The 133,629-nt window shown below is 41.8% G+C and overlaps 5 protein-coding genes across 9 annotated transcripts; all 5 read right to left on the bottom strand.

Annotated features, from left to right (window-relative positions):
- Positions 1-58,847: 58,847 nt before the first annotated feature.
- Positions 58,848-89,731, bottom strand: uacab (uveal autoantigen with coiled-coil domains and ankyrin repeats b). 3 transcript variants are annotated; one of them, XM_047042678.1, is made up of 19 exons: positions 89,482-89,731; positions 75,696-75,826; positions 71,187-71,275; positions 70,892-70,956; positions 69,819-69,876; positions 69,501-69,571; positions 69,109-69,215; positions 68,725-68,906; positions 68,308-68,345; positions 67,590-67,646; positions 67,099-67,206; positions 66,635-66,667; positions 66,344-66,436; positions 65,945-65,975; positions 65,768-65,817; positions 62,279-65,008; positions 61,912-62,064; positions 61,279-61,344; positions 58,848-61,085 (listed from the first exon to the last, which is right to left on the bottom strand). In XM_047042678.1, the coding sequence occupies exons 1-19, from the start codon at positions 89,527-89,529 to the stop codon at positions 61,014-61,016; spliced, it is 4,182 nt and encodes a 1,393-aa protein (XP_046898634.1). In that variant the 5' UTR covers positions 89,530-89,731; the 3' UTR covers positions 58,848-61,013. The 3 variants fall into 3 exon arrangements, with proteins under 3 accessions (XP_046898634.1, XP_046898633.1, XP_046898635.1); XM_047042677.1 differs by lacking the exon at positions 89,482-89,731 and adding an exon at positions 76,435-77,199; XM_047042679.1 differs by lacking the exons at positions 67,590-67,646; positions 89,482-89,731 and adding an exon at positions 76,435-77,199.
- Positions 89,732-92,068: 2,337 nt separating this feature from the next.
- On the bottom strand, positions 92,069-97,912 carry LOC124482233 (mortality factor 4-like protein 1). 2 transcript variants are annotated; one of them, XM_047042707.1, is made up of 13 exons: positions 97,745-97,912; positions 96,870-96,916; positions 96,690-96,757; positions 96,480-96,566; positions 96,309-96,347; positions 95,907-95,987; positions 95,784-95,809; positions 95,564-95,652; positions 95,340-95,441; positions 95,069-95,157; positions 94,412-94,584; positions 93,233-93,317; positions 92,069-92,625 (listed from the first exon to the last, which is right to left on the bottom strand). In XM_047042707.1, exons 1-13 carry the CDS (start codon positions 97,782-97,784, stop codon positions 92,541-92,543), a joined length of 1,011 nt encoding a protein of 336 aa, XP_046898663.1. In that variant the 5' UTR covers positions 97,785-97,912; the 3' UTR covers positions 92,069-92,540. The 2 variants fall into 2 exon arrangements, with proteins under 2 accessions (XP_046898663.1, XP_046898664.1); XM_047042708.1 differs by lacking the exon at positions 96,309-96,347.
- A 469-nt stretch (positions 97,913-98,381) lies between these two features.
- Positions 98,382-100,003, bottom strand: rxfp3.3a1 (relaxin family peptide receptor 3.3a1). Its single transcript, XM_047042710.1, has one exon. It carries the CDS (start codon positions 99,838-99,840, stop codon positions 98,854-98,856), a length of 987 nt encoding a protein of 328 aa, XP_046898666.1. The 5' UTR covers positions 99,841-100,003; the 3' UTR covers positions 98,382-98,853.
- Positions 100,004-100,709: 706 nt separating this feature from the next.
- On the bottom strand, positions 100,710-120,148 carry pias1a (protein inhibitor of activated STAT, 1a). 2 transcript variants are annotated; one of them, XM_047042686.1, is made up of 14 exons: positions 120,116-120,148; positions 112,103-112,604; positions 108,064-108,148; positions 107,850-107,897; positions 107,651-107,741; positions 107,079-107,213; positions 106,703-106,808; positions 106,259-106,332; positions 105,887-106,047; positions 105,650-105,783; positions 105,294-105,492; positions 104,922-105,058; positions 104,792-104,832; positions 100,710-104,667 (listed from the first exon to the last, which is right to left on the bottom strand). In XM_047042686.1, exons 1-14 carry the CDS (start codon positions 120,137-120,139, stop codon positions 103,990-103,992), a joined length of 2,415 nt encoding a protein of 804 aa, XP_046898642.1. In that variant the 5' UTR covers positions 120,140-120,148; the 3' UTR covers positions 100,710-103,989. The 2 variants fall into 2 exon arrangements, with proteins under 2 accessions (XP_046898642.1, XP_046898643.1); XM_047042687.1 differs by having other exon boundaries at positions 104,792-104,829.
- Positions 120,149-122,835: 2,687 nt separating this feature from the next.
- Positions 122,836-129,624, bottom strand: skor1a (SKI family transcriptional corepressor 1a). Its single transcript, XM_047042688.1, has 9 exons — positions 129,552-129,624; positions 127,322-129,056; positions 126,567-126,654; positions 126,399-126,488; positions 126,146-126,256; positions 125,285-125,359; positions 125,130-125,204; positions 124,408-124,473; positions 122,836-124,050 (listed from the first exon to the last, which is right to left on the bottom strand). Exons 1-9 carry the CDS (start codon positions 129,572-129,574, stop codon positions 123,953-123,955), a joined length of 2,361 nt encoding a protein of 786 aa, XP_046898644.1. The 5' UTR covers positions 129,575-129,624; the 3' UTR covers positions 122,836-123,952.
- Between the last annotated feature and the right edge of the window lie 4,005 nt (positions 129,625-133,629).

The following is a 133,629-nucleotide window of genomic DNA, read 5'->3' as shown; positions in this document are numbered from 1 at the left end:
TATAAAATACTTGGAAAATTCCCATCTTTGTGAGCAAATTCCCTTAAATTTGTATTGCTCAATTTTCAGCATAGGTTCAGAGCCTACACATAATGCCCTCAGCAACTACATTATTAATTTTACTCTTAAATGAATGTAGCTCTGTCATTCGATGATGTTAGTCATACAATATGCAATAAAAATCAATAAACACAATAAACACAAATTCCATATAACCAGGCACATTGATCATCAAGAGGATTTAATTCAAAACATTTTTTAAAGAGTCCTCAAGCATCAACAACCTTTCATATCTGCAACTGAAGGTACACTGTCTGCGCCTGAGGAAATCAGCCTATCACGTGTTGCTCACTGTACCGTGCCCCACGTGGGGCTTGTATTTTTTTTCCACCGCTAGATATCCAATAGTAATGCAACTGGGTTACCCTCTCGCTTACAATTGGTCCAGTGTAGTAGAGACTGTCAGTCAGTATCCCACTGTTGTCAATCAATACCACGAGGGGCTCAGCGCTGACAAATGCCTGTGCTTCTCTCCCTCCTGCCTGCGAATAGTGCCTAGAATGGCTGCTTAATTAGCTTCGAATGGCTTTTCCTTCCAGCTCAAACAATCTGTCACTACCATGTGGTAAAAGAGCCTTGCATAAAACAAAAGGAGGAAGAAAAAAAGCTATCAGGGGCTAAATATCAGTTTGATTCCCCCCTCCTCCAAGAATACATTTGTATTACCACAAAACAAAGCATTTACCTCGCTTAAACATTGTCTCATTGCAGCCAACTGTTTGTATAAATTAGCATTTTTCTCTTTTGCGTTTTTAGTCAGATTTTTCCAGACTGTTTAAGATTAAAGTATATTTTGCAGCCTCTTAAAATATATAATCCTGTTTAAAAATTAGATTATGTTCTCCATGGCTTAATAGTATGTACACTTTACAAGCAAGTTAGCATTGAAAACATAAATAATTTACCATCCAAGAGCAGTATATCTTTTAAATGTCCATGAATCAATTTATTGCAGTCATTAATGCAGTGTAAGACTTTTCAAATATACAGCAACATACTTCATTCTGACTTAGTTACAATGTCTTGATTTTAAAAGTATTTTCATTGTTTGATGAATGGAACTAATCCTCAATTTTAAACAATCGAAAATCTGTGCCCATATAATTACACATTCTTGCGATAAACGCTCAAAATAAAAAACGTTGCATTAATTGGACACCTTTACATGTTTACAGAGAGGTCTGCAGGGTCATTTGCTCAAGGGAAGGGCAAAATACCCCTCCTTATTGACCATCTAGTTGTAAACTTTGGACTGGCCCAGATGGGATGGTTGATGGCTCGGACAGAAAACACCCGGTAATGCTATAGTGCTGAGAAACTAGGCCAAAGGGCTACCGGTCGATCAATTGACCCTACTGTGTGCATAGAATATATGAAATTAATGTAATAATCCTACTGAATGAACCACACTTAACCAATAATAGTCACTATGGTTGGGACATAATCTGTTGCTTACACACAAAAACTATGGGTCACTATGGGTTCCTCTTTAAAAAATATTTTATTGAGCTTCCATCCACTCATGAAACAGTGTAAAAATTATAATAATAGAAGAGCTCATGATGGACGGCTAACACTAACACATTCTGCAACAAATAATTTTAAGGTCGTAAGGTTGTGGGTCATTGCTAGAGAAATGAGTCAAGGTTTTCATAGTGCTGGTTTTCGCTGGCAGTCAGTGTGTGGGTCCAGGGTCAGGATATGGTCATCTGGGATCTGTGTGCTGGCAACGTCAATATGATGAGAGCTCGAGACACATCCAAGCAATACACACACACACATCCACACACACACGCACACACACATCCACACACACATCCCTCTCAATAGAAAGTGGGCTGGATTAGCAGGCAACAAAGGACTGGGCTTCACCTCTGGGATAAGGGGAGCCCCCACCCCTGTAGACCTCTACACTGTTTATTTACCCTGGAACCCCAGACACTGTGAAGCTCCTACCCCGAGGCACTACACACACACTGGGGCTATTTGCAGAGGTGGATTTAATTCTTTGCAAAGCAACGATCAGTTCTATTCACCCCCATCCCTGAGTTACCATTGAATTCCCACAACCCTATACCTGGGCCCCCACACAGCAGTCCCAAAATAAATATAACAGATGTCTATTTTCAATGGTTCTAGTGGCCGCTAAAGACGTGAATCCCATTTGTTCTGCTTGCGGAATTACGCTCTCTACTCAAACAAACCCCTGCTACCCCAAACCACAGTCTTGCAGCCAACCAAACTAAATCCAGTCACTACTGGAATCCCTGAATTGGTGCATTCCTGAAACAAGATTTTTTGTAATCTATTTTGAAATACCTTACCTTAAACAATAAAGAGGCACAAGGCTAATACAGAAACCTTTTTAGTGATATATTGTACTGAACAGAGTAAGCATTTTGTGAGAGCTTTGGTGTATCTTCAGTATCCTTTCTCAGTTTAGTTTGCATCACATACTTTTTTCCTCCCCTACACAGGAACAAATGGAAAAGAATGGCGAATAACAATTTTGAATCCACTGACTGTGTTCATCCATGTATCTATCCCTCCATACATCCATCCTTCCATCGCTATTCACTATCCCTCTGTCTGTCCAACTGGCCAGGCAAAAAACGAGGGCCTTATTCCGTTGCGGGTGGTTTGTCATTTGCAGCGTTGTGGAGCACCCGCTGTCTCTGGATTATTGACATGCTTTCCTAGCCAGGCTCAAGCCCTGAAAGGAGACGCATTCCTGGCCACAATGGGCCCACTGTGCGGCGCAGGGGCCGGTGTGTTGTCAGGGGAATGAAAGGGGGGAGGGGGGTGGCATTTGAATTGGGGCCGCTGAGTGTATCACAGTGACTCGTCAGCCTGTAATCAATGCAAACAGGATGAAAGGGTTTTATCACAAGGGACTAATGCAGATATGAACTGTGTCGCTGTACCAAAAAAAGAACCAGGGAGTGAGAGTGGAAAAAAGAATGATGGAGCCTTTTTTGGCAGGTGCTCCAAAGTGTTTATGCCATGTGGTCTTCATTTTGTCATCACTAGTGGTCCCTCAGTCACAGGGAATAACTCGGCCATGTGGTCAATAACAGTTTATTCAGATTTTTATAGATCACTTTAAACAGAGAAAAGACTGCATTTGCAATATTTTGCTACTCCCCCAAAAATGAACAAGAAAGGTGTCAGTTGTTCAGGAATTCCCAATGTGAGAATCCTATCTGGGGCTGACGGATTTGCTCTAATCCGCCAATGAAAGTGAGCCCGTCATCTCCGCAGAAACCTGTGGCGTGTAAACATTTTGAAAACACAGCTGCCTATCAGGCCAATTCGTTAAGGCACTAAAGGTAAACAAGGGGAAGAAAGGAGACAAGAGGATCCTGAAAACCTCCCCTCAGAATGAGCTCTTCCCCTCGTCGTTAGGGGAATCAATAGCAGAGGCGGCTGCCCTGGGTTTAGATGGGGCCAAGTGCTTGACATCACAAACACAAACAATCAGAAGAAGAGGGAGAGTGGGCAGTTGTACGTCTGATGCTATTTCTTACCTAGATAATATACTTTTGAGATAACAACATACTACTCTAGGTGGGGGACATGTCTTGAATTATAAGATGTTTATGATCATGAAAACAGAAAAGTATTCAACTACAGTTTGAAAACATGTAAACTTCACACAAGTCCTTCTATTTTCTTATAGTGGATTAGCCTTGGGCGGACAACAATTGGAAATTAGTAAACTTAATGGTGGCCACCATAGTTTTGTGGATTTTTGTTTGTTTTGAAATATTGCCAGTTATTAATATTAACAATATTCACACAGGTGCCACCACTACCATTAGTAGTAAGTATATGACTGCTTGTAGTGGGACTCTGTTCACAAGCCAGCGGCATGCCTAGTCTCTCTTAGAGGGCCGGTGTTATTTTTGGTGATTACGATCCAAGTGGCCAGGCTTTAAAAGCAGGTCAACAAAGTGGCCCTCTCCTGTCCTCCAGCTGGAGTGTGGAGGGGAGCCAGGGCCAAGCTGGAGCACCTCATCACCTAGCCGTGGAACGATATCCAAGTACTCCTCTCGCTTTCGCCACCAGCGTCACAGTGCGGGGCTGGTGTGAGGCAGGGGTGTGTGTGTTGGATGGGGGACGGGGGCACGGGAGCATCTCCACACCCACTTTAGGATGAGGGCGTACTTGACACCTACACACCTTCTTTGGGATGAGGGCATTTTGCCAGCCATTTGAGCAATAAAAGAAAGAATAATTGAATTAGTATAATACCTATTTGACAATCTATTGGAGAATAAAAAATAACAACTTGTCTAATGGCATTACCACTTAATTTGATGCCTTTGACCCTATAAAAAAAAAAAAAACAGAAAAAGGACAAACCTTCCTCCCAGCTCCTGCCTCTCTCTCATGTACACCTTGCCTCGCCCCACCTCCTTGGTTCACCTGAACCCTTACCGTTTTTCCACTTGCGTTGTAAACACTCAAAGCAGCCCTGCTCAATTTGCCCCACCCCCAGGGACTAATGTTACCTAGCAGACATCCCAATAACACCCCCACTGTTATACCTAACAATCCCTACACCTGTTGAACAAGACTTACTGTTCCACTCTCCATCTCTCCCTCTCTCTCCACACAATCTCTCAGATGTGAAAGACATGATGTGATCCCCCCTTTCAATATGTTTAATAACCCCCCCGGCGTGAACCCCAGCAGGTGTTGCTTCTCCCTCCCAGACGTGTCATTGTGAAGTCAAGCAGTGGTGAGAAGAGCTTAACTCCGGCCTCAGGGATCAATTAGGCCTCAATGCGACGCAAACAGGTTAGCTTAGCCCCATTGACAGCCCCCGGCGACACAGCAGAGAGCACAACAAAAGCAGAGGAGGCCGGAGTTTCATTGACAGTGGCTAAACACAGACTTGGAGTAGTGAGCGGATAACTTGTGAGGAGTGGATGATAAAGTGTGCCTGATGGAATGGGCATGGCAAAACACACACACACACACACACACACACACACACTGGCAGACACACACTGGCACACCAATGGTCTGATTAATGGGTACACTTACAAATACATTAGATGAATGGCCACATGGATAAACAAGCACCTGCATTACAGTATCTTGCGTACATGCAAACCTGGCTGTGGTATTCAAACACGCGGGGTAGGCTTTGAATAACCGATGTCTTACTACATGTAGGTGGTAGAGAATTATAGTGAGTGAGTTTTCTTAGGCAATCTAATTGATTGTAATTTTGCTGGGTATTTCAAAGCAACATGACATATTGCTGGCATTCTGTCTGTCTCTGTCTCTCCGTATCTTTACAGCAGTCACTCTACAGGTCACAAGAGAACTGAGTTCATTATAGCTCCAAGCAAGGTTTCCAAGGGAACAGGCCCCAGTATCAGTCCCCTGAGTCCACGAGCTAGAGAATGAAGATGAGCTGTGTGTGTGTTGTGTGTCTAGTGTGCGTTTTTGTGAGTGAGCGTGTGTGTGTTGCTGTGTTTGTGTGCCTGAATGTTTGTCCCTTTGATGTGTGTCCTTGTGGCTTTGTCTGTGTGTGATGAATCAGAGGGGCACAGACCATGGAGTCAAACAACTGGTCCAGATAGTTCACTTGTCATCAGGTAATGCCTGAATTTACTGTGGGCCCTACAGCTCTAGGAGAATGCTATTTTTATTGTGAAGGAATTATTAATTGAGACGAGTCATTATAAAATAGATTTCATTTTGCTCCATAGACTTAGACCTGATCATGTAGTATACATACAAGCATACTAAACTAGCGGTCTGCCCAAGTCAATAGCAAGTGCAAGAGCAGCAAACTGCCTTCACCTCCTATCCTCCGTCCTGTCACTAACATTTCATTGACTTTTTGTTTCACACTCGCAGATACACACACACACACACACATAACCAGCCACTCATGTTGATACCTTCAAGCTGTCCTCTTAAAAGCTATGCTGTTGTCAGTGGTTTTTCGCTCCCTCCCACCCTTTCCCAACATGTTGACTTCATTGAGTGCTGCAAACCTGCTATCAGGTCTTTTTTCTCCACCTTCCTTACTTCGCGGTTCATTTCTCGCTGGTCTGGAGAGCTGCCCAAAGCCCATCAATCTCTCTCCCCACGTGGCAGAAATATCACAGCCACAACCCTGCCTAAGCCCCTCACTTGCATGGCAGCCCACTTAACATGTTGGACAGGCAACTGTGTGTGTGTGGGCACCTTTGAAGAAAGGAAGACACTTGGACTGTCACTGGCCTGCCATTCCAGAGCCTCATCACTCTGCAGTCTGGTCCATCATGTCATAAAAAGCCTAGATAAAGTTAAGCTCTTAATTAACTCTGGGCTCAGTGTGCGTTTGAGCATGTGTGTGGGTGCATGTGTACGTGTGTGCATGTGTACGTGTGTGCATGTGTGCGTGTGTGCATGTGTGTGGAGGTGCGTGTATGTGTGGGGGTGCATGTGTGTGGGGGTGCAGGTGTGCAGACAATTCATGCACCCATAAAGGTGTTTGCCTGTGCTGCCACCATGCTGATACCCTGCGCCAATGCACCTCTGTCCAACATGTTTGGGCATGTCTCCAAACTGGCATGGGGACAGTTCAACTGGGTGGCCCATGGAAACTGGCCACAGTGACATGGCCACTGTTGACCTGAAATAGTGACACAGGAAGTGATTTGAAGACTGAAAGTGGGTGAGTGATACGGAAGTCAGGTGCCTGATGAATTCAGAACGGGTGAAAGGCACCGGCCACTTCTCTGTACTGTAGCAGCCCAGCATGTGGACAGCTGACAAGCTTGTTTGGGGTTTAGTGGGGTTACATCGCATTATCCCAGAGCGTGGTGAGAAGAAACAGAAACCAGTCAGCTGTTCCACCGAGAAGCACTGGATGACTTTCAGCGGAGAAACACTTTAGGATTTGTTACAATGTTTTAGGACATTTTCTTGACACATTTGTCAACGTTTGTGTATTTGCGAACAGTCAACAAGGCATCTCCTTGGAGTCTGAGCCACGATTTGGTACCAACTGCTTACCCTGAACACCTATTTTGAAAATATTCATTGAATAATGGTTGAAGGAGCTTTCCTTTTCAGTCCCATGCTACCCTCTCCCAGTGAGAGTACTGGTACTTTGACCCCACCAGAGCAGAGGGTCTTACTTGGTCCTGGCAAGCACTCGTATGGGGATCTTTCCTTGTTCATGTTGGAGAAACAGATCTTACTTCTGTACACATTTGTGTGGACATACATGATTCTTTGTTGTGCATAAACAAGAATAAAAAAACACACACCAGTGCAATTTATTGTTCTCAACAGACAGATATACATACCGATAGACAAACAGATAAAGATGCAAAAGCAGATAGTTTATTCAATATGTATGCATGCATACATGTCATTACTGCATTACCATGATCCAGTGATTGCACCATGCTTACAAGGATTTGAAAGGGTTCTGGAGGACTAGCTCTGTAATGTAACAAGGAAGGTCAACTTGATCATATGTGCTGTCTATGTACATCAAAATTTTCGCACTCACTCACGAGATGGACCGATGTAACGCTGACTCCAAGGTTGCCCCATACCTCAAAAATAAATACAAGTTTATATGAATCATGAGTAACACACTGTCTCTCTCATCTCCATTTTCCAGGTCTAATGACCCCCCGGAGCAGTGTGGTCTTTGTAGAACTGTAGTCATGGGTCCTAACAAGCAGGCTAGAGCACAGTCGTGTAGGATAGCCCACTGAGTTAACATATGTTTCTTCTCTACGTTCAGTTCAAGCTAAATAATTATGCGAAAAGGCTTTCAGTTCAATCAGGAGAACCCAGGCTCTGGAGTCTATGGAGAGGTTGTTGCCAGGGGGTCCTCACTGAGATTACAATTAAAGCGTTGCAGGCAGAGTCAAGGACGCCCTCTTCAAGCCTTTCTCTCATTAATAGGGATTTGGGGAGGACCCGGCCTCCTCAGCAGCATGAGGTTCAAGTGGTTGTCAGTGAATGACAGAGCTACTCCACGGGCCACTCCATCGCCCCCGGTTGAGAGGATGAGTTTGTGACAAAACGTGATCAACAGCCCTCTAGGGTCACAACAAAGAGGTTCCACACATATATGAGTGTCCACTTAGAGACAAAAACACACACACACACACACACACACATTTTCTTTCTTTGTTACATGCACACACACATTTGCTCTCTAACATCTCTACCACACAGACACTTGCCCATACACTAGTACACTCTCACTTCAGTCCAGGATTGAAGGGTCTCTCCCGGCTGTGGAGCCAGACCAGCCTCCCACACACACACGCTCTAGTAGAGAGAGCACACTCAGAACACCCCCTCCCTTCTGGCCCACTGTTAATAGGCATCACAGCCATTAGCAGTTAAGACAACTTACTATATCTAAAACATTTCAAAATATAAAATTTGGCATATGCTTAGCCATATCTATATGAGGAATTCTAAAAAAGAATCGAAGAAGTAGAAGAAGAATTGCCACATTGACCTTAGCACACAATGCAGATGGTTATTAAAAAACCAAAGTCATTCTGTATCCTACAGGCTCTTTGGCTGCGTCCAATGAAATAAAAGTTTTTTTTGTTGCTTTAGACTGTGCTAAACTTGAGCTGAGCACAGACTCCAAGCACTATTATTCTGGTGCTCTTGCTTTGAAAGACAGAAGACTAAGGGACCTTGTGACGATGTGAAGAAAAAAGTGGTCAATTCATTCAACAGGAAAAGGTCTCCACTAGTGATGTTTTCAGGCAACAGCCCAGTTGAGGCTTGCTAAGATGATTTCTTTTCAGTGTCTGTCAGACAAGAGAATGAAAGCAAGTGAGAAAGAGTGGGAAATTACAGAGTGTGAAGGGGCAAGAGAGTGAGAGAAAATAGATGTTTAAGACTACTTCCACATTTTCGAACAGGGGCCCACTAAGGTTTACCTTGAGGTCATCTCTTGAAACTTGATAGAATAGTCTCCATTTAGTGATGACATACTAATTGAGCTGCACCCTCAGAGTATCCAGATTGCTGTTCTTTCACCTCAGGGGAGGAAGTTGCCCCACCCATTGCCATTTCTGAATTGAGTGTAATAGTAGAAAAAAATCCATTTTTATGTGAAACATTAATTCTTCCACACTTTTCTTGAGTAATGTTTACACCAATGAACACTGGGTTTTCAAGGAAAATTGTGTTCCTTTATATCCTCAGTAGAACCCTAGAACTACATATACCATACCAAGGCCGTAATCATAATACATATTGGGGGGGGCACATCCCCCCCCAATACTCAAATCTGGTCAAAATGTCCCCCCCAACAACAGGCAACCACCAACACTGCCCAAAATTATCATAAAAATGTAATTTGTCCCCCCCAATGTTGACTCCATGGCTACGGCCTTGTACTATACGGAGGAAGGAGAGATGGAAGAAGGAGAGATGGAAGAAGGAGCACATCTCTTACACACTGTACTTCCACCTATAGTAAAAGTACAAAAACATATCCACCTGTCTCTAGAGATTCTACTATGACTAATTCTGGAATTTTTATTCTGAGATCTACACCAAAAAATCTTCCTTCTCCTGTTTGCAACTTCTTCCTTTACACAGTGAGAAGACAGAGTGAAGACCCTCTGGGCACAAATTCACTTCACACAATGCTTCCGGCTGACATGAATTAATTGTGTCTGACACGAAGAGCTTTGCTAAAAATAATGCCCTACCCTCCGTTACCAGTTATGAATTGCTTTAGAGACGGCATCTTCTGTTAGCAAACGCTAAGATTAACAGGGAAGGGAAGTGAGATGAGGAGAGGACTAAAACCAGAGAAGAACATCCTGAATATATCAGATACAAGACTGTCAGATTTCGATGGCTGAACATGAAAAGCCGCAGGCTGCATTCCCAGAAGTCTTTGCTCTCGCCCACAGACCTCCTTCAGTCTATCGTTCTCAGGTCCAAAGGTAACAACAGGGTGTAAGTCTGCTTTCCCTGCTCGATAAATATTGACATGTGTAGGACCCCACTTGGCCGGGATCATTCCCAGATGTATGTTCTGCCAATTCCTGATTGATGACTCATTGATTGCAGTGTGGCCCCGTTCTATTTAACCTCATTAGGCATCCGGCATTCTGGCTATGATTACCTGGTTTCAGGATTACAAAGTTTCAGTTTGGCAAGGTCTGGGGCTGTAAACATCTCACCATACTCTGAGATCGACAGAGACTGAATATGTATTAATTCATATATTAATACAAAATATATTAATTAATCAACAAAAAATAATACAATTTATATAGAGGGAGTCATGTGTCACATTTCTCTATGGCAATAATTTCTCAATTGAATTAACTTTTAATGTTCTCATTATAATCTACAACTGTACAAATGTGCCAGTGACTCCCTCCCCAGTTATTATAAAAAGCCCCGATGGCAAACTGGAAACAATTTGTTATGTATTTAGTGCCTGGCCAATAAGATTAAATAGTGCAGAGATTCACTTGAGAAAGTTCACAGCAAAAAATTCAAAGTTATTGACATCCCTTTGTTTAACATTAACAGACAGCTGCTGTCGCCTGAATTCTGATTAAATCTCTTGGACGATCTTAAATGACATCAACTTTTAAAAAGCTTGGTACCTGGCCAGAACTAATAAACACACACAGAAATCATTATTGGCCATCTGTGGCCCACATTTTCAGCAGAGTTTGGGAAAGCCAAAAGTATCTGGGAGATTTTCCTTGAGTTGTACAATACGGTGGGAAATGGAAACATTGGGTGAAAAAGTGCAGGCGCAATATGGACGCTTTTTTGCAAGATAATTTTGCTTAGAAGCAGGAGTTGACAAGGTTAACAAGCCAATAGAGTCCACACAGTTTTGGTTCGCGACTCCTGGTCTTCAAAAACAGCATCACGCCTCAGATCTTGGCCCAGAGACAAGGGAGGACTGAAGATAATCTGACGTGCAATTGATTACATTTGCAGCTAAGCTACAGCGCGCCAGAAAAGGAAATGATGTCATGAAAGTTTACTCGGTGTGGTTTCATAAATCATTACTCTCGAAATGGTTGAGATCACGTTTTACTGGAACGGCAATGATCGAGGAAGGCCAAACATCACGTTTGGGAAACATAAACCTTATACACAACCAGGAATTCATATTGGGGTCTGTGCTGAATCTTGTAAGTGATTGTGCAGTAATAGGCAATTTATGAGGTCCAAAGAATGTGTGTGTGATGAGAAAACAATCACTATGAGAAGCAGCACCCGGCATTAGGCTCCCGAGGATTGAGACAGTGTGGGTTGCTAGCTTCCACTCGGGTGTCCTTAGACAAGGCTATAATTTGGTCTCCTTTGAGAGCCACTTAGCCCCGTTGCCAAGGCTGAGTTTGAGGCTCCCCCCAGCCACCCCTGCAGAGATCTTAATAAGATCGGCGCAGGTGTCGCCACGGTTACCTAGCAGCTGTCTGGAGACTCAGACAAAACGAAAGAGGGCTTAGTGGATCAGAGCATCTGCAGGCTAGCTCATATATCAGGCACAGATCTCTCTTCTAAGACCACAAATAGGTAGGTACTGTATTTCCAAATGTTTTTATTACATAGATTGAACTACTGTAGGTCATGTAAGATACAGTAAATGAGCTGCAAAAAAATATGGGTGGATGTTGTATCACCAACATACAATATACCACATCAATGTTTATGGGGTTATTTATTAATAATTCTTGGCCATTTACTAATTTCCAATATACAAATATCTACCATAAAACAAGGGTCATAAGGGTTCTGAAACATGGATGGAAAAATGCTTCTAGTACACCTACGTCTCTCTGTGATGTTTGAGCATTCAAGTCATTGGCTCTCCACAAGCACACAATCTAAGTCATTGGCTCTCCACAAGCACACGATCCAAGTATATTGTCAATCCTTTTTTTAAGACTATTGATTTATTTCCCCCCTTTGATGTGTGTTCATGGTCAAATCTGGAGGTCAACTATTGATCATGGCTTTAATAAGACCCTTCAGACTGTCTTTAGAGCATTTCACTGCACTTCTCATATCCAACACTTTGCTCCCCTTATCCAGTCATAGGCTCAGACCCAAAACCCATAAGGCACATTTAATATGGATGTATTTCCTTCTATTGAGTATATTGTGCTGACAGCATTGTATGAAACATAGTATGCATAACATAGATATCTTCCCTATTATTCATTTTACATTAAAAATAACAATGAGCAGCATGAGTGTTCAACATAGGGCAATCAGATACTGAGAAGGTGGCTTATGCATACTGTAGTTGCCATTAGATTGACTTATAATAGTAAAATAAGTGAATGAATGTCAGTGGGAGTCCTTGGCCTTGTTGAAGAGGCCAGTAGCAGATGGAAAGAAACTGTTCTTATGGCGTGAGGTTTTGGTCCTGATGGACCGCAGCCTTCTGCCAGAGGGGAGTTGCTGGAACAGGGAGTGACCAGGGTGGGAGGGGTCGGCCACAATCTTCCTCGCTCGCCTCAGGGTCCTCGAGGTGTGCAGGTCCTCCAGGGTAGGTAGATTGCAGCTGATCACCCTCTCAGCAGTGCGGATGATATGCTGCAGCCTGCTCTTGTCCTTGGCAGTGATAGCAGCGTACCAGATGGTGATGGAAGAGGTGAGGATGGACTCAATGATGGCTGTGTAGAAGTGCACCATCATTGTCTTTGGCAGGTTGAATTTCTTCAGCTGCTGTAGGAGGTACATCCTCTGTTGTGCTTTTTTGGTGAGGGAGCTGATGTTCTGTTCCCACTTGAGGTCCTGGTTGAGGATGGTGCCCAGGAAGCGGAAGGACTCCACAGTGTTGACTGGGGAGTCACACAGGGTGATGGGGGTGAGTGGGGCTGTATTCTTCCGGAAGTCCACAACCATCTCAACTGTCTTAAGAGCATTGAGCTCTAAGGTTGTTCTGGCTACACCAGGTCACCAGGTTGTCAGCTTCCCACCTGTAATCAGACTCGTCCCCACCAGAGATGAGCCCAATGAGGGTGGTGTCGTCCGCAAACTTCAGGGGTTTGACGGACGGATGACTAGAGGTGCAGCTGTTGGTGTACAGGGAGAAGAGCAGAGGAGAAAGGACGCAGCCCTGAGGAGATCTGGTGCTGATGGACCGGGAGTCAGAGACTTGTGAGAGAGTCACTTGAGAGTCAGAGAAACAGAAACAAAACAAATCTGTACTTGGAATAGGGTTGATTACACAGTATATCATTTAGTTTACCTTTAGGTGACAGCTGTGCTATGTTCAGTCAAGCTGAAGAATGATACGAATACATCACAACTATTCCATGGCCATCTTTGTTTCATAGAATTATCGAATCTATGCAAAAATGTGTGAAGCTGCTTTCATCAGAGTGTGTCAATAATCCACAGTGCAAAGTTCATCAGAAATGTAAAAACTTCTCTAGTGTTTACCTTTCAGAGAAAATTCTTTACGAGCTCCAAGAAAATAGTGCCAATCAGGACAACATAAATGGGTCTTTGCTTTCACCCAACTAATCTCCCTATCCCTCTAAAGGAGTGTGTGGTACAGCACTTTTACTGATGAGTCTGATGTGATATGTCATCCTCTCTGTCATCTCCTCCCTCCCTCCAGACTCCATCACTCGTCTGACCAGGGAGAATGGTGTGACAGTGATGTGATGGGGCTTGCTGACTGTCAAGATGGATCGCTACTCTGAGAGCCTCTCTATCGCTCTCACACACACACAGACACACACACACCCTTGACCATATAAAAAGGTACACGCATACACAGCTGGGTCCAGTGAACTCCCAGGCCTGCCAGTCTTAGGTCTTTCAATCTGACATGGGGTTCCAGGAGAGGAAGCAGACCAGGGCCAGCCTCCACATCTTTACAGCCTCTCTGAGCTCACCTACAGCATGTAGTAGCTATCTCAGACTACTACAAAAGTCAGCACACAAGTCCTTTCATGAGTTTATATACAGTAAACACATGCACTTCTGCTCCCACAATTCATATCTCCCACACCCTCAAACTGCCAACCATTCCAATACAAATACACACAACACATCATGTCCTTCGAGATATTACTCAATTCCCTCATATTAGCCACCCCTCCTACCCACACACACTCAATGTGCCCCCATTAATGATCAGAGTAAATCCCTGTCACTCATCCCCCTCCCTCCCCACAGGACAACGTGTCAGCCAGAGATCTAAAAACACATTTTGAGCTCTGCTGAACAATCGACTGGCCGTGGGCACTGCTGCTTGTCCCTGTCCTCCTCAACCCCGGCTACAGTCTGAGAGGTCAGCCAGAAAGATAAATCCATACTCTTCATCCATGGCAGACTAAAAGACAACTGTTGTTTTCTTGCAATGTTCTTACTGGTTTCAGGCTCTTATGTGCTCTTTTGACCCATTTCTTTTAGGGCCTCTCCATTGTTATTTTAGCGGATGAGTGTTTTTCCATATGCAAGATGTGTGGACAATGTGTGTGAGTGGGTGGGGTGGGGATCAGATGTCTGAGAGGTTAGGGAGTCGGGCTATTAATCAGAAGGTTGCCGGTTCAATTCCCAGCTGTGCCAAATGACGTTGTGTCCTTGGTCAAGGCACTTCACCCTACTTGCCTCGGGGAGAATGTCCCTATACTTACTGTAAGTCGCTCTGGATAAGAGCGTCTTCTAAATTACTAAATGTAAATGTGTTTGCAAGAAGCATATTGTACGTGTACTTAAGTGGACCAGTTGTATGTGAGCAATGTAAGCTTAGTGATTACATGTATTGTACTAATTTGGGATAACCAAATGAGACCAGGATATGATTGTAGTTTAATTGAGGACGGTTGACTGGTGGTTGTATGTCAAATCGGTATTTCCGATAGTATTTATCATAACTGAGCTTAACTCTGGCCATAAGATTCTGTGTAGTGCTTTATGTATATTTAAATGTATGTCTTGTTAATAACAGTATAACATTTTGATGATATTACTGTAAACATCATTCTTAAATCCAAATCACCTAGTTACCATTGATAACACATTAAAGAAGAGTTGTCCAATCCCTTAAGTGCAATTGTATCCTATTTAGTTACATTTATAATGAACTGGTGACATTTATAAGTAAAGTCGTATTTATGGAGACAGAGAATAGCACATAATACACACACACACACACTCAACACACAACAAACACGTTCACGACACACAGGAAGTGGTAGGAGGTCAACACAGTACTGAAACTGTTTATGGTACAACACCAAAACTGCGTCACAGACAAGGTTGTGTCAAAACAGTCTTGGAATACCTCAGAGACCACACTGCAGTGTGTGTATGCTAACGTGTCTGCAGTTTGCAGTGTGGGAAAGTTAGACAGTGGCTCACAGTTCCTTGTTTTTGTTTTATTGTAAAAGAATAAGAGTGTTGTTAGCGGGGGGGGGGGGGGTTGGGGTTCTTTATCTTGCATCTTATTCTATGGATTTTTTTGTTGTTGACTTTGCCAGTATTTAAAGTGTTGTGTGCGCATGTGAGTGGTGTCTCTGAATGTAACCCTCTGTATGTGTGACACAGCAAGCAAGTGAGAGGAGGTGCAGACAGTCAGCTAATGAGCTGCTCCGTGTGTGTAAGAGAGAGAGAGTGTGAGCATGTGTGTATGAGAGCGAAAGAAAGCTCAGTGCTGACAGCAACTAACACCCCACCCCCTCCACCCACCCACACCCACATTCTATCAAGGGAGAGAGGAGGTGGGGAGAGAGGAGTCCCAGAGTGAGAAGAGTAATTAGACTCCCATTCATTAGCACACAGGGCTCTGAGGAGGAGGATAAGCAGCAGGTGTTTGAGCGTGTGTGTGTGTGTGTGTGTGTGTGTGTGTGTGTGTGTGTGTGTGTGTGTGTGTGTGTGTGAGAATAAACACATGCAACAACGCATGTGAGTACAGTGTGATCATTGACCTTAGTGTGCGAGCTAGGCATGCATTTGCTACAGGAAGCTCACTCTGGCAGGTGTGAACGCTTCACACTACACTCCCACATACAGAGGAGGCTTTAGAGCTGGTTAGATATTCAGTGTCAACAAAGGCTTTGAGTGCCTGTTTTGAAACATGTCACCCCAAACAGTATAGGTGAATTTTGGGGGTCTGGAAATCAAAAATATTCATATGGGTTATTTTGGGGTGGCATCCAGGTCATTAGGTGTGCAGTAATGTGCGTTTAAAAAGGCCTGAAAGAAATGTATCTTGTATGTGGTTTAGTTTAGGGTTGTTATTGTGAGGTGCAGATTTCAATTATATTGTTTTAGTTTTAGTAAAGCCATAGTCTCATTGTACAAATAGTTTGTATTTTACACCACACCCTTGCATTTTATTAAGCAAACATTTTTATCCAAAGCTCCAGACAAATAGTGCCCACAGAATCAACCAACCTTGGTTTATCATTCATTATATCACTGAAGTGTTAAGGCCTAGTTTTGCTACTATAAATGTTTGTGCTATAAAACACAGAACAGTTCCTGTAATATGTGTAAGAAGGTATCATTCTTATAGGATACCATACATTTGCTCTCTAATATGTTTCGTGATTAAGCTCTGGGGCCCAAAACAAATGAGAATAGTGATGTAACATGTTGCCCAATGGGAGTTCTTTCATGTTCCGTATAATGAGATCCCACTGGCTTACAGTCTCCTTAAGGATTCAAAGCCAATGATTGGTGACATTACTGGATTATTTATGAGGTCAGTAGGTTTAAACAATTGCCTGTGGCACAATTGGTAGGTGGCCTACTTTTGAGGTCAGTGGAACACCTGTAGGAAAGGGCCCACCCAGGTGCCTGCCCGAGGACAGAACATATTTTCCTGTGAGAACATGTGACCTAAATGAGAGGGATCCTAGTCAGATCATAATTCCAAAGCAGGCAGTGTGTGAGAGAGACAGAAGGAGGGAGAGTGTGTGTCTGCTGTCTACAAAACCACAGTTCTGTTCCATGCTGTAATTTACCTCTCCCCCAAAACCACTGCTGATATTGTGACCTAGCTAGCTAGCTGGCTGGCTGGCTGGCTCAGAAACCAGTGTTGGCTAGGCCTTACAGACGAGGTTACACCAACCCCATGACTGTTTGTTTACATTGCAGCTTGAACCGACCATTAAAACAGAGCCCTCATTCAAAGCACAAAAACAGACGCTTGACATGTTTGAGGGCTGTAATTGTAGCTTTCATGTGATGTTTTTATTTTCCCTCCAACCTCACTGGATAAACTCGAGAAACCACTTACATTGGGGCTAAGGCTGCCAAACCAGGAAGAGAATTAGGCAACACGCAGTCAAAAGGATACAAAAAGTTACTTTTTTTTGTCTCTTCACTTGTAATGCTAACTCTAGCTGGAAATGATGTATTTTACTTTGACCTATCCTTGGCCTTAACTGTGTTGGCTATGCTGCATTATACAGCTAGTATGTTACTTGATCTTGATATCTCCATAAGCTACAAGAAGTATTATACTATGACTTTGTTAATGGTATTGGAAACATGTTGCTTTTCCCTTTCTGCTCTGATTTCAATAGCTGTGTCATTATGGAAAAAGTTGGCTTTAGTCTCCTACAGATAACATTTTATAATGTAAGTGGATCGAGGCAGAGCTTTCCTATCCAGTTCTTTCCAGTGGTGGTTGTACGAAAAAGTATAGTAGCTCCTGTCCCATACCCTCACAGGGTGAAGCTACATAGTTCACTGTCAGCAGTTTGCTTTGAAACACAGATACCTCAGGGAGACATCTCCATTCATTTATATTTCAGAAATCCAAAAACCACACCAACATGTGTTTTTGTTTTACTTGAAGGATGAACAACCATAAAAGAAGAAATAAATGGATTGAGTTAGTGAGAGTGATCCAGTAACTCGGGATGTGGCGTGTGAGTCCTGGGGTCTCCACTGGGTTTCACAGAGCTCAGTCCATCCCCCTCCAGGTGCCTGGATGGCACAAGGGTAGAGGGGGAGATGGGGACAGGTAGACACACGTGTGGGGCTGGTATCACGTGGTTGTATCTTAGTTATACTTATACTGGATGTAAACAAAAAGACAGATACTGTTCTCATCCTTCAAAAGGTATGCCAGCACAAAACATAAACCGCCCCACACTCAGACAAAACCATGTATTGAAATTAGCAACACATGGACACACAAAAGCTCATTAAGACATGCACCATGTTGCATCAATCTGAAATAAGCAACTACAGTCATGCAAGAGTAGGAGCCAACTCTAATGATTATGATCATCTATGGAAGACTGATAAAGAAAATAAACTGTGGGTAGACAATAAGCAAGTAAGAAAAAATCAGAAAGTAAACTTGGAGACAAAAAATAGAACAATTGTGAGACTCCTATTTTGTGTGTATACGGCATTTTGCAAATGCCAAGTTTGAACCATGCAGGCAAGGGGCTTCTCATCATGGTGAGTCAGGGTAATTAGTTAACGGTTAAAGCGAGCCCCAATGAGACATTCAGATATGCTCTAGGGCAATCATTAAAGGCCTGTTGTCATTGCTGACTCTACTTGTGTCAGAGGCTGGCTGACACCTGAACGACAGGTATTTTGAATATGTTGGGAAAGGATCGTAATATCCTATCTGCAGGTCATCTTCAATTCTTTGGAAATGACATCAGATATTGGTATAGAAAAGCTTTTGTTAAGAGTTTTAAAGTAAGTTATTCAGTAGGCGATGATTTCACTCGATTCCAGCCTTTCCCATGGATCTGACCTTAAAGCTCAGCTACCCTAACCGGCTCCGCCTCCTTGTGGAGTACCATACGCTGACAAGACAGACAGGGAGTGCCTTCCACAGCAGACTATGTGTGTGTGTGTGTGTGTGTGTGTGTGTGTGTGTGTGTGTGTGTGTGTGCGTGCGTGAGCATATGCACTGCAGTGGTATATAAACGGTGAGCTGTCAAAACTGCAGGGTAATTTCTGAGGGATAAATATATGTTGCCATTGAGCTGGCCCTGCCAGGTCATTGTGGTGGGTGTATTATGTATGAGCGAACCACTCTCGTATGGTGGTGGTGTGTTAGCCACAAGCAACAGACATTCACACCCATAATCTTAAATTAGTTTGACGTTTTCCTATAAGTATATTTTTTGTTTTAAGAATTGTGAGTTAGCACAAGACGGCAAACTTAGCCTTCCAGGCTTAACGTCTTGTCTGCGGTGAGGTAAGCTGGTTGGAGAGGAGGACGACCAAGAAAAGCAACAGAATGGTATCCCACATGGACCACATCTAAAGTAGTCATCCCTTTACATCAATCCATCCTTCCTCTGCTGGTCCCAGTCTTGTGACCATCCCACCCAGGGACCAGGCACCAGGGCCTGGGGGGGTGTGCACCACAGGATGGGACCACAGGCCGGGCTTAGCTGGCTGCTCCAGCTTCCATGATAGACCCACACAAGGCCTCATTACAGACTTTGGAGCCAGAGGTTAGACCGCACTGTGTGTGTATGCATGTGTGTGTGTGTGTGTGTGTGTGTGCGAGTGCATGCTTACTTAAGAAATTAAATAAAAAGGGAAGTTTGGGGGTTAAAGGAGTGTTCATATTACATTATTGACTTCTGCTCTATGGATCAAGAATAAGAGTAAATGCATCGATTTATCACTTTGAGCATGAGAAGCAAAATGTAGATTTCTTGAACGTTATAAATGCTAGGACAGCGGCAATCTGTGCTAGTAACTTTTATTGACAGCACCTCTCAAAAAGAAAAAATAATGGGGAAGAAACAATACACACTATCTGTATTACTTGTAAGATTATAGCGTCACTGAGTTTGTATGTGATCTATAATGGCGCCATGGGGGATATTGGATGTGTGTTTGGTTTGATGATTGCATGAGTGCGTGTTTAGACACCTGTGTGTGTGTGTGTGTGGTATCCTAAGCACATCACCCATCTTTCTGCGCTGTCAGTCATTGTAAAGTGAATAGGGGAGGCCTGTGGCAAGCCACTGATTTCACCCCCCCCTTCTTTCTCTCACCGAAGCTGTCCCTGGCCTCCTGTGATTTATGAGTTCATCTAAGCCTATCTCCAGGCCTTTCAGATAGCTATACCTCTCCCCCCCCCCGTTCCCTCCTCTTCACTCTATCTCTTTCTCTATCGCTCTCTTACTCCACCTGCCTCCTCAATTTTCTTTCTAAATTCTCATTTCTCTTCTATAGTACATCCTTTTATCTGGTCTCTCCTCCCCCTCCCTCTCCTGTTCTGTTCCTCTCTGCCCATATTTGAGATAAAATGCTTTTTATATTCTCTCTGTCTTCCCCTTTTTTACCATCTCCCTTCCCTTCTCCCCCAGATGCATTACTTTCTTCTCTGTTCCTCCTTCTCTCCTTCCCTCCCCCGTTTCTTCTCTCTTTCCCCTCACTCCCAGAGGAGCAGTAATGGGATGATGGAGCAGGAGTGTGTGGGCAGCAGTCAGGAGGCTCCAGTGCAGTGGAGGCCCTCTCGCCATCCCAGCCCCCTGGCCATTCATCTCCATAAGCACACATTGACTGGAAAGCAATAGCAGCCCAGACTCTTTAGGACTACTCACATAAGCGTGCGCACACACACACACACACACACACACACACACACACTTAGACTCTTTGGTATATTCACATGCGCACACTCACATGTACGACACACGACCAGATTTAGACGTAAGTAAACCATTGCAAACGCTGCTATGATTCAAACATGAAAAAAACACAGGCCTTTTCTACCCAACATATACGGATTGGAATCCAGAACGCTCACATAGCGCATCCCTCCAGCCCATCCATCGACCCTTCACCACGGCCTTCGTCAGAAAAACGAAGCCATTCATCACATCAAAAGCCAAGCAAATAACCGGCAAGAAGATAGGTAGAAGCACACGAGAGGAAGGACTGGGAGAGTTGAAAGCAGGAGAGTCCAGAGTACCGCAAAAGCACTAAATCACCTAATTATTGGTTTTATGTGCGAGGCTCATGTGAAAATAATTGCTAATGTTCCCAGAGTAACCAGTGGAAACGGAGGTAATAGACCAATTTATAAATTCAGATAGCAATTCATGGAAAACATCCAGCCCATCTCCTCTCCGCTGTTTTATGGCAGCTCGTAAAAAGTCGAGGAGCATCACAGGCGCACTGGTTGCAGCGAGGAGCACAAGCATGGTCGTCAGCCATTGTCGTTGTAGTCATTTCTTTGTTATTTCCTCGTGTTTGTTATCCTAATGGGGGAGGGATGAGAGAGAGGAAGAAAAGTGGTCGAGATGCGTTCATGACCAATCATTCCTCTTCTGCTCCTAAAGCTTCACCACAGCTTTTGTCTACTGGAGACCAACGAAAGGATGTAGGATGTAGCAACATTTGATTGCAGATAAAAACTCTTGTTGTGCAGGTTATAAAAATGTTAATATAGTTGGAGGTGTCAACCTAATATTAATAATAATAATATTTCCCCTACAAGAAACACTGTCAAAGAATGGTTCAAATGTATTAGTGTTGACAAACGAGCAGGTAGATGAAGATCTTTAGATTTTTGAGTGTAGTGCATTTCAAAAAGCTGTTGTTGTAGCTTTGAAGGCTAACACCGCAAACAGATAAAGAAATGAAGTCGCTTGAGTGAGTCCTTTTAGTTGCATTTTCAAACAAACTAGTTTCAACCATAACCTCAACTCTCAACTCCTCCGCAGTGCATCTTGACACACACTTTCCATACCACTTGTGCACTTCCTTCACAGGGCTGCATAGTAGGTCATGGTTTAGCAATTGTGTAGGGAAGGCCCAGTTAGTTTATGCAGCATTTCTGTGCAGTGCGTGTCTTGCTAACCTTCCATATCCCCCGTCCTTTTTTTCTCTTGTCCTCCCCTTTCTTCTTGTTGGCATTAGCAGTACTTGTGACCTGCTTCTGTGGTTTTTACACCTCCCCTGCAGACCAACACCAACTCCCTGCTCATCATCTCCTCTGTGAGAGTGTGAACTTGCCTGGCTCCAGACGGGGCGTTTACTTTTTTCTCTTCCTGTCAAACCTCACTGACTCGTGTCATGTGCCCTGGTTAACTGTGCAAAAGGCAACCTACACTTTAAACAATGTGAGTGCTCTGCGTAGTGTGTACAAAAACAAAACTTGCCCAAACTGTTTTGACACACAAACACTTGATAACCATGGTGTCAATTAGTATGTGGGTGTTACCCTACATACGTTTGTGTCGTGTGAGTGAGTGAATGAGTGAGCGTACGTGGGTTTGGAGATGGAGAAAATAATTGTGTCCACGATTTGTCTTATCTGCCACCTTGAAATTCTGCCACCATTGCACAGACATAGATAGAAGATCTGACACTGAACAGGGTGCAAGGGAGTTGGCATGGCATATGTTGGAACAGTGAGATGTTAGTGGGTGTTTGTGTGTGTGGAGGGGGGTGTTTGTTTAGGTATTGTGTGTTGGTCTAGTATTGAGCACACATTGTACATCATTAGAAAACACTTTTTTAGTTGATGTCAATGTCAAATACCATAGCAAGGACAATACACCATATAATCTAACCATAAAGGCAGGAATCTCTGTCTGAATGTGTCTAATGTATTGCTTAGGATTCAAGTACATGCAAAGCATGTAAAGTTGTTAGGATGAGGATTTCACGTTTGTGAGAAATAAATGTAAGTTTACACACATTTGCAGCCGTGTTGAGCTGCACCAAGCAATGGAGCCATGAAGCCAACGTGGCACAGCACTAACATGCACCACTGACAGAGGCTGCAATAGTAGCTAGCTACTTATAATAGTAGTACATGCAAAGTTTGTGTGTGACTGTTGAATACCTTCAGTAGGGAAAAAAAGTAGTGCACTCCAACGCACGTTACACAAGGCACCTTCTCTGGTATCTACGTGTGCACATCCTGTTCAGATGGAGGCTCGGAGAAAACACAAAGCCGCAATTGCATGCAACACTACCACACACCTTTCTGCTGTGTAGCTACTGCTACAACAGTAGCGGAGACACAGGTAAAGATTAGCGGCAAGTTGCTAAATCTACTGTTTACCTCATTTGTATTTCCTTTAAAGCAATTCAAACCTGTCGATAAACTCTCCAAACTAAATGTTATTCCAATGTTTAAGGTTTGGAAGGGAAAGAGGATCTTCTAAAGGTTTTAGAGGGCCGGAAGCCAAGTCGGGGGTTTTGACTAGCTGCTACTTGTGGTTTTTGGTTTGTGGGCTTTCTCTCGAGATAGGCCTACATCGTTTCTCTTTCCTAGTCAGTATGTTGTTCAAAGCCACAACTGGGTCTGTGAGATAACAAGAGACACGTTGAAAGGGGAATGGCCCTTAAAATAGTTACGTGGCTGTGTGTGTGTGTGTGTGTGGTATACAGTACCAAATAATGCATTTGTGTATGCCTGTGTTAAATGGTCATGTATGTATGTAATTACATTTTTTCACACGTGTTTGTGTACGTGTGTTTTGGAGCACTTTGTTAAGTGTACATCTGTGTGCGAGTGTGTGTAAGTTCCACTTCCTGTCTTATCAGAGTACACTGAAAAACCAATGTGTGTGCACATTTATGTTGCCCATTCAATCGGTATAAAAAAGGAACTGGGCTTGTTATCTTCATTAGTGCTGCTTCTCCTAGGACTACACCACATCTCCTTTTACAAAACATAGTCTCTCCACACAAAAACAAAGGTGGTCAGATACAAAGACTGCATTCTAAAAGTGAACTGGAGTGCACATGACAACTTCTGCAGTACCGCTGAAAATGTGTATTTTACTGTCTTAGTGACATTCTTCCAGGCATAGCCACTGAGCCAACGTACTGCTGTGTATGAAGCTTCATCTACACTTCACATCCAATTCACCTCCTTATTCTGTGACCCAGTTCTCATGGTATTCTCAACTACAACCATGAAAAACAGTAGACAGTGGGACGGGACAAGAAGGACCACATGGTCACATTTTTATAGCAGTGCTTGAACAAATCCAGACTGATACTAAACGTACAGTTCTGTGTTAGTGCTGTCTGACCCTTGCTCTCTAGCTGTCTGTGATCTGAAACCATTTGAGGAACTACGACATGATGTCAGTGTGTTTCTATAGGGGCTGAAGAAAGAACATCTCCCAGACAGCATGTCTGACTCATTTATTAAGTCAATTTATCACCTCACTGCACATAGCACAAAATCACCAGTCAATTTTACTATTTACCTGTCATATTTCACTATCCTGTTCTATATTTTACATTGTATATCATTGTGTAAAAAAATAAAAACACAAAAAATTTTTCTACTTTTATAGTTACGATTCTGATGTTTATCGTATTCCACAGTTAATTCCTTTGTGTTAACTCTAAAGGCGAATAAAGCTCATTCTGATTCTAGGTTTCTACATGATGTAGTAAGGAGAACCACAATATATGTATGTGTAAATTCCTACTGTGATAGATTCGATGTATCAAATCACAAGACGGTAAATTAATGCTGAGAATTTTATGTAGTAAATGTTGAATACATTGTGAAAGGTGGATGTGGGTACATTTCATTAAAATGTGAGTCATTTAGCAGACACTTATCCAAAGCAACCTACAGGTGGTGGGGGATTGAACCCTGTGACCTCTTAATCTGTAGTTAAATGCTCTTCCATTGAACCACACCCATCACAGTCGTGTACAGCTTTGACCTTTATGTACATAATACATTTGCATACATCATCCAGAGTAAACTGGAACTGCCAGTAAAAGCATGTAAAGCTGGTCTTCCAGATGCCAACATGATGAAATCCCCTATTAAGGGAAGCAAGGAGTCAAATGTGCACTGGAGGGGATGAGAGTAAACCCAAGTCCTAAAGGGATCCCGCTCTCACTCCCTCTCATCCACCTTACCTTCTATTTCTATGGCTACACTTTGCAAGTCCTTCTGCCTCTCTTTTCCGCGCTCGCTTTCTTCTTCTCCCTTGTTCCCCCCTTGTTCCCCCCTCTTCCTACCTCTCTGTTCCTCTCATCATTATTTGTTCCCCCCTTTCCCCCACTGTCAAACCCTCATTCCCTCAGATACCTTCCCTACCTACAGGGGCCACATCTGCCAGTTCCAGACGATTCAGGCAGGGAGATAATCTGGCTAATCTCTGTCATCCCAGCGGCTATCATGGTACTCTATAACCTCTTAATCCCTCTAATTCCTTAAAACTCTGCAGTCAGTACCACTGACAGACACATCAGGATTCTTATCGCCAGGCTAAAGCTGCAGGCACTGTGTGTGTGTATGTGCATGTGTGTGTGTTTGAGTTTGTTAGAGAGTGTGTACATATGTCTGTGTATATAACCCACACATCTTAGCCACTCTCTTTAATCAAGAATTACACCTGGGGGTCAGATTGACCTGCAGCTTAAACCTCAGGTCTTCACAAACTTTCAGTAACCCATAAACACTGTCTCAATGAAAAAAGGAACACATTTTTCCCCATTATGGTTTTTGTTGTCGACCTCCAATTAAAAACCAATGTGATCAATTCAAAAGCATTGTGTATTATTTAGACAAGAGGGAGGGGTTGTAGGATTAAATGGCCGGATAAAAAGAACAGTTGAATAGCAGCTGGCAAAGCGTGATCAATAAACACTCTGGTGTAACAGTAGACAGCGGAAAAAAAGCCATTAGCACTGCAAAACTCCATCTTGGCTAGCCGACAGTTTATCACATAATCAATACCGGCGTCAAAGCAGCTGGGAGGAGAAGGGGAGATCATACATCATCTAAATTGAAAAGCGTGGAATTTTATATACTAATTACACCGCTCAGTGATAGGGCTTAGTATAATTCAGTTGCCCCTCGAAAAATGAAAAGCACAGAATTTACAGGTCTGCTAACAGTGCAGTGTGTTGTTTAGCTACACCTTATTGGCCATGCCCTTTGAACTACGGGAAAAGTAGTCACACAGGGGAAGAGGGGGAGGTGATGTGTGAGGGATTACTGTTATTCTGCCTAGCTCATCTCCCTGGGGGCTGTGGGGATAGGGCAGGAGGGATGGAGTGTGTGTTTGTGTGCAGAGGGCTATTGATCGGGGCTAGACTATTATCAAACAGGATGCGGTTTATCATGCTGGCTTCTCTGTAGTGGAGCCAGCAGACCTAGCTAATGGTGCGTGGTCTTCTGCCCATGCACCTGTTTTTTTTCTTTCTCTCCCTCTCTCTCTGTTTCTCCCTCCCTCTCTCTCGCTCTACCTCTCTATCCCTTTGTTGTCTTTCAGGACACCTCACTAATCATCGATCACCTGTCTCTCTCCATCCCTTTCTCTCTCTCGGCACTTGTTCTTGTCCCCCTCTCCCCATTCCAGCTCAGCATGTCTGGGGGGACAGATTTAAGATGACCAATGAGTGACACTGTCAAGGGAGTACCATAGGGGCAGGAAGGGGGAAAGGAGGGGGATGTTGCTGGAATCATTTCCCCAGTCTTGGGCTCTCTCCATGGTGAATAATGGTACGTGTAGGTGCCCCACCAAGCAGCAGTGAGGGGCTACTCCTGAGGGAGAGACAGCTCATCAAGCTACCTCTTTCTGGGGAGGTAGCCAAGTGGAGTGTGACAAATCTCCATTTACCATCAGCCGCTCCCACACACGGGGGCAGGGGTAAAATTAGAAACTCCGCCGCTGCGGCTCCCCACTGCTAATTCCATTTCGCACAAATTAATAAGTGTTTTCTGCCCTCCCTCCTCCGCCCCTCTCTGTTTCTCCCCCTCTACTCTCCTTGACAAAACACATTATCTTGAAAAAAAAATTTGCTCATACACTCATAATGAGGCATTGTTAGGCAAGTCCCAAGCCGGTTCCATCATTGTTTACGGAATAAATGCTTGATTATCAGCTTCGAAAAAAACAACACCATTCGTTAGCTGCCTGGCAAGATACAACTTGTTTTTGTTGTTCTTCAGATTTTTTTATCTCCCCATCACACTTATTATCTTTTTGGTTTAATGTCATCATCATCACTGACTCTTATTTGATAAGAAAAAACACTCCTGGTAATTGGGTGATTCATTTTCAGAAATGACCCATTGTGAATTGAAACAATGTGCTGGTAAATGCAAATTGTTCATATGGTATTGAGCTGGGCTGATGGCCTAATAGCTAGTGAACCTGTAGCTAATTCTAACTGGCTAGCAGATCGACTATTGACAGTGGAGTCAAGTAGTTGAGATGGGCTTGTCCTCCCTGAGAGCACCGCGATTAGCAGGACTTCATGCAACGAAAACATCACAGATCAATAGGACACAGACGAGAATCAATAGCCTGCTCTTATGGGGCTCCATGCCTTTCATCTGGCTGGCCTCTAGTGGTCTTTTTATAGCCAGGCAACATTGTTAGTTTACTATTAACTGCAGTCATAAAACATGCATTACTGGTCTGTCACAGGAGTGATGTGTTAATGCAAGTTACTAATGAATATGAATGCTGCAGCTGTAAAATGTAGTTCTGTTTCATTAAATTCCTTTATACTTCAGTGGGTTTGGAAAGGTTACTCACAATGAAATGTAAATCAATAGTATCCTAGGGGAGAAAGCACACTGTTCATACTGAAACTGACTGCTACTGTATGGGCAGGAAAACAGATTCACAACTCTACATGACCTGAATATGCAAATACTGTATATTTTATGGGGTTTCAAGCATGATCTTCCTTCCTACAACGATACTATGTGACCATAGTCATGTGTATCAACATAACCAAGTATAATCATATTTCTGTGTGGTTTTTATGGACTACACTGCATTAGTCCTGCATTGTAGTTTCTCAAAATGAATTGGATGTCATTGATATCATATTGTTTATCATTTATAATATACTATTTAATCTGTTAGACAACTTGTCTAATTTTAAAACCATAGCCTTCAAGATGGAAGCTAGCAGCTGAAAACACAATACAAAAACACAATCAGGTGCATGAAGTGAAATATAAAGCTGCAACAGATAACATTATCAAATTATTTCAAATATGAGAAACAGCGACCCCAATTTTTGTCTGAACTTCCGTGCTTTCCTCCAGCAGTTTGAATGACAGTGGTTTCACAAAAAAGGCCAAGAAGGAAGGCCCGCCTCGCCTAAGGCGATTGTCTTGAACAGGATTGCTGGAACATAACTGGCTGGAAAGTAGCAGCCCTAAAATAGAAAGTAGTAATTGATATTTCACTTGTACTGAGCTGTTTGTATTGCCAGACAACTCACAGAGGACCTCATTAGCTTATACAACATGTTTGTAGAAGACAAAAGGTTTCTTTTTCTACTGAACAAAAAATCTTACCCATTGTATCTTTTAAAGTAGCTGTGGTAAGAATTACCTATAGAGATCCAACGCAGTCCATAATGATGACCTACAGCCGCCATGGTTGACCTCTCACAAACCCATGACATTCTCCAGTTGAGCATCAACTTCCAGAAGAGAAACTAGTCAGTCACAGGTGCTTTAATTATTCAGGAATAAATATTAGAGCTCACAGAGCCATTTGTAAACAATCCCCTGGGCCCAGCCAGTTATTAAAGATGGAAATTATATATTCATAACACAGGATATTGCAGCTTGTTTATTCATAGTCAGTTCCATTTTTCAGGGGTATTTTGTCGGAAGACTTCCAAACCATCTACCTTGCTCTGCCCCAGGCCATATGAAAAGGTAGAGGGAAAAAAACTTGGGTTAGCTAAATTGAAAGAGCAGTTTTTCTATTATTTTCCGGTTCGAACACGACCAGTCTATTTCCTTGTTTGCGTGTGCCTGGACTTCAAAATGAGGGATGTCTCCCCAGTTCTCTGTGCGCCTGGGTGTTTTTTATTGTCATGGGACATAACGTGGCGAGCGAAAGCTAGGCAATAGCAATGCATAAAAGAGTCAGGGGCTGCCAAGGACAGTGTGAATCTGAACAACATGATGAATGTTTGTGTCTGTGTCTAATCATCTTTTGTAAAGACTATAACCAATACACAAGCATATCAAATATCTTGGGGTGATTTACTCTTCTTATTTTGTGTCGCCTAATGACATAGTCAATTTATCATATAATTTATGATAAATAAATCATCATTTAGCATATAATTGCTTTGTCCTTACAAAGCAGCATGTTTACATCTGTATCGACCAGAATGTCCTTCTCAGACCTCACTTCTTCTACTGCAATACAGCCTGGGCCATCCTCCAGATTCATTCTATCATTCAAACGTCAAAGCAAATGAGCTGCAGCAAAAGCTTTATACAAGTCAATGACCGGAACTTCCAATGAGCCAAAAAGACACTTGTACATTTAACAAAAAATCTAAAAGGTCATCAGGTTGAGAGGCAGGACACCCCAGTGGGTCTTAATCTCCCTCATCTAACGATAAAGGCAGGAATCTCTGTGTGTCTCTGTGAGTGTGTGTCTGTGGCTTGAGCATCTCAAATTGATATTCAGGAGGTGTATTGCTCTGTAACCAAGGATGTGCAGTGTCGAGTGTTTTTTGGACAAGCAGTTTGCGAGTAAGTAAATATAAGCACGTTCGCCACCATGTTGAGCTACACTAAGCAATGGAGCTTGGATCCCTCCTATATGGTATACTGTACACCCGCATGGGAAACGGGTACTGCACTGGTCCTTAAACGTTTCTATTTTGGATGCACATGGAACTGCTGGAAAGCCATTACCTCCCTCAACACAAACACAGCATTTGCCATCAGCCCAAGGGCAAAGACTCCTGGCAGTGTACCCATAGTTTGTGCACACACACACACACACTGAAACGTACACATAAAATAAAAGAGCCCACTGCTGGCACCTGCCATTTAGAAGCTCAGATAGGCATCTAATGTAACCTCACCCTGCTCTAAGAGCGAGGATGTTTACAAGGTCAGTCCTGCTGCCCACACTTGCCTCCCTTGTTCAGGCTTCCTCCCTGTGGACAAATCAAAGTCATGATGTACAGCCGCAGTGTCCTGTTCCACAGAGCTGACATACAGTCATTGTCCTCCCTCACCACTTAATAGAGACAGCGTGCACATTCTAGTCCACGACATCTGAGTAACTGCACAAACCCTCCTAAATGACTGGACAATGTTTACAGCCAGTTGTTTCTCACAATGTTCTGAGGAAGAGATTTGTTGTCGATTGGGTAGTTCACAGCTGACTGCACCACGTCCAGCTGAGTGACCCCTTAGGCCAACAAACTGTCTGAATTTATGAGGCAAAGCATTCAGTCTGGTGTACAATCTGGAATGAGCTGGAATTTAACATAGTGAATACAGAAACAATATGACAGTGGATTCATAGCTATGGAATACTTTAGGAAATTGGAGTTTGAAGTACTATAGGAACTACATGTCTCTTATCTCAGCACCACATGCATCTTCATGGACATAGTTTACTGCCTCTGAAACACAGGACTAAATTAGCTGGTTTTGTATGGTATCTTTAGTTAGTGCAGCGTCAAAGGAAAATAAAACCAAAGCCTAACTCATCCTCTAAAGCAATTAAGATCCAAATGTGCCAATCATTCTGCCTCGCCAATGAAAAATCTGTTAGCAGTTATTAAATTGTTAGCCTATATCGCTTTCGAGTTCAGCAGGGATTACCACGTTTTTGTTTGTTTTGCAGATTTAGCTGTTTAGCGTTGCCTGCATACTCTATTGCCAGATGTTCTTGATTAACAAAGAAAATTGACACACTTTATTACATTATCCAAACACAGAGGCCCGTCGGGGGTAAACAAGAATTAAATAATTTTATGGGCTGCTATAATTGTTGATGCAGTTTTGCTAATTTATACTACATTTTAGCACAAGAGCTATTTGTTCAAGAATATTTTTTGCAACTGACAATCTAGCCTTGTTAAATTAAGCCATTTCTTTGACAGGTTTTGAGATGCTCCACACAGCCTACTTTTATGTGCCTTGGCTTGGCTTCTTTGGAAGTTTGCCAGTAACGAAAAGCACCCAGTGCCTTTAGAGGCAGGTTTTGATTAAATAGGTGATTCCACTGGAGCCTAATGAAGACAAATGAAAATGGAATCGTCTTCAAATGAGTAGGGGCGCAAAATTACAAATTACAACAGAGAAAGGGCAAACAACACATTTCCAATACAAAAATAAATCCTTATCCACAGGTCAGTTATTTAAATAGCTTAACAGATAAACAATGACAGTGGTACATCTGGAATGTTTCACTTGCAGGTAAATTGACTCCCAGCTAACTGACAGGTCTTCCGTCACAGGCTTGCTATCTGGTGTTTACTCGACACAGAGTCGTTTAAACGTCATATTTGTATATTTTCTCAATGTTGTATGAGCCTTGGAGACGTCATGATCAGACATCATATAGCTTTTTTTTAGATATCTTAAAGTCTTTAAAGACATTATATTGATGAACTCTGATATTATATTTGCATCCTTTTTAGACACTATGACGCCGTCTTTTACCAACGTTGTGTCATAGTTGAATTTTGGTTGAATATGAAAGTCCTAGACGACCTTCTTTAGCGGTAATATACGTTACGCTGGTGTTTCATTCTGAACACCAACCAGGTGGGCTTGGAAGCGGTCTAGTATGCACCTTGTGCCATGTCCCTTAACATCTCCTTTGTTTTCATTCGTCCCAGTTAGATGTGACAACAACACTCCAACATGATTAGAGCAAGATTCTCTCTGATATAGTTCTAAATGTTTGATAGTGTTTGCTTGAAAGCAGATGCAACAAGTGCATAATTATTGCCATAATTAAGCTGCCAAAACATTGGGCCTGATGCACGAGCACCTTTGAAACAGTGAGTGCACAATTCATTGGCATCTGCTGTAAGCTTATTAATCATCTAACAAGCAATTAGCAAGCTGTTACCATTCTCTGGCTGGTATGTAAATACATTTCTGGGTTAATTTCTTCCTATGATAATAAAGGAATAAGTATTCAAATTAGCTGTGCCACTATGTAAATGATCTATCCTATTAATTGCAGAGCACCATTTCAACTTGGACAGGGCAAATGTGTATGTGCTACTGTATGTATTATGTGTTTAAGAAGGGAAATGGAACTGGTGGTCGCCCTCACACTGAATGTGGTAATTTATGAGGTGTCCTGGTGGCATCCGCCCACCCACCCCTTCTGTCAGATAGATAAAAGCTACAGAAGCTTGGATCTGAATGAAAAGAATGGAGTATCCAAAAGTAGAGTACAGCAGCATTGTATAGGCAAAAGACTTTGTGTGGTTGTGTGTGTGTGTGTTAATGAGCCAACTGGCTATATAACTTATGAACAAGACATAAACACACAAACCAAGCCCCATAAACAACTTAGTCAGTTAGCTCACAAGCTTGTGATGAATAGCAAAAAGATACCCTTTCCATTAGCAAATTACCCCTTGCCACTGTCCCAGCCTTGGGCAGAACACATGTCCCGTTGCTACACCACGCTAACAGGATACTGAGCCATGCTAAGGGGATTTTCCGGCGGAGGCAGCTAATGCTGAATTCAATACACAACATGGCTAATGACACCCAGGTCCACATCCATCATGGCTCCCATTCATAAAGCCAGTTCCAGTGCCAGTGCACAGCCCCCCCTCGGTCTTGTGTGCTAATCTATGCAATGCAGGCGCAGAGAAGCCATTACGCCTCTGAATACACAATGAGGCTCAAAGCTCCACTCCACACCAGAGGGGAGGATGGGATGTGGTGGGGATGGGGAAAAGAAAGGCAATATAATTGAAGCCAGGAAGCAGATTGTGATCTATTGACACACATCCAGGGTCCACGCGCTTGCTTTTGTAGCCAATGGCTGCCACTTCGGACATTTGGGAGGCAGAGGAAACTTCACATGGATGGATTTCACCCAGCCGTGATGGTGATATGAATCTCTGCACTTCTTCCACTGGCATACAGTATGTCTCCTGTTCCTGCATGAAATAAATGCACCAAGCCAGTGCTAATCATCCATGTGACAGGAGGAAACAGAGCGCTGCGCCGAAACTGTACGCTGCGTTACTCCAGAGCAGATCTCCATAAAGAGTTCTCCGCTGCGCCCACGTGGATGAGTGGTCATACTGTGCACACATCACTGCTCGCTGATAAAAGCAACTTACACACGTGCTTGGATGCACACACACACACACACATTTATGTACACAAACTGTGAAAATCCTTGTCTTAGCTATGTACACACATTCCATCTACACCATGTAAAGACGCTCTCACAAACGCACACAGACAATCACACAATCACACAAGCTCAAACAAACATACCCCGTCTGCGGGGCACAGCCAATTTGATTATGACAGAAAAAGTCACATGCCAGATGGTTTCACCGTTTAAATGCTCCCAAATGCAGCCGTTTCTTAACATTTTAGGAAGTGCAGGCCTAATCATCAGCAACACAAGGCCCTTGTATATTTAAATATGCGTGACTACAGAGTGGTTTATGTTCCCCACATGTACCACGGGCATCCTTTTGAGCTTACAGATTTATCAACGCTCGGATACACAGGGAGGGGATGGGAGATAGTGTGGTAGGAACTCAATGCAGCACGACTGATCTTAAAAGCAGGCCCATGTCTGAAGTCATTGCCGTTGTTCTCTCAGGCTCTGGTGATTTAAAGGGACACACTTAACAGGGCTCCAGAACCCAAGAGCCTGGAAGGGATCGTCATGTTGCATTAAGAATTAAGACATGGAGATGAATGTTAGGATGGGGGGAGCTGATACACAGATGTTTTGAACAGCCATTGTTCAGATCTAGTCTTTTGATTTGCTCATTAAAAACCCAATGCGGAAGAAGTCAGAACGACCTGCTACCTACTGTTCCACTTGTAGGCTTGCAATGACTCCTGTCATTATTGCTAATTATGCCCTGAAGAAAGAAAAATAAAAGAACTTCCGGAGAGAGAAAATGTATGCTGTGTCTTGTTGAGTGATAGAGTTGCATGGGTGTTGACCCAGAGTATCTTCTAAAAGTTGTCCCTGACTCCACTCTCGTTACACACTGCAGTCCCTCGCCCTCTTATATACCTTCCAATCAAGCATGATGAAGCTGAAAGTGAGTATCACATGGCAATGAGTACAGTTGAACCTGTTCCCCTTGTTGATGATAACAAACACTGTACTTGCTGTCAATGAAGAGGAAATTCCTCAGGCGTCAACATACTGCTATTCCTTTGTTAAAGCTGCTTTTGGGTAAATAACCAGAACGACTCATCACTTGATTGGCTCCCGTTTACAACAGACACAGACAGGGACAGTAACATCCGCCTTCCCAATCTACCCATCCACTGCGTAATCAATTCACATGTGAGTAATGCTGTCCCCATTAAATTCAACCAAATTCAGTGGGAGAGTGGAGTGTCATCTACTGTGGGAAAGTACTGCTTAATATAGCGCCAGGGGCTCAAAGGAGTGCTTACCAGAGCACAATCCACTAAAATCAATAGTAACAGTCAGGCTATATTGTTTCAAATGAGGGGAAAGTGTGGCTACGATAAAAAGCACTCGATACCACTGTCTGTGCTTGTGAGACGCTGAGTCAGGGAGACAGGGCTAAGTAATACTGTGCGGGGGGGGATGGAAAGAGGTATGGAGGAAGGCAGCAGGCCAGGGACGATGGGGGAGATAGATGCTGCACTTTCCACAGTGATAATACTTTTCCTGGACAGAAGGTGGAGAGAAGATCCCATGGAGGTCAGAAGAGAATAGTACAAATATTTGATAGAGAATAAAAGGCAAGAGGAGGGGATCGTGTAATATGCAATATGGGAGACCTGTGTGTTGACTATGGTCAAAAACGTAATTTAAAATGTAAATACATTTACTATCTTCCATCACCATCCGGGTTGGCAATAACAGATAATATTGTAAATGCAAAAAAATATATAGAACTGAACATTGTTTAGTTTCATCCAGCATGCCTTTCTGCTTTTTCACAAAAAAAAACTTTTAACACTGTTTACGATTGTGTACACAAGTTAAGGTCCAGGACCCCTGAAACTCAGTTTTGCCCCAATAAACTGGGATGTCATCGCTGAGCACCACCAGAGGGCAAGACCCACTGTGTTAGTGTACTGGGCTCCACATACCTCAGCAGCAACAAAGGGGAGCAGGATGAAGAGTGGGATCCCATAATAAAACAGAGCCGGATGGAGGCGTGTGAAGTTACATTCCCTTCATTCTGGACCTGATATTTGTTGAGTGTAGACGACTCTTCAAAGGACTAGCTACATTCCTGCAGGCATCCCAGAACTGAAGCTGCTTTGCCCTTGCTCACACCAACACCACAATCCAGAAAGATCAGGGAACGTGTGTGTGTGCGTGTGTGTATATGTGTGTTTGAGAAAGATAATATTCATTTACTTGTGCAGTCATTTTTCATAAGCAGATAATAATAACAACATGATTACAACACTACAATATCTTTGTTGGTTACTGTGATTTAACAATATTGTCTTGTGTAACATACATGATCTGCCCAATACTACCTTCACAGTATTTTCTAAATAAAGGGATCAGATTTACATCACGCTATCAATGAAGATAATATTCCCTCTGCTGAGGTGTTAAGTGGAAATTCACTATGGCATCATTGCTGTCATATCATAGCTGTCATCTATGCATTTTGCACTTAATGGGACAAAAGGTGATTCTTAAATTAATCCCTGGTGTCTAGGAATGAGTCACATTCCAGATATTTAAGTTATCTTGTAATGTTTTATGAACATGAATAAACAGCTAGGAGATGAGCCATACAGGCTGAAAATGTTTCAATTACGTCCTTTTAACTGTCCGTCATTTGATAATGTCTGCATTTCAAGTTTGAGTAAGTGTTTTTAACTATAATCAAATGTGACAAAGCATTGAAAATATAAACAGTCTGTTTATTTTCTTTTGAAAAACTCTCTTTGTCATACCAAGTCAGCTATCAGAGCCAGTTTAGTGATATGTGCAAAGAGGATTGCAAGCATTCTGTTAGTTGCTAATGTAGCTGCTTGGTTTCCCTCAGAGCCCCACTTTCATAAGGCTACTGAATTAGCTCAAAATTAGTTATGGAATTAGCATGCAGTGCCACCATTAAGCCCAGGCTGTTCTGTGTCACAGGCAGATCAGCGCTATACTAGCTCATGTTAATTAGCTTAGCACTGAGCCTGTCTGATGTATGTTAAGCAGCAGAGGGTTGTGACTGATACAGAAATCTGGTCTTATCAAAAACATGCTCAAACCGCCTCACCATCGTTTGGCAGAGTCATGCTGAAGATGGATTATTCAGGGGACTTGCTTTAAACTTAACAATAAAGTCACCAGCGAACTGGCTGAAGCTATGCAAATGTGCACAGTTTGAATACTCATTGTGTTTGGCCTACCATGTACTGGTGTAATAACATTAGAGTAGGCCTGTGTGATACACATTATACATGTGCTATATAAGGTACCATGTCCTCCTCTTGGCCAACGAAGCATTCCTAAAGATAGGGCTGCTGGAGCTCTTTAAGATCCCCTCATTTCTAGTCTGTAAAGATCCATGTCCGTTGTCAAGTCTGTTAAAGACACGAGATTTAAAAAGTGGCAAGGCAACCTAGTTTATTTAGCAAGGTTTTTTTTGGGGGCTACCAAGTGATGTTCAGCACCAGTAACAAGTTATTTGATGGAGATGATGCACACCGGTATGGATGAGGAGCGAGGGAGAAAAAAACACTTTGCTTGATCTTCTCCGCCGACAGGCTGCCAAACATCTTTTTGGGGCTCAAATTAGTATTACAGAGGCACGCCCCAATCCCAATACTCCCTGTCGGGTCAGAGGAATCAAAGCAGCACACATCTAAGGAATATCAGATAGGGATTCAAAGATTAGCGCCCACGGGTTGTATAGCCAATTAAAAAAGGCAAAGCTCTGCTACTCTCGAAGGACACACCACTGATGAGTCATTGGCTTCAGGTGATCAATAGCTGCATTCACATACACTGGTGGACTGGGGGGGTTCCGAATTTTATACAAAAACATAGGCTACTTCACAGAGTGTAGGATAAATTATTGAACTTTTGGGGGAGCGAGCAGTAGATAACTGGGAGTGAAAGCAAAAGACGAGGCAGCAAAACAGTAAGCGACATGTCTTGTCTGTCTGGAAGTCTAGGTCTGTCTGTCCTACATGTCCGGCCTTCAAAGCCGAGAGAGACATGATTGAGACCTAAGCCTGGTGTTGTGGTGTCATTTATGGTCAGAGGACTGGTTCTCTCCCAATCTGCAGATTGATAATAATGATTAAAATCCAGAACTCAACTGAATTTTGTCACTCCGTTTATGATGAGACGGACAAAACACATCATCACAATGTAGAGGGAGACACTAATCATCCAGATAATGCATGCGCTAGTTCACAGCACATATGTTAAAACAATTTGATTTATTCAGTAGGGGCCTACTTTGAAGATGAGTCTGTCCCTACTTCCTTGTTTCCTACACACACGGAACAGACTAACTAGGCTTTTTCTCCTAAATTCTCTATAGTGCTTTCTTGTGGTTACACAGCATTCTGTGGTATATTTGGGGTGTTGTACCCATTACTTTGTCAATGAACACCCATTTTGTGATGATGCTTTGCAGCATAGTTTAAGTGACTGTGATTAGCTTGCCACATCTGAAAACCACAAGCCATCACTAAGGTCAGTTGAGAGCTATGACCCACCTGTCCACCCCCAGTCCCCTGCTGTGGTGAGTGAATCTCTCTTCAGGGGCAAGTCTGACAATAATGTTCTGAGGTCATTCCCCTACACCCACTCCTGAGCATGTTGGCCAAAGAAAATTAGCCTGTGTCTCCATAGAACTGACTCATGACTCCAAGGGCTACCTGTATTCCTTCACAGAGGATTGTTTATGACCTCACATTGCAGAGATGGTTTGAAAGCAGAGCCATTTTTATGCACAGCTAGACATGTCTCAAGGCTAAAAGGATTAAGGGAGATAGATGCTACCTTATTTACAGTGAATCATGTTTTTTTGTTGACATTCTTTTTAGGGAAAGCTACCCATTATTTCCGTCTGAATAATTGACTTTCCCCATCTTGTTCAAATTTCCGAGAGGCTTTGGTGGTTTGTTTTGCAAGCCAAATCCATCGTCTGCACTGCAAATTAGCCTTTCAGAGGTGTGCCTCACCTTCTGTTCATGATTCATGACACACTAGTCAGTTCCTTTTTCCCCTTTCTACTTCTATCCGCCAGTTATAACCTTCAACTAACCTTTAAACTGATGTGAATAATTTAAATTGTATTTTCATATCAACGGAGGGGAGTCAAGCCATGCAATTATCTTTTATCTGTATACATTGCTGTCAGAGCAAAGCCTAATAAAGTTTCCCCAAGGGGGACAAAGTGAGAAAGAGAGAAATGGAATGGGGGGAGGGGGGGGAGGACAAAGAGCAAGGAGGTGGAGGGGAGGACAAAGAGCAAGGAGGTGGATGGGAGGACAAAGAGCAAGGAGGTGGAGGGGAGGACAAAGAGCAAGGAGGTGGAGGGCAGAGAGAGCGAAAAGAAAGCCTGCATGGGAGTAAAGAAAACATGGAGGCCTTAGATGCTATCTGAGGACATTAATGCGGCAATGAATTATTTAGTAATGACTATGAGGCCTGTCATAAGAAAACACTGCTTACATCTACGCTGTGTTTGGGGGTGGGTGGGATGGGCAGGAAGTGGTGTGGAGCACAGTGCGTGTGGAAAGAAGACACTAAAGATAAACATGACAAATTGGCAGATCATCTGTTCAATTAGGATGAGCAGTGACACAGTTACCAGGGCCCAGGCCAGAGGCACGAGGGGGTAATGCCTCATTTGCAAGACAATGATTTAAAGCTGTGCCACGGAGGAGAGCATTCCTAAAAAAAAAAAGGGGGATGAGAAGAGAAAAAAGGAAAACAGGAAATTCCCCCTGGTACTCATTAAAATTGACGGTGCTGCTGTACACAGCCCCGCCCCCGTCGCCCCCACCTACTACCACAACACACACACTTTTCCACGCCATGTTGCCTTAGCGCTTGCCTCTGTGGACCATCCATGATCATTTTGATTAATTCATAAAGAACGATGCCTCCTTGATTGAGACAGAGTGATGAGGGACGGGGGCGGGGGGTGGATTCAACAACACCGGAGACAAAGGAAACAGCACAGGCAGGAATGACATGAAGGAAAGGAGAGTGTTTATAAGACAGCAAGAGCTGAGGAATGAAGGAAGAGAAAGAAGAGATACACACACCCACACACACCCCTGCGACCCTCAGAATGTACTATAGGAGCTGAAGCCAGGTTCTTTGCCCAGTGAGCCACTCTGGTCTGACATCTGCATCTGCTTACTGTTGTTCTCTTGACATTCCTGCAGAGTTAGCCAGGCTCGCTGCTCCCAGGGCAGGACTCACCGGGCCTCGGATCAGATCTCTCACACAAGCCTCCCAAACCCCCTCGGTAAGACCACTTGGGGGAGAGATGTAATATTGAAAAGCCTGCTGCCATTTGAAGTCATTGACAGAAACGCTCAAAGCAGGCCCAAGCAATACAGCCCTCATTTCCTCCCTGATACATCAAGCAGCCGCACGCTGCTTAGGTCTGGAACGAAGGGGTTGGTTGCCATCAGGCCTGTGTGTGTGACATGTGTGTCTAACCTCACACGGCCTGTCTCTATAGAAAGACAGGAAATATGGGAGAATGAAAAGGACATACTGTAGGTGAAAGTTAAATAAGGTCATGTTGTAGTTGGATGCTGTCCAAGTTCGTTCAAGGCTATTCCGTGCCAAAGCACTATTCTTGGAAACCTCTTTTAGTCTCCCTGTACTGCCAGCAGACTCGCTGGAAAGGTGAACAGGACACCCATACAGAAATGATCGTAATGGAGAGCCTGAAGCAGCCATTGATTAGGTATTTGACGCGTTATGGATTTAACCCAACAAGGGGGTTATTGGCATATACAGTATTTACCGTTTGTGATTCAAATGATAAACATTGTAGTGGGGCAAATATTTCAATAGTTGTACTTTTACGTTCATCAACACCTATTTGTTTCTGAGCTGCAAATGTTGACATTTTCCAGCTCAATGTATTTAAGGCGATGCCTTAACCTTAAAGAACCTTCTTGTTTTGTCTTCCTCTGACCCACACTTCGCTTATTAGGTGTTTCGCTGCCTTTGAATTACAAATACTAATTGGCCAGCGGCCTTAGAGCAGTGTTTCTCCCCAGAGTCCTGCTGAGAAGACTGGTTAGGGATGAAGCTACTAATGATGTGCCGAGTTTGAAAACATACTAATCAGCACAAACTCCTGTGTTTCCAGAGGAAATGTCTCCTCTTCCAAAACATCTACAGTTTCTTAGAAAAGCACTTTCAAACAATTAAACAGGAAAATATATAAATATCATTAAGACATATTCAGCCTAATTAAATTTGGAAGAGTTAGCAATGTGTGCAAGAAGGAAAGAAATACAGGAAAGTCATGCACTCATTTTTATCATTCTTGAGAGGCACTATGGCAGGATAGGTAAAATAAACCAGTCAGGATTTTTGTTCTAATTATAACAGTTACTTTTATGATAATACAGGGCCTGATTTGCATAGCATATGTGCTGTGACTCTACCATTAGCGAGAAATGCAAAATTGCCCTTGAAAACTCCCTTCCCCAATAAAGTTGTCAGAAGGCAGTTCTCCCTGCAGCATTTGTTGTGTTCTTTTTCTCCTCTTCTCACTTCTCTTTTTCCAGCTCCCATCAGCCCCTTTTTTTCTTTCCATAATTCTGATCTCTCACACAACTGTAGAGCCCTGACTTCCTCCGAATCTTCTTGAAATCTTTCTCTTAAAATGTGTTCTTCCCTCTCTGTTGGCAGTATTTTGATCTTCCTTGCAGACTTGTGCTACACCTTGATTTCCCAGCCTGCCTCTTTCTGAGGTGAGAGCAAGGACAGGTTCTGTTCTCTGCTGCAGGCTCCCTACCCTCAGGTCATGCCCAACTGCACCCTCACACAAACCACCAACAGTGCACTCACACAGACACACACTTTTACACACGCAATCATTAACCATATCAAATACCAGCTCATACAGTCCTAACCTATCACAGCACACTCAGACAATTTGTACAAGAAAGAAACATGTCATGTGAATGCCCCAAGGCACTATTGGCATTAACTATCTGGTATGCAGGTGCGCTGTTGAAAATCTAATTTGTGTTGGAGCATGTCAAAATGAATGGTTACATGACATGAATCCTTAACAATGCAATAAAGTAAAAAAATAAATGATAAGATTTAATAAGTAGAAAGACAAACGTATAATATATATAAAAGTAGTATATAAAAAAAAGAGAAATTCACACGTCTCCCCCCCCCCAAAAAAAAATCTTCAAATAGGTACAAACATATGGTATTTTTTTAACCATGATGTGTTATGGAGAATAGACTCAAACACATAGAGAAGCATCCTGGGACTAGAAACATCAGACCTCCCACACTTTATTAACACACAAAAACATAAAGTAGAGGGTTGGGTGGGGATTGAGTTGAATCAGAACCATCAGCGGCCACCACCGAAAGAGAAGAGGGAGGGCAAGATGGAGAGACAGACTGATGTATAGTTTGATCATGCATTTTGATCTTGAGGCCTGGGAGGTGGGTAGTAAACTCAGAGCACACTACAGTCCCCTGAGACTTCTCACTTATCCCACCCTTCCTCCTCCCTCCCCCTCCCCTCCCCCCTCCTGTCCTCTGCCTGTACAAGGCTAGTTAGATAAGAACCAAGTAAACAAAACTGGCTGATTGATATTTAACAAGCTCCCACCGTGATCTCAGACCCCTCCCTTTCTTTTTCTTTTATTGACCCTTTGTGTCCTCACCTCCACACGAACACACTGACCTCCACACACATGCACACGTACTCTACAGGGACCATAGTGTAGAAAGGGGGGGGGGGGGGGGGGGGGGGAATCCATTTCACACTTGAGGCAGCCACATTATGTCTCAAATGGGCCACACATAGAGGAGCACACTGCCTAAACTGCTTCTCCACCTCCCCCCAAACCCTCCCACCTCATTTCGAGGTTTTTAACGAGCCGAGATCTGCACCGTTCACGCTTTTACTCTTTAGCCCCTCCTCTCTTTTTCTCTGTGTCATTAAAAGGTGAAGTAGCAAAAGCTTAGCAGTGAGATTTATTTTTCACAAACCCCACTCCTGTGTGCCTTGGGCCTGCAGTGAGTTAGCGGTTCGCCTCAAATGTGTTCATAATTCAAATGAGAACTCTTTCTGTCACAACAAAGAGTAATGCATTATTCAACAAGATGTCTTACCGTCCACAAACAGACAAACAGAGCGATATTCTTCCGGGTGCTAAGGCAAACAGTTAACACGACAATCAAAATGGAAGTCATTAATTAGGTAATTAGAGGGGGAAATAAATGGGAAAGTATCACAACAAGGAAGCAGCCGTTGTTGCGTGTTAATAAGTTTACATGTGTTCCAGTCATTAGCCACACATCATTAGCAAAGGATGATGTTATACATTGTATTGCTTTTGAAACCGTGGTGTGTGTCTTAACAAAACAATATTGCTTTTGGAATAATATGAGGTACTGGAAAATGTATTCACAAGACTGAAAATGTTGTCTACAGTATTGAAAAGGAAATTAATGATACGTTTTTTGGACCACAGCTTGTTTCAGGCTAGCTTTGTCAAGACACATTTTAGCAATGTCAATTAAGGCCATGAAAATGAATTAAACCCAGCCTGTGTTCATTCTAATCTAGTACATAATCCTACATAATCCCTGAGGCCCCAGAGTCCCTGTTCTGTATGCATGGACAGCCTTCAGTCTACTGATTAAGTCTTAGTTAATCCCTGGTGGCATAGATCAACCCCTGTGATGCTCTGACTATTGGTGAAAGTCCCACACCATTAAAGACAACAGGGACTGATGATCAAGCTCCATAGTGACAGGTCAGGTTATCACCTCTAGTTTACATTAGTTAAGGGGCATCACTAATTGTTTTTTCTTTCAGTCGATGGGAATCAATGAACAAAACTGGGTGAGCTTTATTACTATATAGCTACTAAATATATAAGTATTTTATATTGAAAATAAGTAAACAAATGGATATTCAAAGTCAGACTAGGTGGATGCATGTCAGTGTCAGACCCAGTGGGACTTGTGTGTGTAAGAGAAAGAAAGTAGAGAAGAGGGGATGTTTTAACACCTGACCTGAGTTACCCACCTCCCTGACTGTTTTAATTTAGACTTGTGTTTCTTTGTTCCTCTGCTGGACTGAGGCACAGGGGGGGGGGGGGGGGTCAGTCCCTTCACTCACACACCACCTGAATACACACACAGTATACATGTATTGCACACATGAATATTGCACTCACACACTCACACATGCACATCACCCCCCCCCCCACACACACACACACACACACAGCACAAAAAAGGCGTAAGAAGCCCAGGGAAACAAGAGACGCTTGTTAGGAACAGACATAGGTTTAGATTTTAAAGCGCTCGTGTCAGATTCTGGCAGATAAAAAAGGGCTCTATTACTAATGAATGAACACACGATGAAAAAGAAAAAAATTCTCTTCAAATCTGCTTGTGTTACGTGAATCTTTTATGCAAATGGAATTTCAAATGAGGTGAAGCTATCTTCAGAGACCTTGACTGTTTTCCACAGCCCTCTATTAAAATGTATGCGTTTGCTGATTTATAAATCTTATTAATAGCTCTGCGCCGAGTGGGGGAAGCAAAAGTGATGAAACAGCTTCACTTCCCTTTCTCTCTCGATCCCTCGCTCCCTCCCTCCCTCCACTGGTCCAGCAGGTCCCCTCTCGCCGACTTTCTCTCTCTTTCTTCTCACTTCCTTCCTTCCCTCCGTCCCTCCCTCCCTCCCTCCCATCGTCTCTTTCCCTCCACTAGTGTCTCTTAGTGATTTTATAATTGGGCTAGGCTCATTGTTATTCAAAACCCTGTAGAACCAATTAGTGCAGGACCTTCCGACCCTTGGTTGCTATGTAATGGCGGTAACTAAAGACAGTAAGTGAGGCAGCCGAGAGCAAAGGTCTGAATTTCTTTTAGTTCCTGATTAATAATTCTGTCAGGCCTATCACAGACATTAAAGAAAATCACTGGTTTAAAAGCCTTAGCTTTTTTTTTACGCTTTGCACGTTTACGTTGTTCTCCCCATGCCTCTCTATAAACCTTTAATGACAGTTGGGTCGCTAACTCCCTTCTCTCTTGTTGGATAAATGTCAATTTAACAGGATAATACGATTTAAAGGTTTAAGGGGGGTGGCAAGTGACCCGTTACACTGAGAGGATGCATGGCTGCAGTGGCTGATGGTTAGGAGAAAGACACGTGGGGGCATCTTGAAAGACACGTTGTGAGGGCATCTTGGGGGGGACTGTCTGCATTGCATGTCAGCATTTGAACTTTTTGTAAGTTTCATACTCTCTCTGGCAAGTGAAACTGTAGATTGGTTGTAGAACACTGAACAGGTTGTAGAACACTGAACAGGTTCAATTCATTTCACATAGCAATCCTTTCTTTGGCTGTTGTTTGACTGCACCATTACTCAGAGTTGCTATCCTAGATAGCGGAAATGGTGCAGGTAGACGTTTGTTTAGTATCACACAGACAGAAATGGTTTGGAACCAATTGAATGTACAGGTAATTTAAGGAACTTCTAAATTATAAAAGAGACTGCACTCACATCAAATACTTGGATTGTGACATACTTTTAAAAAGCCATGAAAACCAAATTAAGAACCCCTGGGATCCAGTTGGTATCATTCAGATTGCTCCGAGCACCTGAATATGGCATCAACTGGATGTGTGCTTTAAACTGCAGAAGTAATTGGACCCAGTGCCATATGGAAAATAATGTTTTTTTACCGCCACTGGCATAAAAACGCCATGATTGACATCTGAAGCATGGCCTGCCGAGGCAATAATCTCACTGTAATAAGAATTCATGAGGCCTGTTTGGTTGATTTCCTCCTCTTGGGCTTATGCGTGTGTACTTGGTGGTGTGTGTCTGTGTGTGAGCAACGAGAGAGAGGGAGAGAGCAGGGCTGTGTGTAAGCAACGAGACAGAGATCTAACAAAATCACACTGCATCTTATTTTCATCTCTCGCTGTCTGAGAAAGAAGAAGAAAAAAAAAAAAGTGAAAGGGAGGGGCTTATAAAAAAAGTCTCTCTTTTTAGCACTTCAGCCAACAGATGGATGAAATGACAAGGAACTGATGACAAATGGGAAAACAGCCCTCCAGCCACTCTCATTAGCTTTACTAATAATGAACTTTGAGACCTTTCACTATATGCAATGTGCTATCCTTTTAGCTTTGGCTACCAAGTTTTACTCATTATGCTAAGCCATCTATGGAAGTCGTATTGGTCTGATCTTTGTAAGGGTTCCCCTGTCCAATGTACAGTATTATTTGTAGGATTGTTTGCAACTGCATACTGTCTGGATTAGTTTAATTACCAAACCATAGAAAAGATTAAATACACTAAATCCAATCAGAGTCCAAAGCCTGCTGATAATAGTACAATTTTAACTAATTTAGTGTAAAATCAATGCGACCAGCGAGCGAAAGAAATGCCAAGGCTCCCTTGAATGGCTTTTGGAGGAATGGATGTACCAACATTGGACCGCTTCGCCATATGTGAACTGCAGGTCTGACAATAATGTAAAGCAATCTGTCTGTTCCACACCGAAGCATATCCCAGCTTTTCTCTCTCAATATTGTCAGATATCCACACTTATTAAACTGACAAATCTCTTTCATTAAACTCTGTCTGAGTAAGATAGGATCACAGTGTAATCTCCTTGCCTCGTCCTTAGATGGGGGGTGGGGGTAAATAGTTTCATGATGGTTCATCTTTGCAGACATCAAAGCACCTCCTCCTCACTATTGGTCTCGCTTTTATTGTATCCAGTCTAGCATCCGACAAAGAGATCAAAATCGACATTCCCTTTTGTCCTTTACAGCAATAACTGCAACTGACTTTTGCCTTGTGGCTGGCCCCCAGTTTGTTTTCTTGTACCATTATCCACCCTGTTTAAACATCTTGCTTGATTTAAATTTTAATCCATGGGAAGAGAGGATGGGAGGATGGAGGAGCAATTTGTACCCGGCATGGGAAATGAGAGACTTGAGTCTTCCAGCTTTTCATTGTTCCACTGGATCCAATGATGCTGTGGTTGTGTTCATGGGAACAAGAGGATGGTAGAGGGATACATTCAGACATGCAGTGACTGCAGACTCCAGAGAGAGACGTCTCAGAGAGAATGATGGTCAGACTGCTGTTCTTTCCAGTGGTTAAACTACCCATAGGCCAGCCACACAATAAACAACTGCACCACATAAACTCAGCATCCTCAGAGAGGTTCAACTTAATAGTGCACCCACTATAGTTATAGTTCACTCAGGTGCTAGCTTCACCAACACACTTCACCAATACCACAAGAGCCCAGGATTGCCAACAGGTATGTGTTACATGTCACATCCAGCCCAGGAAACATGATGACATTGCATAAGAACAAGGCGGTTCCACCAAATATGTTCAACCCAGAGGAAAGAGGAAGGGTTTGTGTCCTGACCCTTACTTGGAGATTGTTACTATCTGGGTGTTTTTAGGAGACGTCAGTGGGCTGGTCGCTTTGTGAAAGGGGAAATGGAGCTGTTGCAATGAGGTAGGTTGCGCTTCAGTCTCGCACCGAAATGACACACAGTAAGAATGTGGGGGCAGGGAAGACATTATGAAGCCCTTTCCAAATGTAAAAAGCATTGAGATTGCGAGAGAGTGCACATGAATGACTGTGTTAGTGAGTAAAACTAAAATGTAGTATCTAGATATGTTTGATAAGTGTCATGTTTTCAGTGTTTGTAAGGGGATACAGTATACATATCCTCCTATGTGTACTGATGTGACTCATACTGTGTGTACTCACTCAAGATCAAATATGCAAACCATAACTGATGTTTCAGTGAAAGTACATGTCATGTTTGAACTGTCAGTTGCAAGCCATCAGATTGTATTTAAATAGGGCCACGTCAACATGACATACAGTCTAGAATTTTTTCATTTAAAACCTTCCATTGCTTGTGTCGCAATGGTGTCGCACTACGTATTTCTCTTTTAAGCAATAGAACTGTGAAATAAGCCTGTAATACAACACCACAACTTGACAGGCTCATTAAACCCTTCAAACCACATCCAACTTAATTACCTCCTTGCTAGGGTGTGATGTTTGCATCTGTGAATTTAACATGTATATCCGTTTCCCGACCGCAGAGCTGTGGGGCTTGGACAGGTCTTAAGAATTCCACCCTGCACTCTTCGCTTCTGGAAGGTTCCCTGAAACAAGGCCCAGAGCCTGCCCTACAACACTGGGCCACTTCTGCAGCTCAACATAAATCCTTAACGACAAACTCTATAAACTTCTTTGGGCTTGAATATTTATGGTTGCCTGTGGTTTCCCAGAGTGTTGTTTTCTGTCTGGGGCTCAACCCAAAAAGATACCACAAAAACTGATCTGTAGGGCCTCTTATCTGTAGGGGCCCTGCCACACTGCGGGTGGTCTGCACCTCTCCAGATTGAACCAAATGTCCAAAACTGGCAGGAAGTAACATTCCAGATATATCTAGACACAATCTAAACCTTACAGCTGCTTTGGCTTCCACCACAATGGATGATGCATGACCCCTCGATTCATCCTTTGGCCCACACACTTTCATGCCCAGATGAAACAAAGTCCAAAGGCAATCACTTTTGTCCACATCCTCTCATTCCTGATGGCATGCCCTTTGGGATACAAGAGTCTTTACATGATGTCCAGAAAGTTAGCTGTAAATACAAGGCTTTTTTTAGCTCACTGTCAAAATTAAGTAACAGTTGTACTTGATGACTGCTCTGCATTCTGCTTTGGAGTCAAGAGGGATATTAACACATATTCTAGATGAGGTAGTACAATTGACGCTTCCATCCAAGTCTTTGCTAGATTCGCTAGCTGTTAAAGAGCTGTGACCTCAGTGAAAACACTCAACAGTAGTACTTCATAAGCCTCTCACCGCCCCTTCAGTCTGGTAATTACTCACATTTACCATTTTTAATATTGGTAACTCTCCCCTTTTCTAAGATTCATAAGTAAGAGCCCTTAGGGGAAAATTTAAAATCTTGGAAGCCTTCCAAGACCCCACTGAAAAGAGTTGAAATAATTTCCCTCTGGAGTTTGTAAATGTATTACAGCAGTCTGACTACGTGGACTAACACATCGTTTAGTTCCTTCAGGATGGGGAATGGGGTTGTTCATAACAGTAATGATAGACTGAAATGTGGAGACTGATCTGTCAATCAGCAACTTGATACTCAACGAAATCCTGGAGAGCAAGCAGAGTGACAGATCAGTCTAATTAACAGGTTATCTGGATTTCAATTGAGCAACTATAATGTATATTGAAAGTTATATTTGTGTGATTGAATTACAAGAGAGGTGATGAAAACAAATAAAGTTATTAAAAAAGGTTTCCCTGGACTTCATTATGTAAATAGTGGTCCAAGATTGTTGAGAAAGGACAATATTTTAGAATGACCATTGGGCAATTAGAAAGAACTGCTGGACTAAGCATGTGGTTTCTCTTCTATCCCCAGCCACAGAGTCCAACTCCCATACCCCAAATCATTTCAGAACAATCATTTCAGAACACCACCATCAAAGATCACTTAATTGTGTTATCCTTTGCTAGGTCCATGTTTTCTGACAGCATTGAAAACCATCCATTACTCAAAGAAACATCAATTGAAATTGTAAAACGAAATACATTACATTTAGTCATTTAGCAGACGCTCTTATCCAGAGCGACTTACAGTAAGTACAGGGACATTCCCCCCGAGGCAAGTAGGGTGAAGTGCCTTGCCCAAGGACACAATGTCATTTGGCACGGTGGGGAATCGATCCGGCAACCTTCTGATTACTAACCCGACTCCCTCACCGCTCAGCCATCTGACTCCCATATACAATACAAATTTAAATACAAATTTACAATTTCAAATGTATCACCCAGAAATCTCCCCCTTTCATAAAATGCACATTCACAATCTCTGATGCAAACTGTATCAGAGAATTGGGGGACAACATCAAGTTTAGCTTTTAGTCTCTGGTCTATGCCCAGGATATGAAGTCAACTTGTCATTGCAAAATTATATGACGCCAAGTTACAGTAGTTAACCTTAGGCATTTATAATGTTGAACCAAGGCTCATTTATTGCATGAGTGAAATAATCTCTACAAAAGTGGTTAAACTGATGACAGGCCAGATTTATGATCTTTGTAAAACAGCCAACATAACTGCTCCTGCACGCATCATGAAAACGTATCAGAAAACTGATTTTACATCATATGATGCAATACGTCAGCAAAGCCTGTCACCAATACTTTAAATTAAACAGTACAAGTTATGCCCAAACTACTATGTTTATTGTGTAGCTTCCTCTATCAACCTTTCTTTCATTTTCAAAATTGTGAATTTACACAAGTGTTAATCAGTGATAAAAAAAACATGAAAAGTAGGTTTTTCTTTGAAATACAGCTCCATCTGAGCCAACAATTTTCAGAATCAATGTATGGAGATCAAACATTAGCAATGTTTTTGCATTGCTTCCGTCTTTATCTGTTTAGAGCTGATAATAATCTGACAAAAATTTTCAGTTACATCAATTACAGCATCACAGAGAGCAAGTGGGAAGACAATTTAGGTTGTCATGACACTGCACAGAGGAGCTTTTTACTGACTACTATGATTTTTACTGACTACTATGATTCTTCTCCAAAACAAAACAATATTATATCCTTTGATCTTCAACGTAAAAGAAGTGGCTTCTCAAGCACATACTTTAACTATTCCTGTGGGAATTGAATAAAACTAAGAACCTGGATCAAAGATATGTCTGGCTTTATCTAGGTTGGAAAAACCAACACAGAGATTGTGATCTGAGTACATGAAACAATATGAACCAGTGAACTAATGTAGCTGGTTTGTTTGTGGCTACTTACACATTGGGTCATGTTGGATTATACCTTCCAAAAGGCATCTCCACAGACACACCCTAATCATATATCATATTTACAACATTTGGATGCTTAAATCCACTAGGCTTGATGCTATGGATTTTCTGCAATGATTTGAGCAGATGTTGGCCGGGCAGGTGTCTGCGAAAATATTGATAAAGGGACATTGGAGTGGTTTACTCTATCTGCTGGTTGCCAGTGCCGACATCACATCGGCCAACTGTCAGTCAGCCTCATCAGCCAATTTGGTGATGTTCCATTTCATCGGAATCAGTGGCCAAGCCAAGGTTTTTGCGTTTCGATTTTCAATAGCTCATCTTGCACTTTAACTCATCAAGAGTTATGAAGGGAACTGATTGTAACTTCTTGTCAATCTTGAACCCATTCAAGTGTCTTAGGAGAAACATCTCTTGGTTATAAAGTAGGCTAGTATGAATCAACATAATAGGTATACAGAGTACAAAGAAATAGGGAAACGTAATATGCAGTGAGATGGTGAGAGAAAGAGTGGATAGTGAGGGAGGATAGTGAAAAAGCAAAAGAGATCCTTCAATTTGTGATTGATTGTAATCACTCAATTAGTCTCATGCAGGAAAAACTAATTATGTCTTCATGCATTTCTCATGATGCTGTCTTTAATTGCTACCCAAGACAAACAGGTTGACATCAGGCTTGGACCCTTCTCAGTGCACATGGGGAGGGGGGGGGGGGCAACAGAATCTAGCCAGGTGTATGATAAGAGACAGAGTCCTCAAAACAACAAACAGGGGAAAGGGATGTGAAAAAGGAAAGAAAGGATGGAGGAAGGGAATTCAGTGATGAGTTTGTGTGCTTTTTTACTGAACCTTGACTGTGTTTACGAGCGTGAAACTGCCGGAACACAATAGAGCAGAGGCGGCAGCCTGGTGTCTCCTTCCCCTTCCGTCTGTCACTGATGGTCCAAAAAGAGGGTCCAATTGGAGAGGTTGCTGGCATCCTTCCAAGGCATTCAAAGTGTGCAAAGAGCACTAAATTATAATCAGAGCAATACGTAGTCATCATGGTTAATATTACCATACAATACACAGGAATTGGTTAGTTCCTCACCACATTACGAAATATTAACAGGCCAAACTGAGCACACCATTATTAGCACTACAGCTATAAAAAGGTTTATATAATAGGACGACTTGGTTTAATTATATCAGTCAAGTCTTTGTCTTCTTCTATAGTATATTATACTTCATTAGTATAGGGTTATGGTTAGTTCATACATCTCACCTAGGGTGCCAAATGTGCTAGGACCGGCACTGCCTGGGACAGAACCCGCCACCTCCGACTCCTCAAGTGCGGCCACAACCAGCTACATCAAAGAAAAGCTAACGATATGCTGTCGCGGGTGGCCTGTATACATGAGTTTAACGGATCTACACCGGCTACATTTGCTATTGCGCAAAGGATTGTGTGTCAGAAGTCAGAAAAGGGTGTTAATTTGCAACCTGAAAAATGCCACTGAATAATAATAATAATTCGTTTTTTATAGCGCTTTTCTAATACTCAAAGTCGCTTCACATGTATGAGGACAAGCAAAACAAGACAACAGTGTTGTCTTGCTTCTACCAGGTGTTTCTGTGTGACAGTGAAAATAAAATGTTCTGACTCTACAGTGTATAGAATACTAGTCTACAGTGTATAGAATAGTAGTAGGCCTTATCTGAGACACAGGGCTAATCTGCCCTGGCGTTATTCCTGGCCTGGCTAACTCCTCATGCAGTTTTAGCAAAAGTCAAAGGTCTCTATTCTTGCCAGAGCTGGAACAAGGGGCATGTTTAAAACTGCCAATTTAACCTTTGGTCTCTTTCCTGCCCCAGAGATGTACTCAACACTATGTTGGGGTGCATCTGTCTGATAATAGGCAATTGGCAGTCAATTTATGGATATCTGTGTCTCCAGGAGATGATTGGAGCATGGAAAACAAAATGACAGATTTCAAAGGATCAGAATTTTGAGGTTCTCATATTTTCAGACTGCACATGATTCATTCGCATTACTAAATGAGAGCGTTGTGCAACAATGATGAAATTCCTCAAAAGCCCAGTTTTGTTAGCCTACAGCGTTGCTGGCAGATGAGTTTCATATGTCTTTCACCATCCTGATCAAAAAGCATCTCTGCATGAGGAGAACTGAACCAGCACTGTTTAGTGCATCATGAAACTGAAGGCCTTTAAGTAGTCAAAATTCCAATGTGATACAAGTCTGCCCTCTGCAGGGTCGGGGGATAATTACAGATGCATTGCAATTTTCGAATTGTCACTAAGTCAAGCACTCTTCTTGACTTTATAGTTAGTCCTGCCCACAGAGATACATACGCATACATAAGTAATAATGTATGCACATATACAAATTGGTATACATATCCCATTGGGCAACAAAAGCCACAATCAAACCCAATGTAGATAGTATGCTGCCTCAAACTGAAATTATGCATGTGTAACGACCCAGATTATAAGGAGGGGCTATATTACTAACACATTTTAAGAAAATATATTGCAGTAGCTAATGAGGCAGCACATAGTAAATATGTAGTGGGATGTGTTGTTAAGATAATTACGGTACAGATCAGGAATATGAAGACCTGAATTTACTAGGACAGTGATCAATGGGATGTTAAAGCAAATTCCATATTTGGAGAAAAAAAGGGTTGCAAACAAAAATTTGGTATGAGAGGAGGTTTGGAACTACTTTGTAAACGGAGGTGAATACTAAAAGCCATTGTTCAACATTATTTTAGAAAATTATAGATTGGAAATCATGTATAGGCACAGGACCTAGGTTTGCAATTGATGTTGTATTGAAAGAGCTTTTTAAGATTCTGTTCACACTATAGGCTAACCCACTAGAGGCAGCCCCACTACAAGCAGCCCCACTAGAGGCAGCCCCACTACAAGCAGCCCCACTAGAGGCAGCCCCACTACAAGCAGCCCCACTAGAGGCAGCCCCAATTCAGTTGAGAATGTGTATTTGCACATCACTGGATGCAGCGTCCACCTATGGGCTTTGACCCCAGGCCAGCTTGAATATTTGTTGTGAGGATGATTTATAAATATTTCTCTTTGGTCCAGCTCATGGCAAGGTATGAAAGGTCTAAATCAACCTCCTCTGAAGTACGGACATGAAAGCCTGGTCTCTTGGCCCAACACACATTCACACAGGTGCACACACACATACCAAAATCTCTCATTCACACATGCGCAGACGCACGTCTGTAGCAAATCAAAACCAAACGGTAATCAGGTGAACGGAGGGCACTTCTCCAGGGAATTCTTTGGTGGGGAATTTATAGAAAGCACAAATGAGGGCACATTTGCATTCCAGCTCAAAGATACAAAAGTGCAATCACAGGCCGACAGGGCCTGAGATCAGAGCACCTCAAATGCTTGAAAAACTCAGCGATTAAAGTGGACATTTCAGGCCGTTTTAAGGCAACATTGGAAGGTGTTAATGCCAAATGGAGCAAGAAGAAAGGAAGGGTAATTTAATTAGGTTTCTGCATACTTAACTGAAGGATTACACCTTCACACGCATGAACATCAAAGTAGAGTTGGGATTAAAGTGTGAAGCCTTTCGCTCTGAAACTCAATAGGCCCAATAACATTTTGTATTTTCATTTTGAGCTGTCATTTCTTTGCTATTTGCGATGATGATCTATCTATCTAGCATTGAACAAAGCCACCTACAGTGCCATACTACGACATTTTTGTTGATAAACACTTCACTCTACTGTATCTGTTAACTAATGAACCAATACATTTTTCTGTAGTAGCATTACAATGTATAATTGATACATGAAAAGGCTTATTAATAAGTATTACGCCATGTTAAGCCTAAATATCCTACATTTTAATTTACACTTGCACTCATAGGCAGAAGCCCAAAAGCTGGTTTATGCAACATTGAAAGCATATGGGCAGGTCATTCATAAGTGCTCTTAATTACATGAGAGGACTGCTAAAGACTACCAAATGTGGTCGTTTTTTAGGAGAAAATAACAAAACTAATACAGATGTAGCTTTTAGTTTTACAACAACACTGAAATCAGATTTTGAATGTCTGGATGAATGGCTGATTGACTATAAGGGTAGGGACCAAGAAACGAGCGTCACTGCTTTGTTTAAAATGTTCTGCTCACTTAGAGGCTTAACAAGCAAACAATAAAGGCTTCTACAAGGAGAGGGTTGGCCTTTTTTCCCCCAAACAAAATATTGGGTTTACAAACAATGCATTTCATTGTGCTTTCCATGTGTTGAAACTGAAATTCATTATATCCTCAATTAAGTGAACTAAACAATGATGATCATTATACTCTACAAATTCACAGGTGGTAGCCGATACTTATTAGTGCACTATAAAATAGTACAAATGGAATACACTAGTGTTAAATTGATAACACTTACAACTGTCTCATGATTAATACATGTATAATTTAATAAATCCACTGAAAGAAAGAACAGAAAAGACTAGGGAGGTGCTACAACTGGCTGCCACTAGCAGAGCATTGCCCTCCAAGAAGTGGTACATAAAGTCCAAGGATACAATTCTCCTAAAAAACACGTTTATCCAACTTGTCATTCCACAACCCAAACACAGTAGTCTTAGCAACAAGCCTCATCTGGCTAGTCAACTACCCAAATTCAGTGTCGGTAAGGATATTTACATGTATGCATTTAGCAGACGCTTTTATCCAAAGCAACTTCCAAAAGAGACCTTTACAAAAGTGCATAGGTCACTGATCATAACAACGAGATAGCCCCAAACATTGCGGATAGCCAAAACATGAAGCATACAATGTGAAAACTCCCAAAGGGAAGAACCATAAGAGCATGTAGTTGAACAAGTTACAATTAAACAATGTAACTATTGAAAGCAGTTTGGCCTCAACAATGTTTCCAAGCCATTTTAGGCCCAACTACACACTTTTTGTTGTGTCAAGTCACTGGCAGACGTGAACATGATAATGTAAAAAATGTATGTGATGACTTAAGATGTAATGTTGGAGTGAGAAAAAGGGAGAATGATATTTAGAGACTCATCCTATTTGTTTTCGGTGTAAGAGGCAATACACTGAACTGGGTGGATTAACCAACATTAGTGGTTAACCAAGTGCTAATGAGACAAAAAGAACACAGAACTCAGATAAAACCGCTTAGCGTACAGCTGTACAAAATGTCCTCACTTCAATGAAGGACTACTTAGGCTGCTAAACCCCACATGTAATTACCTGAAGAATGTTGCTGGACCTGTTTCTAATCTGTGTAGTCTGTGTAGTGTGTGTGTCAAATTGTGAACCCAACTCCCTTCTGATGTAGACCTATTTAAGCAGTTCTTAAGCACACATGTATTCTGCTACATGGACTTCCACACCTTTGATATGGCCCATCAAATTTCTGGGGACACTAAATTGATCACAGGCCCTGCTGTAGGCTTGGCAAGTATGAGAAAAGATTGTCCCCCTAATCCAGGTTTGACGGTCTGGAACTTTGACTCCTCTTATTACCCCCCCCCCCCTCCCTCTTCTGTGATCCCTCGCAGCCATGGCATAAATCCTGGGAAGGGAGCATGCTCCTTTGTCTCTTATTTCCCTCCCATTTGAGGTGCAGGTCAACTCGGGATCAGAGATATGGTACTGCTGGAGGGAGGGAGGGAAGGAAGGAGAGACAGAGAGAGGGCTGGATGAGAGAGAGCGTAGGGGGAAATGAGAAAAAAGGGAAGAGAAAAAAAAACAAGAGAATGAGCTAGAACAGGAGGGGAAAGTGAGACATGCTGAAGCCATCCAACTCAAATCAGCACCATGTGTCCTCCAGAGCCTTGTTATCCCATAAATGAACTTTATTGAGGCAACAAAGTGTTTTAAAACTCTGCAAAAACATTAAAGAAGCAGCCTGCTGCCTCAGTCGCCACAGTCAACTAGGGGCCAGAGGGAACTTGGTCCTCTGGAAAGGCTAATGAAGAGGGGGAGGCCCATGGTGTACACTAGCTCCACCGTAGTGCCTGCTGGCCAGTTAGTGGGCAGGCTAGGTAATGGCCTATTAGTGACTGAGATTAGGTTGCCAATCTCAGAGAGGAAACAGAGGTGGCAGCCTGGGTCCTTGCCATTGACATGACCCAGAGAAGGGGGGGGGGGGGGTGTTAAGAATGTTGCTCAGGAGAAAGGGGGGAGATGGAGAAAGATCGTGCGAGAGAGCTAGTATGTCGAGGGGGGCTAAGAGGGAGACATTTTCACTGTGTTTCACAGAGGGCAGGGCTACTCTAAATGCTCGTCAGAGTGATGATAGAGAGTTTGAGAACAAATAAGGTGGGCGGATGAGTCTTCAAGTTAACATGTCTCTGTGTGTGGAACCCCCCACCCCAATACACAGTTGTTGCATTGCATGTGCTGTGTTCCTTCAGAGAGTGATGAATGATGAAGAGGCGGTGGGGCAACTAGAGGGCATCTGGTTCTGATTAGGGGCCTGGAAATAAGATTAAAAGGAAATCTCCCAACAGATTGAACTGTGTTTGCCATAGTTGCTGAGAACAGCTAAAGTGCAAATAAGTCATAAAACATGGCAGAAGGAGAGGACAGGGGCTGCCATGGAGACCTGGCTTTTAGATCTTAAAGCAATCTTGTCCAGAGGGAGCCTTGGATCAATTAAAAGGTGCTTGTGTGTGTGTATGTGTATGTGTATGTGCGCGCGGGGGCTGCTTGCATGTTAAGGTCTTAATAAAAGCCTTTCCTAAAACTACATCAATATGTTCCTTAAGCCGCCCTAAGAGACACAGCTGGAACAGATAATGAAAGCACAGTCTTTGAATGTTGTCTGACACAGACAAAATGATGCAGGAGTTAACTTTGGGAACATACTTTTAGCAAGAATACAACCACCAGGTGAGCATTCCACCTTCCGAACACCACCTTTGGCCCAAAAAGCTATTTTTTGGACCAGTTCCTCAGTAGTAGAAGTAATACATCAATGACTCTGGGCTCAAAAGGTGTCGTCAACTTGACAGTGTAAAAGTGCCTCAAGAATTCCTTACTAAGCTCTGAAGAACCTTTTGAATAAAAAGGACCAACGACTTGGATATATAAAAGGAGTGTCAGAGGCCCTTGCTCTCATTCTTTGGTTGTTCCCAAAATTATTAACCAGAGTAGCCTATGGCAAGATATATTAAAATATGTATTTATGGCCTTTGATGCAGGGGCGGATCTACCGGGGTGGCATGGGGTTGCTGCCACCCCAGTTGGCAGCTTTAGAAAAGTTGTGGCTCAGACATCCTGCTCCAGCACACCTGATTCAAATGAATGGGTCGTTATCAATTTCTGTGGAAGCCGTGTAATGACCATTCATTTGAATCAGGTGTGCTGGAGCAGGGAAACATCTAAAACATGCAGGACAGGGGCTCTCGAGGACCAGGACTGAACACCCCTGTGCTAGGAGATATCTAGCTACTTAAAATGGCAAGACAGCTGCAGAAGCACCACAGACAAAAGGCCAGGATGATAACATATGTTGACATACGTTTAGTTAGTCCCAGGCTGTGATATTAACACTCTGTATTTTTGTACGCCTTTCCAATGGTTAGCTCCTGCGATTCCCACACATTGGTAGTGTAGTAGTTAGAGCTAGCTTTGCTGTAAAATGTACTTACTGGTCCGGAGGTCAGGTCAGGTACAGGATCAAGACGGCAATTCCATGTGAGGAAAATGTTACAGTCATTATGCCTGCTAGGCTGTGCTCTTCTGTAGCAGATAATTCAGTTCTCCAAAGCACATCACATTTACATTTAGTCATTTAACAGACGCTCACATGATGTTACCAGCTGTGTTAATTAGCCAGTTTGCTAATTAGTCAGCTTTGTTTTACCTGCATTTGCGCTGTTGAGCTAGGGTTGTGATGGAACTGATCTAAGCAATTTACACGAGAGGTATGTATGAAATGATGATCTTAAGTCCTGAGCAATCGATGCCGTTCATGAACGATTGGAGAGGATAAACGGCAGGCGTTTTTCCCTCCTTACAGCGCGGATTGCCAGTCACATGACCCCATAGTCTTCAGACAGGGACGTTTTTATTAACACATGACGATCACTTTTAGTAAACTTGTTAGACAGTTTTCCATAAATTCATTTCAAGGTTATTTATGTTTTTGGGGGCACCTTTACAGTTTGCAGAGGGTAGCCTACTATTTGAATCGCAATTCCAGATACTGCCTGACAACTTTGTCAGATATAGATAGGACAATTTTTACATAGGATTGCCCAATTTCAGTTTTGATGGAACTGTTTGAACTATGAGGCTGCCACATAGGCTTAGTGTAAGAGGGAATGGTGAAAGGCAAGGAAATGACAACACAACCCTGTTCAGAACCCTACATTTAACTCTTAGTTTTTTGAAGTGTAATTGAGCAGCAACAAATGTATGTTTTTTTTATCTATGCCATCTTTATAAATAAGAAGTATGCATACTTATTATACAGACCCACCTGCAACCAACGCAAGCACACCTCACAATTTCCCCAGAAATTGTACCCTCTCATTTGTAATGCTAATATCAATTACATTTGACTTTACTTTGACCATTCTTGCTCTAATTTAACCCATATAGTCAAATAACTGCAATTCCATCATTGTTGGATAATGTTAATATCCTGTCCAGTCCTGTCCCTCTTCAATTAGATCAAGGGGCGTAGTTTTGATTGCTTGGCCAATATATAAACAAGAAAGAAACCACAGTTTTCTAGGTTAGGCACTTTTAATGAAGTTTGCATCACTAACTGACAAACAAAAGAAATCCCTTGCAAAAAGAAAAAAAACAAACAAAAACTGTTGAACAGATGGTGTACAGTAGACACTAGTTTCTGGATTTCAATTGGTAAACTCTGTTAATGGAGAAAAACACATTTAATTAATGAAGGATAGCATTCCAATAAGGCGGTTAAATCCACTTCAAAAAGACCCATTTTAGAAGTCATTTTTATCATGATAATTGTGGAATTCTATAGAGTTTTTAGTCATAGTATCAAAATGATTTATACATTAGCTAAATTAAAGAAGCATTATTCAAGTCTTTCAAATTGTTTCAAAGAGTTAAGCCTAAAAAGTTCTAGATAAATTAGGGAGATTATCTCTGTCACATAATGGCATCTGAAATGTTACCCTGAACAAGTATATGTTGTGCCGTTCTACTCCAGACCTGCTGAATATCATCATTATCCTTACCACGTGTTTTAGTAATCAAAGAAGTACAAAGCCATGAAAAAATATATCAGTGTAAAGAGACTTGCTCAACTTGCACAAAATCGCTACAAAATCACAACGAACCACAACAAGTCAAAAAGAGCTAGTTCAGGGGAACACATCTGCGGTCCTCAGATATCCGTCCTTTTTTCTTCCTATCCTTTTGCTTCTGGGGGGGATGCGAAACTGCTATCAACATGTTTCTATTAGCCAAACATATCAGACTCACACTCACACCATCTGAATTCTATTGCATTTCTATGCAAATCTTTCTTTCTTTTACACAACCAGCTTCCAGGTGGTATGTCCTCTGGAACAACCAGTGACACTGACTGGAGCACATAATACATTGGAACCCTAAATAATAAATGTCATTGGGAAGAGTGAAATCCAATTTTGGCATTTGGGCTCCCTGCAAGATCCACAGTTGCATACCCTTAAGCTAGTTATCCATCAAAACATATTAAACTTGGCCTGCCAAGTCTTGCCACTAGAGGACACTCTTAGTCCAGCAACATTACGCTCCACTTCAAACTGTAAAACACAGCAATTTGACTTCGATATTACCCCCAAATACATGGGCCCTTTCCAAAACTAGCCTTTAGTTTTCTACATATTTTTCAAAGAAACTGAATAGGCATAGTTTTGATGTTATAAATCCCTTCAGCCCATATTATATAGGGCATAAGGGGCCTGTCACTGTTATGCTTACCACTGTTGTGATCTTTATCTGAGGGAAGATTATACGGGTTGTTTCTGGAAATGGACCAGCATTGCTAGTTAAGCACACACCATGACTCAAATTCAACATCATCCCCCTTATCAATCCTCATGTCTACCATACTCATATGTTTCATGTTAAGGATTTGAATCCTTGTTCTACACACAGGTCTTTCAGTCAGAACACCCAGCCACAAGCCTGGCGTGAGAGTATGTATTGTGTGCCAAAGAACCCAAACTGAGGAGCCCTGCTCCCAAGTAACCTTATGCTTTGGTGTGACCGGAAAAGCTTTACAGAAAGGTGGGAAATGGGAACAGTAGTCTTAGCTCATATAAGTTGTCCACTTTGCAAGCTTTTCATGAGTGCCTAATCTATAGCGACCCAAATATGACAAAACTAGGTAAAACCCTTTCACATTGTGTCAACTAAATGCAGTACAGTGGTGCATTGCAATCATTTCCTCAAAAAAATGCTGTGCCTGAAAGGCCCACATAGTTTATAATCCTGCAATTATGTGCACGCCATGACAGTATTATATATCATTCTGAAGGTAGATAGCTAAGCTAGCATAGAAAAAGAATTATCTTTAGTCTACAGTTATTTGACATCTGTAGCGTTTTGTGCAGACTGTATTTATCCTTCAATGGTGCTAGATTCAACTTATGTTTACATTATCAGTCTATTTTATCATCTGTACATCCACAATGTTTGGTCTCAGTCCTATTGATATGTGAATATCAATGTAGGGAGGACGTTACTGCAGATTAAAATATGAATCTGACACACACGCACGTGCCCAGAGTGGTGCAGCCAGGGAACTCTGTTACCAAGGTGATTGGTGGATTTGAGTCAATTGGTAAAATGTTGTTATTTTTGACAGCAGGAAGAGGTGGTGGGAGGTAGGGAGGTTAGGGTTGTAGAAATGATCATTTTGGTGATAGTTAGCACACAAACTCTTGTCTCATTCTGATGATTTGCAGTAAGGCAGCTTGGACATCTTCATCCATGTGTCCCTAGGAAGGGAGAGAAACACAAGGGTTAGTGTGTCCAGTACTGTTGCTCACAGTTGTGGCTGTTCTTGAGCTGTACAGGGTGACACCTGCTTTCGTTTTCAACAATTCACAGATGAATAATGGGTTTTATTTGAATTATTAGACAAAAAGGATGACAAAATATGAACAATGGCCAAACATTTGATTATTGTACCTGTGCTGCACTGAGAAGATGAGTTCGATAAATTGAAACTACATCTCTGTGCTGCCTCTCAGCATCCTGTAAGGAGGAAAAGAGAGAGAGCGAGAGGGATTTAATATTTTATAACACCAAGCCTTGTAATAAACAGTGGTCAAGACATCAAATGGCCTCATTCTGTCTCCATTTCAACACATATCTTTTACATAAGAGGAGAGGAGAGCTGACTTTCATTTATGGTTTGGACAAAAATGTGGATTCCATGCAGGGCTCGAGAAATGATGTTTTCGTAATCTAAAAAATACAAAATTACCTTCTTTTTTTTGTGAGATAAAATGAGGGGTTCACATAGGTTCAAATACCCAGTCCAATGTCCTGTCTAAGAAAGTAGCTTGCAGTGTCTTCAGCTAACTGTTTTACCATGTGAGAAATAACTTATTTGTGGTGTGGTTTAATGTCAGGGTATCTGAGCATAAAATAATAATATCCTTGTATATGAAAGAACATGCTGCAATTATGTTAATACTGTATGTTAAAGAGTTTCAACATATAAGAAAAGTGTGAAACATTGCACATTACACTGACTGCATAGAAAAAGTATTCTTTTTTCAATAATTGAATACAAAATGTTTTGGAGTGTGTACTTACAGCCAGCTGCTGCTGCAGGGTCTTGATCTGGGCTTGGAGTGTGTCAATGAGCTGTGTCTGTCTCTTGTTGGGTGCATTTCCAGCATAAGCTAGCTGGGACAGACCATTTAGGGCTTGCTTCAATCGTTCAATGTCTGTCAGCAGCTCTGTGATCTGACGTGCACATACATAAAACACAGCTGTTGTGTTGGTAACACAAACACTTTGTATATCAATTCAAAGACTTAACCTACCTACCAAGCTAGCAGACATTAAAATGTTCCAATGATTGATAAGACTAGAGAACAACTAAAAGATTCACCAAAACAAGGAATTCCTGTACAATCCTCACGTACACATTTGAATGTGCTCATTCTAAACCTCCTACCTTCATGTCTTTGATCTCCGTCTGCTCAGCTGAAGTCCTTATCCTCGTCTGCAGGTCCTCGATGGTGCCGAGTGACCCGTTGTATCTCTCCTTCAACTCCTTGATTTCCTTCTCAATGGCCTGACTTTTCTCCTGTAGGGCCTCTGTCTCCATCCTGGCCCTGCCCTCACCCTCCTGGGCTTGGCCCACCTGGCACTGAAACTCAGTGCACTGGTTTGCCAGCCCCGATAGCTTGTTGCCCATCTCAGCCAACTCCTCCTCCAGCCGCTGCTTTTCAGCTCTCAGTTGGCTCACTTGGTATTCCTTTCCTCTCAGCTCTTCCAGAGCCTGGTTAGCTCGGAGGAGCTCCGACTGCAGGGCCGACACATCTTCTGTCCTCTGAGCACTACTCTCCTCTTCCTCCTGGAGGGCCTGGCGATACTTCACCACCTCAGCTTCTAGGCCTGCTAGGGCCTGGGCGTGTTGCTGGAGGAGGAGGGCGTGGTCTCCAGAGCGGGCCTGAAGCTCTTTCTCTAAGGCGCAGGCCCTCTGGGACTCCTCGTGTTGCGCCTCCTTGCTTTTATGGCACTCGGCCTGGGCCTGTTGGATGGTGTCCCGCAAGACCTGGTGTTCAGTCTCAAACCTTTCCAACTTGGCTAACTCAGACTCTATACGCTGCTGGAGGTTCTGGATCTCCATTTTGCAGAGGGCATTCTGCTCTTCCAGTTCAGCTCTTTGAACAGTCACCTCTTTGTACTGTTGCTCCATATCCATCAGCTTCAGGGTCAGTTCTTCAATTTTACAATTGTACTTTTCCTCTACTTCCTTGTGCTTTTCGCTAGGGATGAAGCCAGTTTTCAGTCTATCCTGAACAGACTCCATTTCCAACTTCAGTTGGTCTTTTTCCTGTTTGTTGCGCTCTGCCCCAGACTTTTCACAGTTGTACTTCTCTTGCATCTCAGACAGCTTTGTCGTCAAGTCCTTAATTTTGGCATTGTACGAGTTTTCTTTTTCTTCTACGACTGTCAGTGGGATGAACTTTGACTGGATAGCTTCTTGTATGGTGTCCAGCTCTTTCTTCTGAGCTTCCATTTCGTGGTTTAGTTTGATTGTTTCTTCATGAGCAGACTCATACCTTGCTGTTGCAGTTTTGACTTGGTTCTCCAATTTGACAATAGCATTGCTCAACTCCCACTTCATGGTTTCATGGTCCTTAAGGCTAATATATTCCTTTTCGATCCCCACTTGAATTACTTCCAGCTTTACTTTCAACTTGGCACTATCCTCTTTCACATTCCTCAACTCTTCCTCACTTTCTTTGTCCTTCTTCTTTAACTTAGAGATTTCGGCCTTGGCCTTCTCCAAACCAGTGTTCAGCTCTGACTTTATTTGCTTATGCTCCTTTTTGCATACATCTTCTCCTTCCAGGTTCTGTTTCAGAATCACATTCTCAGCCACAACCTGGCCTAGCTCTCTCTCTTGGTTTTCACACTTCTTTTGAAGAACTTCCAGCTCCTTCAACAACTCATCGTTGCGAGATGTCAGGACATCCAGCTCTCCCTGGATTTTATGTGAGGCAACATTAGCGCTCTGAAGATTGGTGACATTTTTGTTCAGAGATACCCTTTCCGTTTGAAGCCTTTGGATCTGCGCTTCTGCATTACCCGTCTTCTCCGTGGCTTCCACAAGTTTATCCTCCAGTTCCTCCATGGCCCGTGACAGTGCCATCTTGGCCTCCTCATGGGCCTTGACGGAAACAAAGTCAACCTCCAGCCTGCTGTTGAGCTCATCCAGCTGCTCCCGGAGCATCTCCCTTTCCTCCTCACTCTCCTCCACCTCACAGATCAACGCTTGGCTCTTAGCGGTCACGTCAGCCAGGCGCCTCTTCAACGAGGCATTCTGTTCCTCCAGACCTGCCCTCACCCTCTCGTGCTCCTGCGTGGGAACTGTCCCCCTCCCGTCAGGGGGAGACTGCAGTTTGTCCATTTCCCTGTGGAGATCAGCCACCTCCTCCAGAACGCGGTCATAGTCCTCCCTGAGCTCTGCCAACTGACGCTCCTTTTCATCCACGGCATTGGAGAGCAGGTTCTTCATGTTGTCGAATTTCTCGGCCGGCACCACAGCAGCCAACATGCGTCCCTGTGCCTCCTTCATGTGTGCCTCCATTTCTAGCAGTGCTTCGGCCAGCTCGTCCCGCTCCTCACGCAGGGCGCCTAGATCCTGACCCAACCGCTCCGCCTCAGCAGCAAGCTGGCCCTCACTGCTCTTGTACTCTTCCAAGGCTTTCTCGCTTTGCTTGAGGTGATTGCGGACCCGGCCCACCTCGGCCGAGGCACCTTCATACTTTGCCTTGACGTCCTGGAGCTGGGCACGAAGCTCCTCGGCTGCCTGGCCTCCCAGGTGCTCCTTGACTGCCACTACATGCGCCTGCAGTTGCTTGACCTTTGACTCTGAGTCCAGCATCCTCTTTTGGACATCACCCAATGCTTCTTCCAAGTCCTGGACTTGTCTGTCAGCCTGGCGTTGGACAGTGTCCCGGCTTTGGGCTAGCTCCTGGCACTCCTGGTTCTTGCGAGACAACATAACTTGCAGCCTGGCGGTCTCATTCTCCAATGACTGCTGCTGCTTCCTCATCGCCTCAAGCTCGCCCTGGAAGGAGTCAACCTCGCGGGCCGGGTCCCAGCCTACAGATGGCCGGCCCAGTTCCAGAGGGCGTGATTGGGAATGTGATGGGCCAGCAGGCTGGAGTATCTATATTAGGGAAAGATACATTACGAAAATGTCAAGCCATAGTGGAAGTAAACTCATTCTTGTATTAAATAGTTTAAACTAATAAGACATTTCATATAAAGCAGGTGAGGGCGAAAAAAAGTCTCAATTTGTTTGAGGACAGTCTGCTAGACTGCCACCAATGTTATAATAACACAGCTTAGCTTTCGAAGTCAGTTCTACTGAGAACAAGTTCAGAATACCAAGAGGATAAAATGTTATCTACCTCAATTTAAAAAATTGAGCCCTGACAGTGAAACATTCCTTGCAGCTACTCAAGTAAATAAATCATAAATCTCTATTTTGCTGTGGGGCAGTGAGCAAAAAAAGGTTCTAGATGAGAATTTCAGGAGCTTATTAAGCAGTCAGAGATTCTGCCATAAGCTTTCCACTGCTGACATAGACTGACTATACTGCATCATCAGGATAGCAACAGGACAGCGACAGGACAGAGACAGGACAGAGACAGGACAGCGACAGGACAGGACAGAGACAGGACAGAGAGTATTCGTCATTTGCAGACTACAGATTATTGGAAAGAAAGAAAGGATCACACTTGATGTGTATTTTTCTTTCCAAAGATTTTAGACAAAGCTATATTATAGTGCTTTCAAGTAATTTAACTAGTTCTGATATAGAAGGGGGGGGATTTATTTTACCTAAAGGTAACACTAATCTCCATAGCATAGCCCTCATGTCAAACGTTGAGCCAATACATGTCATTAACACCGTCAGGCTTACTTGTGCTGAATCCAAGCTGTGCGACTGTTTTACCAAGATGTTGTCTTTTCCTGAAAGAGAAAATGAGAAGATGGAGAAGGAAGCAAAATGCATCATTAGAAGGACCACTCATCAAACCAAAATACCCCCCACAATCAATTATGATAAGATGTATTTTAAGGGAATAAACAGACTTACCTTTGATAACTGACTGGCCGGAGTAGTCTCCCTGTAAACATACAAACATTGTATTAATATTCACTTGACCTTAAGAAGCACTAAGCATGAGCCACTCAAACACACAGCATTAAGCAGGTTGATTGGGACATTGTTGTGGAAACATCACACTGTTGTAATTATGGAGATGGGTAATGATTATGGATTTATATGATTGAAAATTAACCTCTTAATCACTTTTTTTACTTGTATATGCTATATTACTGAAACCAGATGCTAAGCTGTTGACTGATGAGTATTACCACTAATATGAAGAAGATATTAAGCCCAATTTGTGAAAATAATTAGGCACAGACTTTGGGAAATCAGCTAATTATAAATGAATATCCAGAAACTCCTGGGGAGGTATTTGTCACTTACCAGTGTGCTTCTTAGTTGGACCTTGACTGTCTCCATGCCTCGGGCACCCTCCTCCCTCTCTTTGGCACTCAGCAATAGCTTCAGATGTTCCCTCTGATCATCAGGAATATGTTAAAAGTCATATATAGCACAAACAGCTTTGCAGACAGTAAACTTAAAATATGGAGGGCAGGATATTCAAAATCTAATGACATTGTTTAGGTGTGTGTTCCATGATACATTTCAGAACCCATCTATCCATCATCACCCCCATCTCTCCATCATCACCCCCATCTCTCCACTCTTCCTCACCTCCTTATGAATGTCCTCCACCGTCAGCTTTTCCTGAGGAAGAATGAAAGGATCAAGCAATACATTCCCCAGAGGGGTTTCACAAACAACAACATTCAGCTACATTATCAATGACACCCACGGATCCATGCAAATAGAAATTAATATAAAAGTAACCGCACAAAATTATTCGTACTTTGCATTTGGCACAAAAGGATCCACTGCATGCGCAATTTTATTTCAAAAGCTATGCTCCTGTGAAAATGTTTGTGTCTATGGGTGTCTCAAGTGTGGGGGTTGTGACCATTCAATCATGCATATGGACGGACGCCTGGAGCATTGCCTTGTATGTTTTGTACATTGCATTTGAGCAGTGTTGTGCATTGCATTGTGTGTGCAGTAACTTTTGATTATGACTTTCAGAATATATATATGAACAGGACCAGCGGCCTAAAGTAACCCTAGTGTTGGATATTGGTATAGACCTGCGTAAGCTGCTGCTGAAGGATGTTGACCTTGTCCAGTAGGGCTCTCTGCTCCTGGTGAAATCTCCTCAAAGTCTCCTGCTGATTCTCATTCTGCCTCTCCAAATCCTATGGCACAACGACAACAACAAACAGAATACAGTAGCTATAGCTCCTGTCAGCCAGGCAAACAGATTTACAGGCAATAAAGCGTGCGTTTCATTACTCAAACCCAAACTCTACACACAGTCAAACAAGCATGCTGGCAAAACCTACTAATTCATCTGATTAAACTATAATGAACAACCATGAGGTTATCCCCAATCCCCAAAGGTGGCGATAGAGACATTCAAAACACTAAAAGACATGGCAGTTTAAATGTCCCAGCTCAGACTAATAGATTTCCACACATGCCTAAAGAGAGAATCAAGTCTTGCCAGTGCTAAATGCAAGATAAGATCATTCACCACATGACAGGGTTTAGATTGTGTGCAGAGACAGTAAGCACTCACTTGACAAATCAGATCCTTCATGTTAGCTTCAGACTCTGCAGTTATCTCCACTGACTGCTGTGAAAAGATGTGATCCATTTTCATACTACTCTCTAAAGGATCTTTCACACACAATCCTCCTTTAGGATAGTGTGTAGAAAAGTGTTACTTTTAAACGAGATAAACAGAGGTGGGGAGACTATGGAGATAATACCAATCTAGGTGACCTCTCAAAACCATAAGGCGGACTACCAACCACAAGAGTAATTTTAAGCTGCTGTTGAAGGAGATGCTTCTAAATGAACTGCTGTGAAGCACTATGCCACTAGATGGCACTAACATTCAACTGAATAATACATTTAAAAAGACATGCCTCAGACTATGCAAATAACAAGACCAACTTGATGTCTACAACTTTGGAAGAACAATCATTTGAGGCAGAGAAGGAAGACACTCATGAGGAAGTGATGCATACCGATATAATCACGAGCTAGCGCCAACAATCAAGTCTCATTATACACCCTGGCTTAATCTCGTGACAACCTGGTATTAGATTGATTAGAGTTCGAATCCATCAGCTACTCTGGTCACAAATTGTATATCTGGCTGGCAGGCGCTGGTAAAGGAGCAGCTTAGCGTTTACAGGGTCTGTAATAAACTAGGCTCCCAGAGTGGCTTTGGGTATTTTCAGCCGTCCAGCCCAAGGCGTATTACAGCGAAAGGTGGGCTGTTTATTTACCTGTCTCTTTTTCTGCTCCATCTTGGCTGCCTCTTTAACTGAAACAATAAAGAATAAGCAGATGGTGAATACTTGGTCCACTCTCTGAGATCTTGCTTCCAAAGAAGGGTTTCATAAGAGACGAGTTTTAGGTTAGATGATTCAAGTACAATTCCTACCCCCTTCTCCTTTCTTTCACCCACCCCCCCCCCCCACACACACACACCCACAAATGACCACAAGGGAATAGAGGAAAATTCAGGGTAGAAATGATAAACAAAGAACAGGTGTTTGTTTGGGAATTTGTATATGCCAGATAACAGCATCCTCTTTAAAGTCACATAACATGACTGTGTCTCTCTCTCACACACACACACACACACACACACACACACGCGCGCGCACACACATGCACACACACAGGGGAAAACATCTGACCTTTGGTGGCGCCATCGAGGTATGTCTTGACCAGTCTGACCAGCTCCGGGTTCTTGCTGAGGCGGGCGTAGTGGTAACCGTCATGACCCAAGGTGTCCACAGCTGTCACGTCTGCTCCACACTTCAGCAGGACTTCCACGGCATCCGTGCAGGCATACTCACAGCCCAGTATCAGAGCTGTCCTGGGGGTGAACACAGAACACACACACACGTCAATAAAATATGTGAGTTATATCTGAAACTTAAGATAAGTTAACATGCTTGGACAACCTCAATGGCTCTTCAATCAGAACTGTCCGAAATCATTTTGTCTGGTCACACTGCCCAAAAAGTGACATCACAGCTCATAGCCTCGAAGCGCACATATGTTTTAGTGAGTCTTACTTATTCTGTTTGTCGCGGACACCAATGTCCGCCCCACGTTCCAGCAGCAGTTGGCAGATCCGTGGATGACACATCTGGGTGGCCAGCACCAGAGGAGTCCGTCCATCCTAGAAAACACACACATCACAAACAAACAGCTATCACTACCAACCAATACTTCCCACTTCTGACTGGATAAAAAAAAAACAACAAAACAAAAAACAAAAAAAAACACACAAATTCTAATTGGGGTCTACTGACTACAAACACACTCGTAAGTGTACAAAGGTACACACTCATTACAGTGCAATTCAAATTCCTACAATGGAGGAACAAAACAGGATACAAATTACACAATCCATGCATATGGTGGGCGGCCGATGGTTTGCAATGAATTGGAAATCCATACTTACAAAATCACTGGCATTCACAGACACCCCGCTGTCACAGAGAAGCTTCACACTGGATGAGCATCCAGCCATGACTGTGGACAGGAACAGACTCATCATCACACACCAACTAGCACTGCACAATAACACTCATCAACGTAGGTTCTGATACATTGTAACAGAGGACAATGTGGGATTGAGGACTTGAGCTGACAAAGGGACCAATTAAAACTCTGATTGAAGACAGGTTAATAAAAAGGATGGGAGGATAGGTTTTACTTTACTGTGAGACGCCTAGGATTGGAGGATAAAACAGGAAAGAGGAGAGCATCAGTGTCTCACCCGCGTCATGCAAAGCCGTCCTCCCCTGTAGGTCCACATTGCCGACAGGACAGTTGTGCTACAAGACCACACAAAAACATTTACATGAAGAGCGAGAAAACAGGCATATCCCCCGTCACATCTTGGGACTGATTTCCTTGTGGAAATGGGTGCTTCCATCAAAGGCAACAGTGTCTAAGAGTTAGTTCAACTTCCTGCCGTCTAAGAGTTGAAGAATCTAGCACAACAGTTGGGTCACAACAGGATAGAGCGGGAGTTTGATACACCCTGATACACCCTCTAAGGTCCCGCCATGAGACTCCTTCAGTCAGCGCTGACACATCAATGCGGCCGCGTTGAAAGCTGCCATGAGAGCCTTGAAGACTCAATGCCAACAGGGACCTATCAGACTCGCTTGGCTTAGCCAGAGCTAAGTCTCATCATCTTTCCAGCTATTAAAAAACCTTCTGCTCTCTCTAGCAACAACGTCCCGAAATGAGTACATAGTGGTCATGTGACAGGGTGGTGTAATGTGTGTGTGTGCGTGTGTTTGTGTGTGCGGGGGCAAGGAAATCCTATACTCTGAGGGGTAGCTGATGGAAGAGGTGTGGGGGTTGAATTGGCAAGATTTTTCCAGCCTTGGCTGAGAAGCATAGAGTTGCTATGTCCAGCGTGATGACGGCATCCGAAAACGGACAGCGGGGTTGTCAACACCGCAGGCGCCATCCCCCTTTGCCCTGGCTGCCATCAGCGGCTCAAGTGAATGCCAGGGATACAATGGCACCATCAATTCAGAAATAACCATCAATGTAAACACATCAGTCCCCTCTTTATGCCCTTACAACTCAACAAACACGCCTACCATTGACCTATGTGGTTTTGGCCTCCCGGTGTGGATAAAGGATAGGCCCATTAAAAGCCACAGGGAACAACAAGAAATGACTCTACTGTAAGTGGGGCCTCAGTACTGTTAATCACTGTTGATGTAATTCTGAGTCAAAGCCATGTACAATAAGCTCTTTGAATTGAAACCATTTCTTAAGTGTGTAACTGAATAAGTGAAGAGGCCGCTGTGGTGTACCGTGTCACAGTACCTGCAGGAGCTTTTGGACACAGAGAGACTGTCCGTTTCTTGAGGCCAGGTGGAGAGCATTTTTACCTGCAAAAGACAGACCCACGGGTGAACAAGGGGATATTCATTGAAGGGACCTCTCACCTGTTTCTCTTATGTAAATATGGTCATTATTAGAACCTGACCCATACCAGATCTTTGGGGCCGATACATATGCACACAATTTACACACAAACACCTTTTTCTTCACATCTGTGGTCTCCAAAATGTGAGAATTTGGGCAAGACCTGTGACATGCAACCATTTCTCACTGTCACCTGTGGCGTCGGTGGCTGTGACATCAACGTTGTGTCCCAGGATGAGATTGAGACAGTCCAGGTGTCCTCTAGTAGCCGCCAAATGGAACCTGCAGAGTATCAGATACAGAGATGGTGTGAACGTCAAAACAAGACATCGGGTGAAGGAGGGTGGAAGGGTGAAATATGGAGCGAGGGAAGAGTGTAAAGTGATGCTGAGCCCTCTGGATAATGGCTAAGTCAGCATTCTTAAAGACTGGCGGGCTAGGACGCTAACCCCTGTGAGCACATGGCACTCAGCAGTACAAGTGGGTGAAATAATGAACAAGCACCCATGAGGTTTGGACGAGCTACACATCCCCATGCTAATCCTGAAGAGGATGATATGGCATCAATCTGTACAGAACAAGACCCACTGCCGTGTGAATCAACAAAGCCCCTGCTAGCTATACAGTCATTGTCACCTGATCGCAAAACCTGATGTAGTGACAACTCAAGTAGTTTTTTAGCTGCCTTTATACATGTAATCGACGCCCCCCCCCCAACAAAAAAACAGTCTCTACTTGGCACATTGCCCAGGAGCAGGGGCAAAAGTTTGTGTGTGTAAGCCAATACCACCAGAGGCACCAGAACCTATTTATGCATTAACTGCAAGAAAGCCTATAAGGAGCCAGACGGACTGTCACCTCACTGCAGGCGGTGTGCTATTAAAAGCAGTGTTGATGATGTCTAAGGATGAAGCTGGAGCAGGGCCTTGGTAATGACTGAAGGCCCCAGGCGAAAGGACAACCAACATTAGGAGAACCTTTGTATTGTCCAACCGGTTGTGGTCACAAGGTGACATTAACTTATGCGTGTTTGGTGACTCAGTCAGCAGTCTGTGGCTAGTTTTCTAATGGCTTTACGTCAGGCTTTACTAGGCAGCCTCATGCTAATAGCTAAAATACCTATTAGTCCAAATTAAGTAATTGGTTAGTCTGGGTTTCTCTGCTTGAGTTTACTCGGTTTGAACACAGGTCCAGTTACAGTTTACCCATTAACTGTCACTCTCCAACAACATACTTAATGAGTGGTTGCCTACTGGGTGCTATCAAAGGATCTAGTCACATACTGTAGGGGGCTTAAATTACATTTTACATTACATTTATGCATTTAGCAGACGCTTTTCTCCAAAGCGACTTCAAAGACAGAGTTTTACAAAAGTGCATAGGTCACTGATCATAACAACGAGATAGCCCCAAACATTGCGGATAGCCAAACATGAAGCATACATTGTGAAACCAAATAAGTCCCAAAGGGAAAAACAATAAGAGCATGTAGTTAGACAAGTTACAATTAAACAGCAAGAACCTCAAAAGGTGCTAGAGTTTACCGGTGGAAAAAGCAAGCAACAATAATATGTTTCACAATATATTAATATGTTAAATAAATTAAATCTTTGTCCTAAACTCTCATATGCAAATCATGTGGTTATTCACATCATTAGGATCTTTATTATCTGGCCAAAAGTGTGTGAGCATCCACTCAGTATATGGACACCAACTTATCAAACATCGCTTTCCAAAATAACTATTGTGGCCAATAGTATGTATTATACATGTTCCTACCCCCCCCCCCCCCCCATACAGTATACACTGTGGCCAATAGTATGTATTATACATGTTCCTACCCCCCTCCCCCATTGCCCAGGATTAGTTTAACATTTTAAGCAATAAAATATATATATTTATTTATTTATTTAAAATAACAATTTTTGGGTCTAGATACAAACCTTTCTGTACCTTTCTGTGTGTATATATATATATATACAGAAAGGTTTGTATCTAGACCCAAAAATTGTTATTGTAGATATCAGGTTTACAATGATTATCAGCTTAGGTTTACATTCCAGTGATGCTTGGCAGAGATTTTGAAATACAGATTGTGTGAGCAGAGTACAGTAATTAAAATAAAACATGACCTATGAGCAATCCCGGACTAACTATTCGAAGTCGAACTGACAGCCTTGGATGTCAGAAAATTAGCTATGCTGATAGAGATGGACAACCGGGCAAGGCAGAATCACTTGCTGATGTCACAAAATGGCCTGTCAGCCATTTGAAAGAACAATTAGATACAGGAGGCTCAACAAAGGAACTGTTCAGGGTCTGTCACTCTAATGAGGAAAGAAAAGTATAATTTATTAAAATGCCAATACAATGTGCTGCCATCTCCAGAATGGATAATTTTTGGGACAAAAGATTGAATTTCCCTTTTCCTTGTCGTTCTTCTTCAGTCAGTGATGAACCGCTCTGAAACTTGATTTAACACATGGATAGAAGTTCTTTAGCTGGGTGGTGATTAGACCGCAACAGTCCTCCACTAGCATTAGATATAAGGCCATCTGGGAGTTCTGCCAGTTCTTTAGTATGTCACTCAGTTCTGACATCCTATGGGTGCTATGATTAGAGGCTAAAGAGTCTGTAAGCAAATAGAAATATGAATAAAAAAAGTATTTATCACTACACACTGCAGTGCAGAAGGACATTTTTCAGAAGGCTATAGATGAAGTCAGTTCCTTGAATTCTGAGACCTTTGATGGTGGATATCAGTTGCTTTATTGTCAAGTCTGTCCTCCAAGTAACCTTGTATAGAACCCCAATCCCAGTCTTAAAATGAACTACGAAGACAAAACCAGAGGGCATTTGACTGCTGCAAATGGTGCAACAAACCAGGCTGGTCTAAAGTGTGATCATGTGACTACCGATTCGACTTCTGGTGGAAGGATCTATTGAGATGACTGGGATGAACAGTCAGTTTACCACACAAATGTATTTACTGTAAGTCACATTGGATAAAAATGTCTGCTAAATTACATATATAAATGTTACAGCTAGCTGATCTGTCACTATTCAGGCAGAGGCATGACACATTACGCTAAGCTTTTATGTTGTATTAGTTCTTTCCTGAGTGCTAATCCTTTATCAGCTATGACAACAAAATGAGCCGGTGTCCTCGCTAAGCTACCTCACCAATATCCGGGTGGGTGAATGAATATTTGGGGTAGCCCTCTGTCCTCAGCCTGATCTCTCAACAGAGCAGTTACAGGGCTCAATACATTATTTCAGGGAGGGGAGGATGTTTTGACTACACTATGCGAAAGACCAGTTGGGTCAAAACTGTACGTGTCAGCAAACATGAGGGTTGTTTCATATTTAAACAGAACTGTTTCATATTTGGCAGATCCCCTAACCAAAAGCAATAAAGATGACAAGTGTGCATCCTAAGTTGGGCCACTTGTCTTTAGCACAACAAGCTCTGTTTATAGGCGTGGTGTCTTTGACACACTTGGAAAGTCACTAGGACATTCTAACAGCCTATTATGAGACAAGCCCTTTTCTTACGTCAGAAAGACTGAGAAAAAAGTTTGTCCCTGTGTATGTGTAAGTTTGACACTGCCACAAGACAATTTCACACACTGATGAAAATACTCAGCGCTGCCGATCCTTGGTCTCATGTTCGCTTGCCAAAAGTCTCAACAAAGCCGAGGGTCCAAATTAACCTGAAACTCGAATCAGACACCAACTACCTCTGGTAGAGGTCTGGAGAATTCCGGCGTAACTTTTTATATAGATCTTAATGTGGTCTAGTGGCAGACATTGACAAAGGCTCCAAGGTTATCAATTGTGAGGTGGCATTCAAATAAACAACTTGCAAAAAAATAAAGGTAAACTAGGACATGCCAAGTTCATTCACTAACTGAATAAGATACTACTAATTTCATACTGCAAAAAAAGTATGGAGGTAATGTTTTTGGTTATATATTTGTTTGGAGCAGTTTCCTGTCTGGAGTGTGAACCTCAGTTGTCCTCTATGATCAAACCACATCGAGATAAGTCAAATATTTACCACAGGATTATGACCATACCTTTTATGTATGTGACCTTTATTCTGTGGCCATGAAAGCAGATTACATTTCACAACCTAAACTCAGAGGATGACGATTTGTAAAAGTCCACACATTCAAAAAGAAAGCCGAATGTGTGAAGCAAAAAGTGGAAGCAAGCATTTCTATACACCATATTATTTTTTATTAATCTTACCAAGGGAAATTCTCACTGCACTGGCAGCCAAATTTACTACCTTAAGCATAAGCTTGGTCATAACAAATATTTTCACTTAAATGTGATAGGTCATTGTTGCAGTGTATTCAATTACACCATAACCTAATAATGAGCCATCCAAACACTTGGAGCATTCATTGCAGTCTAGAAAGGAGACAGATGAGATACGCTGAGCATTTTCAAAGATGCTGAGCTCATTGAGATAAGGTCAATAGTTTATAGACAGTGTTGTGTGTTTAGCGATGAGTCTAAGCATGTGTGTATATGAGTAACTATGTGCACACTTATGCAAACTGTGTGGATATGTGCTCACTTGGCATATATATTAGGGTGTGATGGGCTGTATGTATGCGTATCTTACCACATGTGAATTGGTGCAAGTTTGTGTGTCTGCGTGCGAATGCTTGTTAAGTGTGCATGTACTTACGCCGAGCGGCCCTCCACATCTAGCTTGGATGGGATGATGCCCTTCTTGCTGAGTACGGCCGCCACCTTGTCCACCTCTCCCCTCTCCACCGCCTTCATCAAGCGGTCGTCATACTTGTTCCAGTCCGTGTTCTGAAAAAACGAGGTATGGAGAGTTATTCAAATAGATACACAAATATAAGTGTAAATACCATGAACACCCACTCCCAGCCTAACATACATTTAGTCGGAACAGTTACAACCAGTTTGCCATTAAACAAAGATGGACACGATTAGCCCACGTTTCACAACCACACATTCAGAATCCATTGAGACGTCTGTGAGTGGTGTGGAGGCTCAATAAAAATGAGATATACTCATTGCTTGTACCTACTGAGCATTTCAAAATGACTGTCAGATTAATAGAGCATGCTGCTAAACAGACATAAGACCTTTCTATTCAACAATAACGCATTTCAACAGAAAATAAAACAATTGGTCCAAGTTTTTTTTTTTTTTTTACATATGTATTTCTGTGTGTTGTACTGCAAAAAAAAAATCCCAACAGCACCATAACTTATTGTATTCAGTAAACAGTTGAATCAAAACTAGCAACCATTAGGCCCTAAGGCAAAAGAATGAGTGCCTACGCATTCCATAATTGTAGATTTTGGGACGTGGCTTTGCCTCCAAACAAAGGTTCTGAATAAGTCATGGTCACAAGTTATACTAAACACTTTGAGCGTCGGTGGAATACCTACAATGTACACGGATGTGCATTTCAGCCAGCGACTCATTTTGGGTGAGTGCAGCTGGTCTTTGCAGAAAGATGCTGCGAATGATGCCATGGTTCCGGTTTATAAGAATAAATTAATACAAAATCTAGAATGCTTGGGAAGGAGAACGAGGGGGTGTTCCTCTTTTCAAACGAGGGCTCCTCTAGCTTTCTCGTCTCGACTTTGAGGAGGTGGACAAGGAAAAGTTCCAGAAGACTTGTCTAAATGCACCCCAGCAGCTGACTGGTTCTGCCTGCCAGTTCATCACTGCACTGCAGTCTGAACAGGGGAGTTGAAGGAAAGAAAGAAAAGGCGTTAGTACAGGAGAGGTGGAGGTGAGAGAGCAGTGGGGCCAGCCCTGCCAGCCTTGGGACCAGCCCTGGCTGGCTACTGCAGCACCTCCCCTGAGGTCGTGTCAACTCAGCCTGGCTGCTTCTCCTCTACACGTTCAGTCCTCCCTCTTTACTCCTCTCTTCTTTTTCATTCACTTCCTTTCTTCTACTTTATATTCTTCTCTACACAGTTAGAGATCGGTGAAGGTTCTCTTTCTCTATCAACTCCTTCTCCTAGCGGCGCTACTCCCGGTGTGACTTCTCTGTATGCCTGCCTGCTACTAGCTCCACAGAACAGGGTGTTCCTCGGGCGTCGTCCTCTCTACCAAATGGCAAGGTCGCTCAACCCTCTGGGGTAAATATGTGAGCTCTCCCAGGTTTAAAATATCCCTGTGCCCCGGTAAACAGCGGCAGTGCAGACAGCCCCGCAGACTGGTTACCTCTTAAATGTTTGACCCCTTCAACCTTTCTCCAATGACTGATAGGAAGACAGGGGCTAAGAATACATTCTGTGCATGCCTGCACCGTGAGTAATAGTGTGGGTCTATCACGGATGCCCCCCCAAAAACAAAGCCAGCCAGAAAGGAACCATGTTGGTGTACACCCCTGTCTCCCTCCCGCATCTGAAAATATTGGCCTATGAAGAGAGGGGAGATTAAGGTTTGCACATTTGAACAGGTTATGGCACTGTCTAAAACAGAGCGATGTTGCAGCAAGCACAGGTGTTGATCCCTGCCTGCCACACGGTAGCAGGATAAGGTGTCAGCTTTTTTACAATTAGCTGTCTGGGAGTGCATTGCACCCGCCTCCCCTGTTTGAATGTACGTGGTGAATATCAAACTTAACTGTCTAGTTCTATTTCCAACCGAAGACGTCATGTTTTTTTTTTGCTGTTGAGGTGCAAAATAAAAGGGGGTATAGACTGAGGGATAGGAGGCTTGAGGGCTGTATTAGCTGGGTTGGTACTCAGGTTACGAGCTGCTGCCAGACTGGCGTTAACAGAAAGGCGTTGCAATTCCCCGACCATGCAAAAAAAAAAAAAAACTCACACAGCTTGAAGACAAAGGCACCCAACTGGGACCTGGCCGTACACACGGGGCATAGAAAATCAAAGAATATTTCCAGAAGGGCCTGTGTGATGTTTTTGGTTTTGATGCAGTTTATGGGACCAATTGGAATGTGAATCTCATCAGCGAGTAGATACACATTGGCTGTATCAATATATTTCATATTTAGACAGGAAAATAAGCAAATGAAAACAAACGTAAAAGATCTAGATTTCTGTATTGCTTTGATGCAGATTTGTACTTATCCACAAACACTTTCAAAATGTACACAAGCAATCATATTAGAGTTGGGATGCACAGCCAAGATTGGCTACACTTCTGCTCCCCCTCAGGGTCGCACTTGACACCGGTTCATGACGTCCATACCCACAGGCTAAATCTTATCCTGACACCTTGGTATCCTTGCCCTCTCTCTACTGCTAGACACACCTGACAGATTAAATCATTTGACAAAAATATCCGGTGACCTGCTCCAATGTCTGAGTGGTGAAAAATGAAAATTAGGCTGTTCATTCTGATTCTCCACACTTTTGGCAGTACCTGATTTGAAACTAGTAGACTCCGCTTGGTGCTTAGCAACAGTGATTTTCACATCTGTAATCTGACCGTGGTTTGGAGCAGATTTTTTTTTTTGCATTCAGAACACAATAGGCCTTGGTGTCATCTAACAATGTAAATTCAGATGAGAATTTATCACATTTCTGTTATCTTAACAATACTTTCTGATGTAAACAAGCAGCAAGTCAGTCAGGATTATTTATAGACAGAGAGAGGGTGTGGAGGGGGATATCGGAGCTCACAAGTTCTTCCACCTAGCAACTCTCTAAACGTCACCTCTCGACACAAATACAAAAATATCACCCTAGGCGGGGGGGGGAATGGGCCTCAAACTGAGGTGACCCATTATTCTTCTGTTGTGTTCACATATTGGCTTGTTACACAAACAGAACTGCATGTCAGTCTAAATATCTCACTGGAGTGGACGTGGTCCAACCAGCATCTGTGACTGCTGTAAGTGTAACCCATCAAGGACAGGCAGCAAAAGCTGTCATTGTGCTTTTCAAAAATAAGTGGGGACAAATGCAAAGAGTGGAGAAGGGGAGGGGGCATCCAGTAAAGAATTTACTCTGTAAAGTGTGGAGTTTACTATGTAACGCTGAAGGGAAAAGAGGATCATTCATGGCCATCATCTGTAATGGTGAGTGTAGGTGGTGGACTCAAACAGAAGGAGACAGGCAGGATAACAAGAACTTTACTTGAATAAAACAGGAACACAGCAGGATCCTCACGTAGACATAGCAGTAAATATGACTGACTGCAAAACCAGGACTTGAATACCATTATTTATAAATGTTTTCTCCTGTTCAGAGTTTTTCTGGGAGTTTTGCCTTGTCCTTCTTGAGGGTTTAGGTTTGTTGTGGGGCAGTTCTATGGGCGTATGTGAAGCCCTCTGTGACATGCTTGCGGGTAAAAAGGGCTATACAAATACATTTGATTTGATTTACAAAACCGAGTCCCAGGTGAAAGGACTCACACTAACGAGCAAACTGAATACTCAACAAGAAAAAGAAACAGGTGAAGGCAATCAGGCAGAGAAACACAAAGGCAGGGAAAACCATAATCTACACTAAACATGAAACACAGGCACAGCTGTGGCTGTGACAATTATCATGTTAATGGCATAAAATAAAATAAAAAATCAGAACATAATTAAGCCCTAATAATGGAGGTATTTAGCATTTAATTACCTTGACCCACACACAAACGGTTTATTACAAAGCACTGCGAATAACTATAAAATCAACACATGTACTTTGATATATTGGATTATGGTTGGATTTAATGCAATTTTAAGCTATACAACATTTATTGTGACAGTTATTTCACTAAATATATATTGAATTACTCAGTTCTGGTGAAGGGACATCTCAAGTGGAAAAGCCTGAGTAGTGCTCATGTTAGGGGAAGCAGCTGCAGCCCATTTTCTCTCAGACTTAACAGTAGATTGCTGATACTAGTCACCCATTTAGAAAATGGGAATTTAGTTTTGCAAGATTAAAACATGCATTAACTCATTTGGGGAGTTGTGAAATGGTGTAATAGCCTAAGCATTTAAAAGCTATGCAACACCCTTGGCATGGTCAGAAAGGGTTCAGTGTGGCTGAGAATTAATGCTCAAGCAACACAGCAAGACTGAAAGCATGGACTACGAATCTGTCATTACTGAGCTGCCAAATTGATGCTTTAATTAGCAAGTTGGCGACCAAGGGCCAAGTTTCCAGGGGTGGGGAGAGACACCTAAGTGGTGGAATGCAGCCGCCACTGCCTGCAGCTAAAGAAAGAGCCACTCTCACTGGGCAGAGAGCTGACTCCAAGGAGGGCAGGCTCAGACAGACACCCCCCACCCACCTTCCCCTCAGTGGTGAGTGACAGCCTGCAAGGCCCCTCCCACCATCCACTCAGTGGTGACAGCCTGTGAGGCCCCTCCCACCTTCCCCTCAGGTGCTGAGTGACAGCCTGCGAGGCCCCACCCCCACTAGACTTCGATCAGGAGAAAAGGAGGTGGGGAGTTGTAATCTTATTTTATTTGTAAACTGCAGACTACATTTTTGCCTGGGTACCTGCTTTATTCAACAATACTTATGTGTTGATTCCATTAGCAAAACCATTAAAAATGGTTGTTTCCAAGATATCTAGAACCCATTACAAGACTAACACATTAATACAGTCAACCACAACAACTTGACTTCAAAAAACAACCTTGAGAGCAAAAACTCAAAGACAACCTGAAATATTAGAAATATAAAAGGTTATTTTGAACAATAATCAGAGTGATTCTAGCTTGCTATTCTACACAGATACATTTACATTTAGTCATTTGGCAGACGCTCTTATCCAGAGCGACTTACAGTAAGTACAGGGACATTCCCCCGAGGCAAGTAGGGTGAAGTGCCTTGCCCAAGGACACAACATCATGTGGCGCGGCGGGGAATCGATCCGGCAACCTTCTGATTACTAGCCCGACTCCCTCACCGCTCAGCCATCTGACTCCCAGACAGATGGTGGGTGACTCATTATAGAACTGTCTGAAGATATTGAAGGATTCCGGAGGTCGATCAGTGAGTGAGAGCCCCTGAGGTAAACTGGAGATGCATCACTACATACATGGGCTTTACCAAGATGGGCTCTGAAGGCAGCGGCCAGCTGCATTTTAACATTCTTCTTTGGGATCTTTGACCCAGAGGGCAAGACTCATCCTTGCTATTTCTTCTCACTTCCGACTGACACTTCAGGTCGAGGGATCTGCTGTCTGCCCAATGGCCAACTGTCACATTGACCTTTTTGCCAAATGCATGACATCATAAAACAGATGTCCATGAAATAATGGAACCCATTTTCAGAAACCTCCATTTGAAGTTTTTTTTTTTTTTTTTTGAAGTACACATGATATTGACTTGGAAGTTACTTAGTTGAGCACACATACTGTACAGGTTTATTCTTGTAATTTACTAATGATGTGTCAACAATAAACAAACATATAGATTAGGGGGGTAGCAAAATAACTGAAATCAAGTCAGATTCAAGACAGTTTTTCCATCAACAGTTTCCAAGCTACATATCAAATCAGCCCTTATGTCTTGCAAATGCCTTTAGAAAGAACCCCTTTATAAATATGTTATCAACCTCAGCTAAGCATAGCTACATAATAAGCCATGACGGAGCTGACAAGGCGTTCATCTAGTCTGACTTGAAAAGAGCCCAGATAAATAACAAAAAGGGAGTAAGCTTCCAAATCAAGGACCTCACAATATTTTGCCAAGGACATCTTCAATTCCTATGCAGTTCTGTGACATTGATGCATGAAAGGGGCAAAGACATGATGAGGATGAAGGAGATGAGGAAGATAAGGATGAAGGGGATGCAGGTGGAAGATCACTAGGAATACAATGAGGAGGGTTGCCAAGAATGCTTTATTAGTACTGTATCGTCGCTTCCTGCTTGGCACTAATACAGCGGCTGACAAATAAATTAAATCTGTCAAGAAGTATGTCATTGTGTATTTACACATTTGGTAGTTGCAGATGCTGTAAAGCAAATTCCATTATTCTCTCATTCTTCTCAGTACATTATGTGTGAAATTAGTTGCTGAAAGCATGTGCAAAGCTCTAAAACTTTGTCGCACTGAAATGGGGAGTAAGACCGTTGAACAGTTTCTCTCCTGTTTTCAGCTCAGGTTTTGTATAGGCGGGCAAAATGGGTGGAGCTACAGCTCCTTCAGGCGACACACCCCCCCTAATTGAAAATACTTGTCTGTGTTTTTTTTGTTTTTTTTCATTTAAATTTGGATGGGTAGTTAAAAACACTTTCTTCTGTGGTGTGATGAACTAAAAAAATATTCCACTTTACAGCTTTAAGTGTACATATATATGCAAAATGTATAATAATTGTTTGCTAACTACTAGCATTATTAAGCAAAAAATAACACATTGATGCTTGCTTGTCTTTATTGTTTGCTCCTACGGATCTAAGTGCCTTAACAATTAAGTCACCAGCCACCAATGATCACAGCCCTAAACCAGCAACAGGGTCAGACAGCTGTAGCCCAAACAAGAAACATATTTAAAAAACAACAACTCTCCCACACCATGTAAACCAATTCCATGTAAGAATTCCACTGATGTTTTCTGTATCGGTGACTTGAGCTTTCTCCATAACCTACATATCAGAGCTGCAGACGTGTGGGGGCGTGGTCTCCATGCTTCAGGCTAGGGCATGAACACTACAACACAGGCTACAACATGAAGAGAGGAGTTGCTGAGGTCAACCAACGGGAGCCTACTTGAGAGTCATTTGTTTCTCATGCCCGCATTTGGTAGTGTTGAAATGACTGGCATGTTGGTGCTGAGGTACACACACGGGGCGACGATCATTGTTTTGCCAGGAGCTACATGTCACGGCATTTACACACCCAGGCACGCATGTGCTTTCTTCCACAAGAAAATAAAAACAGTATGTTGTTCAAGACCTGTGAAGTAAATAACATCTATGTAAAGATGTTCATTTTACGCCAGTTTTTTTTTAATGCTGATTAGTTTACTATAAAAATACCTCAACTATGTCAAATAAGACATCTTTCATAGAGGTGGAAAGAAAACTGGTATTGGTATAGAAACATTCCTCAGTAAGGAAGATGCTCAACAAGTATGGACTTGCTAAGACAGTCATTATTTCCTAAACTTGACAGATGCAGTCAACAGACCTTCTGAAAAAGTATTTCATGAAATATGTGATAAAACATGTTAACGATATGATGCCAGGCTACAGCATTTTGTTTATATCCAGAATACATTTTGGCGAACATATGAACATAAATAGTGCCGAGTATGCTTGGAGCAGGAACTAATGTCTGGATACTTCAGAGCCTTGGCCTGACCATGGTGTGTCTCCTTCTCCTCAACAGAGGGCAGCACTGTGTGAGTTACAACCAAATCCCAGCAAATACCAAAACAAGGGCCCCCTAACTGAAGAGAATGCAAGGATTGCTGTTAAGCATTCAATCCATGTTAGGGAATGAGCTCTCACCTTGAGAGTGTTGCTGAGAGCGAGTCTCTTTTTTCTGCAAATCAGCTTTGTCTGGTATCCTTTCCAGAGTTTGTCTGTCATCAGCAGAATGGTTTTTGTGCTCATGTGGCTCTGCATGCCTCCGCCCAATACATGTGTGTGTGTGCAGTGCTGATGTCAGCTGGAGCCCATAGATTAGCCCTGGTCCCCCTTGCCTCTGTAATGCCCCCAATAGTGGTAATCCCCACCTAACCCCCACCCAGCATACACAACCCTCCCCCCACATCCCTTCCCGTCTCTCCATCTATTCCCCCCCCGGGGTCTGAGCGTCACATCCCAACACAGGATGAGAAAGCAGTCTACTGGGGTATGACTTCATGGTCAGTCGGTGGAGCCAGACGTTAATCCTAAGAGGCACACTGTTTGGAGTATGGTTAAGCTGGGGGGTTCAACTTCGTGCTACTGTGCAGTCCAGTTGAGCGTGACCTCTACAACAAACCTCACTTGATTTTATCATGGTGGGTTTACTTTCCACTGCAGGCCAATGCTAACAACATGGCAAATAAAGCTGTTGTTTTTGCCTCTAATGAACATGAACATGGATAGGGGGAGTTGCTGTTATTCTAACAAATAGTTTTGACAGGAAAACCAACCAGCACGTACTGCATATTAACTAGTGTAGGCCAAACCAAATGTTTTGTTAAGAATCTTTAAACTGAAAATTAGAGCCTGTTATGCCCATGTAGTATTCTCTTATTATATGTGAAAAATTACTTTAAATTAACCAGTTCCCAAAGTCTAAACATTATACAATAAAGCATAATATCTATTACATGCCATTTGATACAATATAAGATATGATTTTGATAAATGATTCCTCATTTATGTTTAATTAATTCCTCTCCATTTTGTGGTAACTTTGTATGTATACTATATTCAATATACAAATCAAAGTAACAACACTGGAATGGAATGTGTTCCAGGTAAAGTAACCTAACGACAGTTAGGCCATTGCAATAAACCAGGGAGAAAATGATTTAGGACACCAATTTCAACCACTATTAAGAATTAAAATAACTTCAAAAGGTCAAGCTAGACAGATATTCTCACAGCACGCAGAACATCTTTCTAATTTTAGTTGTGCTAATGTAGGCTTAATGAGATCTAATGCACACAGTGGGGATGGTGGTTGTGAAGGAATCTTTGGTAAATGTAAAACAATATTTTCATAAAGTGAACATTTGGAATAAAACAAATGAGACCAAATAGCCTGTGTAGTGACTTACACAGGCCTACATAGATGATGGTTCGAGGCATCAGGATTTGTTTTTTTGTTTAAGGAGAACTGTGCATTCAGAATCTAAGCCTTTATCAGGAAAAAAAAACCTTCCCTAAACAGGACCTTCCAAAGACTGCTTCTGTTGGGACAACAATGTATCGATTCAATCCAAAGCCTCTTGAGGGGGGAAGGGGGCTGTTCTTGATAGCACTGTGTTCCAACACTGGCACAGAGAAAGAGGGTGAGTGAGAGGAGAAGAGAGAAAAAAAAACACAGAAACGGATAGACAATAGAGTTCCTGGGTTAATACAGTAGTTTCCTTGTCATATCATGTGGAAATAAAAAGGGGGAGAAGCTGGGGGATTTCCCATATGGAGAGACCGGACAGATATGAGGCATCATGCCAACCAGACCTCTGACCAGGAACAAACTGAGGCAAAGAAGGGCAAAGAACTGAGAACCACATACATTCCTGGATGTGAAAACAATGTATTTTATGGAGTCCTATAAACACCGGGAGAGGTTAACTCTGAACACAATTCATCAGATGCAACAGCAGGATAATCATGCCTGGTGAGTTTGGCATGTCAGCAAGCTTCACCTCCCCAATCATTGAAAAAGTGACCTGCATGTCTATGGGCTCCTCTGTCTCTTGCAGGGATCAGCCATTCAGCCAAGGCAGGACAGAGCTGTTAAACTTGATAGAAAGTCCTTCAAGAGTTTATAGCCACTGCCACATTCTGGCAAACTTCAGAATGAGCGTAACATTCCAGTGCGCATACTTGCATCCAGAGGTCCATACTTCAATATTCAAAACTTCAATAGTGAGCAACCCCAAAACCTTGTGAAATCCAATTTCCTCTACTTGTTTCTTCAATCTGTTTTCTGATACCCCGAGGGGATCCATTTTTTTTTAATGTCTGTTCCATACCTAGACAGAAAGGTTCATTTCCCAGGACAACCTTGAAACATTTGAGAGGTTTCTCTATCACTACAAAAGAACTGGCCCCGCCCACCACCCACCATCACCACCATCTTTCCCACTCACTGCTCTGTGTGCTGTAAAAAGATCCCACTTCAAGGGCAAGTCTTTTTCAGACATTTTGTCCATGGGGACCAGGAGAAGAGTGTGTTGCGGGGGGAGGCAGGGCAGGAGTGGAGGACGGGAAGGACAAGACTAAGGCAAGCAACAACAACAAAGCAAACAACAATATCAAAGAAAGAAAGCATGGACCTGTCACCGAAATCTTGCTTCCAGGAAAAGCCTCCTCCAAAAGGCCAAGACAGAATGTATTTCCCAAATTTAACTTTCTGTAGGTCCTAGATTTAGGCATGTGGTCCCTTTGGTTGTGGACCTATATTTAATACATTTGCATGGCATGTTATACTATCAAATGCAAGCATCAGTGCAAATAATATTTATATTGGTGGCAAATACTCTAACAATCATTATGAATATTCCTTGATTGTCCTTGAACTCGTTATTATGGTTAGATTAATGAACAAATTCTTCTGTCAGTTTGTTGAATTTATTAAATATATATATTAATAATAATTCTGGTATAATTTTAAATAATCGTATAATCAGGAAATTCCTCATTAATAATAATGAACTTACATAATAACAGAGACAATAATTAGGCTTGGATCCTCCAATATACTAAATTTAAATACATGACAGGAAAACTTGAAAGAGGTATTGAATTACATACCCTAACAGAGGTAAGAAATGACATTTCTTTGACTGTTTTCTATTCTGTCTAACGTAAGAAAAAGGAAGCAAGAAACAAGCTCGTCTGCCAAAATAATTTACAGCAGAGCCACAAAATTGAGCTCAATAGTCCCGACAAGAATGGGAACACATTTCCAAGAATTTCTGAAGAATTTAACCTGTGGTCTTTGGCAACTGATACTTGAAGCTTCATTGTTGCCTCACTACATCAGTATTGTTTGGTTTTGTCACATTTGTGTTGAAATTAGACTTCTAGAGATTTATGGAAGATCCAACTACTATACTGTGTAACTGCCTCAACCTTTTGCAACCAGATGAGTGAACACTTGAGCATCTAGACTACACCAGCAACCCTAAAATCATACATCAATTGTTATCCAGTTTTCAGCATACAGTCACACCTTACGCTATATCCTCATCTATGTCAAATTATAATATAGTGCTGCATATCATTACCTAATTCCTAATACCTATAGACCTCAAGTAATATCCGTAAAGTGTGCATTGGTCACCTTGGTTTGCTGGTTGTGAGTTGACACCTTGAAAACCCACAAAACCCATCTCCATGGAAAAATAAGCATATGGCTTAAAAACAAGCTTCCCTGTTCAGACAGCAAATGTCTACCTTCAAAATTGAATATCCTGAACAGCATATATACAAAAACGTAATATTGTTTGACCACCAACACAGCTGAGTGTGCCATTGTTAAGATGAACCAATGTCAAAAGTTCCGACAAAAATTGGGAGCGCGGTTTAAGCGAGGTTTCAATAAAGTACTCTTCAAACGTAAACTTCAATTGGAATTCAAGGCCAAAAGCAGCACAAAGACCAATTGCTTATAACAAAAAGTGTGGGCATTTGAGCATGGCTAGGCCTTACAAGCTGATCCACAGTTATACTCTGCATCATGTGCTTCCATGTGAAAACCTCATAGGAAACCTCGTGAAAATAACAGTTCTCTGTAAAAAATTGGAAACAACAAGATATTTAACAAAAATCTGAATAAAACAACATGCCTTGGGTGCCCAGGTAACCCACTGATAAGTGCGCGGAACATGTAGGCTGAGGCCTTACCGCAGTGGCCTGGGTTCAAATCCGGCCTTTGCCCTTTGCTGCTTGTCTTCTCTATGTATGTCTCTCTCTCTCTTTCCTGTCACACTTCACTTAGGCTAAAAATGAATGAAAAATGCAAAACTATATTTAAAGCACAATGCCTACCACATATTTGTTATGGTTTGTGTGTTGGCCAACAGGATTTTACAAAGTTGGAGAGTCTTGAATCTTACATCCAAAGCCCTCCAATTAATCACTGAGGGTCACACAGAAACAATTTCATTCTGTGGCCAATTGACCACATCCACTGGCACATATTAAATCAGATGTTTGCAATTCCTTTGAATGTTTGAGCTGTCTGCTTAACATTCGGGTTTCTTTTCAATGACAAATTCCATAACAATCTTGTAAAAATATGGTATCAAGCACATTACACTTAATAACCTGGACATTAAGTTCCAAGAACTAGTGTGAAATGTTTGGAAACCACCTAATGTTGACAGTAAGTAGTTTACCTCAGACAAGTTACAGTAGGTAACCCTAACGTAAGACCTTTTAGTCAAAACACAAGAGAATCTCTGTCAAATGGAGTGTAAACAGTAAGCCTACAGCTACCTTTGCCCCACAAACCTTAAATAAATCCTTAAAATCTTACCTTAGGCCCAGTACAAAAAGCAGTGTGTGTGAAGAAAAATACATTGCACAACTAGTGGAAGGTATCCTGAAGTGACTGTAGTCTGGATGGGATTCAACTATTGTTCTCATTCCAGACGCTCTTCTGATACTCACAGCTGCTAAATCACTAGCAACATTTCCCTCTTTCCATGTCTCATCATGAATATTGACTTCATATGACAAAAAACTGAAACTCAAAAGGTGTGGATGTGTTTCTTTTTGACCACAGCCAACACAATTGCATTTGCTTTGAAACTGATTTGTGCTTTTCAATTTGTTATGGGTGGAAAACTAACAGAAATTACGCATGTAAAACACTGAAGTCTGTCTTTCTTTTTCACCATTTCACATACCTTGTCTGGGGTAAATGTAATATAATGTTTTGAGCTGCAACATGTGACCATCAGTTGACATTGACACATAAGGCAATGTGCAACTGTCCCGTCCACATGTATCCCTCATGAAAACCTTGCTTAAATGCCAATCATGTTTTGCCTGCCTTGAGGCCATGAGTAACTGCCGACGGATTTGCACAATTTACCTACATTCAACAGTTTATATTTTCTGTTACTCCATCTCCAACATCTCATTCATGACTGAAACTTATACTTACAAGGCCTGAAGCAACTCAACTGCCATACAAAATAGCCACCATTATAGAATTCCCAAAACATACTTGTCTTTCTGGATTTGGCCCAAAACGTGTTAATGTGCCCTTATCATGGTAATTAGGCTACTAAAGGGATAAAGGGCTACTGCTGCACTTACTAGAATCGTAATAGTCACATCTAATGAAGGCACTTCGGACATTCAGCCCTATGTAAATAATAAGCTAGTCTGCTATGGGGGAGAATAGTTTGTGTGAGGACAACCTAATGTTAAGTTGTTGATTAGCAAAATCTAGGTAGTAAAGAGTCAGCATAAGAAAATAATCAGGAAACAAGATTCGGCCTACTTCTGCGCATTGATAAGTGAAGCATGCTCCTTCTTCATGGGACTGCTTATTCTGCACTGTTGAGTGCTCGGCACAGTTACATCACCGCCAACTGGATGTTGAGTCGAGCTTAAACTACGTAAAAAATGAAACTAATGGTCTACAATTGCCGACAACAATTACTTCCCGAAGTGGTACGACATTTTAATGTCTAACATTCCTGGGAATTAGTTGGGTTGGACCGAGTAGGTTTCATGACAGCTGTTTACAACATTGTTTTAAGACTTGTTATAGAGGCCATTAAACAATAGCCTTGGTGTAATATAATGTAAACTATGCTTAAGTTGAAAAGCTATTTTAATCGCATTTCCATCGCTTAGAAAGAAAATCAACTTACTGTGATGGTAACCTCGTGTTTTTTCAGTCGATACTTTAGACTCTTCATTGTGGCTTCTTGTTTGAGGATGTTATTGAACTTTAAAATCGAATCGCCGAGATTAATTCTACCTATCTAGGAGTGAAACGTTGTCTTAAGGCAATCAAATAAACTTAAATCTCTCCTGACCACTGGACGTCGATTTCACCTGACTCCTCACCAGTGGACCTGTTCAAAATTGACCTTTTCTAAGCCAATGAGACTCAAACATGCGCAACACTCTCTAGTTTTAAACCAATCCGCTCTGATGGGAGGAACTTCCTTGTTCGATGAGGCATCGGTACTTAGCAGTTGTAGGCTAGATATCCTGGGACAGTGCATAGGACAACCTGAGCGTGGTGACGTCAATCTTTACCTGAGGGTGGAAGGATCCGCCCAGAAATATATAAACTGGCGGGATAAGTCTATAGGCTACTGTAGGGCCTGTTTTGCTTGGCCTCATTCAATCATTTATACGTGTCATTTTAAATATGGTTTGACGTAATAAAAGGAGCCAATTCAAGACAAGCAAACAAATGTTATGAGGAATTGTTTAGACTGTGTATAGGCCTATGTACAATATTTAAACAAGTTTGAAGCTATCTGTAAGAATAAACATTTAAAACATGTCCGGTTCACATTAGAGGAGCATTTTCAATCGAAAGGAAAATAAATACAGGCCTGTCTAAAAGCAAAGGGGATAATGATAATTAAAATGAGGCACCGTTAACACCTAAATTGCCTTGTTATCGTTTTTACAAAACAGATGACAAGGTCAAAAACAATAGAGTAACTAAGTAGAAAAGGTTGCCCCCTTCTGGCCCTAAATGTGCAAATGGACAACTCCCTGCTACTTTGAAATGTCTTGCCATTTACAAATGTATCTTGCATAATAAGCATTGAATAAGCACAATTCTGTGTTACTTCCAAGATAAGGAAGCATACTATTTCAGAATTAAGATATCAAGGAATTAAACTAGTACTAAAATTAAAGGCTAGTGGCTGTACTATTATTTCACAATGCACACATGCAAGTACAAAATGAATCACAAAATAAGGAAAAGGACAACAATATCTTATCAGTATCAGCCAACTCGAAGGATTTACATTTTCTTGGGGACCCACAAAAGGTCATGATTACCCCTAGGTATCATAGTGGAAGTTATAACACCAAGCTACTAAAGCAAATTAGACAAGACAGCGTACCTTGTTTTTATTTATTTTTTCTTCAAATCCTCATTCGCATGCTGAAAATTAGCCTGTGCTACCTAGCAATGTTCCCTGGAGCCATAATATACTTGTGATGAAACAAGTATGAAAATGTGATTACAAAATGTGTGTTTAGAAACTAAACATATGATGCTATGAAGGGCTCACTAGTGCTGAAAATTAGCTTGCTGAAAATTAGCCTGTGCTACCTAGCAATGTTCCCTGGAGCCATAATATACTTGTGATGAAACAAGTATGAAAATGTGATTACAAAATGTGTGTTTAGAAACTAAACATATGATGCTATGAAGGGCTCACTAGTAAAAAAAAACAACATCAGTATCAGCACTACATAAAGTTCAATAATTGTCTTCATCTATTTTGATTGTGAGAAATTGAAATACATTATTATAACATTAAAAGTTCTCCTGTCACATGAACATAAACACTTAATAAATAATAACATGTATGACATACATTAGTCACCATATAATGAGTTTAGCACTACCTATATTAAGATTCTAGTTATACTGCTATGCATTCACATTCTCATTTATCTGTGTCTGGAGTGTAGCTCAGTTTTCATAGCAACAGTGTTGCCATGGATTCCTCATAGCATTGCCATAGGTTCACTATTAGTATTAGTAGATTGAACCGGTATGCATGGCCTTCCTACCAATATGACATCATTGTTGCACTTGGATGTTCAAAGAAAAAACCTTTGTACAGAAAACAGGTTAAATCAAGCAAATAACTAGAAAATAGAAACAATCTAGGGTCATATCATGGATCCCTGCTCTGTAATTACAGCCAGCAAATCTGGATGTAGTGGATGCCAGGATAACGCTACATACCAGAAGACAGAGTGCCTAATTTTTACACTGAGGTCATGTACAGTTGTACTCAATTTCAGTGTACAACAGTTTGATGGAGGAGGGGATAATGGTCAATTCCATATGAATGCATATAGTTGAAGAAGGGGATGTCCAACAAGCTCATATAGGTGTGACAGTCAGGAACCTACATACTTTGGACCATTTACTGTAAGTATGTAACTGTTCATAGGTTCATTGGTCATTCATTGGTCATTTTAGCAAACTAGTTTGTGGTCAATAATGACATGCAACAACATGAACATTTTCTGATGTCTTAAAATGTAATTCTATTTAACATAAATAGTGTTGTTTTTTCATTGTATTCAGTAAAGATATTTAAAATTCAAATGTCATTTGGTCAAGTAAAAACTTTCAGGTCAAGAAAGGTCATCAATATCAAGCGTATTTAAGGTATCTGGTCAATTTCTAATGGGCTAGGGTTATCAAAGACTCCATTAATAGAAAATATGACTTGGCACAAAATGTTATTTTCCATTGGTGAAATAGTGTAGAAATGTCTTTATTACAAAATGATGGCAAACAAACACAGAATAACATATCCACTAAAGATTTCATGCATGAGCATTGTTTTTCTGACAAATACTGGACCCAAACTGAAAAAAAAACAAAATATGAGTTTTAGATTCTTGCAAGCAATAAATGAGACTGATTCAATGGAATGCACATTAACATCAAAAAGCTGCTTGAGAAAACATGCCCATCCTGTTTGTTTCGTAATGACAGGACAAAAAAAGGAATGGCTGACAGCAACTCCAGCCTTAACTTGTTTTTCACAGGGTCACCTTTCAAAGCCAAAACTAACTCTTGGGACCTCTGGGAAGAAATTCAAGTGAAAAATGTAGTCCAACTTTCCACTCAAAAACATAAAAATAGTTATTGTACAAGTGGCCTGGGAGGCAGCAGTTTCGTAAGTGGAGGAACATCCTTTCAAAGCTTTTAGACGGCCTTGCGGTGGTATTCTGGGGGTGCCACCTCATAGTCGCTGGAACTAAAGAGAGTTGACGAGTTCTTCACAAGATACCTACAATGACATTCCACAAAACAACTTAATTATTATTGCTCTTTTATGTGAAATGAATGATGTGGTACAGCAATAATATGGAGGGAAGATATATCCAATTATTAAATATATAATAAAAAGCCAGGTTTCAGGCTTCACAACAGCTATCAGATCTGACTAATGACAGCTCTGATGCAGGCTTCATGTGGACACTTAATGAGGTTAGTCTTGATATATAATATCTGTGGCCATCAGATAAGGAGAAATTGGTCAACAGGAAAATACTAAACAATTTGCTATCTGCATGATTTAAAGCCCTACTAGTTACTGTTATACTTGTTCAGGGCATACTAACAGAATTTAGTTGGGGTTATTGCACATGCATACATCATTTTTGTTGCACCCTTATTTCAAAAGAAATGCATTGAGAAGCTCAGTGAAGGTACTTGTACTTCCATCTACTTCTTGGACAGACCTAAACATACTTAAGACAAGTTAAGTACCATTTCCATTAGCAGGCCTATTACTGCAACAGTGAGACGGTAGATTCTACATATAATTATTCCAAATGGTGCAAAGCCTAGCTTGACTCAACTAGTTGACATGCAATTGAGGAAAGATGTCTTACTTGAGAAAGTCCTGCAGGTAGTTGAGAAGCAGAGCCAGACTCTTCTCATCTAGAGGTGTGTAAGCCAGCATAGCTCCAATACGCACTGTACAATGAACACAAGTGCAATGTGCAACAGTAAGCATAGGGATTTTGAAAATTGACTTAAAATACCTTTGATCACCCGGACAGTATATGTAACAATACAAGGATTGTTTACAAAAAAACAACTCAACGTCTATTTATGGTCAACACTAAATTAGTAAAAGGCTGATTGGGTTCAGTACTGTAAATAATTTTGCACATTAACGCAATAGTTGAATTGGAAACTAGGATAATCCCTCCCAAGGTTTCTTCCATTTTTGAAGTGAGTTTTTCTGGGAGTTTTTCCTTGTCTTCCTTGAGGGTTAAGGTTTGTTGGGGGCAGTTCTATGGGCGCATGTGAAGCCCTCTGTGACATTGCTTGTAAAAAGGGGAATACAATACAATTAAATGTTGATTTGATAATCCAACAGTGGCCCTTTTGATTCTGATTCACAGGCTGACATGGAGCACCTATGTCAGAAACAATTCCACTATTATCATTATTTTCTGAAATGCTCATACATTGCCATGGGGATTCTGCTTCTTGCTGCATTCTGCAGTTTAAGTCTCTGAAAGAAGCATTTATAGCTCTGCAGCTTTCATAAACAGACTAATACCTTGGGGACCTTGGGGTGTCATTTGAGGGAGTGGTAAATGATAACGTTTTTGATTTCTGCTTCAACCCATGGACATAAAGCACTTAAGGGAGAATACTATGAAACACCTTACTCAAAGATACTTTAGGTTCAACAGCATCTAATTACTGAATGATGAACAATTGAAAGCTATTAGTGTCTCAAAATAATTATATGATTATCATAATCAAATCCAGAATGATTTGCACTAAAGAGTGATGGAGTTTTCATCACTGCTTATTTATATTTGATTTTAGACAAGCACATGCAAGGATACAAGGGGAAATTATTTAGAACTTTCTTCAGTGCAAACACGTATTACCTTTGGATTGTAAGATGTAAGACTGCAGTAAAGATTTTGTGGTCTGGATTTTTTTATAGGCATGGTGGTCTATATGCTTGTCTTTTGGGTGTCGATGTGTACAAGCTTTTGAGGGGGCCAAAGTGTGTTTTTGCTGTGTGTGTGTACAGGGTCAAGTACCAAAAAGTCGGAGCAGGTGCGGGGCTCCATACACCTGGGACATGGGGGCATCAGGATGGTTGGCCAGTATTTCGGCATACTGGGGCCTTTCAAACTTGTACAGTAGCTGAGTGCCCAGCATGACATTGAAGTACTCTCTGATCCCTGCCACCACCTCATTCACCGCATACTCCCTGAGCGAGGAGCAAGAGGTATACAATAAACATGATATTCAACTGAAGAGTTTTCACCTTGGAGTTTAAATTTCCTGTGAGCTTAAAGTGGCACTGCAGTGAGGCATTGTTCCACCACTTGCAGTGGACTGAAGAACTGCTTGGATTATACTCTGTAACTGTAGGTGCACTCTCCATGGTAAATTGCTTCCAATGAAAGCCTGTGCTAAGTGCCATTAATACATCAAATTGTTGGTGGGAATGAGGGTACTTCATAGTACCCTCATTCAAAGCTTTTAAGTAGATGTAGATGTACTTCACCACATTAAATTATGTGGAATATACTGTAGTGTCTAAAACCTGTTCTGCTACATTTCAGATGATAACTGCCTAAGAAACAAAGCCATATGATGGCATCAACCGTTTCATCTGAAGAATATCGGGTATCATGGCTGGTAAGGGGAACTATTTTAGCTTGAGTTCAGGAAATACAAGTTTTTCTTACTTGTTGTCTGACGTTCCTCTCGATTTTTTATAATTTGCATAGTCCTCCAAGACCGTTTCTACGTTCTTTTTAGCGGGCAGGTGAAAGAGCTGCAGGCAAAGCAAAATCATCAATTATTTAACACCAAGCTATATTACACACTGACAAACAAATGACAACAAAAAGATTGCTGTCTTCATTAATGCCCATGATTATGTAATGCGATGTCTGACAAGCTACAACCCTCAGGATGTATGTGATGATTGGTGGCTGATCCTTAGAAAATATTGACCTGTTTCTGCCTGGTGATGAGGTCCCAATCATCTACCAGCCAGGGCTTCAGTTCCTCTGGGATCTTCACCTTTACCTCCACACGATTGGTGAAAGTCTCCTCCTGGTAAAACAAAATGTCAAGGGAATCATAATTAGGTTACAGAAGGTAAAATCAGCCATAAAGAATTGAAAATGCAGCAAATGCCCACCCGCACCCTCCCAAACACACACAAAAATGCCTACACTTTCCACTGTAGGGTCGACGCGTGCCCTTTTCTTTCGTGGTGGTTGCGGCATTTCTCCAGTGCTGGTGCCTTCACCAGCCCCTGGTGCTAAAAAAGATGGAAACAAAGATGGTTGGAGTATACAGTATAATGCAGGTCCTAAAAAATGTATGCGATTTATTTGAAGTACTTTCAGATCTTCAGAAGGGGTTACGACCATGTGGCCACATTTGACTTACTCTTCGGTTTCGTTTTCTTCGCTTTCCTGGGGAGGAACAAAAGCATTTTAGAGGTCTTACCTTTTGTACATTTTATAACACCAACAGTCTCAAATAAAAAAGGAAGAACCCTGCCAAACTTACAGATCAACATGTTTTTGCTGCACAGCTGGTATCTTCTTGCTCGGTGCTACACCCCTCATCTTTCCTTCAACATAATGATCCCTAAAGGAGAGACAAACACAACATTAATTACATACAGGAGGGAAGCCCAGCCATAAACTATCAAATCCTACAATATGATTTTTTCATAAAGACTTGTGCTCTTTCATTTCAAATCGTCCATGCCATAGGCTGTTCCTTTTATCACTACAAGTATTGTTACTGATATGTTTAACTCAATTAAATAAATACAAATCTGCAATATTCTTTGGTGACCTTTGCAAGGCCTTCATAAGGCTCACAGGCAACAAGTAGCAAAATGTACAGTATGTGCCGTAATTATATTTCAAAATCAAGCAGAGGAAACAAACTAATTGCAATCACTTTTTATGTTCTCCCATCTTCGAGTCATCATCGGCATTTCTGAGGAGACATTGAAATTGACATATTGTATCTTATTTTTGAATTTACAGGCTGTGAATTGATGTTGATACAGTACATTTTTATAGAACTTTCACCAACCCCATATCTGTCAAGAAATATATATGGACTTACTGGTTGGCCTTTTGAAGCTCTTTTTGTTTCGCAAGGTTGCTGTCCACATATTTGAGCACTCTGCTTTCAGGAACCCATTCATCCCAGCTAAAACAAATTAAACCTTGTTGGTAACATCCATACATAAACTGTATTTGAGTTGTATCTGAGTTAATTTAATATGTGGCTTACTTTACAAGACAAGTGATCGGGGAAGGAGAGGAGACTTACTTTTTATTCCATCCGCTATAATGAATGAAATACTTTATCTGCTTGTCCTTGATATTGATTTTCACACACTGTTAAACGAAAATAAAACAAAGGCAAAGTTTATTGTTAACTGTAAATATAAAAATGTTTTTGTACAATAAATTCGTTTAAATGCTCTCAAATGGGTTAGGGTGAGCTTACCTTTGCTTCGTACAGCAATGGCCCATGAAAACACAGAACTCTTTCACCTAAAAAACAAGGACAAAAATGTAGAACAGATGAAGATGAATGATTAAAAGTGACAGGATTTACATTTACATTTAGTCATTTAGCAGACGCTCTTATCCAGAGCGACTTACAGTAAGTACAGGGACATTCCCCCCAAGGCAAGTAGGGTGAAATGCCTTGCCCAAGGACACAACGTCATAACCCTAACCGCTCAGCCATCTGACTCCATAGGATGATTATTAATGTTAGCGTGCACGGTTTCCCATCCTTTTTGTCGTTGTGTTTGTGCTACTGTACCACTCACCACAACACAGGGGGCAGAATGGCCGACCTTGCCAGCTTTTGTTTTGATAGCTAGTATGCAAGCAGGTTGTGTAGGTACTATCTAGCTCTAACTAGCAACACAGAATCTCGATCACGCAAGCTATGATTAATGCAAGCTATAATTGAATATAGATTTGCTTGTTATTAAACAGCTGTCTAAGGAGAATCACTCTGGCTCTGCTTTTTTCTAACTAGTACATTTAGACTGGCATCTTTGCAGGTTAGCATAGCTAGCTAGCTTTAATCTGGTTTAGCCACCACTAGCACCGTAAAACTATGGTTTTAGCTTGCTACAACAACAACAACAAAGACAAAACTGGGTTAAGTTGCTAGCTAGTATGTTACAGGTCATGTTTGATTCCGTTTCGTAAAAAAGCTTGCTTCCATTATTGCAGAGAGAAGCAGTTAACGACTGCCTCGCAAGCTAGCTGCTAATTCTTTGTCCTCTAGCAGGATGCAGGATCCAGGGCCAAAGCGGAAGAATCAATTACCCCATATTAAAACTCATAACAAATCAAACCCACCTTCTTGAAATTTAGGTTTAGGGTCTTGTTTTGGCGCCATTCACAGACTCAACTGTTCGGATCTCTGAATGATCAAATTCGTGCATTGCCAGTTTCCATTTCTTCCAGACACAACACAAGCGAGGGCGCGCCACCTTCGTCATTCGAGCGACGCATAGCTTTGCTGTGTGTCAGTCAGGTGACCAATAGGCCCTATGGCCATCGAACAACACAATGCAACAAGCTCCAACTGCACACGATTAAATTCATGATTAAATTCATAGTAGCCTACAGTGTTTGTAAAGTAAACTCAATGCATTCTTAGTCAACTGTACATGTCTGTTTCCACCCCACCCCCCAAATGAAGCAGACATCAGACAACAATTCCAGTAATGTGGGACACCTAAACTCCAGTGTGTGTTTTTCCCATATATGTCTAGTCCATATAACTTTTACTCTAGGTTTAGCATGGATGTCATATGTGATTGAAATCACAATATTTGGTTGGTGTGGTGTCACAGAAAGGGGGTAGGGCACTTGTCAATCAGGGAGATCCCATGAGAAAATGCATGCAAAACATTTCCCAGATTACCCGAATTCACTCTACGTCATGCAGACAGACATCACAAACTGGTCCAACTGTATTTTTAAAGCATGTATTTTCATATTTTACAGCTTGCACTGTGATGTCCTACATTACTACGTCGACATAGCTTATAGTTAGAATAATTGAATTGAATACAATTAAGCGACGCGTTGCACAGAAATACGTTACAGGCAATGTATGCATGTCATAATATGTTACATTCATGAGTTAACCTAAATAATATAAATACAACAATCACTCAGAACACTTTGCTCAATCCATGGGGCATGCATTTAGGCTACATATGTTCATGGATCGACAGTCAAAGTAGGCTATTCATGCTCATGTTACTAAAATCAATCAAATCATGTAGGATTAAATATGATTACAATACAATATTTGACAAACATTATTTTCTTGTTGTTTGCGTTATAGCCTAGGCTCACTTTGTGACATTTAGTATCAGCCGCGCGTCTGGCTCTGCGCCTGGTTTTCTATTTACCAGTGTGCGTTTTCCCCATTTTCACAGGTGCCTTAAAATGTTCTATCTCCGATAAATTAAGTCCTTCAATTTCTTCCTGAACTCTTTTCTCATAAGGCAATAAATAACAGGGTTAAGACAACTATTGGTGTGCGCTAGGCAGACTGTCACCGGGAAAACATAAGTGTGAACAATATAGTATGACTGATCCCAATTAACCACGTTAAATTTGACTAGCACACTCCAGAAAGTGATAGCATGATTAGGCATCCAGCAAAGAAAGAATGATAGAACAACAATTGAGACAGACTTAGTGACTTGAGATCTGCGTTTTGGATTGTTAGGTTTCATACTACGACAGCGGATGAATCGCAGAAGCATTATGTAGCTTATTGAGACGATGGCCATGGGTAATACAAAGGCAAATAGTATTTTCTGAACATGATACACTGCTAACCAATATTGTCCTCCGGGAAACTTTAAAAGACAGAGTTTTTCCCCTGTCACGTTCATCACCGTAGAAAATATGGAGGTAGGTGCAGTAGCAACTGTTGCTGATACCCAAATAACCACGCACACCCATTTGACAGAGCACGGGTTTAGTCTCTTACGGTTTTTTGAAGCGCAGGCGACAGACCAATATCGGGTCACACTCATTGCTGTCAAGAAAAAAACGCTTGCATACATGTTCATAACTGTGACGGAGAGAATGATTTTGCACATGGCGTCTCCAAACGGCCAGCTGAAGTCCAGAACTGTGTCCACTGCCCAGAACGGCAGCGTCAACACAAATTGGATGTCCGTCACCGCTAAATTGAGAACAAAAAAGTTGATTATGGATTTTTTTCTCTCTTGTTTAACTCTTATAAAGAAGAGCACGAGTAAATTGCCCACCAATCCCACAGCGCACACTACCGAGTAGATGATACAGATCAGGAACCTCAAAGCCGGACTGCCGTCCGCTGTCACGTCGATATCCTCCAGGTTACTGAAACGGTTATCCTCTGTCAATGACTTGTTCAACAAACAACTTCCATTGACTTCATTCATTGTTTCTGTGCTAAACTTTTAAGTCAAAAGTCCAAAAGTAACAAAATCTCTGCTACAAAACCTATTTGTTGGCTATCAATATCAATCCATTAACTTCGGGTCAATATCTTTCACTGCAAAATAACAGAAAATAAAGAACGACTTTCAAATTCCGCATTTTATATCAGCAGCTCGCGTAAATGTCCTGCCTCCTACGCCTAGGCTATTGGTGCCATCGTTTGATTGACAATAGAACTGCACTATATTCAACAAAGATTACATCCAAACCGCTCCCACGTAGCCTAATGCTTTTTTTCTCTTGCAATAAGTGATCACATGCTGTCTAGAAAAATAATACAACTATAAAAGATCATTAAAACATTAGGCCAACTTGTCATTTAATATCTTAATTATATTAAGAACGACTGTGCTCTGTAGTAGCCTATAAAACACGCAGAGCAACTTCGAAAGTGTTGATGTAGCCTATATTGGTGTATTAGTCAGTCCCTGTGCTACCCAAGTACCCATGGTTGTATAAATATATGCTCCCTCTATGGACGGCACTCTGAACAGCATCGCCGTCCATATGGACGGCTATGACGCCGTCCAAAATATATGCTCCCTCTATGGACGGCACTCTGAACAGCATCGCCGTCCGTCCATCCATGCAAAGATGATCAGCCATCGCCGTCAGTCTATGGACGTCCATAACGCAAAAAAAGATTTTGCTCCTACTGCATGGTTGGTTACTTGAACCAATTAAGCAATTGAATAGCCACAAATGTCTACACTGCCACCACGTGTACAGTTCACGCCATTACTAAAATGCTTTTTAATTTGCGTGTTCTTTAGTGCAACTTTTAATCAGATTAAAAGCAAAACATAACAAGTAAACTAAATGTGTTTTTTTTATTACATTTAGATTTCCCTACATGAACAGATAACATTCAATAAGTAAACAACGTCATCCAATGCAAGTAATAAATATTAACTCAGTACTTTATACAACTTGTCAGTGTATTGCCTGCGCTGACACGAACTGGCATTGGTCCTACAAGTATTTTCCTTGTCTAGAAAAGCCTTTTCTTTCTCTTACAAGGGAGACATGAAAACTGAATCTGTGAAGTTAAGGCAGTGAGTGAATACTAATCTGAGTTTAGATTAAGTTAGTTCATTTTTAAAGACTTTTAAAGTAGACTCCCTTTAAAGTAGACCAACACCATTTTCAATAAATTCTCTCATTTTTGGATACAAGACAGTAAAACATTCAATTTCCACTTTTGCACAATTCTTTTTTCTCCAAAATGGTTTAAATGTTTAGAAATTCAAACAAGACATTATAACATTTCCCTTTTTCTAACACAGAACAGTCATACTGTCTTAAATCATGAGCAGCAACATGTTCATTCACTTTTCAGGGGGTATTCAAATACATTGTTATGGTTACTCGTGACACCAGCTCTCCACTTAATCCTATTTGGGTTTGGGGGGGGGGGGGGTGTTATACCATGCATACAGTAAATAAAAAAGTTCTAATGGGGATACATTCAGCGAGGTCTTGCTCTTTGACAAAGTAAAGGTAAATAGGTATATTGTTGTGCAATTAATGTAGGACTTTTCTGAGACCAGTGAATACGTTCAAATAAATACGTTCATTTAAGCGATCCGTTTCTTTCAAATTGTAGGCTTACTGCAAACATTGTGTCCCATCATTGGTTGAGTACCAGGGACATTATGAAAAAGCCAGATAACTGTTGCAATACACATAAATATAAATTGATGTATGTGAATGATAAAAGCTACAATTGACAGTACAGCACTGTCCAAACACAACTAAATAAACGACAAACTTTGAAACGCTTTTTTTCTCTTTTACATATCCATGTGTATCAACAAAGTGTAAAAATATATTATATACATATATAAATTACAAAATAAATAAAAATACTGCACAACATGGTAAAATACAGCATATGGTCATGTAGAGAGCCAATATTCTAGAGCTGAAGTGTCAACTAAGAGTGTGTGTGTGTATGTGTGTGTCAGACAGAGACAAAGTTAGATGGAAAATGGCTGTTCTTTATCTATTATTTGCAGAGGGAGATGGGACTTCAGGGTGCTTTTGCATGAACAATAACAAAGCTGTATAGGAATACCTCTGTATTCTGTATTCATTGGTTAGTATGTACCATACACCCAATGGGGAAGGAGCAGAAAGCTACTTGGATACATCCTGCACATTGTGCTGGATTTCAAAAGATTGTGTCTACCTTTAAGGCCTTGGAGCAACGACAGGGAAAAATACTTTGGAAAGTCTTCAGTCATCCCCACATCTGAAGCAAACCCTGTGCTTTCTATTCTCAGTGCTGTACTGATACCTGACTCTCTGCAACCACATGTTACTGAAAAATGCTAAAATTCAAAACAGCTAACACAGCTGTTGTTTAACTTTGGCAAGAATGGTCCATGTTTATATAAGCAGCTGTCTGACATATAATGTTTCACTTTAAATTCATCAGAGAGACACAGAGAGTGAGAGAGATACAGAGAGAGAGAGAGAGAGAGAGAGAGAGAGGGAGAGGGGGGGGAGAGAAAACTTCCCGCCCTAGAAGCAACTGTCCTCATGGGATCCCTAACTTTATATTGTTCACCTCACATCACCAATGGTGGCAGTAGGGTAAATCTAGAGACAATCTAAAGACACCTAAACCTAACATGCGGGTCAAGTTGTTGTGTTCCGTTATTAAAAGGAAAGATATGTGAAGGGCTGTAAAACAAATGGGGTTCTTTATCATATCTTACTGCTACATCCAATATTGAAAATCAAGTCTCTCTTCCAAAGCTTATCTTCACCAATGGTAGTTAGATTATATTTGAACAGTCATTTAATTTCTGAAAAACTTGCACTAAAATAATTGGACAAGAGTTAAATTGGTGGCAGAGACTCAACAAAGAATTTGAAAATACTTGACTGAAAGCAATGTCACATTGTCCCATACAGATTAACCTGCACTGAGTTTCCATACGTAGTCAGTTTTTTTTGGCATTTTGCTAAAGCAGGGGTTAGCAAAATAAATAGAGACTGAAAAGGCTCAAAGTAAAAGTAGCCAAATTATAAGTTGTCCTGAAAAACTAAAAGAGCCTAAATATCAGAGGACAGATATTTTCAGAAAAAGGTTTACGGTCATTCAAGTTGAAATACTGATAAGACTAAGACAGCCTTTTAGTTCCTATTGAGATGGTTGAGGATTGAGAAGATGTATCTAAATCAATCAATCACACCCTCACGATCACACCTTAAACTTCCATTAACTTCTTCAGCTCTTTGAAAAAAAGGTTTAATCTATACACTTTCCCTGTCACATAACCTGAAGGCCCCGTGAATGCATTTAATAGTTTATACATTGTGTTAGATAAGTTATATGAATAATAAAAATAATAGGTACAGGAACAGATGTATAGAGATCCACTTTGGAGAGTAAATTTGTTCATTGGAACCATCCAAACTATCTTAAGGTCTTTTGGATCTACCTTTCCTTAGATGGAGGACAGTGTCAGGTTTGTGAATCACATTTGAGAGTAATAACACAGATGCAGAGAAAAGTAATATCATGGATGCGTGTGACAAGGATTACATTAGAAATGGAATCCGTTGAAAGGAAAATAAACATATAAAAAATGCTGTGATTTGCAAGCAATGAACATTTTATAATGCGGTGTAAACCAAAAAAAGCTTTGGCGTCCACTTCAAAATGTCCATTGAAGTAACTCTTTTGGACAGGAGAAAGTCTTTAGTTAATGTACAAAAGTAAAAGAGGAAAATAGATTTAGTTCTCTTTACACAACGTCAATTTTCATATAAAAATTCCTTTTTTCAGCTCGAGGCAGTTCTTGCCAAAATGGTACCAGTGTAGCACTTCAGTCATACTGAGTTCAGTGACCAAGCCACAGACCTCAGACAATTAATTGATTTGTGGCCAATCTAGCCACTTGGTGTTTGAAACAAACTGCAGAACTGTTTCCAGGTCAATCGGGGGTCAGGTAAAGGGTCCTCCACAACATTTACCCTGACAGCTCTTAAAGCTCATATCAGTCCAGCAGCTTAGTCACAAAAATAATCTCATGATCGCTGACCGCTGTTGTAGAACAGGTTGCTTCAGTCTACAGTGGTCAGTCAAGCGATATGACATCGGGCATGATGCCGTACATGGCTGTGGCCGCCACTTCGGAGCTGGTCCTGCCCATTACGCCAGAGTGTGTGTGCAAGTGTGTGCTGCTGCTGCTGTGGGGGAGCATGCTGTCTCTGAGGCTGCTTAGGGGGAGCGTGCTGTCTCTGAGGCTGCTTAGGGGGAGCGTGCTGTCTCTGAGGCTGCTGTGGGGGAGCATGCTGTCTCTGAGGCTGCTTAGGGGGAGCGTGCTGTCTCTGAGGCTGCTGTGGGGGAGCATGCTGTCTCTGAGGCTGCTTAGGGGGAGCGTGCTGTCTCTGAGGCTGCTGTGGGGGAGCGTGCTGTCTCTGAGGCTGCTGTGGGGGAGCGTGCTGTCTCTGTGGCTGCTGTGGGGGAGCGTGCTGTCTCTGTGGCTGCTGTGGGGGAGCGTGCTGTCTCTGAGGCTGCTGTGGGGGAGCGTGCTGTCTCTGAGGCTGCTGGAGGACACCAGGCTGCTGCTACTGCTGCTTGAGCTGCTGCTGCCATGAGTGACCAGGGGCACCGAGCTGGCGGAAGCGACGCTCGATTGGTCCAGGAACAGCTGTGAGGAGGAGGAGCCGAATGGCAGGAATCGGTTGAGGAGCAGCTCATGGTCATCTGATGCTGAGGCGGCCGCCGCTGCCGCCATCACCATGTTGTAATGCTACACATTCACACACACAAGGGAGAATAAATACAGTTGACAAGCCATTGCCTGTTGTCAGTAAGGGCGGTGGTCATACTGTACAGTTTGATACTAGATTTTGAATGGATGAAACATACTGTACCTGATTGTCACCTTGCAGGAAGGAGAAGAAATTCAGATCTGCTAAATCAAATACAAGATTAATTTGGTTCATGATTTCTATATGAGAATTGTTTTTAAACAAGATTGGAATGAGAGATATGGTGTGTTACCCGACAGGTCGTTGGGTGTGTAGTACTGCCGGTAGTCCTGGATGAGGGGTGGTACTGGAGGGATGTAGCTGCTGTCTACCGCCTGCATGCTGGGGGTACGGCTCACTGGGGATGCTTGGTGGTGCAGGTTCAACACTCTACACACATACACAAGAAAAAGAGGGAGGGGGGGGTTCAACATAGAGAGTAAGAAGATGTATAGGCAGAAGCGATGACATGCTATTTTTTTTCAACTCTTTTTTTTCTCCCATTGATCATCCTTAAGATTTGTGTTCAACTGATTGGAGTCCATCTGTGGTAAATGTATATGATTGGTGCTTGTGTGCTCAGCTGAAACAGGGAATTATTTCACAATGCCCTCTCGGGCCTCACCCATTGCTGATGGGGGGTGGCGAGGTGGGCGACAGGGATGGGCAGACCCTCTTGGGTGGGGGAGGCTGGTCTTCACTCTCCTCAGAGGAGGAGCTGTCCAGGGTCAGGTCAATCACCTCCACCTGCCTCCTGTGAGCACCGTCACTGGTGCTGTGGGACACCACACTGTGTTCTCCCCCGGCTGGAGTCCGACAAGAGCCTGAAGGGGGGGGGGGGGGAGTTAGAGAGAGCGTGTTTGTGTGTGTGAGAGAGAAAGAATTGTGTCCTCGCATGACAAAGGTGTGGTGGAGACCGCATGAGCGATTTACACACTCGCACGGCCACTTGTGGTGTTGAACTACCCGGCTGTTTCTCACCTTCCACACCGTTACATGGAGCTGAGGACACTTCTTGCACTTCCCTCTTTGACCTCATGGGGGCCCAGTTGCCATCCTCCTTAAACTGGATATCGTCACAGTCTATACAGGTGTTGAGAATCTCCATGAATAACCTGGGAGAGACATACAGATGAGCCCTTGTATTTTTTTTTTTAAAGCTGACCAATAGAGTTGGAGTATTGTTCGTCATGTTCAGAGTAACACTGCAGCTCTCACCCGTCGATGATGAGGTGCTGGTATGGGGCCTTCTTGTCACACACGGGACACACCCAGGTGGGCTTCTTCTCATTCATCTGGATGTAAAGAGTGGCGTCAAAGCACTGCAGGTGGGAGCACGTCAGCGCCCTGCATGGGATCGTTAGGCGCATCTTTCCCAGCTGCATACAAACACACACACACACACACAAACACACACAGTCGAGGTAAATTCATGGGATTAAGGAGACAAGTGGCCAGCTGCATTAAGCACAGAGGCAGAGGTTTGTGGATGGGTCGAATATACACTCTCTGAAACAAGATACACATGATAGGGGGTTCAAGGATGAACAAAGACGTGGAACAAGTGGAACCATGTGTGTTTTGTTTTACCGGGCAAAGTAACGACACACGTAGACTAGTGGTAGCGATCTCACTGTCTGGGTCTGCTGTCAACTTCTCTTTGACTGAAGGGGAGGAGAGAACACAACAACACACAGCACATTACAGATTTACCGAACGCAACCAACCCCTCTCAATGGCGCCTTTCTCCTCCTCCTCCTCCTTTCTCCACTTTTCATCTTCACCCTATAAACAACTCCCAGAGCAATTTCAGCATATAATGGAATCCTACACTTGCTGAAGAGTTGCTGAACCTGTAAACCAGACTGGAATCCTAGAAGCACAGCGCGCACAGACAAATGTGGTGGCTTCTGTATTTGGTAACCATCTGTCAGAGACGGTTTCCTTTGGCTAAATCCCTAGAAACACACTAAGCATGTAGCTTAGCACACTCCTTAGCATGCTCAGGTAGCACATCATGCTACATGTTCTTACTGAGGGCTCTGGAGTGGTCTGGGTTTCTGATTCCTTTGGAGCGTAGTCTCTGTAGCAGCACTGTGGACGTCTGCTGCTTGACCAGGTAGACCGCCATGGAGTAGCTCTGTGAACATCCCCAGCACATGAAACGCACACATGAAACATGACAAATATTTGCGGACACGCGTTTGTGCACATTTGAACATTACATTCTCAAATACTTTGCGCACGTACACACACAAGCCTATGCATTCAATCAAGATGAGACTTGTTAGAACGACTCTATTGTGCAAATATTGCGTAGCTGACATTTGTCCTCGGCAGGAAGTCCAGCTTGAGCACAGAATGCCACTGAGGATTGAGGTGTCTTTATTAGACCTCAGCCTCTTCTTACCCGGCCGATCTCAGCCGTCCATGATACCAGAATGGTGTTAGGGACCGTGGTGGACAATCGGACCAGTGAGGTGATGTTGATGGGCCGGCTGGGCCTTTTGGGCTCCACACCATTTTTGGTAGGAGGAAGATAGCCCTGGGAAGGGACATAGGGTGAGACAGAATGACAGAGATGTCAACATCTTTGAATGAAAGGGTGATGGAGGTTAAGGAAACACATGGTAGGGGTCAAGCGTTAGACATACAGAAGGACATGGGGATAGAGAAATCCAAAGGAAGAGCAGTGGGATGTCTTATCATCGTTGTATGAAAGGGTGAGAGAAGATTTTCTTTTTATAGATAGTCAGGAATCATCTCAGTAACAATAAAAGCAGGGACAGCCAGCACACAGTCAAAGATGACAGGCTCTCCAAGCCTAGTGGAGAGGTGCCATGCGTGTGTGCTGTGATCAGTAACAATGCTCATTTTGAGACTCAATATGTAGTCTTTAGTCCCAACAGTAACACTTAAGTAACAATGTTGTGACCCAGTTGGTGTGTTGTAGGTTGTAGACAGAGCTGGAGCACTTCCTACCGGGAGGTTACACGGCTTCCCGTTCACTTTCACACACAGGCTGGGTGGAAAGTGATCTTCCTGAGGACAACTAGTCTCTGACAGACAAAACCTGCATGACATAGATAATTGATCAATATTATTATTCCACACGAATGTTAGGCTACAGTAATGCTAACATGTCACATATTTGCCTGTTTTCAGAGCGGAGGGCTTTTACCTTAACTGTACTTGAACTGAGAAGTCACATTTGGTCCCCGAGTTGTCCCTAGGAAAATATTACATTTATTAGTAAATCAATTATTAATGATTTCAATCAGAAACACTGTTTATTGCTGTTTTTATGTTGTGAGCTTGTCATGCTTGATTGTACTGTATGCTATTACACTGAACCTGCAAGTGGTTTGATATTTTGGAAGCCTGGACTCACTTACATTGAGCTGCTGATCTGCTGGACTTGCTGTGGTGTTAATGCAAATGCAAAACACGTTTCCTGAAAACGCTGGCTGTTGTCCGATGCTGCAGAGAGGAAGGGAGGGAGAAAAAAGCAAGAGATGAGATTGAGAAAAAGTATTTGCGAAGGATAATACAGGGAAGAACATTATGTGAAATAATACAGACACTACGACTGAGAGAGTCCTCAACCAAAAGAGACTTTAGTGTGTCGGCCTCTACAGTCTCTTCTCTAAATAACAGGTGCACTATCCTAGGTATAGTGCTACACGAGTCTTTTAAGCTGCAAACAACATTTTTGTAGCTGCCTGCTGGCCCTTAAAATATCCCAGAGCAGCACAATCCAATATTTTCCAAGCATCAGAAAGATCTGGCTTAGCACACAGAGCGTGTGGAACTGCTAGGCCTGATTAAAACCAAAGAGTGAAACTGCATTAACATGCCGGACATGCATTTGGATATCATTAGCCACTGTGTAAGTTGTCAATGTACTGAAAACCAGCTTGATTGCCTTCCTTTTGATACACGTTGAAATTAAGGCTGGGGTTGTCTTCAAGTTTCTCCCCCTCTCTCCTGACTGCTTGGTTTGAATATGTTATTACTTCCTGTTTAGGTGAAGATGTGCTTGTGGAAGTGTGTGTGTTTGTGTGGAAGAGTACACCCCATGTAACTTGCATCATCACACATACAAATATTCCCTGATAGCCAAGATAACAAGCGGGGGGGGGGGTGCATTACTGATTAGGGGGCGTGATATTATAGCGTACTACACCTAATAAGCTCTGCATTAGCATAAGAGAAAAGGAAAATAACAAAAATCCTTAAGAGACGTTAGTACAGTTCCTAACAACCATAGATGTCCTCCTACCAGCCTCCTGAGTGCACGTTCTATAAATAGACCATTTCTTCCTCCCTCCCTCTCCTCCATTCTCTCCCTCATGCTGTCTTTTCCTTGTTCTTGTACTCTCCCCCCTCTCTCTCTCTCCAGCCATTCTCTTCCTTTCATGTTCTCTCTCCAGTTACGTACCCGCCCCCCCCCCCCTCCTGTGATTGCTCTCTCTTTCTCCACATCCCCCCTTCTGTTGCTTTACCACTCATCTCTCCTCTTGTATTCTCTCTCCCATTCCTGCTGCTTCTCACTCCAGCCTTGTCTTTCTCCCTCCTTTCTTTTGTTCTTGCTCCCTCTCACCCTCCTCCACTCTCCTCTCTTTCTGCTCTCTCTCTTTTTCCCTTCCCCCCTTCTAGTCTCCCTCTCTCTTCTCCCCCTTTCCATTTGTGCTCTCTCCTCTTCCAATCTCCCGATTACACTTCCCCTCCTTTTCTCTTCAGCATTAGATTAGTCCTTAGTACAGCCAATGGATGCAATGTGGACAGATACAATATGAGAAGGACCAGTATAGATCCCTGAGGGTTAACATTTCAAATACAATAAAACTGAGTCTGCTTTATCCATCTCAGTGACCTGTGAGTGTGTGTTTTGAGCAGTGTATTCGGTGCTGCTTGTGGGTTTTGTAGTTTGTAGCTGTGAGGAGTAGGAGTTGTGAAGTCTGTTTTCAGAGGTCATGACATGTTTCTGTGTGAAGTGGTTGGTGTATTAAGGCCCCTGCATAACTCAAATCCAGAAAAGAGTTGAGTTATGCACGGATAGGTTGGTTGTGTGTTTATTACAAAAGCGATAGTTGTGATATCAAGGATGGTAGTGAGCGTTGCGTGCAAGTTTATACTTTTGTAGGAGCTTGCATGTGCATAAGTTGCAAAGTGTGTGTGTGTATTTGCTAGTGATTTTTTTTGACTGGACATCATCTCTGCTATCATGGAGCAGTACAAACATTTTTCAGTTGATGAAAGCAAATCAACACTGAAAGTTGTGTAACACTGGAATACGCAATACCATAAAGTTTTATTGTAGCACTTTTAATGAGAGGTACTACTGAAAAGCCTGTTCATGTCCAAATATTTGCCACATTCTCTGGGCCCCTGGCTGAACACGATGTTGCCCATGTTATTTGGTGAGGCAGAGCTCCATCAGCAGCCATTTCATGTAACATTCTAACCCTTGAAAGGTTAGCCTAAACCCAGCTGACATTTTGAGTAGAGTATGTTAACATTCATTACGAAATGGGGACATTTCAAACAGTGGAGCCTGTGAATGCAGGGACCATCTGAAGAGACCTGTTTAGCTGAATCAAGCCTTAGTTGCATTCATCCACTTGCTAAATGGGAAGATTTCTCCAATCCTCAATTGGACATTACAAAGGGAGAAATTACTTCAGAAATTAAATTAAAACTTTTTTTCTCCTTTGATAATGTGACACACAAGATACCACAGCCTCCCCTCTCCCCCACAAATGTTGCATGTATAATTCCTCTGCTCTGAGCCCATATTCTGATTAAATCTGCTTCATAATGTATGCACACCACATTGATTTGCATAATGAATACAGAAGCTCACGTCTACGCCCGATGATGAAGCCAATGATAATTGCGAGATCTGTGTTCCAGAGACAAGAGGAGAAAGAGTTACCCCACGCCAGTGAAACTTTCTCTCTCAGACTCATTTTAATCAATCAGTGTATTTCCGAGGAGCAGGGGATAGGCTACTGTCTCTACTCTGAAGATAAGAGCAGAGGAGGGATGGAGACAGAGCGAGAACAAGAGCTGAGAGACAAACAATGTTCAAGTACAGCTTGAAAGAGAGAAGACCGAGTAAGGAGCCAAAATGGTGGAAAAAGAGAGCAGGGGGGTGGCAAGTAAGAGAGCTAATGATACACGAAGAGACACTGAGGGGAGGAGAGGAGAAGGGAGGGGAGGCCATAGATAAAATAACAGAGATTATAGAGAGTAAGATGCATGAGGCAGGGGAATCTTGCCAGCGCAAAATAAAAAATGAGTGAGTTGGAGGGATGGGTGTAGAGAGAGAGACTAGTAAGGTGGCGCAAGCACATATTTACTCACATAGGCCTACACAACTGTGTGAGCGAAAAGGTTGGACACAAAAAGAGAGGTTGAGATCGGACTGAACCCGACGACTCTCTCTCTCATAGAGAAAAAGAGGAGAGAGATAAAGAGAGAGAGAGCAAACTAGCATTGATCACCCTCCTTCATTAGAAAGTGTGGCTGTCCTATGGGGAGAAAGAGGGTCAGCTCTTCATAGCTACAAATAGTCTTTATCCTCCTGATAGGGGGGAAGACATCACATCCTCACATTCCATTATCTCACTCTCTGTAACTCTCTGTAACTCTCTCTCACTCTCTCTCACTCTCTCTCACTCACTCTCTCTAACCCTCTCTCACATTTTCCTCTCACCTCTCACCCTTTCCCTCGTCTTCTCCCATATCTGTCCCTGTTCAGTTCTGTGTAGAAACATGTATGTAGATGCATAATTTACATTAAAGTATGTATGAATGTGTGGCTCAGTAATTCTTTGTGGTATGTTTCTGTGTGTGTGTGTGGCCAAGACATTTAACTGATAAGTGCTTGCAGGCACAGGTGTATGCTTGCATGAATGTATCACTCTACATGCAAATTGTTTGTGAGCAAGAACGATGGGAGAGAAATAGAGTGAGAGATGTTTGTGTGTGTGTGCATCTGCACACTTGTGGTGAAGGTGATGTGTTTTACATGCAACACATTAATCCCAATCCCTTTGTACTCAATTAAAATGCTAATGTAGGAACATGGATACATTTCCATAGATTTGCACTTGAATTCCGTCGGTTCAAGGATTTTTATCAGACCACTTGTCCCAGTTGGATTTGTAATGCATACCTAAACAAACTAATATAATTGAGTGAAAGCCCCATTGCATAGATCTCAGGTCTTAAATTTGGAATTCAGCATAAGGCAAATTAATTGGATAATCAATAGATATGAATGAAGTTTGCTGCTTTGAGCCTTTGAGCAAAAATAAAACGTAAAATATATGCTTCAAATGCGAAGCATTTAGCAACTTAAGTGCTAAATGCAGTCTTGAGGTATCCCAGATCCCCACCTCCCCCCACACATGTGACTCCTCTCACCTATACTGGTGGGCTTAATCAGCTCATCCAGCATGTCGTAGAAGGGCAGCTTTTGCAGCTTGACGTCAGGGTGCACAGGGTGCAGCGTGGCTGCTGCTGCCGACCCCAGGTGGTGTCCTGACGCTGTGAGTGAGCTCAGCTCGTGCTTTCCAGGCCCCAGCAGAGATAGAGGCAGCAGCGCTGTCGGTGAGGGCGCCCCCGCGTGGCCCTCATATGCCAGCTGGGTGAGTCCAGCAGGAAGCACGGCGCCCCCTCCACTGACCAGCCCCCCAGAGGCCGGGTGGTGTGGTCCAGGCAGGGTCATCTCCGTGGGGGGGACCATTTTGGTGGGGAAGCGTCGGCGGTACAGCTCCTTGACCTTCATGCAGATGGCGGGGCTGCAGCCAGCCTTGAGCAGCTGCAGGGCCTTGGTGAGAAGCTCATGTTTGCGCCCGTGCTTGTTTCGCCCGGCATATCCCAGCAGAACCTGCAGCTCTGAGACACGGAGACTCATCACCATTTGCTGTGGCCGAGGAGAAGAGAGGGAGAGAGGGACCAAAAAAAGAGACAAGGGAAAGAGCTGGTCAACAAGAGTCTGGTCTAAATCATTCTTACCGCATTCGGAAATATGCCCCCAATTAACCACACATCAATACACACACACCTAGTTAGGCTATAGACAGACCGATATATGTTATTGGCACTAAACATTCAGCATCTGCATTAATGCTCTGAATCAATTAAAAACAACAAACTGTTTCACGTGGTAAATTATGGTTTGTGAAAAGCCTCAAAGGAAAGGAAATTCAAATGACCATCACCAGCCTATCGAGGCACAAACAAGTCCTTCAGTGATGTATGCATTTGAAGTACAGTAGACCACCATATCTAAAGTGCAGGTGTAACAGCTGTGTACTGGAATAAACCTTGATTGTGCATTGAGTTAGGGTTGTGGTGGTCAAAGAATATTCTTTCTTTCAAGGCTTTTCATAATGCATAATTCAAAGATTTTTTTCACAGTAGGTTTGTTCTATAATATCTTGCTAGAAACATATTACCAAAAACAACAGGACTATTGTCTAGAATCAACGTTCTCCCTCCAGGTGAAGAAATTATGTTTCACCGTCGAATTTCATTTTACTGCTGTTCTGACCTATGAGATTTCCACTCGCCTAACCCTGGAGAATGGAACCAAACAGAAAGGAGCTCCTATTCATTCCCGAGCTAATTGGATGCAAATGACACATTTTACCTCCAACAGCATCTCAAGACTATTAAGTGGCGTATTATTCCAGAAGGATTTTTTTTTTTAAATATTACATATATATACATACATATGAATACACTGATTGTCCTAAACATCTTTGTGTAGTGCATACTGAAGATTGTTGGCAGTTTCCGTTGACGTTCCAAAGACGGTGAAACTGTCTGTTGTAAATGTAAATCAAGCGATGTGCTCTTTGGCTTTAAAGCAGGCCATCTTCACATTGCAGATTATGCTATAAAATTAAAGACTATAAGAAGCTATAAGAGAGAGAAAGTGAGACAGACAGACAGTGCGAGAGACAGAGTGGTAAAAATACCCCAGAGAGAGAAAGAGGAAGAAAGACAAGAGCACCATGTCCAGAGAGAGAAAAGAGGTTTACGTGTGTAGTGAAATATGTAGTTAAGCGAGCTTTGGTGTGGTGTGTGTGTGGTGTGTGTTTGTGTGTGTGTTGGATAAGAAGTGACAGTACAGGCAGAAGCTGTGTGCTCTGTTATGGAAAATATTCAAGGCCTCCCCTCAGTAAAACAAAGATTATGCAGACAAGCACACACGCAAAAGAACATCAACCATGTATGCATACACACTCGCACGTTATGTAGCCTCGTTAATGCAATCAAATAGCAGAGGCACATGCTGGGAGATGTGTGCACATACACACACATCCACACATGCACACCTTTAATGGGAAGTCCATGTGAGGTGTGGTGTGACTTCATATAAGTTATCCCCTGACAGATGCCGGATAAACAACAGCTTAGCACACCTACTTGAACACTCCACACATGATCATAAACACAAAGAGAAACACACACATAGTATACAGATATAGGCCAACAAAACAAATGAGAGAGACAAACTGCACAGAAACTTTGGTCAGAGAAAAACTCAATGAATATCCCAACATGGGGCTCATCTTCATTGAATCTGTATGCTTGTACATATGCTTGTTAGTGTAACTGTATGCATTCATGTGTGTCTAGTCTGCAGTGACAGCTTGGCACAAGCCGTGCCTAGTAGTGTTAGCTCCACCCAACAGCCACAGTTTACAGTACAAACACTGAGTGGCAAGCTCTGTGCTTGCCACTTATGCTTATAAGTTAACATTGCCGTTTAAGAGTCTTTTCATATAGGCATGTTCTTTAGTGAGATAAGGGGAAAGAGAAAAGAGAAAAAAGGATTTGACAGAGAGAAAGAGAGGGAGAGAGATAGAAAAGAGGGGATGACAGGGGGGCTCAATCATGATACTAAATCACTAAACAGAGGCTTAGATTGTTATTAACACACACACACACACACACACATAGGATACTACATGCACTGATAGACAAGCACAACCAACTCTCACTAATCCACATTGGCCGGGTTTCCCAGATTCATTAAGAAGCTCTTAAAGCTAAGAGCTTCTTAGAAGCGTTCTAAGAGCACTCTAGAGCGTTTTTAGAACGTTCCTAAGAAGCTCTTAGCGTTAAGAGCTTCTTAACGAATCTGGGAAATCCGGCCATTAAGAGTACATACAATCATGTATACATACACACGCACACACCTGTTCCCAGTCCACTGCTCTGCAGCTACGGTAACCATGCAGATCAACAGCATAGTCATATTAAAAAGAGACAGGGAACAAAATTGAGTTTAAAGGTGTGAATCTGGACTGTGGCTGCTGGGTTTGGCAGAACAGTCCACTGTCTTTGAATGGGCCATTTCATCTTTCAGGAGAAGCACTGAGCTACATGACTGCAGTGTAGCAATAAACTCACATTTCATTATCAGGGGGAATAGGGACTCAGCAGCAAACAGGCCAGCAAACACACATACGATAGGACAAATGCACAATCCTCAAACACACACTCAAACACACGCACACAAATGCATTAGCTCCCACCTAGCGCATACAAAGCACACACACTCATACAATTACGACCCACTGGGGGCACACAGTGACACCCCATGCAAACGTTCAATGATTTTCATTTTTTGTGCTCTTTCCTGAAATGCTCACACTTTGGCACTCACACAGCAGGTGTTTACACACCAGAACAAAAGCCAGTCAAAATGTGTGCACCCGTTTACACACAAAACCATGTGATTAGACTTGTAAACACACGGAAATGCAATCACATGCACAAGGCGCATTTTAGAGAAACACTACACTGATATTCTGACCAAAGGAATGCCAAACTATCAGACTTATAAAGGCTGGGAGCTGACAGTGAGTGATTTTCAGAAGTGATATTTCACTGATATTATCTGACGGCTAAAAGGCTGATCAAAAAAAGAAGCAGAGGTATTTCCAATGAACGGCGACACACCCAAGAACAAGGCATATCATGGACAACTACATCAGCGACTGGAACATGTTCCATTACCATTGCTTCTAGTGAGACACTGTACCATGATTTTATAATGTGGCCAATGTATTTAAGCTTGCCCAATTCTTATGTGTTTTCATACTACAGGCCTGTTGGATTTCTCCATCCAGTCTCTACTTTGAATGCTGATATGTTAAACCCGACTATGGTTCTGTGGGAGCGACTTCACAGATAGAAGTGTGATACTATCTAACAATAATCATGTAGACGTCATGTCCTTCTCACAGAGGTTTTTCTGCACTTCTTGTTTCCAAAACTGAGGGCTTTTGACTCTTATCTAGGTAATCTAGAGCTTTGCTGTATTCTGCTGTCTAAATCCTGGATCACCTTTGCCCAAACTTTTTGGCTGGCTACCCCAAGGCTTGGAGGAGATTATCAAATCCACGCAAATACCAAACTCAGCAGTGCATCTGGTTTTGTTTTCTGTTTGTCATAACTGACTGACTTTGATGCAGGTCATCATGACTGAGAAAGAGATGAGGACATGAGAGGGAACATTCCTGTTCCCAGTGTTAAAGACAATTTAGACATGGATGTAGGGCACCCGAAGGTGTCTGGCAGAAGATCAGATATGCCACCTTACCATAGGCAAATACTGCTTTCTAAATCCTGGAGCTATCTTGGTTTCTAATAACTGGATGCAGGTAGTGAATCCCTACTACATTTTGCCTCCACCCTTTCCTCATGCATCTACAAGGAGGGAAGGGAAGAATATCTAAAAAAGTGGGCCAAAAAAGAGTTGAGGGAAAGGCAGAGACATTGAGCTGATGTAAAAAATGTCTTAAAATGATTATCATAGAGAAACATACTTTTTCATCTCTCCAAAGTCTTGTTGGGCCACTACAAGAGAAAGGCTTTAAATAAAAGAAAACAGAAGGTGCTTTCCAGAATTCTGTTTCTAACAATGTTTGCTGCAGAATTCTGTTTCTAACAAAGTTTGCTGCAGAATTATGTTTCTAACAATGTTTGCTGCAGAATTCTGTTTCTAACAAAGTTTGCTGCAGAATTCTGTTTCTAACAATGTTTGCTGCATAATTCTGTTTCTAACAATGTTTGCTGCAGACTGTGATAAACAATAACCTTATAAATCAATATGCCTGGTAGCAGTGAAAGGGTATTTTACAGTTAGTATATTTCTTTTCCGGGAAACAGAATATCAGGCTGACCGGTTTAAATTAATTCACACTGGCTAAGGCAATTGAAAATATCAGGAAATATTATTTAAGTAGTTCTTGGAGGCTGGATGGAGTAATGTCCCTCAGTTTGAGGTCACAGCAAAGGTGATTTGTGCAAATATTTCTCAGTTCTACTATTAGTCATCAACCTTCTTCTGATCTACATAGTTAATGAAAGAGTGAGAGCCACAACCTGGGTCTTGTTATTAAAATCTCACAGTAACACAAATCTTAAACCCAACTTCATAGAAGAGAAACAGGCAGTGTCTATAGAACTTTAACTGCAACAACACAGCTTAATAAAATAGTCTGAGATACAAGCCTAATAGAAGCCTTTAAGTGAAACCTCCAAAAGATTATGTAATCTTAAACCTATGCTCAAACCACCAGATTTACTTAAAGAAACCCAATCTGGCAATAGCCTTGACACTATAACACTATATTCTATAACTAGGTCTGATGTGTGTGGTTGTGTAATAGCTTAAGCTTAGGTGTAGAGAGGGTTGACTGAGAAGAGAAACTGCTGTGAGACCTGCAAATAGGTACTGGAACAGATGCCAGTTAGGAGAAAGTCTTCTGCATAGAGCTGATATAGTCCTGGCCCTTCATATTCAGCTGCCTGTCAAAAGACTCAAAACAGCAAACTCAAAACGTTCCTCTACCGCTCCTAGAATAACGGATAGCAAGGTTCATGACATAAAGACTTTGCTTTGCACGAACAACGAAGGGTACAGTGGCCTATTTATTGATGGTCCAGGGCACAGCGTTAATGAATGATGGCTTGTGCGGGAAAAGCTAACTTTTTGGTCAGGCAAGTAGAATGCCTGACCAAGTGGAAAATTGTCAAATTAGAAAAGTTCAGATTTTGTGATAAAAATGCTTTGCATAATACATTTCGCAATCAAATTGAATGTTCCTAGCTTTGAGGCATATTGTTATTACCACCTAGCAATTACTTTATTGGCAACACAAAATACCTAGCGACAGCACTGTTATCATCATCACCAAGCCTGTCAGGTGGGCTGCCCTGAACATTTCTTTCTACTGTCTTACACTTCTAATTTGACCTTTAGATCCAGACATGTTTTTGTAACCAATAAATATGACAAATAGGTAGGCTCATCCTCATTACCTAATTTGGTGATCAGGGCTCACAAAACCATTTATCTTATCTTAAATTTATTTATATTTATAGCTGCAGAGACAAACTTTTACTAAGGAATTGGGAGAAATCTTAAGCTAAAGGAAAGTATTTAGGGACGGAATGTTGGTTTCATATAAGTCCCAACAGAATTCAAAACTTGGCTACTCCATCTGTACAATCTGTTATCTCAACTTGCCCACTTTGCCGTCTTCTTTTTTGAGTCTGTCTGCACTGCTGTTCAAGAGATGAAAATAGTCATCATCCATGATGTCTCATACTTTCATAAAGTATAGACAGCTGCAGTGAAAATAACTAGCTAACTAGTAAAATAGCTAGGTGTTGAACAAGTGGATAACAAAAGTAGAGACCTGTCATTTAGGGATTAACCCTGCTACCAGCGCTATTAAGCCTCCACCTGTATGAGTAAGTCTCCAGTGCAGGGACTTTTTCCATAGACACAATGCTGCATCTGCAGACTCAAGTGCAATTTAAGATTTAAAAGACCCTTGACAGTGGATGAAGATCTTAATAAAGGAAAACTGTTTCCGTTGCTAAACCCCAGATAATATTGACACTTACTGTAGCTAAATGAAACTGGTAGTACTAATGGATCATATAAAGGGGTACAATTGTGGATCGATACACCACCAAGTAATCCCACACACCTACTGCATTATTCACAGAGCTGACTAGCTTGCTGAAGTTAAACGCAATAAAAAAACAAAATGTGTTGCATAGCTAGGATGACTTCTATATAGCTCTTTTGAATCCTCTGATAATAGTCAACAACAAAGCAGTTAGTGAACTTTTGGCCACTATACACCACCTTAGATAAGAAGGAAATCGACTCTGTAAATCGCACTGGCCTACGTATACATCACACATCTGTATCTGGGAGTCACTGGCAGTAGCCTTAGACACTGACTGTCTGTGTGATCTCACTTCTCCAAAACCCTTAATCTCCTAGAGGAGGACAGCAGGTTAGTGGGCAATCTCAGCATTAGGCCTAGCTGGCGAGCTGTTAGTGTGCGTTAGTGTGTGTGTGTGTGTGTGTGTGTGTGTGTGTGTGTGTGTGTGTGTGTGTGTGTGTGAGAGAGAGAGAGAGAGAGAAAGAGAGAGAGAGAAATATGCAGACAGAAAAGTAGGCTTGTCTGCATCATAACAAATGTGCATCAACATTTTGTTTAATGTACTATAAGAGACAGGAAGTACGGCATGCAATAACTTTGTGACTTAACACAGGACATGTGACAGAGAAAGTCTATCTCACTCCAGTGGGCAGGCAAACAAAAATTGTTTACTAAAGTACACAAGTACTAAAGTTAAATAAATGCATCACATGAAAAACCAAGGCATGCAAAAAAAAACTTGCGTGCAAATTTTGAGTTAACATGGGACAAGTCTTTGTCACCAAGAAATATGTTTAATTGGTATTAAACTATAAGATTTCTTCCATGACTCATGCCATTTGGACAGTCATTACAACATAATTACACCCATGACTCCATCTGACAGAAAACTCCACATGTTCTATAGTTAATAATAAATGACAATATAAATATAATAATACATTAATATGAATGACAATTTCTGCATTTTTTGTTTCTGACATAACTTCGGTAACAAACGAGCTTAAGATACTTCAATAACAGTGCATCTCTCTGTCTCTCAACTGTCCTATCCAAGTCCGACAGAACGGGCGCTAACTAATTAACCAATTTTTGCAACACTGTCAACTAGGTTTTTGTGCACAGATTCGTACAAATTACAGAGGGTTTGGAATAAATGATTGTTAGCATTATATATCTTGTTTGAAATAAATGTTATTTTGCTGCTGAGTATGAGGCAAATAGGCAGGTAGGCTACAGTAAGCTACAGTAGGAAAACGGTCTCAACAATAACATTAGGCTATGTCAGGCTTTCGCGCTCAAGGGTCATTAAAGTTCTACTTTTGTGTTCACAGAATGTAGAATTCTGACAAATTCCAAGGCGCGTTTCAAAAGAAGCGATGAAGACTTGTCATTGCATACAAATGCGTAATACCTTTACAATTCATAATGATTTTAAGCTGCGCTTTACCTTCAGTTCCGCACTCTCCGCCATCTTGCAATTCCTAGCGCAAGCGCGATGAGGAGCTGTCAGATGACTTACTTGCGCATACGCTGCGTAAGCGCGCGCGGCAGAATGGTTAACAGTTTTTCTTTTTTTGTTTCATTTCAAGATCAGTACCACGATCAAGTTGTACACGGCAACAACCAACAAACTACAAACAACACATAACAACACGACACAATCCAATCCAAGACTATCATTGCAATACAGCACAATAGTGAGCCAAGAAGGTTGGAAAAACATACACATTTGCAGCCTCCCGTGGAACTATACAGACTTCTCAAATAGTTATTTTATCTTATATTATCTATTTTCAAAAAAGTGTTCAAATGTAGGCTATGTGTGACGTTACTACAGACGCAAGTAAACACAATATGTCCCTAAACACAAACCATTGGTCGCACACACAAAGCCTCTAGTGACCAGTTTTGGAATCTTGGTGATGGGGAATTTAATGGCGTTTTCGTTGTTTGAATTAAGGGAAACATAGGCGCTATGGAAGAAAAAAAGAACAGAAGAAGTATTCACAATGATACATCAGATAACCTACTTTATGCTAAATTGGCCTGCAAAGTGTGAACTCAAACATTGCACATTTTGAATATAACCTTTAGGCAACATTCCTTTATTAGGTAGCTAGCATCTAGGAAGAGAGATAACTCATAATCCAAAATCTTGGAACTTCTTTAGAAAATGTGCTCACATTAGTAAAACTACACTGTAGTACATAAAAGTGTTGGAGGAAAGAAAAGCAAAAATATGGTATTTTTTGTCAGTTTTTAAAACATGTTCTTAATCTGTGATCACAAGTATATAATCTAACCAGTTTTCAATTGTTTGATCGTGAATAATGTTTTCTCCATTTGTTTCATTTCACTATACTTCAATACAATGTACTGTTGTGCTTTAAAACATTTTAAATGGAATCCGAATTAATGGTACCTTCTCAGAAATTGATATGGCTAACGGTTATAGTTAGCAGGTTATGGCAAAATATGTATGCCCACTAACATGGAATGATATTCTCCTGCAGACCACAGAAAGACCAAGAACACGGTGTAAAAGAAAAAGCACAGCAGAGGGCGCCCTTGTTTATCTAACCAACATTGGAGCTGGCTTGATGGACTGTGGTTGGGCGTCATCAAAACCATAATTTGGTTCTACCTTAACAAAATAGACATAATGCTTCCATAAGTTCAGTCTGAAATGACACATACAAATAACAAGATGGAAATGACTGGATGACATGGCTGTGGCTTGGGATGAACAATTAATCCTTTCACAATGGCATTTTTCTCAGACAAAGTGCTTTGCACACACATCCAGTATAAATACATTTGACTTATCAGGAAGGTTGTTATATCAACCAACTATTCATGTTTTAGCTGCATGAAAGGACAGGTACAGGTCAAGCTAACAAGGATCATTGTTAAAATGCCTCATAAATCATCATAGAGATACCATTAGCAATGCTGTCATATCTTGTGTCATGACATTTCCAAACAGGATTTGATAACCTCTCAAATATGTACATAAACCTTCATTACATAATTCACTTAACATATCGTTTCTGTTCTTGATTCTATTACATCAATTTGATCTGTTCTTGTTAGTACAAAAATAATCTGAAATCATTCTGTCCTAGGTTAATAGGACTGTGTCAATACACTTGATAAAGCGAAGGGAATTTCTTTATGAAGATAAAACCCACAGTCCAAATGGTTTTGGTCAGCTTTGAAAGGATGTTTTTGTCTATATTAACAGAATGTACTGAAGAGGCATGCATGCCCTTTTGCAAATAGGTGTGTTGATGTTTACATAACCATTTGTCAATTACCATTATATGCCATGTTCTCATTATGCACTTTCTCTCTCTGTCTATTTCTCTCTCTCTCTCCTTCCAATGATGAAAAATAAAATTGTGTGATGCAAATATAAATGTGTTTATGTGGGTATGATCATTAGTAACATACACAGAGGGACTGATAAGACCTAGATCTCAGTGTAAAATGTGTAACTGTTTATTGTGGAAATGCACAATACTCTTTAGTATACGAAGTAAATGGACCTTGATGGGGAGAGCACTTACAGTCAGAGACAATTAATATTCATCCTACATTACAGCGATTATGCGAACATCTCTCTCATTCTCTAGTATCTAGGGACACAGGGACATCTGAAGAGCATGTAATCAATATCTATTAGGCTTAATATAAGGAGAATTAGATTTCACCACCACACAATTCCCCTGACTGACTGTCAAATATCATAACTTAACTGGACATCAGATACTTGTTATGCAAACTGAAAGGGGTGCTGGAGAAGATGACAAATATCAAATATGAGATACAGCAACATGATTAAAAGTTGTTTTTGTTGGGTGTTATTATTCTTGCAGATGTGGGTCAAATAAATAAATAGATACTGAATAACATCTGAAAGGGTCTTGAGTCTGAGTATTGAGTAACCATTTGTCACAGGACAGATCTTTTTGCACTCAAAAAAGAACAGTTACGAAATATTTTTGTATTGGACCTGAACATGTTCCACCAATAGTAAAAACAGTATTTTTTTGTATAATGGGAATATATTCATGCAAGAGGCAAAGCAAAAGTGGCTTAATTGTTTTTATTATATTTTACATTGATTTCCAATATGGGTATATACAGTATATGGATCATAATGACTCTTGATGGGACACAGAAATACTTTGAGGGTAATATATTTTGTGGGTTATATTACTATCAATTTGATTTGAAATCTTAAATTGAAGATGCCACAATGTACAAACTTTACAAAGTAAAGTTGAGTCATTAAAATGGCAATTGAAATTATGTAGCTTCCTGGTTTCAGTATATAGCATTTATCTATGCAACTCTTGCCATGCACAATATTTATGTAAAAATTCTAAATAAAGACATAAGAGAAGAAATACATTAAATCAACAATGATTTAATTTCCTGGTAGGTACAAATTATGAGTCTGAACCTTTACACGCAACCATAAGTGTTGTCAAACACACAATTATATGTTGGAAAAAAAAAATCTATAATCATGATTTATGTGAGCATTTTGTACACGTAGACAATTGATTGATGAAACATTATACATTGAAATGTATACATTTTATGTATCAGATGTGGAGAGGAGCTAGTAAGTGCTGATACGCCGTTTCCATTCCACACAATACTCAAATTTCCAATACAGTTTCTTATTCAAGTAGAATTGTGTTCCAATGTGAAAAAATCCCAGTTCAAAGTGCTTGATATCAATAAAATACACTGCTTCATGTCTCGGAACAAATTATAAGAAATACAGAAAAACATGAATACAATATTAATAAATTAATAAATGTAAAAACACAATGTGATGAAATCATTATTAAATAATGGTAGCTGTATTTATCATGAAATATCACGATATACAAGTCATTGCACATTGCCACATATATTTTTCCAGGATACCTAGAGCAATTGGTTACAAAGAGACGCTCCAGGGACCTTTACAACTTGATTTCAACAGTGGATACATGTTAGGTACATATAATACCCCTGTTCAGGAGCATCTTCCATGACTCAAGAGTTCAACTGAATGGAGGCTCTTTATAGCTTCCATCCACTTCAATGTTGAAATCCAAACAGCCGGGTGTATACTAAGTCTGTAAGTTGTTGAACCTTGCAAGTGACAGAACTGGTAAGGGTGCACAGAAGAGCATGTTGTGAGTGCCCTCTTGAGGATGCCTTTCTTTTCAATGTTCACTTCTTTTTGGCTGTTCTAGGATCAGGTGTGGAATGTTGTGGCCCATTAGGGTGGCAGCAGAGGTGGTTTAAAGGTGCAGGCTCCAGTACAGTGGCGAGGGGTCAGCATCTTGCAGGAGAAATGGTGTAAGGCGTCGTGAGCTTCTGGGGAGAAAGCAAAGCCATCGTTTAGATCATTGGCAGGGGCAGAACAACTTCCAGCAGGATCAAACTGAAGGAAAAAATTAAAATGTAGTGGGTTGTGGTGAAGGATGAATACATTCAAGAAGCATATTAAAATAATACATTTAATCTATCTGCTATACTAAAAGTAAAATCCGGAAGGTGAAATTGTGTGCATATTTTGAGGTATGAGAAGTAACATCACAAAGGTGCTGTCATATTATAACCATAGAAATGGAATCAAACAGGGTAGAATAAAAAGTAGCACTTGCATATACGGTTGTCCATTTAAAAAAAATACTATATTGGCACTGTAAATCTATTTCCACCTCAAATTACCTTTTAGTTTCTGCTGTATTGCATAACGAGCCTTTCTTTCTTGATCCAACTCGCTGCACAAAGTGTCTAAGCATCAAAAAGGAAAAAGAAAAAAAGAAAGAAAAAAAACGCTGATTGAGCTACATGACAGCGGGTGGTTTGTAAAATATGTAATGGGAGGCGGTCATTTGTTTACCCCTAGGGCATTTAGAGTAACCCTTCAGTGTACTTGACCTTTGTGTTTACACAACAGCGTGTGTTAGCCTACTGTAACACTAGACCTCTCCGTCAAAGGGCGGCACAGGTTGTTGTCTGCATGTAACCGATACGACCGTAATGGTCTTTTCAATTTCCCAAAGCATAATTTAGAAGCAAAAAACTTTTAAATCAATCCCGCCGTGGTTTAATATTATTATTGTTGTTGGGTCAGCTATCCAGCCCCAAAATATAACATGTTTACTGTTGTACAAGTGACGGTTTGATGATTAGACTTCAGAACAGACTTGTCATTCGATTACAACCGAATTTATGCAAGTGTCACTTTTCGCTTTTAAGATTGGTTCGCTTAAAAAGAAAGGAAGTGTATACTATTTGGCCTACCTTGGTAAAAAACATGTCTGGTGAAATTAAATCACAATGGATTAATTCCATATATTCACATTCGTAGCCTAGATTATCGCAAATATTGATATTGCCAAATGGTAGCCTAAGGTATTTTTGTAATACTAATTTAAAAGACCGACCTCTAACAATCTGAAGCTGCTGGACCATCTCCTCTCTGTATGACAATTCTCGTTTCATTTGGTCCTGGAAATTATCTAAGGAAACAACAGAACTCAGAGTTAATAATATTCTGAGTGCACTCCATGCAAAAAACGTAGGCCAATACCTCCAATACCTTTTAAACTTTGAAATTCACGTTCCAGCTTTTTCCGCAGCTTCACTTGTTCCAGAAGTTGCTTTTGCAGTTCCTCTGCAAAACGAAGAAGTCATTAAGGTCTGCGAATCTAGCCCTATAGCTCTTCTCAATGTAAATCTAGCAAAGCATGTTTATAAATGCAGTTTATTTCCCAAAATGATATTTTTTATCTAGAGGGCTTGGACGGTTTGAACGCTAATAGTCATTTCTCCATACTGTTTCCCTAAGCAATGCTAAATAATTAGTAGCTTCCTTGCCTTGAGGGTAGAGACACGCACACCGCAGCGTTATGGCCTGGGGTCGTTAAAATATTATTAGGCTAGTCTCTAAACGATTTCTCGTTGTAATGAGTCTTACCACAGTGGTTAGCAAATGGAGAACAATTTAGAACATGTTCAAAATCTGTGAGGTAATCGGATGACCTGGACCAAATACGGTTTAATATATAAACTACTCTTTAATCGTCATTTCTTAACACTTTTTTTCTTGCTAAGAAAACAATATGCATTAGCCTACACAAATAACTAGCAAGAATGAAATATACATACACATTTAGGCTACTTTAAACTGTCAATTTCTTGAATGTTCAAAAGTGATAGGCTACAATCTCTGATCTTGAAAAACTCATGGCTCAAAAGGCAAGAACACACAAGTGACAAGCAGGAAGCTCCGAAATACAACTACGATTAATAAGGTGCTAGGCTCATTCAATTATATTGTTTCCATTTTTGGAGACTCATTGAATGGAACTTGATCAAATAACTTGGATAAGAAGCATGGAATTGAATGCTGTTTTATAATTCATAATAAAACGGTTGATCTTAAACTGTAAAATCATACCCTTGGCCATATTTCTCATGTCCTTCTCTTGGATTTTGCTGACATCACTGCACAACGGTCCATCACCTGTGACGCACTGAATCAGTCCCTCTACAGATACGTCCAAATGCACTGCCACAATAAAAGGTTCATGCAACTATTTATGGGCCTATCTGATAGAACATTTCTGCATTATAAACGTGCGTGTTTATTTTGCAATACTAATGCAGACAGACCGTTTTGACCAACAGTAGAATGACAGACACACACTCACATGGGCTCTCCTTTTGGTCTTGATATGTTTCCTCCAACATGCCATCTGGACTACCTACTCGTTTTTGTGGATCACACAAACGGTGGATTTCTAAAGGGTGCGGACATGGCTGATAGTTATCAAAAATAAAAAGCACCATAAAAATAATTCGTCATACAAAGATAATACCGTTCAATTCCCGCGGGCTGCTTGGAGGTTTTGATCCAAACGATTGGCCGTTCAAAGGCACGTCTTCGTCCTTTTCATGTGTGTACACCTGCGAAATTAACCAACCAATTATGGTCAATACAGCCCCCAATTATATGTAATCCACTTAATTTCCCAAGCAATTCTGTCGAATATCCACGTTTTCTAATTAGGGGTGTGATTGATAGGCCTATTCGTCTTTGGAGATACACTATTTTCTAAAAGAACTAGCCAATAGCACGAGAGAAAAAGCTCGCCAATTATCCAGAACAATAAAAGATAGACTATATGGGTGCGTTCCAAGTAGCCTATCAAAACAACATAAATCGATATTTATTCAGATACCTCCCAACAAGCCAATTGTTCAAGCATAATCTAAATATAGTGGTCGAGACTTTGATATCAGGTCGTCTCGATAATACTAAAAAAGGAAATACACGTAATAGCCTACTCAAAAGCCTAAATCACTGGCCAAAAGACAGTAAAGAAGCAAAATAAACAAAATAATCAGAACGCAGGGGCTTTTCAGAAAACCAAACATAAAATAAAATACTACATAGACCCGCAGTGAAAGAAAGCACATGCCCTAAAGCTCACGTAAATTACATTTAATTTGGTCACTGTGACTGATGGTAAGTTTGGAACTTGCAGTTGTCTGCAGTTTTCCTTCAATTGAACAGACCCACATAGCCTAAAACACACGATCACATTACAACAATATTGCCCTTGGCACTCACTTCATAATTTGGTGTGTGGTTACGCTCTAACACTCGCTCACTGCGTCTGTCGTCATCAGATGACCCTGTGTGTGAATCATCCTGTTTTGGTCTTGGACTGGAGACAGGCTCTTGACTCTCCTCGGGCCCAGAATGGGACGAGTTTAATACCCGGGGACTTTGACGGTCCTCCACTGAAAGCTGGAGCGAGTCTTCATCCTCCTGACCCCTGTTGGACTCCACATCCACATCGGGGTCGTCTGCACTGTCCACATCCGGCGATACGGATCTATAACTGGAACTTTCGCTTACGAAATCTGGGGATAAGTAACCGGATCGGATGCTGCTGTACGCGTCCCTGTTGCCGTACAACTTGGCAATGCTATCAGCATCTTTCACTACAGGCCTGAACGCGGAGATGTAGCCTATTTTCTGTGGCGCTGTGGGGAGAACTTCCTTTGACCGGGCCTCGTCCCCAGATTTATCTTCGTCGTTCCTGGCGGACTGGGAACTGGAACAGCGTTCGCTGTCGTTGAAGCTGTCCTTCGATGTGTTTGCGCACCGGTCACTTTGGTCCATAACCTCAAGCTCACTCTGCCGGACACTTAAAAGCTCATTGGACGGTTTTGGTTGTGACTGTTGGTATGGTGGTATTGGCAAACCACCTGCTGTAGGCCAAAACATGGGGAAAGAGGGATAGAGACTGTCCTTTGCGCCTGGCCAAAAGACGCCTGAGACATTGGTTTTATTCATTTCCCTTACTCCCTCGTCCTTCTTTTGACACAATCCAAATGCAGGGAATCCATAAGGGTGGGGGAATAGAGGTGGGGGGATTTTTTGAAGCATCCCAAAACTCTTACTTGGGACAGGGATAACTGGATAGTTCCGGACACTATTTGCCAGGCTTAAGTTGCTACCTCTGTCTTCGTCACAGCGCAACGTTTTTCTGGGGACATCGGGGGAACTTCTTTGGGGTACATTTCCGGAGGCCTGTGACTTTATAGACATGTCAGAGCCACTCATCGGTAGAGTCCTCTTACGACTGCCGCCGTTAAACATTGCCTTTACATCCTCCCACGCATGTGCAACATCGTCCGATGAATTTTTGTCAGTAAGTTTGAGATGACGTCTCCAAGAATTGAAGTTTGCTGCGTCTGGCTGGGTGTATTTGGACTCGGGAGTACGATGAGAATGGAATATGAATTTATTTGGGGAAAAATACATGTTACAATATGTGCATTTAATGCACTTCGCCCTCGAACTGTTATACCTGGCCGGTATGAAGTTACCTCTGCTTCCCCACGCGCATTCGTGAGAAACATCAAATGCAAAATTTTCAGGTAACTTTGGGGGGTTGTGAGCACCCAGAAAAGATTTACATAGCCTTTCGGCCTCGCGCTTGGTAATCATGCCACAGCGCCTCGAGGATATTGGCATTGCGCCCGCTCGCCTCAGGATCTCGAGTTGAACAGGCGTGCACTGGACGCAGGTGATTCCAAGGGCAACACGTCTGTTGTGAATTTCGTTGTAGCTGTAGTTCTTTAACAATGTATTGGAGATTTGTGCCAAGCAGAGTCTCTCCTGGCCATCTATAACCAAGGATACAATGGGCACGCCATACAAAGCAGTCTCGCTGACTTGATTTGGTTTCAGGTTGGGGTTAGTGAAGCTTTGCACGTCCTGCTTGCCAGTGGGGGAAGAGCTGGAGTCTCGACCCGCTGGTAGTTGACTCGGTGTCGACTCCATTCCTCGAAGTCTGAAAAGGAAGGTTTTTGAATTGAATTAAATTGACCATGTCACAGACATTTCCTTTGTAATCTGCATAGGCCTATTCCAATCAGGCCAAGATGCAATTAACAAATTATCATCGGTTGAGAATTATTGCACTGGCCGTAAAGAATTACGAAAACATTTAGGAAAATCTCACAATTGTTATTGTGGAGATTTTCTACAATATTATTAAGGCATTAGCTTTTCAACCATCATTACACACCAATGCACTGAATAACCTAACAATCCTATTCTATAAAGAGACTATAAAGACTACAAGGCCTGGCCTACATTTTTCTAGACATAGGCCTACATATTTTTTCGAATTAATGTAAGGACATGGGTTATTTAGGCATAATAAAAAGTTTATAATTGTTAATCAAAAACATATTTGATAACAATGGCAACTCTCACTTAAATTGACCCTGAGCGTGTTTGATGGTTATCCGTGTGCAATAGGAAAGCCTATAGCCTACTTAACTGTTTCGGACACGGGTTATCCATTAGTCTGTGGCTTGGACCTTCTTAATGTCTTTATCGGCTCAGGGGCGAGAGGGATTGAACTGCTCAAGCAGTAGCATAAGATCCTTACAGGCATAAGGGCTGGAGTAAAATACACACTGAGCTGCGTCAATGCGCTTACAACAGAGTCATACAATAAGCCGCTTTCTTGGTAATTACACAAGTTCAGTTGGACCTCTTTGATCAGTGAATAACAGACCAGCCCTAAATACACAAACGGCTTTTATAAATAGGCCGCTTGTCTATGATATAAAAGAACATGCAAATAGAAAATAATGTTGTTGGTTGAATCGGCAGACAACGACGGCACATCGGCACATGACGACGCGAAATTACACTTTCAGTGGCAAACACTTAAACAAGTCAATTTTTTGAAGTCTTAGCCTACCTTGCACTCAAGTCAATATTCCAAGGCAGCCTATAAATTGACAACTTTCCAGGGAAAAAATTAAGTAACTAAGCCTAAAGTCTGAATTCCACCCGAGAATGATGAGGCAAGGGATGCTGGACCAAGAGTACAAACGTGAAATGTCTCTCTTTCTGTCAGAGCAGAGAGTAGACTTCCATTCTCTTCGGCTCACGCGGGCTGAGTGGCAAACGAAGGGGTGTCCACATGGTAATCCTCGAGCGTTCGCCACTCCTCAACAGACAGCAGACGATCCTCGCTGGAAAAGTGACCGCTAAACTACTAAGGCACACCCACTTAGTTAACAATCGTTCTGATTAACCATTTGTTTCCGGGGCCAGGAAACAACAACCACTTAGTCCCTTGATATTATTTTTATTTAGGCTATATAGGCCTATATTAATGTAGGATACAGTCAACTTGAATGAACGACTGAGAGAATGAAGAAACCCAAATAAATGAGCGAGTTGCATTTTATAGGCCTAGGATATGAATTAGAACAAAATAAGAGGCAAACATTATTTAGCTACAATTAGCCTAAATAGCCAACCGTGAGAGCACAGTCAGTCTAGTTCCAGTATTAGCAAACAGAATATCAAATCGAGGGCAACAAAAAAGAATAGCCTATAATTAATCACGGTAGAAGACCATCTGTTTGACTTCTTGTGGAAACGCAAATTAATGTCAGCCCTTCTGGTAAAGACGCCATGAATTTTAAGGCTTGCTTTTGTTCGTATGTCAAATAAATCGACACGTTTTAGATCACACATTGTGCAGTCATCTCAAATTTGGCATTGAAACTAAACCGAATTCTAGATGAGTCGATATCCCGCCGCAGGCAACACAGGCCTACGCACTCCCTCCTTTCTCCCTCATTGCCAATGCGCCTACGACCTAAACTGTCAACAGATGAAGACATTTGTTGAGCACACAGAACAAAGGAGGAAGGCTAACTAAAAGAGTAGGGTAGGCTAACTAAAAGTTAGACTACTATCCTACTAGGCTAAAGGATCCTACTATAACCGCCACCCCCCTCCACCTAACGGTCAAGTCCCAAACTTCAGCTGTAACACTCCGTTCTTCTACATCCGTTGACCGCATAAGGCCTACGCCCTTCACTGCGAGGACTCGGTTTCCATCTCATTTACAGGTCTTTTAGATTTTTCAACTAATATTCTAAAATATTAATAGGCTACAGTGATAGGCTAGCTTATATGATAAAAAGAATGGGCTTTAGGTCCAAGTCTACAAAATATTTCCTAGGCTACAATTTGACCTGGCCGGCGTTGTCCGAAATGGATTAGGGTCTACTTAGCCTAACACAAAACATTTACATCCCCCAGGTGCACAGAGGGCCGCATTATGGCTATTCTACACCACAAGTTAGTGGCATAATCACCATGCATTGACAAAATATTAACGTGATAGGTTATTCCTCCCATTCGTAGGCTGAGTGGATAGCCTGCTTTATATATCCCGCTACTTCCATGTGTTTATCTTGAGACATGGCCTTCAAAAATATGTCACAAAAATATTCAGTAGGAGGCTATTGAATTTGCAAAGGAACAATAGCCATAGTCAAATTTAATTGAACTGTTTCAGCCTTATTTTGCAAGTTTATAAGTCAGGTCAGGTTTTTGTATAGGCTGCCTAGACAATATTAACGTCAGGATTAGTCAATCTATGACATCGAAAACTGAACTGTGCTTGTTCTGCGATGCTCCAACGTCGAAGTCTCAAATGTCTAGCAGTTCCATCAGCTTAGCTCCTTGCAATATTGATGGAGAAGGGGAACATGACTCCGATCTGGCTGCGACGTGTCCTCTTTCACAATCAAGATGCTTTTCTCCAGCCCAACAATAATTACAATTTCATACTGTAATTATTCCTCTCTTTTTAATTATTTAGAGGTTCAAATGAATGCCCCAATGTCACCGCTTATATTCCGCCGAAACGTGAGCTCACGTGGCTCACTACACTCTCATGAAGGCGGGAGTTCATCGCAGGTATAGAGTACAGCACGAGAGCAGCCCCTGCGAGCTTTTAATTAGACATTTCAGCGGTAATTTTAGGCGAGCTCTTTATTACCGTTGGATACACATCAATGATGTCTTTTTCAAAGAGTAAATTACCTGAGCCTCATTTATATGCATTCAATTGTTTAAACAAACCTGCGCTAAAATATTAATGTGTTCTGGGTTTAAGTCATTAGAATTCCAAACTCTCTGGAGGAGAACGTCTAAATAGAGTAGACTAGGCTATTTAATATGTAGACACATTGACAAGGCATATAGCCTAGAACTTGGGTCTAAAGGCTAACTTCAATGTCAACGTATTAGCCTAGGCTACAACAGAAAAAGCAGAAAGCATGAATGATACGCCTGTTTTATTTATCTTCATGATGTCAATACGCACAGTTGTTTTACAACAGGCCTACAGAAATAGCCTATTTTATAGCCTACGCAAAACATGCAGAACTTTCAACAATCTGCAATAGTATATAGGACCTATTCTGTTTTGGATTCTTGCGCATGTTTAGGCTACTGGTGATCACATGGTTCCGCATCTAGTGAACATAATTTCTTTAGTTTCAAACATAGTTTCAAGAAAAATAGCCAAGGTTCAGTTCGTTCGTCCAAGTCTTTATTCAATAGTCTCACGCTTATGATTCTGTTATGTTTCAGTCAAATAGCTTTAGCTGAATTAATTTTTGTCCAAAGAGCCTGCATAAAAAATATGTAGGCCTAAGCACCCTACTCTCAAGGCTACAGGCTGAGTTTGGTCAAGATGTCATATGAATCAAATGCGCCATATTCAGGACAAGTTTAATAACAGCAGCAATTTAGGCTGACTGTTTTATAATTAACAGTTTTATCAGCACCATATAAAATCATGACCCCCAATAAATTCAATTTTAGAGACCAATCAATCCTCTTCTTATGCTACATAGGCTATTGATCCTTCGCAGTGGCCGGTTCCCCTAAATGGGCTCTATTCGCCCGTTTTGTTTCCAGTGAAAAGAGCATTTCGATTCCACTTTTTATTGGGAAAAGATTGCTCCAAGAGAAACGCATTGGCTAGAAAATTAAACGGTGACATTTTAATTACTGGACATTGATAAAGGGATCCGGGTAATGGCTGTGTACAGGGCGGGCACTCATTGTCAGCCCTGGTGTGCTTATCAACTTGGACGGCTCTCTAAAAAGGTCACGCAGCATACAATACAAGCGTGCCTTTGTGGCAAATGGGAATATGAGTGGGCCCGGAACACTTTAAATGGAGACGCATCTTCAAACAATACGCGCTCAATGTCCCTGTGGAGATGTCTACGTTAAAATGAGATTGAATGTCCAAATTTTCATCCGAGACATCATTGCATATAGGTCACATTTTAACATAGCAATATCATCTTCAGCCTCATATTAATCTAATTTGTTTACGATTTACATCTGTTTTAATCATCCATTAGCTCTTATGCCTATCACTGTTTGTTGTTTAGAAAAATTATAAACTCAACTGAAGAGACACGTTTGCTATGGATGACAGTCAGTTACCACACACAATGAGAGTCTAGCCTTTGAGAAGATGAACATAAAAAAAGCCTGCGTTTCTATTGCGACTCTCCATTTTA

This window comes from Hypomesus transpacificus, chromosome 19 (assembly GCF_021917145.1).
Source record: "Hypomesus transpacificus isolate Combined female chromosome 19, fHypTra1, whole genome shotgun sequence".
Classification (NCBI taxonomy): domain Eukaryota; kingdom Metazoa; phylum Chordata; class Actinopteri; order Osmeriformes; family Osmeridae; genus Hypomesus; species Hypomesus transpacificus.
This window is presented reverse-complemented; position numbering and strand designations above follow the sequence as displayed.

Excerpts from the sequence above, each read along its gene's own strand:
- uacab (XM_047042677.1), bottom strand. The coding sequence starts at position 76,521 with ATGGCATCATTCGCAGCATCTTTCTGCAAAGACCAGCTGCACTCACCC. Across the intron at positions 75,827-76,434 it reads AATGCACATCCGTGTACATT|AACACGGACTGGAACAAGTA; the intron begins GTAGGTATTCCA and ends TCGTTTTTTCAG. Across the intron at positions 69,877-70,891 it reads GTGTCCAAAAGCTCCTGCAG|CACAACTGTCCTGTCGGCAA; the intron begins GTACTGTGACAC and ends GTGGTCTTGTAG.
- LOC124482233 (XM_047042707.1), bottom strand. The coding sequence starts at position 97,784 with ATGGCGCCAAAACAAGACCCTAAACCTAAATTTCAAGAAG. Across the intron at positions 96,758-96,869 it reads CATTGCTGTACGAAGCAAAG|TGTGTGAAAATCAATATCAA; the intron begins GTAAGCTCACCC and ends TTCGTTTAACAG. Across the intron at positions 95,442-95,563 it reads TCGACCCTACAGTGGAAAGT|GAGGAGACTTTCACCAATCG; the intron begins GTAGGCATTTTT and ends TTGTTTTACCAG.
- rxfp3.3a1 (XM_047042710.1), bottom strand. The coding sequence starts at position 99,840 with ATGAATGAAGTCAATGGAAGTTGTTTGTTGAACAAGTCATTGACAGAG.
- pias1a (XM_047042686.1), bottom strand. The coding sequence starts at position 120,139 with ATGGCGGAGAGTGCGGAACTGAAG. Across the intron at positions 107,214-107,650 it reads GGAAGCCGTGTAACCTCCCG|GGCTATCTTCCTCCTACCAA; the intron begins GTAGGAAGTGCT and ends GTCCCTTCCCAG. Across the intron at positions 106,333-106,702 it reads AGACCACTCCAGAGCCCTCA|TCAAAGAGAAGTTGACAGCA; the intron begins GTAAGAACATGT and ends CCTCCCCTTCAG.
- skor1a (XM_047042688.1), bottom strand. The coding sequence starts at position 129,574 with ATGGATAACCCGTGTCCGAAACA. Across the intron at positions 126,489-126,566 it reads CAGCCCGCGGGAATTGAACG|AAATCCACCGTTTGTGTGAT; the intron begins GTATTATCTTTG and ends CGCACCCTTTAG. Across the intron at positions 125,360-126,145 it reads CATGAGAAATATGGCCAAGG|AGGAACTGCAAAAGCAACTT; the intron begins GTATGATTTTAC and ends TTCGTTTTGCAG.